The sequence below is a fragment of the Amblyomma americanum genome, chromosome 4 (assembly GCF_052857255.1).
Source record: "Amblyomma americanum isolate KBUSLIRL-KWMA chromosome 4, ASM5285725v1, whole genome shotgun sequence".
Classification (NCBI taxonomy): domain Eukaryota; kingdom Metazoa; phylum Arthropoda; class Arachnida; order Ixodida; family Ixodidae; genus Amblyomma; species Amblyomma americanum.
Genome location: NC_135500.1, coordinates 63,505,317 through 63,649,495, shown reverse-complemented (window position 1 = coordinate 63,649,495; position 144,179 = coordinate 63,505,317). Strand labels below are relative to the sequence as shown.

Sequence of the window (144,179 nt, the reverse complement as noted above, 5' to 3'; positions counted from 1 at the left end):
CGGAGTCATCGGCGCAAGAGCGAAGGGGAGAGAGTATCACTTTAGCGCGGACAAGGTTACCCCCTTTCCATCGACAACGAGCAGAAACTACTCCAACAGTCTAGAAGAAATCGACGCCGCGCGCGGCCATGCCTCCCTCGGCGCCGCGCCGGCGAGCTGAGTGGCAGCAGTATGCACAGAGGCACGCACTCTCTTGGGGTCCTTCCCCGCTGTTTTTTTTATTTTACAGCAAGCGGCCGCGATTGCTTACGCGCTGCGCCCTTTCTTTCTAATATGCGCCGAATTTTGTGACAAGAGGAAGAGGTGATAAAACACTATTTACATAACAATACATTTGTACAAGTTGCGCACGTGCAGAGTTAATAAAAGAAAGGAAAAACACGAGCGCACAACACTACACACGCAGCAGCTGGGGTGGGGCGCCCAGCTGGTCGTCCGAGGTGCCACGCAGAGCGTTCGGTCACTGCGCGAGACTACCTGGCGGAGAACAGACGGGACGTCAAGCTCGTCTGTTCTAGAAATGCACAGAGGCTTACCAAGGTTCGCTTACGGGTGCGCGCAGTGCCCTGCGGCCATAATAGCGTCTTGAGGGAGTCTGGTAGTATGTCCAGCGCCCTGTAGGCCATGAGCATATCACGACGAGTATCGGCGAACACGGCACAGCGAAGGAGCAGGTGGTCTAGTGTTTCCACTGCACCGCATCCGTCACACTCATCACTCGTCGCGATTTCGGGACGCTCCGGTCGTTCCCCGGGCCACACGCAGCCAATGCGCGCGCGGAGGATCATAGCGCGTTATAAAAGCGCGGCAGCCGTTGATGCTAGCGATGCGCTCACCTGCGGCGATGCGTGGGTCGGGGTGCTGCCGTGGGAGATGGTCCTGGATGACCACGCGCACATCCTCTAGCGCAAGGGGCAGATCGCTTGGAGGTAGCTGGCGTGCGGCTGTTGCGAGTTCGTCGGCCTCCTCGTTGCCAGCGATGCCGCAGCGACCAGGGCACCCACTGTGCACGCACAGCGCATGCTTTCTGCGCGAGGCGCTCGATTTGTGAGCGAATGTCGCGCACTCGCGGGGTACCGCGGCCGTTGCATTCCAGGCGGCTGAGGGCGGTGCGGGAGCCGCATAGCAGAGCACTCCTGGGTGGCGGAGGTACGATGGAGAGCAGCAGGTCCAATCCCATCCGGATCCCCATAAACTCCGCCGTTGGTTGTGCAGACGCAGGGGGCGGGGATGGTAGCCGCCGCTGCGAGGGAGCGGCTGTCACGGGCCACAGAGTCATCAGTGTACACGAGGAGATGGTCCCGAAGCTCCTCGTGTATGACGGCTGTGACCAGCTGCTGCGCAGCACAGAGGAGTGTCCCGCTATGCCGACGTTCTCTTGCTGTATCTCCGAGGCAGCAGGCCAGGGCGGGCAGCGGCCAGGGGGGGGGGGGGGGCGGCTTCAGTGAGGCGCTCATATTCTAGCAGCGCCGCGCCCATTCGAGAGCGCGGGTGCGCTCTCGCTTCTCTGTACTCTCTGCCTCTCTGTACACATCCCGTGACCTAGCACACAGCACTTATGGCTACTCTCTGTGTATCTGAGAACGGCTTTGTGGAATCAACCCAATCGAGCCATTCCACTCTACAAGCGTTCGTTTCGGTCCCAAAGAAGGATGCAAAGAAAAAACCCATTCGTTTCACATTTAGCAGTGGGCATCGCCATCTTGCGGAGGATCCCCGGCCGGCGGCGTCAGACGACGCCACGTTCCCGCCAACAGCGCGCGCGCCTTGCTCGTCGTGACCAATCAGCGCTCCTAGTGGCCACTAGTGGCGAGCCATGGTAGCAGTAGCGGTACGCGCCATGCTAAGAGTATCTACAACATTTGTCCGTAAACTTCCGAGACTTAGTCTATTAAAAAAATGCGTTAACACTTAAATCGTTTGTGCAGCACCCCTTCAAAATAGTCTCCCGTGCAGTCTGTAAACAGCTTCCAACGCTTATTAAGGTGTTGAAATCAGTTGGAAAACGCTTCTTTTTCCAGGGCTATCAGCTCCTTTGTCGTGGCGTCTTGGATGGCCTCCACGCTGCTCATCCAGCGACATTTTAGGGCTCTCTTCACACGAGGAAACAGGAAAAAAAACTCAAGGGGAGAGGTGAGGCGAGTATGGCGGATGGGGAAGTACAGTAATGCTGTGCTAGGCGAGAAATTTTGTCAGGCTGATGGCAGTGTGCGGCCTTGCGTTATCGTGGAGAAGGCTCCATTGCCCAGATGCCCATAAGTCAGGGCGACGGCGTCGCAGTGCATCACGCATGTGTTGGAGCACGCGGATATAAAACTGCTGATTCACCGTCTGCCTTTGTGGAGCGAACTCGTGGTGTATGACACCTCTGGCATCGAAAAACAAAACTATCAACATCGTCTTTGTTTTGGCCTTCTGTCGCCGCACCTTTCTCGACGCCGGAGAGCTTGTGGACCGCCATTCGGCGCTCGGCCTCTCTGAGGATCGCAATGAAAACACCATGTTTCGTCTTCAGAAATGATGCTGCTGACGAATGCTGCATCCTTATCTGCCTCGGAGAGCAAATCAGCGCTCTCTGATGCCCGTGCATTCTTCTGGTCCTGTGTGAAGGAGTGCGGCAGAAGTCTGGCATTCAGCTTTCGTTTCCCCGAGTTCTCACGCAAAATTTGGTGGAATGTTGTTTTACTAATGTCGAGAGCATCTGATAGCATGCGGAGTGTAATGGTGCGGTCTTGCTGTACGATTTCCCTGATCCGAGCCACGCTGTTTTCATTCCGTGAGGTTTAAGGGCGTCCCTGCCTTGTGTCGTCTTCCACCGACGTTCTCCCCGAAACGAACCTCTTGTGCCACTCAAAAACTCGCTTGATGTCTCGTTGCCGTAAGCGTCACGAAGGAGCTCATACATATGTGTGGCTGTCTTGCCAAGCTTCACACAGAATTTTATGTTTACACGCTGTACGCGGTGGACGTCCATCTTTCCACATTCACTCACAGTAGAACAGTAGAATGCGCAGACGACTAGTGACAACGTATTTTTCTACATATAGTGCCATCTCTTGGCTGCCACAGAATTTAACATAAATAGCTCAGGTTAGCCCGAAAAGATGGCGCTACACATACGCACCAACATGTGTTTGGGGAATCATTCCTAGAGAAGAAAATAAACCAGTCTCGAAACTTTACGGACAAAGGTTGTAGTATCTTGCGCAGGCCGTCACTCCGTCGCAGTATCTCGCGCTCGAATTGGGATCCATAAGTCAGGGAACATCACTGATCAGTGTTCCCTTCTGTGCCATCGACTTCATGATGAAGCATCTCTGGGTCAGCTGGGCGTTCACGTGGTTGTTGTAACCATAAAAACGGTGCTACCAGCCTTGGCAAGAACGAGTCACTGCGATTAGGCAACCATATGGTGTGCAAACTTACGCGACTTGTTCCGATAGGCTGTTTCGATTGGTCCCGTCCAGTGTCGTCATGAGAGAGTGAAATTGGAATGGGAAGCACCGCCAAAATCGAGTTGAGGGAAAAATTTTGTTTGCTTGTATTTTGAAATTCATTGAATAACTCCCGTTCCTAGGCATTGATTACTGTAATTATTTTTGAGTCAGCATCTCTATGACATAAAAATCCATCTGAAGTATAGCTGGCATCCGTTCAAGCAGTGTTTCGCAGCCCCTTTAAGTACCAAGAAAATGAAAAACGTTAGGTGGCGATGAGGATAATGCGCGTGATAGATGAAAAATGTTCTCTGAGCTCTGTGGCTGTTTGTGGATACAAAACAGGATATGCAACCTCACTAATGCTTTCATGTCGTACTCATTTTTGCTGTAGTTTCTTCCAGCTGAATATGTAATTAATAATAATATAGTAATAATAAAGAGTTTGTACCCATCAAAGAGTTGAAGGTGGCTGTAAGTAAAAACTGCCCGAAGGAACGGCAGCTTGACCAAAGCCTGCAGCCCCCTCAGCATGTTTACACCTTTTTCTACAGCACGCGTTATAAAAGGGAGTCTTGTTCACTTGTATGAAGTAATTTTATTGTATGCGCTTGAAATGAATGCCGAGGAAAAATAAATCGATGATGCTTGTTATCAGATCCCAATATGTTTTTATTTGGCACACAAGGACATGATATGAACAAATTTTTAAAGACTGGATGAAAATAGCAAGGCTTACTCAAAACAGCTCTATTGAATTGTCATGCTTTCTATTCATCTTGTAACTGGACGTGTTTTCGATACTTACTTCCAATTTGGTAAATAATAATTATTCGCCATAAAATTTATTTCATAGGTATGCTGCCAACAAAGCGTCGATGCGAGTGTTCTGTCCTGTTCAACATGGCAGAGTCAACCCAGCGGGTGGTCAACAATAGGGTCCTGGATTTCCTGTGCCAGATAGCTCCGAATGTGATCCATTTTTCATCTGACAAGCACAAGCTGGCCAAAGATTTCTGGAAAGTGAGTGTTTAAATCCTCTCAGCCTCCTGTTAAACTGAATAACTGATTTCAACGATGGCATATCCATAATCCTTGGGCTTTGTGCAGTCAAAACAATGCATACGGTTAAATGCTGGAGCCTTTCATGAATTGCATTTTCTAGCGTTTGACTTAAGGATGGAGAACAGTGCTCCTTTGTTACATGTAAAACTGAGGCAAATAGAAAGTCCTCAGAAGCAAAAAGTAGTGACCGGTTGGTTATGCACAAGCTTGCACAGTGCTGTCATGTAAGCTAAATTCTCCAATTTGCTGCGAAGTTATACCACCATGCTTGAGCAGTTTCAATGATCAATCGTGGATATGGGCCTGACTTTCCCTTTGTAACTGTGGCTGTCTCATATTTTCCAACTTGCAGGCTTTACAAATGTCATTAGATGTATTGACGGAACCTATATACCAATACGCTGCCCTAGCAACAAGATCAGGTCTACTTACACAAATAGACATGATCAAGTCTCAATAACTAAACAAGGAATAAGCGATGCAAGAGGGAGATTTATAGACGTATATATTCACGGCACCATGCAAAGTGCATGCTTGATGCAAGTGTATTGATGTTGTCTCCAGTGCGCGAAGACATGTCTAAACTGTGCGAAGTCAACAAGTTTCGCATTTTAGGTGATGCCGCTTATCCCATTAGGGAGCACTTGTTGACACCTCTCGAGCACTATGGGCCAATCACAGCAGCCAAAATTACCTACAACCAATGCCCTGCAACAAGGGTAATCACTGAAAATTCCTTTGAAATGCTGAAGCAAAGGTTTCGGCCGCTTCGTTACGTGGAGTTCATAACTCTGGATAAAATAACAAAGTTTGCCATAGCGTGCTATGTTCTACATAACGTGCTTGGATTTAGGTGACATTGACGTCAGTGATTTGTTCGCAGATGCTGAAAGAAAAGAAGAATTGATGCTGCCCCGCCGCGGTGGCTTAGTAGTTAGTGCGCTCGGCTACTGATCCGGAGTTCCCGGGTTCGAACCCGACCGCGGAGGCTGCGTTTTTATGGAGACAAAACGTTAAAGGCGCCCGTGCGCTGTCAGTGCACGTTAAAGATCCCCAGGTGGTCGAAATTATTCCGGAGCCCTCCACTACGGCACCTCTTTCTTCGCTTCTTCTTTGACTCCCTCCTTTACCCCATTCTTTACTGTGCGGTTCAGGTGTCCAACGATATATGAGACAGATACTGTGCCATTTCCTTTTCCCAAAAATCAATTATTGTTATTATTATTCACAACAGGCTCAGCCTAGCAGAATTAAGGGCAAGTTGACAGCCTGTGCCCAAAAGTGAAGGCGTTCTTCGCCGATTGGGCGAATTGAAGAGAGAGAGAGAGAGAAAGCACTTTATTTGCACCCGTCAAAGAGTATGGGTGATGGGTGAGACGCAGCTCCCCTTTCACCGTCTGCCTCCCCCCTAAACGTCGGCCGGAATCAGATGACTTCCGGCGGCGGCCTGGGCATGACCGATGACTTGTTGCTGTACTTGTTCTTCCCGGCTATGGAGGGAGGATTCCCATGACTCTGTTTCCATGTCGACCATTTAGCGCTGGGCAAGCCCACAGCATGTGATTTAGGGTCGCTGTGTCTTCACAGTTTTTGCAAATTGAAGAGTGCACCTCAGGATGCCATTTGTGTAGGACATACGGGTTTGGAAAAATACCCGTCTGCAGTTTTCGCCAGATTACTTCTTCCTTCTTTGTGAGAGATGTATGGTGGGGGGGGGGGAGGCAGGGTTCTCCTCCCCATTCTGTAGTGTTCTAGAATTTCACTGTAAGTGATTAAGTGTCGCTTTTTGGACAGGGAGTATTCTGCCTGCGCTGGGGCCCGGTGTGTGAGTGCTCGGGCGACCTCGTTGGCGATCTCGTTCCCTGTGAGTCCACTATGGGCGGGTGCCCATATTATGCTAACTAGGTCGTTAGGTACGTTCTCCTTGCCTGCTTGCAGAATTTTGCCGACCTCTTTGGACACTTGACCGTTGTCATAGGCTTTGATTGCAGTTTTAGAATCGGTGATGATAATTCTAGTTGATGGGTTTGTGATTGCCAGGGCAATCGCCGCCATCTCTGCCTCCTCTGGTGAAGAGTGTCTTACGCTACAGCCTGTGATTAGCTCGCCTTTGTCGCTCATACTACTGCAGCGTAGTGGCCTTCTGGGTACTCTGCCGCATCGGTGTACACAACCCCTTGTTTTTGGAGGAGGGAGCTTTGGAGTCTTTGGACTCTGCTTCTCCTGCGTTCCTCGTTGTGCATGGGGTGCATGTTTCTTGGGATGGGGGTATTCTTAATTTGTTGGCAATCTCTTTGGGGATGGTGGTTATCCCCTCTCGTGATTATGGGTTTTGGTAGCCCAGTTTTCTAAGGATGGATCTGCCCGTTTTGCTGCCAGTTAGTCTGACATATTGTGTCGTGAGTTTAGCCTCGCACATTTCCTCTAGTGTGTTCGACACTCCTAGGTGGAGGATCGTCTCGGTTGATGTGCACGCTGGTAAACCTAGGGCAGTTTTTACACCTTTCCTGATGAGAATGTCTACCTTGTCTCTCTCTGCTTTAGTTGTCTTTAGGTACGGGATAGCGTAGGTGATTCGGCTAATAATGAAAGAATGAACAAGCCTAAGTAGGTTCGCCTCCTTCATCCCCGCGTTTTTGTTTGCTATCCTCTTGAGAAGCCCGCATGTTTGGTTGGTCGTGGCTTCAAGTCGGTTTATTGTTTCGGTGTTTCTCCAATTTTGTTGTATCCACATACCCAGTATCCTGATCTTGTCCACCCTTGGGACCGGGGTGTTGTTGACCAGGAGCTGGGTATTAACCTGCTGCTGGCTCATGATTAGCATCTCCGACTTTTCCGGTGAGCATTTTAGCCCTATGGGTCTCAGATAGCTTTCCGTTTCCCATATTGCCCTTTGTAGGGTGTCTTCTATTTGCCCATCGCTCCCTCCTCTGTCAACCCAAAGGGTGAGGTCATCAGCATAGAGAGTGTGGCAGAGGCCCTCTAGCTTTCTGAGTCGTTCTGGCAGCCCGATCATTGCAATGTTAAAAAGAATAGGAGAGAGCACCGATCCCTGCGGTGTTCCATTGTTGCCTAGCATAATGTTTTTTCTTATTGTGCCCTCGATTTCTATGTTTACCGTTCGGTCCGTGAGGAAGCTTTTGATATAGTTGTATAGCTTGAGTCCTACATTTAGGTGATTGAGGTGCGACAGGATCGCTTGGTGTTTGACGTTGTCAAACGCTTTGCTAACGTCAAGCCCCACTATGACTCTCGAGTCGCTAGTCTTCCTTTCCAATACTTGTTCTTTGATTTGTAGCATGACATCGTTTGTGGACAGTTGTTGTCTGAATCCGACCATGCTGTCTGGGTAGAGTTCCTTACCTTCCAAGTATCCGTTGAGCGTATTCTGTATGACGTGCTCCATGAGCTTGCCTACACAGGAGGTTAACGATATTGGCCTAAGGTTCTCAAGTTTGAGTTCTTTTCCAGGTTTGGGGATGAGGACTAGATTTGCTGTTTTTCACTCCCCGGGTATGTCCCCCTGTTCCCAACACTTTTGAATGAATGCTGTTAGTTGCTGGAAGGAGTCGTCATCGAGATTTCTAAGCATCTTATTGCTGATCCCATCTGGGCCAGCCGCAGTTTTTCCGCGGAGCTTGTTTAAGGCCTCTTGGACCTCTCTTATGGAGATTGGTTGGTCTAGCTCCTCGTTGTTTTCGCCGCTATAGTCGGGCAATGTTTCGGTGTTTGTTTCCCCTATGTACCTCTCTTTTATCTGGTTGATCATCTTCTCCTCTGATCCCTGGAAATTGTGGATTAGTCTTTGCATTTTTCTCCTGGTCTCAGCTTTGGTGCTGCCTGGGTCCAGGAGGTGTCGCAATAGTTTCCAGGTGGTGACGGAGCTTAATTGGCCGTCTAGTCTATCGCAGATGTCGTTCCAGTGTTGTCTATTTAGTGTTTGGGCATGGCTCTCAATTTCCTTGTTGAGAGCAGCTATTCTCCTTCTCAGGTTACGGTTTCCCCTTTTTTGGGCGAGCTCGGTTTCTGCCTCATTTTTCTTTTGCCACAGTTGTCTCATGTGGCTGTCAACCCAGTTTTGTTCCTCATCTAATTCTGCTTCCTCCTCAGCTGCTTTGCACGCCTGCTTGATGCCATTGGCCCATTCAGCTATGTCGGTGATCTCCCCGCAACCCCCTCAGTTGGCGCGGAAGGACTGCCAATTGATGGATTTGAGGGTTTTCCTTTCCCGTTTGATGTTGACCCCGTTTTGGATAACGATCTCTATGATTCTGTGATCACTGCCTAGGTTCTCTCGTGTTGTGCCATGTAGCCTCAACGTCCACTCCTATCATGGCCAGGTCGGGGGAGGTGTCGTATGAAACGCTGTTCCCCTGCCTCGTCGGTGCGAGCGGATCGTTAAGGAGGGTTAAATTGCACTGTGTCATGGCGTCCCATACTTCCCTCCCTTTTATCTGGGAGTGGTTGTATCCCCATGCTTGGTGTGGCGCATTAAAATCTCCTACTATTACGAGACGCTGCTGACCTTGTGCCAGTGCTTGCGCTCTGGCAAAGACCTCCCTGAAGCCGCAGCCTTTCCTAAATTTAGGAGAGCTGTAGACGTTCAAGACTAGCAGGCTGCGTTCTTTCCGCCTCTGCGGTATAATCTCCGTTAACACATAGTCAATCTGCGTGCATCCTACCTCATGCTGCATGACAGTGATATTTCTCTTCACCAGGGTAGCAGCCTGCGTGTTTGGCGACTGGCCTGGGTACGTTTTGTATCCGCTCAGTTTAGCGTTTTTCCCACATTCTTGCAGCGCGATGATGTCGGGACCATCGCGTCCCGCAAGGTAGGCTTGGAGAACGTTTCTTTTTTTTGTAAAGCCCCTACAGTTCCATTGCCATATTGTGTTTGGCCTAGTGTCGAGTCTGGCCATGATTCAACCGCAGAAGGATTTGTTTTTGCTGTTCTGCCAGTTGGCCAATTCTAGTTCCCATTGGAATAACCAGTTGGCTGAGCTGGACGGAAAGTTGGTCTATCCTCTCCGCGTTACGCTGGGTAGCTATGGCCGCCTGTTGTACTACCTCTTTTAGTTGCTGCATGTCTGCCTCAAGTTTGTCTGCCCTGCCCTCGGTCTTCGTAAGGCCCGAATCGGTCTTTTTAACTCGTTTTTTCTTTGGCGGTGCAGGTACCTCTGGCTCGGATTCGGACGACTTATCTTCCATGGCCTCCTGATGCGCTTCCGGTTGTCTGAGTTGAGCTTTGAGCTCAGTGTTCTCCCTTTGGAACTCGGTAATGTGATTACGGAGCTCCTGCATCTGAGCCTGTGTTTGCTCCTGGTAAAGTTTCCATTGCTCCTGTTGCTGTCTCATAATTTCGTGTTGTTGTTTCATTTGCACTTTGAGCTCCCTCACTATGTCTGAGTCATGGGAATTCCCCGCTTCCCAGCCTACCTTTTTGGTGGGTGGTGCCCCTTGCTTCTTGGGCGGGGTTGGGGTGGCCTGCTGCGGTAGCCTCGGAAAGGATGTAGACCGGCGTCGCTCCTTGCTCGTGGCCCGCGTCTTGCTCGCGTCCCGCCTGCTGCGATGCTCTGGTAGTTTCTTCTCCTCCTCCTCCTGCTGCTGGAGCTTCTCCCATTGTCGTTTCTTAACGATGTATAGGGTTCTGAAGATCTCCTTGCAGGTTCTGTCACCGGTGGGGTGTGGCTGGCCACACAGCTTGCAGGTGGGGTTGCAGTCGAATTGAAGAGAAATTCCTTCGCTGATAAGCTCTAAGCTGCATGCACAGAGACCAACTTCTTGATGTAAAAACATTTATTGCACGTTGTCAAAGCGTTTTACATATAAATGAAATGCTTTGGTTGTATGAAAAATGAGGTCAGAACAAACATTTATTATATGTTAGGAAAAGTGTAGTGTAATTAAATTAGACCCACTTTTGACGGGAGGTATACCTCCCGTCAAAAGTATTCGGTTGAAGAGGGCCTCCTGTATGCCTCGCTATGCATCGTCAGTGACCGTAACCTTTTGAAAGAGGAACGGCTTCACGCCCTCAATCCTGCCAAGCTTTGGACTGCTAGATATGCTAGGGAGCCCAACTAAATAGCTTAAAAACAAACCTCTTGGGCTATATATTTTTGACAGGGGCTCTACGTGTCAAACGAGGTTTTGGGTGCTACCCCTTTTCTGCTAGAGTTTGCAAAAGTGACATATGCTCGGAATGAGATTTTAGCAGCTCCCGGTGCCTTTGCTCCTTCCTTTGTTCTCTATCTCTCTTTTTTCTCTTTCTCCCTGCGCAGTTTATTCATTTGGTCAAAGAACAACTGAATATGTTGCATTCTAGAATTGCTTGGGCGCTACCTCCTGTCGGCCCTTTTTTACTTGGGCTCTTCGTCCCGCGAATCTGTGCTCGCTTCGAATGAACAGTCTTCCCCAGATGGCGTCACGGACAGGGTATCATCACTGAACTCTGAGTTTTCTAGGACTCCTGCGCTGGTTAATGGTAGTGGACTTGCTTTACTAGCCGATGCGTTTTTACACCTCACGGTGTCCACACCACGCAGCACTTCCGGCTCCCAGCTGTCATTTATGGCGTTTATTGCACCGAACTCTTGCTCATATTCCAGGCGGCAGCGGGAATTTCCTGATGTATTATTGTGTTTCTCTTCATTCCTCTTCCGCTTTGACACAATCTCGAAGAATGCCGAACATGTCGCACGCAGCCTGCTCGAACATAGCTCGCTTGCTACGAGACGTCTTGAGTAGGCCCACGTCTCTGGCATAACGTGCATAATTCTCGAGAAGCAGCTTTGTTTGCGGTTCATCCCATGAGGCCGCGTTGGAGAGGAAATAGGTTAAATAAGCATCTCTAGACATTTCTGAGTGCAATGTCTCCCAATAAAGTTTGAGTGGTTGTTCATTTGGGGTAAATATACATTATACGTGAGAATTCATCTTTATTAAGACCTTGTTGTTTATGTTGTTTAACTCAAGGTGAAACTGTAAAGCTTGACTTATGCCAGAGCTTGACGTTATGTCAGAGAGCTTGATGTTACAGCAGCTTTGTCGACTGCACCTGCATTGCTACGGTATCAACATGCATTCAGGAAAGTCGAGTATCTGAACTAACCAACTGGCACCACTGTTTCGCTCGGCTTCTTCGAAGAGACATCTATAACCTCAGGGATTGTTCGGTCTTCCTTCCCTGTGTAGAGAAAACATCAGTGCAACATGAAAGAAAAGTTACTGGCGGTTTAGCATTGCTAAGCCCGAAATATTGCGCAAAAGCTCGTTTTTTTTTAGGTGCACGCTCACCCAGAGTGTCAGTTATGCGCCTTTCCTAAAAATAAACCTGGTCTAAACTTTGCGCTGATTTTAAGAAAAGGAAAGACGCATAACTGGCTCAGTTTTGTAGGTGGACGTCACCGCTTACTCGTAGCGCGATTCAGGTGTCCACCGACCCAGTTACGCTTTTTACTCGGAGGCTTCACACAGACACACACTGCTGAGACCCGGGGAGTGTGGCTAGAAGTGCTTTCGAATTGAAGAAAGAGCGCGCTGTGTAGCGACAAGCGAGGTAAGTGCAGGATGCTAGATACATGCTGTTGACACGGGCATTATGATCACGGACTGAATACGCTTACTGCTAATGCATTTCTGCCGACCCCGTGAAAAAATGTATTTGCCAGGCCAGTTGTATTATTGGTTAAGGCTTATTCCAACGGCTCACCTAAGTCCATTATTTATTATCGGGCAGGAAGATAACGCTGAAGTTTGTCCGGAGATGGTAATGCAAAGCATAAACACGCACAAGCGTCGTCCGTGAACTGCTACAAAATGTGCATGCGTACGCACGAAGAACGAGGGAAGGAAAAAAACAAGAAGTTGAGAAAAAATTGATACCACAGCAAATGTTATTGTCCGAGAGCAGATTTTCTATCTTTCTCACGCCAATATTTGTTTATTTACTACTTTTTTGCACTAGCATTCGCACGCCAACGCGCAGGATATTAGGGCAAAACCACAATGCTGCCTTCGGCATCGTACGCCGCTGGAAACTTCCACAGCCCTCAAAGCTACGCCGCTGCGAAAAGGCGCGCAAGCTCGTTGTTCGTGTGGACGACAAATAAGGCCTGACTAACCGTTCGTCACTGTGTTCAACACGACTTCGGCTGGTGAGGTATATCCAGAGTGGTACGTCCCACGGGACGCTCATTTTTGCCGGAGACGGAAAGCCGAGTTATACCGCTAGACACAGGTGAAGCGGAGACCGCCATGCTGACAGTGTGCGACCATGTACGGCTACTGTTAACACCAGCAGCTGTGCCGCGTCGGCGTTCCGGAAGTTACGTCCTCCTGCTTCCTGCACTTCTGCTCTAAGAATTCGCTGACCATTCGGCTTGACTAGACCCGCTAGTCGCTGTGCGCTCCGGGCAAGAGCGGCTCCCGCTTTGCCAAATCCTAACCGGATCACGGGAGCGAACAGTGGAAGACAGCATAAGCAATAGCCATCTCAGCTTGACACGCAGGTGCGAGCGACGGAGGGGAGTGCGAGCATGAAAATGTCGCCGGGAAGCGATCGCCAACTTCCGCATCCGATTGTGAGTTCTCTGCTGCGTGTACAAGTATGTTATTTGGCTCAGGTGCTCGTGACAACACAATGCATGCAGTGATTGAGTAGGTTGATGTGCCCTCCTCGGAAGGTGTTTCAGAACCCCTTTATTAAGGATGTAAGTGTATGCACTCCATTTAAAATAAATGTACTCCACCAAAAACAATAAATGACATACTTGTGGGTTTGGCTGAACACGCTAGGTGCTATCAATTGCAGTCCAACCAAGTTCCAGTCCAACCACGCGCGTACGCCTTGCGCGTCGGCATAGTGGCAGGCCGCGGTACGTGGCAATTGGTTATGCGCTGTGCGAAAGTTGTCAGACACTTTTCGCAGAGAGCGTAGCGCGCATCCCTCAAGGCGCATGCACACTGACGGTGCTGCGAAGAAAGCGGTGACGGTAGCAGTACGCGCCATACCAAATCCTGAAGCGGTAAGATCAGCGCAGCTAGATAGGCTCAGCAGGACGAGCACCGGCAGAGCTATACTAGAAGCGGTCGACAGGCAAACCGACAGGGGGATGCAAAAGAAACAAGACATTCCAAAATGTGCTAGGGAAAAGATCAGAGTAGACCCATTGCCCAAAAATATGCACCCAGAATTCAACAAGGAAAGAAGGGAAAAGAGGGCAGAAGCTATGGCCAGAGGACTGGACAGTCTAGATAAGAAAGCAGTGGCATACACAGATGCAGCAAGTGGGAAGCTAGGAGCAGCCGTGGCCTCAGTGGTCAACGGAAAGGGGGAACCTGAGATAGCAGCATCCATTCGAAGCCGCAACCCGGAAACGGCGGAAGAAGTCGCAATAGCGCTCGCATGCGTAGGAACGCAGGCCAAAATTATAGCTAGTGACAGCAAAACTGCAGTCTACAATTATGGCAGAGGGAGGATTGCCTTAGAAGCAGCACAAATTCTAAAGAAGAAGGAAATTGGGAGGGACGTACGCATCGTGTGGGTACCAGCTCACGCATCCATTCCTGGAAACGAGGCGGCAAACACCCTGGCTCGAGACCTCTACTTCCGAGCCAGGGGAGAGCCGCCCGACTGCAAGGACCTGGATGAGAGACTGATCAGCTATGCAGAAATAATAGAGAGCTATAGAAGTCAAAGGAGGATTTTCCCTCCGCCGGACAAAACACTAGGGAATAAAGAAGCTACAACTTGGCGTAGACTACAAGCTGGGAACTTCATAAACCCGGTGTGGGCATCACACGTATTTAGGGAAAAGGAAATAGAGGAAAAATGCAAAAAATGTGAGAATAGGGGGACCCTAGATCACATCATTTGGGAATGTACCCACTCCCCAGGGATTAAAGAAGGAATAAATAGCAAGGAAGCCTGGGAAACCCTTCTGCAAAGCGCGGACCCCGCCGTGCAGAAAAAAGTCATTCACCTGGCACTGGAGGCCGCAAGAGACCAAGAACTCTATGCCTGCCTTTAGATGCGAGGCTCCCGGCCCCCACCCCTAGGCCTGCGTGCCAGAGATGGGGAGTAGGGGAGCCTCTTCTCTGGTGGAAATAAAGGTTTTTGGAATGGAATGGACATACCAAATCCTCTATTCACGCAAGTGGACGATGGCTGGCTAGTCGGTTGGACTCATGTTCAATGGCGTGGTTTTTACCACGACCGGTGCGTAGAATATAAACTTGCTCTTTCTTCTTTCTATGGCGCCCCCGCTTTTCTTTCCCTCTTTCTACCCTCTCCATGTCCTTTTTTCGCTTTAGCCGCAGCTCAGGTGCTTCTGGTTTCAATGGCAAATGCTGCGGCTAGCATCATCTTTTCCTTCAATCTTTATTTTCTTAATAAAGAGTTACTGATCCGGAGTTCCCGGGTTCGAACCCGACCGCGGCGGCTGCGTTTTTATGGAGGAAAAACGCTAAGGCGCCCGTGTGCTGTGCGGTGTCAGTGCACGTTCGAAATTATTCCGGAGCCCTCCACTACGGCACCTCTTCCTTCCTTTCTTCTTTCACTCCCTCCTTTATCTCTTCCCTTACGGCGCGGTTCAGGTGTCCAACGATATATGAGACAGATACTGCGCCATTTCCTTTCCCCAAAAACCAATTATTATTATTTATTAATAAAGAGCCAAAAGAAATAATCCGGTGCGCTGAAGTAATTCGGAAGAAAAAGTGTACGTTGTGGCGCTGCATTCTGTATGTTACAGCATACGGCAACGTGCCACAGCGCCACAAAATTCTTGAATTCTTGTCAGCTTTCTTTACGCCCTTAAGCTCGCGGGTAGCTTTTTCATCCAGAAAGGTGAGGGTGTATTAAAAGCATTCAATTACTTTGCGCTGGTAAAAAAAAAATCACAGGATGGGTATTACGAGCTTGTAACACGAAAGATCCAGCGTCGGCTGGATTACGGTCACGAAGGAATGGAAATGTATTTCTGGATGGTCTCCCCGCAATATGATTTGTTATACTGGTTCGGGGTCGTTGCAAGCTGTAACAGTAGTGGTGGTGGTAGTGGTATTATTAAAAATAATAGTAAAAAGGAAGGAAAAGATTTTTGCTAGCCCCGGCATCTGCCATCGATACTGAAGCACCTGAGCTGGGGCAGCGGAAATAAAGGATAGCAGGCAGAATGGAGAAATGAAATGAAAGAGGTGAGGGGACAGGAAGAGAGGATAGGGGGAGAAGTAATATGTACAAACTATTTACACAATAAGAAAAATAGTTTGTACATATGTGCTGAAAATAATGAATGAAATCCGCGTTGCTTGGCTGAATGTTGAATCAAGAAACATGGAATGGGACCTGCAATTGGCAACAAGATCTTGACTGGGGAGGAGACAACCTCCGAAATGGTGGCGCTGGGCTTGAAGGAGACATCACATGCCGACTGTTGCGGAAATAAACGCGCGCCGTAATATGGTTCTCCCTTCTAAACGTACGTATTGTTCGAGCTCAAATTTCGCACAGAAATTGCATTTGGTCGGCAGAATACTACGTTTGTTTGGAGTACTTACCTGATTCGATCAGAAAAAGTCGGACATTCACATCGTCTGCGGCGATGGCGAAGGAAATCAAGCAATTCTCAGCGATTCCGCCGGTGGCGCCGTCTCGTTGGTCGACCGTGGGGTTAGGCAAATGAGGGGGGTCTTTTGCTGGAGGTTTGAAGACTCTTCAGCAGAGGCTGAATCAGTGATCACAAGAAGCTTAGTTTGTCCAAAACTTCGCTCATTCTGAATACTTTCATGGTACAACACTTTCACGCCTCCCGCAGGACACTCGCGCGCCTCCTTTGCCGCATCCCTACGGCTGATAAACGAGATGGCAGCACCGGTGCAGTCGCTGAGAAAGCGGCCTTTCCGCTTTTGTCGTCGCCGCAGACGATGCGAATATCCGACTTTTTCTTATTGGTTCAAGCAAGTCTGGCATAAAACAATTCTGCCGACCAAGTGCCATTTTTGCGCGAAATTTCAGATCGGAGAATACGTCCGTTTAGCTGGGAGAACCATTCTACGGCGTGCGTTTATTTGCGAAACACGTTGTAGTTAGTCGCCGCAGCGGCGGGAGCCTCCGCCTCGTAAGCGGTAGGGGTAATAATAATAATTGGTTTTGGGGGAAAGGAAATGGTGCAGTATCTGTCTCGTACATCGTTGGACAGCTGAACCGCGCCGTAAGGGAAGGGTAAAGGAGGGAGTGAAAGAAGAAAGGAAGAGAGAGGTGCCGTAGTGGAGGGCTTCGGAATAATTTCGACCACCTGGGGATCTTTAACGTGCACTGACATCGCACAGCACACGGGCGCCTTAGCGTTTTTCCTCCATAAAAACGCAGCCGTCGCGGTCTAAATAAATAAATAAAGAAAGAACCACAGAATTCCGGATCAGTAGCCGAGTGCTCTGACCACTGATCCACCGCGGCGGGGTAAGCGGTAGTAGCAGGCGCATTTTTGCCGGTGGGTGTCCGGCGGTGGGCTTACGAAAGCTGATTCCACCAACACAAAACTTCGGAAAGAGCCAATTGCAACAACTAACGCTGTAAAAGGATAGCATTTTTCAGTTTGATAGTGAAGCATAAGGCCGTTATCGGGGGAAATGGGGAAAGAACGTCAGCCACATCTCGAAGTCCGAGTTAGTGTAATTAATAAGTGTAGACGATAAAATTCCTTAGGGTTTAATCAAACTATCGTTCAGCCGCTCTAGGAAGAAGAAGCAACTTGGCCTATAGCTCACGTGCGAATCCCATGAAGAAGACAACGAAGAAGAAGGCTTTCGTCGCGTCATGTCCAGGCGGATGAGGAGCAAGACCAAGAGGTCCCTCAAGGGCAGGAAGCGTTCTCTTTCCAGGGACGAGAAGGCCTCCGCGTCCACGGTGAGCAAGCCTGCTGAGGAGAAACCGCCCGCAGCTGCAGACGCCGCCGTTCCCAAGTCGCCCACATCTCCGGATAGTCCGCCGTCCCTCGAGAGCCCAGCGAAGGATCGCTTCCTGTCCACCACCAGAAGGGGCTCCCTGTTGCGTGAGGTGGTCTCTACTTTGTCGCTCTACAGCATACACCACCACACCTGGCTGAGAAAGTGCATTCCGTAAGTTGGCCTCCCTTCTCGGCCCTTCTGCCTTGACACGCGGCTAGCGCCGCTTAACCAGTCTGAAACACACGTGGCAGGACTGAGCTGTAAATGGACGCACTGAGTATGACGAACGCCAGCTTTCAGGTTGGGATACAGTCGAGCGTGCGAGGGCAATGCCTTGGCTCGGGCTTTTACCTGCTGTACAAGGTAGGGGTGAGCGCATAGCCGGGAAGCTTGCTACGAGATGCAACAGTGACCTCCTGGCGTGTAAGACGAAGTGTGCCACTTTTCCTGTGAAACGACTCTAGCCACAAGTATTGCGCGTGAGTCCGAGTCAAGCTCCTCTCACATGCATGAGATTGTCGCCTGCGACGCTGCGCATTCTGTCGGTCTGAGACTGGGGAGGGCCGTCGGTCTAGCTGCAGACGGCTTGCGACGAGTTTCCGTCCGGTTCGAATTCAGTGGCAGCGTTAGTGTGTTCGCTCTGCGACTGACCAATGGGAAGCGCCGAGACGGCGTGCGACGGGTTCGCGTGGGAGCTGTTGCCGCGGTGGAAACAGAACTGTTTATTCTAATCAAAACGCACGAAATATTGCGTTGCATCTAAATGTCCTCGGGTTATAACACCATCAACGCATTCCGTCTTGCGTTTCTGTCGCTTTTAATCATGGGTTGCCTGTGAGAACATCAAGAAACCTTGCGTGTCGCTCCGACCGATTTACTGGCTGCACGTTGCATGTGAAAGCACTGACCGAAAATCGCACTGCGGCGTCATCGACTACGCCGACCATTTTCGTTCTAGTCGCAGCATGTGAATGCGTTGCACGTTACGCTACCGCCTACCTTAGTTACAAAAAAAAAAGATTGTAACACCTTACCGTTACCGAAAAAAAAACACGTTACTTTGCCGTTACTCCATGCCATAAATTTTATATAGTGCATCTTCGCTGCAAGTGCTCACGATAGCAATTTTATAAAACTCACATTTCACATAAAACTTCTAACCCAAACAACGATTTTACCCGAAATCTTGAAATAACGAGAATACTTTGCACACGTGTGCAGGAGCTTAGCAATGTTATAGCGGCCTAAAGTTGCCGGATACTCTGTGGCACATGGTGAAGCCATTTCCCGAATGTGATATTAAACATAAATCGACATTTCGTCATCAATTCTAGTTTAACAAAGCAAACATCGCTGAACTCTCGGTAAATTTACAGCAATTCTAAAAAATGTGATGTTCCAAAATGCTCGGCATGCTTCCACTCTTAAGAGAGTTGTGTGTGTGAGTGGTTTGCGAAGGGGAGGTAGGTGATAATAATAATAATAATAATAATAATAATAATAATAATAATAATAATAATAATAATAATAATAATAATAATAATAATAATAATAATAATAATAATAATAATAATAATAATAATGTAAGGCTAAAGAAGACGATGCGTCGGATGATTTGAAAAGACGAAGACGAGGTGACAGTGTTCTCGAGAGTTTTTGCCAGCGCTACGCTTGTGTGTCTTTTGCCGATCTGATCCCAGACTGCTGCCGTTGCCGTTCCCGTCGCCCCAGTACCTCGTAACAAACCCCCCGTTACATTTGGTGGAGGTGCTGGGTAAAAACATCGGCCCTGGAGCTCCGTAGTCGTGCTCTCCCGGCGCGCACGATGCCTGAGGACGTCCAACACCAGGCCGTACAAGTGGGCCAGGCTGTCATCTGTGCCGGCTCTCTTCGTCAACGGGACCCGACCATTTTCAGCGGGACTGACGAGAACGATGTGGAAGATTGGCTCACATCGTACGAGCGGGTGAGCGTATACAACAAATGGGACGATGTGACGAAGCTAAACAACGTCATCTTTTATCTCGCCGGTGTGGCTAACCTCTGGTACCGCAACCATGAGGCAGATATTCAAACCTGGTCCATTTTTAAGACTAAATTTGCAGACGTATTTGGTCGACCGGCTGTCAGGCAACTCCGAGCCGAACAGCGATTGCGTGAACGATCTCAGCAGGCTAGTGAAAGCTTCACTAGCTACATTGAAGATGTCGTCGACTTGTGCAAGCGGGTCAACGCTCGTATGTCGGAAGCCGACAAGATCCAACACATCTTGAAAGGCATCGATGACGACGCTTTTCAGATGCTTCTAGCGCGCGACTTGCGTACCGTTGCTGAAGTCGTCACGCTGTGTCAAAGCTTTGAGCAGTTGCGCAAGCAGCGGATTCTGACACGCCAGCGGCCACAGCAGGTTGAGTCGCTCGCTGGGCTCACGCCTGCTCCTGACCCCTCGCTGCTACAGCAGATTAAAGACTTCGTGCGGGAAGAAGTGGCACGTCAACTTTCCTTTCTGCCGAGCGCTCACGACCGACCATCATATCTGACTCCAGCGCTCCGACATACAATTCAAGAGCAAGTTGCTGAGGCTCTTCCACCGGCTCATCCGTCACCACCTGTCACGGTTCCGCTGACATACGCTGACGTTGTTGCCAGACCACAACCTGTGGCGGCTCCGCTCACATATGCCGAAGCCGTCGCGAGACCGCCTCCTGTCGCGGCTCCAGTGACATATGCCGATGTCGTAGCAAGACCGCAGCCGCCAATCTATAGTGCGCCTCCGGCGCATTTGCGAGGGCCAGTGGCTTACCGACGACCTACTCCAAGGGTCAGCGATTCCTGGCGCACAACGGACAATCGGCCGATTTGCTTCTTTTGTGGTCTCCCAGGTCATGTAGCTCGGCATTGCCGCCGTCGTCTCCCGGACGCGGAAATTCCTCCCCAAGCCCCTGGGTACTGGCCTCCACCGAGTCAGTACTCTGTACCAGCTGCGCCGCCGCAAAGACGTACTTCCTCGCCGGACCGTTCTACCCTCTCCAGCCGCCGGCCCTCTTCTCCACGACGCCGGTCTATTTCGCCTATGCGACGTCGCCCCACCGCTAACCAGGAGGAAAACTAGGCGCCGCAGTTCCTGAGGCGAGAACTGCGTCCACAACGAACTTCGAAAGGCCTCATCCGTCAGCCGCTAACCTCATTGAAATTTCCGTCGACGGCGTTTCTGTCATGGCGCTTGTCGACACTGGTGCTGCAGTTTCCGTCATGGACGCAAAGCTGTGTAGTTCTTTAAGAAAAGTAAGGACGCCAATTGCTGGGCTCTCACTGCGCACCGCCAGCGCTCAGAACATCCAGCCGTCAGCAGCGTGTACCGCTCGCGTTGTAATCCAGGGGACCATTTATGCCGTCGAATTCGTCGTACTGCCCTGCTGTTCTCATGCTGTTATCCTGGGCTGGGATTTCCTATCGCGCCATGCTGCTATCATCGATTGTGCTCGAGCTGAAGTCGAGTTCTCTCACCTGCCCGAAGCTGTCTTGGACACTGCCCCTCCTGGTGCCTGTGTTAAGGCCCTAGTTGCCGAAGACATTGACCTGCCTCCCTGCTCTTCCGTCCTCGTACCCCTCTCTTGCGGCCCTCTTCGCGACGACACTGTCCTCTTCACTCCGTCCCCTATCTTTCTGCACCGCAAGTGTCTGCCTCTGCCATACACTGTACTGACTATATCCGCTGGCCTCTCCGTACTGTTCGTGTCTAACCCATTCTCGTTCCCCAACGCCTTGCGCCTAGGTGAATGTCTCGGCACGGTACAACCATTCGCGTCTTTGCTCATCCGCGAAGAGACGGACGACGCGCCGCACCTCTCCATAGCCGCACTCAGCCCACCTACTGCTGCGCCCGATCCCTCCTCAACCGAAGCATTCCTTCGCTCCATTGACGACAACCTTCCAGCGCCGCAAAGGGCACAGCTTCTCACTTTACTTAATCAGTTTCGCTCATCATTTGACTCACATCAAAGTTCCTTGGGCCAAACTTCCACTGTCACCCATGCCATCGACACAGGTGACCACGCACCGCTGCGACAACGTCCCTATCGTGTGTCTGTCGCCGAGCGCCAAGTTATTGAAGACCAAGTCGACAAGATGCTCCAGAGCGGCGTCATTCAGCCCTCAAGCAGCCCATGGGCGTCGCCTGTGGTGCTCGTCAAAAAGAAGGATGGCTCCATACGCTTCTGTGTATATTACCGCCGCCTTAATAAGATTACGCGCAAAGATGTCTATCCCCTCCCGCGCATAGACGACGCTCTGGACTCTTTGCAAGGGGCCGAACTCTTTTCATCTCTTGATTTGCGTTCCGGGTACTGGCAAGTTCCTATGAAAGAAGCCGATCGCCCCAAAACCGCCTTTGTGACACCGGATGGCTTGTATGAATTTACGGTGATGCCCTTCGGGCTTTGTAACGCCCCCGCGACTTTTGAGAGGATGATGGACACCATTTTGCGCGGACTTAAGTGGAAGACATGCCTTTGCTACCTCGACGACATTGTGGTCTTTTCCCCGGACTTTGACACCCACCTCTCCCGTTTGAAGCACGTCTTGACCTGCCTCTCTGACGCCGGCCTGCAGCTGAACTTAAAAAAATGCCGTTTTGCCGCTCGTCAATTAACCATCTTAGGTCATGTTGTCTCTAAGCAGGGCGTCAGTCCCGACCCAGCGAAACTTCGTGCTGTGGTTGACTTTCCCAAACCTACCTCCATCAAAGACCTGCGCAGCTTCCTGGGTTTGTGCTCATATTTCCGCCGATTTATTCGCAACTTTGCGTCCATTGCTGCGCCTTTGACTCAACTGCTTTCTGGAAGTGCGGATTTATCACTGTGGTCTCCAGCGTGCGACGACGCATACACCACCTTGCGCCGTCTCCTCACGGCGCCGCCCATTCTGCGCCATTTCGACTCGGCCGCTCCTACCGAAGTTCACACGGACGCCAGCGGTGTTGGCCTCGGCGCTGTCCTCGCCCAACGAAAACCTGGCTTTGACGAATACGTCGTTGCTTATGCTAGCCGCACACTCACACCAGCAGAACGCAACTACTCCGTAACTGAAAAAGAGTGTTTGGCGATTGTATGGGCCCTCGCGAAGTTTCGACCGTACATTTATGGGCGCCCTTTTGACGTTGTGACCGACCACCATGCGCTCTGTTGGCTTTGCAACCTGAAAGACCCCTCCGGCCGCCTCGCTAGGTGGGCCCTTCGCTTGCAAGAATATGATATCCGCGTCGTGTATCGCACCGGCCGCAAGCATCAAGACGCCGATGCACTGTCACGCTGCCCCCTTCCAGCCGAGATCGCCAGCCTTTCCCCCTCCGACGCTTCTCTGCCCTTGCTTCGCCTCAGCGACATGCCTTCAGCGCAACGCATGGATCCCTGGATCGCTTCCCTTCTCGACTTTCTCGCCAACCCGACGGCTGCTTCACCGTCACGTGCGCTCCGCCGCCAAGCTGCCCATTTTGCGATCCGTGACACCCTACTTTATCGCCGTAACTACAACTCCGAAGGTCGCAAGTGGCTGCTCGTTATTCCACGTCACTTACGCTCGGAGATATGCGCATACTTCCATGCTGCCCCCCACAGCGGTCACGCGGGCGTTTTCAAGACCTACACCCGCATACGGCTGCGCTACTACTGGCACGGAATGTACACCTTTATCATGAAGTACGTGCGCGCATGCATTCCCTGCCAACGTCGCAAGACACCTCCCCATCGTTCTGCTGCTCAGCTGCAGCCGTTGCCATGCCCTCCACGCCCGTTCGACCGCGTTGGCATTGATTTATACGGTCCGCTTCCATACACTGCAGACGGCAACCGTTGGGCTATAGTAGCGGTGGATCACCTTACACGATATGCCGAAACTGCTGCCCTTCCGGCTGCCACAGCGACGGACGTCGCCTCCTTCATTTTGCACCGATTCATCCTTCGCCACGGTGCACCTCGTGAACTGCTCAGTGACCGAGGCCGCGTGTTCTTATCTGAGGTGGTGAAGGCGCTTCTCAAAGAGTGCAACACGATTCACCGAACTACCACCGCCTATCATCCGCAGACCAATGGCCTCACTGAGCGATTTAACCGCACACTCGGAGACATGCTCTCCAAGTACGTCGCTTCTGACCACACGAATTGGGATCTCGTCCTTCCGTACGTTACTTATGCGTACAATACCGCTACGCAGTCTACCACCGGATTCTCTCCTTTCTTCCTACTTTACGGCCGCCAACCCTCTGCTACTATCGACACTATCCTCCCTTACCGCCCTGATGAATCCGAATATCGGCCTGTTTCCGACGCCGCGCAACACGCCGAAGCCTGCCGCCAAATTGCCCGGTCACTCACCACTGACACCCAGCATCGCCAGCGCTCCCGCCTCGACCAAGACCAAACCCCACCGAACTACACTTCTGGTGCACTTGTGTGGCTCTGGATCCCTTCAGGAACTCCCGGTCTCTCCTCAAAATTTCTTGCGAAGTACCATGGTCCCTACCGTGTGCTGGAGCGCACCTCTCCGGTTAATTATATCGTGGAACCCCTCACGCCGTCTCCTGATCTCCGCCGCCGAGGACGGGAGACCGTTCATGTCCAGCGCCTCAAGCCCTACTACGACCCCGCCGTCTTGCCATCATCCTAAGTCGCCAGGATGGCTCCTCTTGTCCCCGGGGTGATTGTAAGGCTAAAGAAGACGATGCGTCGGATGATTTGAAAAGACGAAGACGAGGTGACAGTGTTCTCGAGAGTTTTTGCCAGCGCTACGCTTGTGTGTCTTTTGCCGATCTGATCCCAGACTGCTGCCGTTGCCGTTCCCGTCGCCCCAGTACCTCGTAACAAACCCCCCGTTACAATAATAATAATAATAATAATAATAATAATAATAATAATAATAATAATAATAATAATAATAATAATAATAATAATAATAATAATAATAATAATAATAATAATAATAATAATAATAATAATAATAATAATAATAATAATAATAATAATAATAATAATATTTGTTTTGGGGGAAAGAAAAGACGCAGTATCTGTCTCATATATCGTTGGACACCTGAACCGCGCCGTAAGGGAATGAATAAAGGAGGAAGTGAAAGAAGAAAGGAAGAGGGAGGTCTCGTATTGGAGAGCTCCGGAATAATTTCGACCACCTGGGGATCTTTAACGTGCACTGACATCGCACAGCACACGGGCGCCTTAGCGTTTTGCCTCCATAAAAACGCAGCCGCCGCGGTCGGGTTCGAACCAGAGAACTCCGGATTAGTAGCCGAGGCAGGTGAGGGCAAGTGCGTGAATGCGTGTTCGTGCACGTTTCTTGCTTTATGGGCATTGTCTTTCTTTTAGTTTGGCGCGTGTTCAAGGGCAGGTGTTTTCTGGCACGCAACAAGGGTCGTGGAGAATGCCTGTACATTTTGTTTATTTGCAACACCACTTTACGTGCTCTGCCCTTTTTTTTCTAAAAAAAGGGGCGGATGAGGGAAATACGAATAAAAAGGGACTAGTCATTAACGTCACACCTCACGTTACCGAAAAATGTTAACGTTAGTACGTTACCGGTGTAAGGCGGGGGTTCACTTAGAAGAGCTGAGAGGAAGGGAGCAGCGGCGAGAACAAGCCGAAGGCAACCAGGCCGGGCATAGACACCCGTGGCGATAGCAATACGGCTGACGCGCAAGGCCATCTTCTTCGTTTTCGCGAGTCATCTGCTTTGTCTGGGTCATCTTCTTCACACCGGTTACAGTTCCGAAATGGTACCGGGTACCTTACTAAGTTACCGAAAAAGTAACGCCGTCACTTGTAACGCGTTACCGCCAACACTGGATGCAACTAAGAAAAAGAATTGGAAAAAAAGTGCTCCGGCTCGTGCCACTAAGTGTAATGGTAATGGGCTTACCATAATGGGACTCTCTGGGCGACGCGTATGCAAAGCATTCTCCTGCCCCCGCAGTGTCCTCGCCCTGCTCGCAGTGCTCCTGGTGGCCGGGTCGGCGGTGGCCATCTGGACGGTGTTCCGGCGGCGCGTGGTGGGGCCCAGCTTGACGACGCCCGACGCTGGCCGCGAGTGCGAGGCCGCGCAGGGCGATCCCCAGGTGCACCTCGAGGCCCTGGGCGCCACTGTGCACGGCAGCGCGGACGGCAGGCTGCGCAAGTTCTTCGGCATCCCGTACGGCGCCAACGTGAGCGGGGCGCAGCGCTTCCAGCCTGCGCAGCCCGTGGCCGGCATCGGCGAAGGCGGCGCCTTCTACGCCTACCGGCACGGACCGCGCTGCCCGCAGGCACGTGCGCCCTGCCCTCCCTTTCCGCCTGGCCCGCGAACAGGCTCCTGGAAACGCAGCATTCGAAGGCCTTTATGAAAAATATACATCCCAACGAGTTTGCTTGTAAGCTGTGCTACGCCAGGTGGTCAGGTAGCGCCTGTGACAGCCTAGGGTCAAGGTCAAATTTCAGGACGCTTCTTATCTTAGGCGCTTTCGTTGCCTGAAATGAGTCCTCCATGCTTCCTCACCTCAAGGTACGTGTATATATATATATATATATATATATATATATATATATATATATATATATATATATATATATATATATATATATATATATATATATATATATATATATACACGTACATGGGACCATGAGCACTCATTTTGCATTTTACGCATATCGTTTCAATGCTCTGGATGGCTTGGCAGAAAAACATAGTTGGTCTGGCAACGTTACCATTGTTTATAGTGCAGCAGCAGCGAATGTGCGCTCTGCAATTGTGATCCGCCCTACTGCGAAAGCGCAGAGCGAGTGCTTATGCAGAGGAGCATGCGCACAGAACAAGGTAGCCTTGTGAGTATACCTCAAGAAAAGGACGCTCCAAAAGAGTCCTCGCTAAACGACGTATTTAAAAAGTGACCGAAGTCACCAAAGTCTATTAAATGACCGAACAGCTATTAAGGCATCCTCAATGAGGCAAGGAGTGTCTTAAAATTTGGCCCTTAATCTTCGCCAAAGGGCGAGCACTGCATAATAGAGAAACAAACCCGGTGGACTGTATATTTGTTATACCAGCGTCAGACTCAAACGCTAACAGGAAGACGCTACTGCCAAAATAAGAACGCAAAGTTATTAGCTCTTGTACAAGGAATACTGAAGGACCTGTTAGCACTTCTACGCACCGGTCTTCGCGCCATCAGAGTGAGAAAGAAATGTACTCAGTACGCCCGGCTCAAGCAAAATCTTCTGGCATTGCTGTGCCAATTTCAACTGCGTTGTTGGCGTTTTATTCTGCGTTGACTGCGCACATAACTGGCCGGCTGTTTCGCTCTGCTTACAGAGGGGGAAAAAAATAAAACTCATCGGCGAAGAGGTGACAAAAGGCTGCTGCAGCATACACGGTTTTCTCGAGAACACTTCCTGTTTGAAGAAGGCGCATTTTTCAAACTGGCCTGAGATGAAGAGAAGCACCAAAAGCTTTCTTGCCTTTCTCCATTCTTACCTACCGATTCCTTCAGGGCCCTTATGTCTGCCCCGAGCCTGTCCCAAAATACTAAGTATTGAAGGAAGCCTAGGCTGGCTCATGCGCACGCTTCACGAGGAGGGGGTCATGGGAGCAGCCAGGGATAGACACAATGGCGAACAGAAATAAGAGCGGGAAAGCTGCCGGCTGCGTCGTCTGACAGTGGAATTGTCGGGGATACCCGGGCAAGAAGGGGGTCTTTGCAACAAATCCTTACTTCACACGCAGCTCCCCCATTAGTGATTGCTCTCCAGGAGACCAACGCGCAAAAGGCTGGTCTCAAAGGCTACAGATGCTTCCCGAGTTCCAAAGGGGCGAAAGTCAAAGTTGCCACTCTGGTCGAGCATAATACTGCTGTCACGCAACATCCTATAGACGGGGAGACAGAGGCGGTTCTAACTGAAATCCACTCTGGCAACCAGGAAACGGAGAACCTTTAGAACCTTTTTGTACTCAACATCTATAGCTCCCCTAGGCAAAGGGAGGCATCCTTCACCCCCCTCTTCAAAAAGGCACTTAAAATTGCGGGAAATAGCAAGCTCCTCATATGCGGGGATTTTAATGCACGACATCTGGAATGGGGCTATAACACTCACAGCACCAAAGGAAAAAGACTCCTAGAGGCCATCCTAATCAATGGGATGTCTATCTTAACGGACCCGACGGCTCCCGCTAGATCTGAGAACAGCATCAATAATGACACGTCTCCAGATCTTACTCTAGCACATAGATGTGGCAATGTGGAATGAAAGAACACTGGAGAGAATTTCAGGAGTGATCATTATGTGCTGGAGATCACCATTGTCTTCAACCGAAGGGCTCCCAAAATCAGCAGAAAAATCACTGACTAGGATAAATTCCGAGAAATTAGACAATCCCTGGAAGTTAAAGCTTGGCCTACTCTCAAGGCATGGCAGACGGCACTTAATAAAGACCTAAGGGAAGCAACAGATACTATTAAAGACACCCTAGCGGTGCCCCGACTGGTCTCCTGAGAAGAAAAGCGGATCTGGGAAGGGAGCTGAAAAGCCAACGATGGAATCGCAATATTAGGAGAGAAATTGTGAGACTTACCAAAAGCATAGAAAAGCATGCCGCTGATCTGTGCGAAAGGAACTGGATGGAGATGTGTGATGAACTTGGATCTAATATGAGTTTATCCAAAACCTGGGCCATTCTCAGGTATATGATTAATCCAACCAAATCCAAGAGGGAGACCAGGCTAAATCAAACCAAAATCAAGCATAACTTTAAAGGGAGTAATGAGGACCTGCTAGATAAGATTCGCAAAACCTGTTTGTCAAGACACAGGCTCTTCACTACCGAAATATGAAGGCGGGGAAAATAGAAGCATTGATTCTTCGTTCGAGGTTGCAGAGGTGTGGGCAGCGTTGCAGGACCTGAAAAAAAATCGGCTCCAGGTCCTGACGGCGTCACCAACACCACTCTGAAGAACTTGGATGATAATTCTCTCTTTTCTAACTGAGCTAATGAACAAGATTTGGGACGGGGAGGACTTACCAGAGGAATGTAAAGTCTCTAATTTAGTGCTTATCCCTAAGCCAGGTAAAAGTCTTGGTCTAGGCAACATGCGACCTGATATCTTGATTGGGAAAGCTCATGAAAAAGGTGCTTAAGACAAGAGTCTCGCGCTACATGGAGAGCGAGGGACTCTGGCCTGTTGAAATAGTAGGTTATAGACCGCGTCTTAGCTCACAGGACGTGATGTTAAGGCTTAAACATGATAAAATTGATGATCACGACGGAACTAAAGGGGGCAGGGCAATCTTGCGGCTGGATCTTACAAAAGCCTTCGATAATGTGGAGCATAAAGCGGTCCTGGAAGGCCTCAGTGAGACCGGAGTAGGCATCAAGTGCTTTAACTATGTCAAAAGATTTTTAAGCAATCGAAAGACTACTATAAGCTTTGTAGGGCTCTCCTCAAAGCAGATTGGGCTCGGCAATAAGGGGCCCCTCAAGGTTCAGTTCTCTCTCCGATGCTCTTCAATTTTGCCATGAGAGGACTTTCCCACAGGCTAAATAAAATTGAGGGGTTAAAGCACATCATATATGTCGATGATATAACCATTTGGACAGCAGGGGGAACGAACGCTGACATCTCATACCGGCTGCAGGCAGCGGCAGAGGTAGTTGAAAACTATGCCCTGGAGAGAGGGCTTTCCTGCTCCCCTCAAAAATCTGAGATCTTCTCGCTCAATACCAAAGACCAGAAGAAGAGACTCGCTTCCCTCACCTATACGGCCCGATAGAGGTTGTCATTGGGGGCAGGTTAGTACCTAGGGTTGACACTATGAGAGTCCTAGGATACTTTCTCCAGACGTACGGACGTAACACAACCACTATCAAGAAGCTTAGCACCTGTGTCGCCCAAGTTATAGGTATCTTTAGGCGGATCTCCCTCAGAAACAAAGGCCTGCGAGAGCACTGTCTCTTGAGATTAGTACAAGCATTCATAGTGAGTAGGATTGCATACGCGACTCCATTTCTGAATCTTAGTCAGCAAGAGGAAGAGAAAATAGACAAGTTAATACGAAATGCACACAAAAGAGCCATCGGCATTCCGCCTAACTCCTCAACGGAGAAACTGCTTAGTATGGGAGTCCACAATAGCAGTGCGGAGATCACCAGGGCAGTAAGAGAAGCGCAAATTTTGAGCTTTAGCTCCTCAATAGCAGGCAGACTGGTTTAGGTTTGGTTTATTGGGGTTTAACGTCCCAAAGCTAGTCAGGCTATGAGGGACGCCGTAGTGAAGGGCTCCGGAAATTTCGACCGCCTGGGGTTCTTTAGCGTGCACTGACATGGCACAACACACGGGCCTCTGGGATTTCGCCTCCAATAGCAGACAGGCAGATCCTCAATGACCTAGAAGAAAGCGAGAGGAAACACCCGTATACTGCAGAGCTAATCCCCTTAGACATACGGAAGCATCTCAAAATTGCCAATATACCTAACAACATGCACCCGGAGCATCATAAAGAAAGGAGAAGACATAGAGCTCGAACAATAATGAACAATCTTGCCCAGGACCCGCCGGGTAACATAGCCTTCTGCGAAGCAGCCTGTGGGTACGATGGCGCCTTCGTCATTGCCGCCGTTGATGGGAATGGGGAGAAAGTGTCTGTAGTATCGATTAACACTAGGAATGCGTTAGTTGCAGGGGAGGCTGCTATTGCCCTAGCGTGCGTCTGTATACCAAAGCCAAGATAATCTTGTCTGACCGTAAGGCAGCTGTTCACAACTTTTGTAAGGGCGTGGTCTCCAGTCAAGCCGCCGAATTACTAAGAAGATACCCCTCAAGCAGAGAGGTCTCCCTCATATGGGTTCCTGCACATGAGGACATTCCGGGGAATGAAGTTGCTCACAGCTTCGCTCGAGAATTATACATCTGAGCTGCTCTGAATAACCGAAACACCTAGACTGGATAGGAGAACACTCTCACTTCCGGACAGGTCACTTAATCCAAATCAATGCAGGGCCTGGAGGAGGCTTCAGGTCAACAGATTCTTTCCGCACTCTATACTACACGATGAAGACACTGGTGAGCCTTAGCTCTGCAGTAGCTGCCACAGAATGACTTAGCAAAATCACTTAATTTGGGAGTGTCAGGATTCTCCTGGGGCTAAATCACAAAGCATCCCAGACCTTGCCACCTGGAGAGAGCTGATCCGGAGCCACGGCCAGGGTCAGCAAAGACTCCTCATCCGTCAGGCAAAGACAGCTTACTACAAGACTCTCTCCGCGGTCTCCGCTGCTGAGAGCCTGCCGGGAGGCACCCCCACCTAATTGCTGCGCCCCGACCGTGAGGCCCCATGATGGCGGGAATAAAGTTCAATCATTCATTCATGCACCAAATTTTACGCGTCACCTGCACCGGCATCTTATCAAACACTTTTACGCATGCCGCGCTGCCTTATCAAAAGCGGCGCGGCACGCGTCTTCTGCACCGGCGCAAAGCTTTCCAAACACCGCACCATTGGTAATAATAATAATAATTGGTTTTTGGGGAAAGGAAATGGCGCAGTATCTGTCTCATATATCGGCGGATACCTGAACCGCGCCGTAAGGGAACGGATAAGGGAGGGAATGAAAGAAGAAAGGAAGAGAGAGGTGCCGTAGTGGAGGGCTCCGGAATAATTTTGGCCACCTGGAGATTTTTAACGTGCACTGACATTGCACATCACACGGGCGCCTTTGCGTTTTTCCTCCATAAAAATGCAGCCGCCGCAGCGCCATTGGTACCAAAAGCGCTTTGGCGCTAGTATCACCATCAGTTTGTTTGTAAACGACTAAACCGTGTATGCGATTTGCATGCCGCGTGCAAGGTTCACGGAAGCTCCTACTCTTCACTCTCTACACAGTCACTGTCTGCCTGCATAGAAAAATTGGAGAGGACACTTAAGCTCGGCCTTAAGGATATGACGCGATAGCGTAGTGGGTTAGGCTTCCCATTCTGAGAAGTTTGACATCCTTGAACGCGTTTTCATTTTTTTTCAATTGTTTCAACCACTTATCGATCAATTACACACTCTAAATTTTCTTAATTAGCATAATCAAGCATTGGATCTTCATTCTGAGCATTCTGACGCTTTGAACTCCCTTTTCCAATTTTTATTTCTTTAATTAATCAGTTAATTACAATTTCGTTAACTGGTGATCGCCTGTCACACACCAATCAGTCATCAATCACAAGTACCACAAATTTCCGTCCCTGTGCCTCAATGGTTATGGCGCTCGGCTGCTGACCCGAAAGACGCGGGTCGATCCTGGCCGCGGCGGTCGAATTTCGATGGAGGCGAAATTCCAGAGGCCCATGTGCTGTGCGCTGTCAGTGCACGTTAAAGAACGCCAGGTGGTCGAAATTTCCGGAGCCCTCCACTACGGCGTCCCTCATAGCCTGAGTCGCTTTAACCTCACGGACAATTAACAAACAATCATATTTGCTGGAAACAACGTTGATAGATGAGACAACAATGAAAACTCCAGCCATAAGAACCCTGAACATTCACGTGTATGTCCATGTACGTGAACAACAGCTAGTAAGTGAGTCGCTTTGGGACGTTAAACCCTAGAAACCAAACTAGTACCTCAAATTGCCATGATAGGATTTTTTACGCAGCTCCCGATTATTTCTTACACGCGATGCCGACTGCTACTGCGCAGACGGCTTTTCAACTGAACGAGCTGTATACGCAGTGCCATAAAATGTCTATACCATATGACTTGTATCTTTATCGTAGCGAAGGTTTGCCAGCCTCAACCGCTGACTCAATTGCGGTGAAAGTTAGCATGGGGCTTATTATATATTGCGGTAACTTTAGTGTGGTAATAAGTCTGACAGCTGCACTTTCCTGATTCGTCCACGGGTGATGCAAGCGTGGACTCGTCTGCTCCTCTGTAGACGATACACATAGCGCCGTCGCCGCCTTTCGGCGAAAACCCGGCATGTCATGGTACGCCTGAAGAACGCTAGTATAGAAATCGAGCGCAAATGCATCCCGGCCGATTGTGCTTTCACTGGCGGATTGCCACTCATTCAGCGTGCTCGTCTTCTCTGAGGAGTTCCCATAGAAGCTCATGTTTCCTTTGAGGCTACCCGAAGACAGCAGGACGGAGAAGACCAAAGACACAAGCGCTTTCTTTCCGTCCTGTCTGTTGGCGCTTGTCAGTCGGTTTCCATCAACACGCACCTACCAGCCAGACTAAGTCCCCTTCTTGAAAAAATAAGAGACGCCGACCAGTTTTTCACTGGTCGGCGTCTCTTATTTTTTCAAATGTACGCTCCCGGCCAGACGGGATTCCGTCACACGCTCAACTTCAAGTCCCCTTCTTGTCTTCGAGGCTGCCCTCTTTTTCTCCCAAACTCATTTCGATAGCATGGACAGGCTATCCTCCTGTATGGATGCAGTGTATGTTTTAAAGTCACCGAAGGTCTTGATTTAACAAGCCGAAGACTGAATACGGAATGCAGCAGAGCGGACTGTTGAGCTAGCCGGTGCACGATTCGTCACAAAGGACGGAGCAAGTATATAGCGGGGCACCGCCAATCCTGTCTACATGACCCTTACCATGCCCGTACATTGTTCCGGCGCTGTTTTTGGTGCAGAATATGGAATGTTCTCGACTTGCTTTTCCCCCAAAAAGTGTTGTGCTGACGCGACCCCTGCAAAGATGGCGGGACGTCTCAGAGTGATGTTCTCTCAGAAAACATGGCCGTGATTAGCTCACTTCGCTGCGGCCCCCTTCTGGTGAGTATGAAAGCATTCCCAATTGAACTGGAAGTCTTCATATTCAATGCGTTTATTCAGTGATGATGATCATGAATTTTTATGGCGCAAGGGCATCTGTGGCCAAAGAGCGCCATGGCCCAAGGTTTTTATTTCACTCAAAGTGTGGTCAAAGACCAATTTCCCAAGCACTTCACCCTAAAGAAGCAGAGCACCAGGCAGGGGAATGTATCACCGGTGGGCACCCGGCGGCACTGCGGATCGCACCCCGCACCTCCCGCATGCCAGGCGGATGCTCAAACGACTATAGTCCACCGCTGCGTTCGTTGCGCTCATGTGCGCGCATGGAACGATACTGCTTCTCATGGTTATGTATAGAAGATCGCAGTATGGCATCTTTTTTTTAATGCCCAGATGCGTAACAACTTCCATGGCCGCAAAAAAAAACGAATTTGAATTAAGCTTCAAAAAGCGACTCAGAGAATACTGCGGGTGTTCGCCAGTACACGCTTCGCAAAAAGAAAGAGTCATTTCAGTCCAGGAAATAGACGTGGCACTTCCTTTTCATCTGTACTGGATGAGATATTGTTCAAGCAAATACAAACTCTCCGGATTACTCCAGCCTTGCACGAAATTTTGCGATAATTGCAGCACTGCAACTCTTCGACCTGTCCTCGCTGTGCTCGAAACGGGAACCGCGCCTTTGTTGCACGCCACAGCCATTTCAAAGCACTCCAACGTATACACTTACGAGGCGTCTAGATGCGGTGCAACGAACGCGTGCAGTCAGTGTAGCTAGTGTACGCTGCATTCGCAGGGCAACCTGACGGAACGGAGGCTAACTGAGGAGTGCTTAACCCTGTCCATCTTGGTCCCGCTCTCGTGTCCCGTCTCCACGGCGCTCAAGCCAGTCATGGTGGTCCTGGCTTCCGACTGGTTCCAGTTTGACTACAGAGGTGCCCTCGACATCGTGTGGGAGACGATCGCTCTGGGAGGGGACATCATCGTGGTCATCGTCAACCACAGACTCGGCGTCCTCGGGTTCCTTGACGCCAGCTCCGCTGGGGCGTCTGCAGCCGCCGGCGCCGAAGACGTATTCCTCAGCCTGACCTGGATTAGCGAGCACATCCAAGCGTTCCAAGGTGACCCAGCGCTTATCGTGGGGTTCGGATTCATCTCCGGCTCGTACCTGGCATCCATGGACCTCTTCGCCGAGGCGCAAGGCAGGAAGAGATTGTTCGCACGCCTCGTCCTGCACGGCGCCGCGCCGACGTCGCTGCTTCCGCGCGCTGGGCTCAGCTCGCTGACCGAGATCGCGACGTCGCTCGAATGTTCGAGTGCAGCGCCTCTCGTCGACTGCCTCAGGCGGGCCAGTCTTAAAAGCATTGACGAAGCAACGGCGAAACAGCCGCTACTAGTCTTTGCCCCCAGCTGCGGTCGACCTCTCATCGGAGCATGCGACGGGATTTTCGCGAAACTACCGAAAAATCTGACAGGCACCGACGTGCTGTGTGGTTACAATAGCTTCGACGGACGCGAGTTCTTCGACCACACTTTCGTGCGAGAGTCCAGACAACCTGACGACCCGAAAATGTTGTTCAACCACCTTCTACAATACTTCTCGGGCAACCGTTCGCGCCAGGAGCTGCCACAGGAAGTGCAGCAGTACCTGAAGAGGCACAACAAAACCAGTATACACGGTTTCAGGGAACTGGTTTCAGATATGGTTTTGCGATGCCCCATGTTTGAACTGGCTCGCGAAGCATCCGCAAGGGGAGCCACCGTGCACGTTTACCACTCGCACGGCGCCCACAAGCTTCTCGAGCCCGCCGTGATGATGGCCGACCTCATCGCTTTTGTCAAAACAGGGTGAGCTTGTTCACGGCGAATTGCGGAACAGAGAAGAAGAAAGCAGGAGGAGCTTGAGGCTCAGCCTGAGGATCGAACAGTCTCGCGTTCCAGTCAACCACTATTCGCCTTTTTTGCATGCCGCCGCCTTTCCTTTACCTGTAACAGAACTTAACGTGTTGATCTAGTAGCTTGAGCCGCTTTTATGATAAGGTTAGATGCTCCGCAGGTACAGACTGATCTTCGCGCATTCGCCATTGCTCATTTATTTGTTTCTTTCGTTATTTATTTATATACCCTCAGGGCCCTTTCAGGCATTTCATAAGGGTAACAGTCAATTAAACAATATTGATAACAATAATCACGGGAGTAAAATTGCATTTTATTTATCCTTATAGGCGAAATTGTGCGTGTTCCTTGTGTGTACTGTTGTGTTATCTCTAGGTGTACTTCCGAGGAGCGTGCTGAAGACATTTGTTGGGATTATTTCACTGCGATCGCGCTTTGTTTCCCCTGCATTCAACATGACCATCGAAAGCCGAAGTGTCTCTGGTAGTCAGTGCAAGAACATCCTAGGATACGTTCGAATAGCCACTTATCCACACCCCAAGCTTCCTTCTCGTACCAGGACAGGCCCGTGGGGCGCCCTAAATCCGTCTCTCCTCTCTCGCTCTGCTATACGCACTACAATCTGGTAAAGCTCGGACATAAAAAGCCGCACATACTGTGAGTGCTCCTCTGGTAAAAATCGAACATCCCATGGTTTCCCGCATTCCAAACCATTTTTGTCCAGTCTCTGTCCCAAGCCAGCCTTTTAACGCGACAGCGTTAAATGCCCTATTGCGCGAAAAATCCGGCGTCGACATTGTCGTTGTGAAGCGAGAAATCACGGGCATGGCTCTGGCAGTTGTTCCCCAGAGAACCTTTAACGTGCCCTGACATCGCACAGTTCACAATATATAGTCAGTGTTATTACTTACAACTGCACTAACTGCAAAGGAATAGAATAGGATTAGAGTATAATTGAATTAGAATATAAATGCTTTCGCATTACTCGTGCTCTGGCTCCTTAAGTAGCTCCGGTAATTTTTGACAGCAGTATGAACTAGTGGTACGATGAAGGTTAGCTTTTGAGCACAAGTGTTTACTCAAAACACAGCTCGTGCTTACAGTACTTCTGTGGTCCATCGCAGGGACGTGAACTGGCGGAAGTTTTCGGAGCAGAACAGCATTCTTCTGGCGAATGGATCCTCGAAACGAGTACTGAGATGGGACAGCAAAGACTGCGAGCTCCCGACTCGGCTGTCCCGAACCGTGTTTCGTTAATGGCGAAGCTCCGTACTGCAGAAGAGCACCCAGCCGCCAGCCGCCAGCCTGGCTCACGCTCTTCCTCGGAGCCACTATCAAATGTCTTGACTCGCTGCTGGCTATATGAACACTTCACCGATAATATTTGTGCGCTTTCACCTGATCCTAAGCATCCTCTTTACTGATCTGTTATGCTCAGTTTTCTTAGCAATTTCTTGTTCTATACGGAAAAACGCGATTACCTTAGCACCTTTAATTGATAGGGTTAGAAGCGCTTGTCATGAGCATGACAAATCCTCTCTGTATTAGGGTGGTCGATATTGACTTTGATTTTTGCTGTATGTGCTTTTTCTTGAACTTCTTGAACTCTTAATATGTCAGTTGTGGTTCTTGCACAGCAGTTTTCGATTTCTTTCTGTTAGGGGGGGGGGGGGGGCGAAATTTAATATTTCTGTTTTATAATACGCATGAACAAGGCTATATTTTCCTTCCCTTGTATGTTTTATAGTACGGTATCGAGAGCTTGCTGTTGGCTTGTTGGAACGGTTGTTGGCTGGTTAAATTATTAACCTCAAAGCAAACACCTTAATTGATCTGTGCACAAGTAAAGCCTATGTGCTATTCATATGGGAATGCCGAACCACATCTATATTTTTGCAGTGCTCATGTGATGTATATGTTCCGTTCTTTAGCAGCGCTTGCCCTCGCAGAAGTTCAGGAAGAAAAGTTTGTGCACTGCCGCACCATTTGTGGGAAGCGTCATCTAGGAACTGTTTGAGTGGTGCCAGTGGTGACGACGGACTGAACTTTTCAACTTGTCGAACTGCGTATGCGCCGTTCGTTCCATCCTGCGGCCGCACTGAGCGCATCTGCTTCGGGTGGCTTCAAATCTTCAGAAGCGCTGACTCCTCGTCCCGTGCCTCAAAGCGGGAGCGCTGTCCTCTCCAACCTTTCTGCTCTGCTTTGGTATCCAAGCCGGTGTTACAGGGCTGAAGAGAGGTTATGCTGGCATACTGCTCTACTACTGGCAAGTTGCGTTACCAGCCTCTAGATGAAGACACATCCTTAAGTAGACATTTATATGAAAAAAAATCAGACGTGTAGCGCACACGATTGCATGGAGCCCAACACGTGGGTGTAGGTACTCTCAAGGAAATAATACCGCAGTTCATGATTACATTTTCACAGTGCACCCCGAGTGGTACTGGCAGACTTCCGACCGTCGGCAGTGGCTTCTGGTCGGCAGCCGACGTGTTTGCGGAACAAGCTTGGCAAGCGAGCAGGCGGTAATCACATGACGGGCTTCTTGGCTCAAGGCATGGCTACAGAGGCCGGACCAACTTTGTGTTCGGACGTAATCCAGCCGTCCTGCAAAAAGCTTGGCATGTGAAATTTACCGATGTTGAGCCTACATTCAGGGCCACGCTACATTTAACGTGGCACCTAAACATTCGTGCTGCGATTTATTCGCAGTTAGCTGCACTTTTATCAATGACCCAGGCAGGCAGAGCAGAAAGGTGAGTCTAAAAATTACGCAGAAAACTAATGTTCTGCAATCTCGGGAGAGAGCGGCAGTTTGCGATTGGTAGCAAAGCGCTGGAAGTGGTAAGGGAATACGTACACTTAGGGCAGGTATAGTGACCGCAGATTCGGATAATGACAGGGAAATAACACTGATTGGAGCGCATGTGGCAGGTTCTCTAGGGTTATGAATGGCAGTTTAATGCTATCCCTCAAGAGAAAAGTATACAACCGGTACTCGCCTACGGGGCAGAAACGTGGAAGCTAACGAAAAGGGTTCAACTCAATATTATTGAGGATAACGCAGCGAGCTATGAAAAGGAAAATAGGTGTAACGTTGAGAGACTGGGAGAGAGCAGAGTGGGTTAGAGTACAAAAACGAGTTACTGATATCCTATTCGAAACGAAGAAGTGCGCTTGGGCAGGGCGCGTAATGCGAAAGCAAGAAGGTCCGATGGTAACTGCGTAAATTCCAAGAGAAGGTAAGCAGGAGGGGGACAGAGTTAATTGGAGAGACATGGGAGAAGCATTGTCCTGCATTGGGCGTAGTCGATGATACTTTATCACATGCCGTGCGCCGTGTTCAGTCGAATTAAATTCGAAGATCTTTATCACAACAAGCGTGCATACGCTTTTAATAGCGGAGGCCGAATATAAACAATCTTTTTATAAGGGTTATGATCAAGCTCGTTTCCATAGCATTCGTAATGAATCAGCCCGGCAGTATGGTTCGAAAAAATGTTACTGACTTCAACACCAAAAGCGTCTGCGTAAACAATTCTCAGTACTTCACCCGTCCATAAAATGAAGAAACCGGATAGCTTAATTGGTCTTGCTGGTTATTGGTTATTGCTGGTTATGCCAAGTTTGCATTCACGAAGGCAACCATGCGTCCTGGAAATTTAATTCGACTGGTCACGGTGCAAGGTGACTGTGCTTTAAAAATTATCTCTTTTAGGTGACTGAACGGAAAGTGATGTTGTCCCGGACTAGGAAGATGAAGAGGCTGGCCGTGTGAAGCCCTGTAGGGTTAGGAGGACCATCGGCCGTTCAGAAGGTCGGCAGCCGACTATGTCTATTCGGTCTCTTGCACAACCTCTCCAATAAAGACGTTCATTCCTCCTGCATCTGTACAACTAAACCATGCCATCATCATCCCTCATATCGTCCTGTATCCATCGACTTGCCGTCACGCAACCATTTATTAAGGTTGCATATTTTGTTCTTAATAAGAGTAATAAACGCATTAGTTTAGACGAAGGCAGAAATGACACATGACTCGAGAAGCCGTGACGGCATGCCGATATCACGCCACGGGCGCAGAGCAGAAGATTCTTTATGACGACTCCGGCGGCTCCTGTAGCGCTAGACGTTGCAGCGTTGCGCACAGAAACATGGATGTAAGTGCGAAAGCACTACTCCACGAGGTCTGGCCGGCTCGCCGAGTCTGTGTGAAGCTTGACCCCGAGGGTGAGCTTCGCCGAACTATAAATAAATAAATAAATAAATAAATAAATAAATAAATAAATAAATAAATAACTATATAATAAAAATACTGCCGCCACTGGGACTCCAAACCGCGGCGACGCGAACAGACTGCAGCTTCGCTGTCTGCTGCATGACAGCACTATACGATACATGGCCGCGGCCGATCATGCCTCCTGTTAAACTGCCGCACACACTCGCGCTGTGCATTGCACATGGTCATCTTTATCAACTAATACTACTATCGAAATAATATTGTCGCCAGACTTTCCGAAGAGACAGCAAAGCAAAAACCATGAGCCAACCAGACTATACACGTATACGTCACACATGGAGCGGCGGAATTGAGCAGTGATTAAGACATTGCACACAATGTCATTGCGAGGCCTCAACATTACTGAAACGTCATTACGACATGTAAAGTAAATAAATTGCGCGGAAAATAAAACTGTAGGGGGATCGAACCGGTAAACCTTGGGTAGCGAGTCAGACGCGATACCCCGGGCCACGCAGGCACATTTTCTTTTCATTATTGCATGGAAGAACAACACCGACAGGCTTCTAGCCCTACTTAACTAGGCCACATCCCGCGAACCCGTCAGTTACACCAGCATCCTGCTATCACGTTCATTGGTTCGGTTAAAGCGGAGTTCTGTATGTACACATAATATTGCCGCGCCCGTCCTTGTCGCCTCGTCTCTGTCCTCGTCTGTTCAGCGCTGCTTTTCCAGAAAACTATGTACCAACACGCCCAACTCGCCGCATTAACCAAGTTCTTTGCAGTGCTTGTTCATTCTTCAAATCTACCGCTACGCCGCTTTATCGCTTTGTTTGCGACGCAAGACGCGACTAGATTTATCTGGATTGATCGCAGCCAGACAGAGCTTATTCTGCGTTGTTCTGGAATGTTCTAGTAAGTTTGTACGCTTTATCTCTAAAGTTCGCTATCAGCTTTAAATTGAGCACGGCCGACAGCGGCGGGCATTCTGTTCGACGACCGCCGAGCACGCTTGTCGCTTCGCCGCCGCCGAGTGATTCAGTCCATTGTGGCCGCAAGTCAGCCCAATAAACAGTTTTCTTTCAGAAGACCTTTTGTCCGTATTCATTGCTCCTTCGACTGCCGTCACCACTACGTGACATCTGGTGGAGGTGCTGGGTGGCTTTCCCTGTTCCGGACGCCCCCTTCAAGTCGGGACGCCAGCCCCCTGAGCGTAGCACCGGAGGACGAGCCAGCAGTTCACCGAGCCAGCCGATGTCTCCATGGAGAGCAGCGTGAGTTCGGGACCCTGCAGGGCCGCACCAGACAGCGAAAAGACGCTGCTACGAGCACCATTGCTCGTACCGACGTATCGGTCTTCGAGGATTTACCGTTAATGTCCCACGACCACGCTCCGGACAACGTGCGCAGGAAATCGATGAGTACCTGCGTCGAGAGGAGTACACGCCGAACCGCCTTTCGCGCTCACCATCGCCGTCAACCTCGCGCTTTGCGTCGCCAGGTCGCATGTACGCAGCCGTGGTACGAGGAAGGTCTCCCAGCCCCCGTAGGGGAAACTAAAGACAGCAACCTCTGGAGGTGAGGTTGCTCACGAGCGAAACGCCGAAGATCCCCCACTGACCTCGCCGCATGAATACGCTGCGCCCAGCTACGCCGCATGAAGAAGCTATATTGGCTGCAACGACGCCGCACAAAATGACAACCCCGACCACGGCGCTAAGTGCATTCAAAACGACGGCGCCACACAGAAAAGCTTCGACGACACGCCCCACCCGCGATTCGCATACGCGACGAAGCCGCGACCCGACGCCGAGGCCGATTTGCAACGCAAGAGCTATGGAGAACGTCCGACTTAGAAGTGACTATCGACGGCCGGAAAGTTACCGCTCTTGTCGACACAGGAGCCGATTACTCGGTGATGAATGTGTGGAGAACCTGTTTCCCCCCTCCGTTTCGATGCGGCCCATCTTCATCGTCGGCCGTCGGGACGGACAGCTCCCGGCTGGGCGAGGAGGGAAGTCTCCCTCATGGGGGAAAGGGAACGGCGACGGGAGCGCCACCTCGTAGGTTACGCGGAATTCTGCGGAACCGGAGAGAGGCCCTTCGGGATCCGGCCAGCGTCGAGAGCGGTTGGAGCCGCACGCTCCCGTCACCTTCCACGGCAGGCGCACGGGGATCCGTTGTGCCTTGCCGCTGGACTTCTGGTTCCAGGCAGCGAAGCGAGCGCAGCAAACGCGCGCTCTGGTCGCCTTCCCCGGCAAATGCTAGGGAAAGGCTTCGCCTCAAGAATGCGGCGCGCACGGGAGAACCCGGCCGCCATTATCGGCGCATACAAACGTTCGCCGCCGATACCTCCGAAGTCGCGCCCCTTCCCCAGCCGGTAAGTCGGAAGTCCTTCTTACGTAGCCTTCTATTTCCGAGGAATGCCTCGTTGATGTTTTGTAGCTAGCTGGCCCGCTCTGTGTATTGATTGCAAGTGTAATAAATAGCATATGCGTGTTCACGCTGTCGTCCCTTCCCTTTGTCCCTCGAGCACGAACCCCATCCGCGGTTAGCGAGCGGGAACGCTGCATCCGCGGAGTGGGAGTGCGGGTGGGACGGAAGGCTTTGCCCCCCCATATTTCCACAAATGGAACATTCGCTGCGCAGCTGAGGAAAGTCACAACGGCTTGGGACGGCCCGCAGGGGGCCTTCTCATTACGCCATCAGGACGATGCACAGCGCGAGTGACTGTCAAAGGACATACCTATCCTTCGACCTTTGTTGTGCTACCGCAATGCTCCCGCGAAGTGACATTTGGCATGGATTTCCTTAATGAGCATCAGGTGATCATCGGCCTGCGATACAAGCTGATCACGCTTTCGATGGACGAGGTCGTCCCTTCGATGAAAACTCTGGAAAATCACGTTGCCCTGAGTGTCCTGGAGGAAGAAGTGAGCGTCCCACCTCGTTCAAGCGTTATCTTGACCGTAGGCGCCACGAGAGTCATTAACGCTGAAGTGATCATTGAGGGGGACATGAAGTTGCTTCTAGACAGAGGAATCAGCATCGCAAGAGGCATCACACATTTCCGCAATGGCCAAGCCGAAGTACTGCTAACTTCAATAAAGAATACCAGCACGTGAACTTAGAAACGATGATTGCATTCTTCGACGAAATGTCGTACGTACGAGACTCGTTGGCCCTGTCCAAGCCATCTGCAGAAGATTCGCCTGACCGAGAGAACTCGCCCACTTTCGACATCAACCCAGCCCTGCCCCGGAACAGACATGACCAGATCCGCAATCTGCTTCGAAGCTACAGCGAGTGTTTTTCGACATCGCCGAAGGTCCGACAAACGCCGATTGTCAAGCATCGCATTATAGCCGACCAGCACGCCCGACGACTCCGTCAAAGCCCCTACCGTGTGTCGCCGCGAGAACAAGCCACCCGGGACCAAGTGGAAGAAATGCTTCGCGACGACGTCATTTAGCCTTCAAACAGCCCATGGGCGGCACCGGTTGTTCTAGTGAGAAAGAAAGACGGCGCACTTCGATCCTGCGTTGATTAGAGCCGCCTGAATAACATAAGAAGGACGTCTACCCCCTCCCCCACATCGACGACACACTGGACCGGCTCTGCAACGCCAAGTATTTCTCATCGATGGACCTCAAGAGCGGCTACTGGCAAATTGAGGCCGATGAAAGAGATCGCGAGAAGACGGCATTCATCACTCCGGATGGGCTCTTCGAGTTCAAGATGATGCCATTTTGTCTCTGTTCCACACCAGCGACGTTTAAGCGAGTTATGGATACAGTACTGGCAGGCCTGAAGTGGCAAATTTGTCTGGTATATTTAGGTGACGTCGTTGTCTTCGCCTCGAACTTCGAAGAGCACCTCAAAAGACTTCGAACAGTACTAGACGCCATCAAGTCGTCTGGCCTAACCTTGAAAGCATAGAAGTGCTACTTTGCCTATGAAGAGCTGCTGTTTCTAGGCCATATCGTTAGCATGGAGGGAGTGCGCCCAGACCCGCAGAAAACAGCTGCTATTGAACAGCTTCCATCGCCGGCCGATAAGAAAGCAGTGCGCAGATTTCTCGGAGTGTGCGCATATTACCGACGATTTGTGAAAAACTTTTCGGGCATCGCCGAGCCCTTGACAAAACTGACGAATGCAGGTGTGCCATTTAAATGGGAATCCCAGCAAGCAGAAGCCTTCAAAGCACTTCAGCGTCGTTTACAGTCCCCACCGATCCTCGTGCATTTTGATGAAACCGCCGATACTGAAGTTCATACCGACGCAAGCAGCGTGGGCCTAGGCGCCGCCCTTGTTCAAAGAAGCGACGGGCTGGAGAAAGTCATCGCATACGCTAGCCGTTCCCTTTCCAAGGCCGAGACTAACTATTCGATGACTGTGAAGGAGTGCCTTGCCATCATCTGGGCTACGTCGAAATTCCGCCCCTACCTCTACGGACGACCGTTCAAGGTAGTCAGCGATCACCAAGCGCAGTGCTGGCTTTCAAATTTGAAGGACCCCTCTGGCCGCCTCGCTTTCCAAGAGCGGTTACCAGTTATATGCATGCTGAGATATTTGTTTGAAGACGCAGTCTCCAGAGGCCCACTGTCAAGCTCGTAATGTGGTGATACGTCGAGAAGTGCACATGCGTTTCCATTTATTAATTGTAATTTTGATGTGCCACAAGTCACACCATTCCAAATCTTGATTAAAATATCAGATTGAAGAACAAAAGCGTCAGTCACTGTTAATCTCACGTCAAATAACAGAATCATAATCAAAAAGACATACAGAAGAGAAAAACTTCAGAGCGAAAGCACGGACTAGTGCCACGTAGAAGACGACGATGAGCGGGCAGAGCTGCAGGCGTGGAGTTTCTATGTATTACCTATAGAGTAAAAGCTGGCGCCACCGTCTATACGCATGTTTCTTGAAGAGCCATGAAAGAGCACTTCACTCACCGTAGGAATGCCGGGAAGACAAAGAGGCGCACTAGGCCCTAAAACATGACTGCGACTGCAGAAATGCAAATTTTCGCAAATTACATGTGGCAAGGAAGTGTTGTTTTGCAATCAGTATGTCCTGTAAGAAAATATGGTAACTGCGCATCGCATTAAATGAGCACAAAAGCATACAAGCACCGAATTTGCTTATGGCGAGAGAGGGCTTTCTCTTTATGGCCGCCAAGCATAGCTATCCATGGAAAATATTCTTTTTTTTCAGTTTAACAGGCACACTTTCTAGAGCGAATATTCTCGCAAAAATTGTTAATTCTTAAAAGACTACACTTTAGAAGCTGCCGTTTTCGCATTGTAGAAAACAAACGTTTCGTTGGTGTAGCCTGCTATTACGGGACACGCCCTATGTCCGTGCATAGACTATTTCTGTGCCGTGAGAAACTTGCCCGAGCCCTCGCGTTTCCATGAGAAACTAATTTGCACGCACTAAGTGCCGGCTCTCTGCATGTCCTGGCGCTGCGCTTACAGATTGTGCCAAGGAAAAATATGAGCAAGGCAGCAATGTGGGCTAGTTGGTTGTACATTTTGGTTTGAATAACGCGCTACACACTAACAAAACGACACCGGAACGAAGGACACAGGACAAGTGCGCACTAACAACTAAAATTTATTCTGGTACGAGGGTACATAAATACATTCCACGAACATGATGAAACAATCAATTCATTGCCAACGGCTGTGTCGCACGCTCCTTCGTTTTTTGATTAGATGCACCTCCTCACTTGATAACAACAGCGAGGGTGTGCTTACGCACTCTTCTTCGGCCTTCAATATCTCAAAGGCTTCTTTTATTTCCCTTTCTTTCTTTTCCTTTGCCCGACCTAAAATTGCTGTCTGATCAAAGTACGGTGAACATTTTTGATTTGCGCAATTGGGGGCGAGATTTCCAGGATTCGTTATTTTTCCTAAGTTATTACTGTGCTCTTTCAACCTGGTGTTTAGACATCTGCCTGATTGACCTATGTAGCTCATGCCACATGACAGGGGAATTTTGTACACTATACCGGTGTCACATTCTACGAACTTTTCTTGGTGTGCGATACCACAAGTGTTAGCCAATTTTTTCTTCGACTTATTCATTTCGTGACAAAGGCTCACTAATTTTCTGGGCGCGGTAAACATGGCATCTACATATATCGGATATCTACATGGCAAAGGGAAACCGGGCCTTGAAATCAAGATTGGCACAGTTTGAATTACTAAAGGCATTTCGTTTTGTTGATGATTTTCTGCTTTGTTTCTCTTTTGCGATTGCGAATCGATTGTCAGTAAGCAGCATATTAGATGTTTTCCGAGAGGTTTTCGCCGGGCTGGAATTCACGTTCGAGCTGCCACAGAACTCTATGATTAGATTCTTGGACATAGAGATAAAAGAAGGTGGCAAGCACATGTGTTGGACGTACCTGACGAAAACGGGAAAAAGCTTCTTAAATTATCATTCCGCGCACTCTAAATTGGTGAAAAGAAGTGTAGCAAGTAACAGTTTGGCGCAGTGTCTTAAGAAATCGTGTTCCCATCAGGTAGAGCGTAGCATCAAGAGGCAAATTGGTAGGCTAAGGATGAGTGGGTACCCTGACGCGCTAATTACGTCAGTGGCTGATAAGAATCTACAAAAGCTACTGAAGAGAAAAATAGCGCAGAAAAAGCATGCAGAGCAGGGTGCTGGTGTTGTTGTCATCCCTTATGTACATAATGTTTCGCACGGCTTAAAGAAAGTAACAGACAGATATGGTGTTCCCGTGGTGTTTACCGCGCCCTGAAAATTAGTGAGCCTTTGTCACGAAATGAATAAGTCGAAGAAAAAATTTGCTAACACATGTGGTATCGCACACCAAGAAAAGTTCGTAGAATGTGCCACCGGTATAGTGTGCAAAATTCCCCTCTCATGCGGCATGAGCTACATAGGTCAATCAGGCAGATGTCTAAACACCAGGTTGAAAGAGCACAGTAATAACTGAGGAAAAATAACGAATCCTGGAAATCTCGCCCCCAACTGCGCAAATCCCAAATGTTCACCGTACTTTGATCAGACAGCAATTTTAGGTCGGGCAAAGGAAAAGAAAGAAAGGGAAATAAAAGAAGCCTTTGAGATATTGGAGGCTGGAGAAGAGTGCGTAAGCACACCCTCGGTGTTGTTATCAAGTGAGGAGGTGCATCTAATCAACAAACGAAGGAGAGTGCGACACAGCCGTTGGCAATGAATTGATTGTTTCAGCATGTTCGTGGAATGTATTTATGTACCCTCGTACCAGAATAAATTTTAGTTGTTAGTGCGCACTTGTCCTGTGTCCTTCGTTCCGGTGTCATTTTGTTAGTGTGTAGCGCGTTATTCAAACCGAAAAATATGAATTGGGAAGCGGAAACTGGTAAGTGACGGCCGTGTTCATGGTGACAAGAGCAACAAGCGGGTATTTGCATGAATTAATTCACGAAGTGGAAGTCGTTCCTGCATGCAATGCACGGCCACCGAGTAGGGATGTCAGCAACAGAAGATGCCGGCCGAACCCTGGCCCGCGGTTCTCGCAGCCGCTTACAGATCCTGTGTCTGGCTGCAGAAGCGGCGACCTGAGACCCGGTCGCCCCCGGGTTTCAATCGCCTCCGCTGCTATCGAAGAAATGCGATGTTTGGCGTCAGCAGACGTGAACACGTGCCGAGTGCGGGCGCCGCACCCGTGGGGCCAGCCGAGAGTCGCGGCCACGGGCTGCGTAAAGCAATGCCACGCAACTACTGAGATAAGCAAAGCGTGGGCGGGCAGCATGCTGGAAGAACAGAGGTTCGTCGGCGAGTGTGGATGAGTCTGAACGGAGCAGCGACTGTTCACGGTCGCAAGTTCAGAGCTCCCGCGGTCGCCCGAGCCCATTCATAACGGCTTGCGAGCCGTGCCGAGCGCGGCCACAACCGGGACGCTGCGGTGAACCGCATCTCTTGTATTTTTTGTGTTACTTGGGAGTATAACAAGAAATATGTCACTCTTATTGAACAACACCTGCATCGTCCTGTGAAACTTCTTTTGGAAGCCGCTCTCATCCGCGATCGGACCAACAACGAAGACTACTGAACATCGACGGAACATTACTGTTTCGAAGGAACCGCGACATCACACCGAGTGAGAATTAGAAAAAAAATCCTTGGTGGGTATAGAAGGAGAGGTGAGGGCTGGCAGCAATTTGCCACAGGCTTACAGGCTACCTCAGCTATTATCTAGAGGCCCGCGGAGTGAGGAGCTTCGAGAAGCTTACAAAGGCTGTCGTTTCTGATCAGCTTAAATCGACGCTCACTGCAGAGGCCGGAAGAAGGAATCGAGTGGTTTGGTGCTCCCGTTCTTGCAAATCTGCTAGCGGTGCATGACCACGCAGAGAGTGGCCGTCATACAGCGCAAAACACGGCGAAATCCGCCAAGAACTTCGCCAACAGACAGAGCTCTGTACAGAGCACGATGGGGCTGGAAAACCGCTTTCCTAAACACGCTGACACAGTCTGGAAACCATGCTACAGGTGCGGCGACACGTGCACATGGCGGCTCAGTGCCTGTAGACTCCAGAAAATCCGCGTGCAAGGAGTCGTAGTCTCGGAAGACCCGACTTCACGTTGGCTTTTGACCTGCCGCGGTCGCTCAGTGGTTAGCGAGCTCGGCTACTGATCCGGAGTATCCGGTTTCGAACCCGACCGCGGCGGCCGCGCTTCGATGGAAGCAAAACACTAAGGCGCCCGTGTGCTGTGCGGTGTCAGTGCACGCCAAAGTTCCCCAGGTGGTGGAAATTATTCCGGAGCCCTCCACTACGGCACCTCTTTCTTCTTTCACTCCCTCCTTTATCCGTTCTCTTACGGCGTGGTTCACGTGTCCGCTGATATGTGAGACAAATACTGCGGCATTTCCTTTCCCCAAAAACCAATTTTTCTTTTGGCGAAAATGTCACGCGTGTCAGAGAAACAATCCCGGCGTCCCGCCGTGGCAATTTTCGAAATGAAGCAAACGCAATCCGTGGCAAGTACGGTTAACACAAGTTGCGCTTGTCGAAATACTTTGCGCTTTTAAAGTGTCTCCGAGACTACAAGGATAAATGTGCAGAGTGTTCACTGCAGCAGACTGCTGAGGTCTCAATTCACAAAAGCTTTGTCTCCTTCTTTCTCCTTTCAGTGCGCAGGTAGCACAGGGTTATGGTGGAAAAAGCCAGCTTGCAGCGTAAATGGCTCCAAGCGGTGGGGCTAACAGGCTCCAGGCCTAGCAGGCATCAGACACTGTGCTCAGCTCACTGCGAGCGTCTTCGGATGCTTCAGATCTGAAATGAACTGCGTGAGTAGCGGGTAACTATAGTTACCCGCTACTCACCAGCCTTTTTCGAATGTGCACTCGAAAAAGGCTGGTCCTCCAGCCGAAACGTCGTGAATTAAATCCTGTTATGTTTCTTCAATTTTTGGTGATTATATATATATATATATATATATATATATATATACACCATGCACCACAAAGCGCACAAAAACTTAAGCGAAACCTATGGTGGCGAAAACGAAACTGAACAAGCAAAAAAATCCAATCCGTAACACAGCCAACAAGCCATTAGATGCCGATCCGGTGTTCTGTCTTCCCGGCATGCTTTGGACGTCCGTGGTGAATGAAGTGCAGAGCCGCCAGCATTCGCTCTAGGGAGTAGTACGAAACTATATGGCCGCCGGACAGAGCTCACGCACTGCCAGCTGTGAACAGACAAGGGAACAGACAACGGACGATCTGACTCGGGGTTGGTACCCAACGGATTAGTGCTTGCGCACTAATGATGTTATTAGGCAAATCATTTACATAAATGCGTAAAAGTAAGGGTCCAGGAACTGAACCGTGAGGAACGCCTGAGCCCACTGAAGAGGAACGGCAGTTCGTTAGATTTTAACCCGCAGAGTCTCTAGAGCACTGCACGAGCCACATTCTGAGGCCCGAACCCAGCCCTGGCCCACGGCTTGTAGCCCGGACCCGGCCCGGGCCCGCTACATTTAGGAGTCCGGGCCCGACCCGCCAAGCTCGACGTGAGGCGCGGTCCGGCCCGGCCACGGGCCCGTTCCCACAGCGGCTCTACAGGTAAATTGCTGTGTGGAAGCAGTATCCTGCTACAGTAGAAGTGGCCAGCAAAGACGCTAATTTCGCAAAAGCATTTGAAAAAAGTGGCTTTGTAGACGCACAAAATCTAGAGAGAATTTTTACTACATTCGAATCAGTGAAAAGCACTGGTTTGGGCTACGAATACAAGACGACGAGGAGCGGCCACTGCCGCCGGACTAACTGCAAACAGACAACGCATCAACGGGCGATTTTGCTCTGGGTTGACACCCATCGGATTAGTGCCTACGCACGAAAAAAACAAGATAAGGCGGATCACGTGCTCGTTTTTTTGAACAGTGATCTTGCTTGCGAATAGTTCCGAGAGCCTAATGAAATGGTTTGCAGCAAGCACAGTAAAATCTCTATTCTTGATTTTTAATCAGTCATGTTTTACGCCCCTCGATGTCTAAATATAAAGATGTGTTCGCAACCACATCAATTGCATCTCTCATTTTTGTAATAAGCTCAATTTTGTAGGTTTAATTCGCGGCCGCAATGGCAGCGTTCCTATGGAATGAAGTGAATAAAGGCTTTATGCAAGGAAAGGCTGGCTTTGAGACGAAAATCGAGCGCGTTTGTTCATTGCGCAGATTGTGTCTGGAGACCCTAAGTGTCCTATACATATATGCTCTTCTCCAATGGCGTAGCGTAGAGGTGTGTTTTTGGGAGCCAAAGGCGGACAAATACAATCTTGGCACAATACCGCTCCCTGTCGAGCAATCGAATGAAGATCCTTTTCAAGCGGTTCTTAAGAGGATTCAAGTGTCTACTCTTGAGCGGTAACACAAAACCAAGCAGAGGCGGAGAGCCGTCTGATATGTACAACGGCGTGTGCTCGCTGATAGCTGAAACAGCGCAAGCCAGAGGTGTCAAGTTTCAAGTTTAATCAGTAGCGCACGCAATAATAGTGAATACAATAAAATCAGTGCAGAAGGAGCTCCCATAGTACACGACAGCCGGAAGGGCCTCCTAGAGCAAAGCAAGTGTGGAAAAATCGCAATTGAAGGAAGTGTAGCATATAGTTAGCATAAATATACAACCTACAAAAAAGCGACGGAAACAATACTAAGTACGAAAAACGGAACAGCTTCGATACATAATGCAAAGAAAATAAAACTTAAAACAAGGGTTACTATGTTGAAGCATGTGAACTACACTGCAAATGAATTAAATATTCTTTAATGCGATGATGAGTTGAGTGAAGAGTAAACGACGCTTTAATTTCGCACGACAAAGTATTGGGTTATGGGTGTTTAACGTCCCAAAGCGACTCTGGCTATGAGGGACGCCGTAGTGCGGGGCTCCGGAAATTTCGACCACCAGGGGTTCTTTAACGTGCACTGACATCGCACAGCACACGGGCCTCTAGAATTTCGCCTCCATCGAAATTCGACCACCGCGGCCGGGATCGAACCCGCGTCTTTTGGGCCAGCGGCGGAGCGCCATAACCACTGAGCCACCGCGGCGGGCCTATACATTTGAATGTATGGTTAGAAATGGTAATTATTTATTAACAGTGCATAGTGTGCTTCTTTGTCTATGTGCCTGTGTTTGGGGCATGTACTTTCACAATGTGCATTTGCTTTGTAACCTTGTTTATTTTTGTTATTATATTTTCTAGTTGTAAATTGTAACTTCACCATTCCTAAGGAATAGTGCTTACTAACAATAGTATGTACCCTCTCCTGCTTGAACCAATTCGGTCTGCAGTATTATGTAAATAAATAAATAAATAAATAAATAAATAAATAAATAAATAAATAAATAAATAAGGTGTAGCCTTCTGACCGCGCGTTCAGAAGGAGTATATTTTTGGCACATTGCATGCATAAAAAACAAAGAAATAAAGGTCAAAAATATGGTGCCATGGGTAACAAAACTGTGTAAAGTTCAGACCTAATGACTTACTCAAAGTTAAAATGCAAAAAAAAATGTTAACACTGCGATGTGATGAGCTCTTAACTGCAGCTAGCCTGTATGCAGGTCTGTAGGCAGGCCTACCTGAGAGGCCTAAAGGCCTGTAGCTGCGCCTCACGGGACGCAAATATCTGAGGCCGCTGCATGCGTTTCCAAGTATTCCAACAGGATATCCCGGCAAATATTGTAGTAAATTGTCCATAATTAGTCCTCACATTAGGCAAAAGAAAATTATTACGCTGTTGAAACCGAACTGATCAGTAAAGTCATCAGTATGGGCGTGATGATTAATTAGCTTGTACATAATGATAGATAACTTCACGGCGAATAATTGTTGAAGTGGAAGTATGCGCAAGCAAGTGGTAAAGAGTGTGTTTGGAATCAATTGAATGACATGAGCCTGATGGCCTGATTCTGAAGGCGCTGAACACTTTCAATGTGAGTGAAATAAGTATTTCCCCAGCAGGATAAATAGTGACTTAAGTGACTATAGATACATGCATAATATAATGAACGTATGATGTGCGGTCTAAAATATGCCATGTTTTTATCATAATATGAATGCCGAAGGAAGCCTTATGAAGAGTGATTGAACATGAAGGTGAAACCTCAAGGGCTTATCTAAAGTTACGCCCAGGAATCTGAAAATTTCGGAAATAGGCAGGGCATGGTTATCGAGTGTTAGTTGTGGCGGAACATTTATGGGTGTGAGACGAGAGTGAAATAGTATGAAAGTTGTTTTTTTTAGGGGGGGGGGGGTTCATTTGCAGCATGTGGTTTTTGCACCACTGGCTAATATTATTTAGGTCTATGTTCCGTTTATGCAAGTGTACATGATTGTATCGTCCGCATATAACACTCATTTTGTGTGATTTAGTGCGACAGGTAGATCAATTATAAACATTAAGAACAGTAACGGGCCTAGTATTGATCCCTGCAGGACACCTTGGTTTACAGCCTGAGGGGTAGAAAAAGTGTCATTTATAACAACAACTTGTGATCGGTTACTTAACTGCGTATGAACTGAAGAGGTGGGAAGGAAATTCCAAATGGTTCTTGTTTATGAACACGTATGCGGTGGTTCATTGAGTCAAAAGCTTTTCTTAGGTCGATGAAGGCGGCTCCAACAATTGAACCGTTGTCAATGGCTTGTTTGACATTTTCAATGAAATTTATCAGTGCTAGTTCGGTTGAATAACCCGGTCTAAAGCCAAACCGCTCAGGAGCTAAAAGTTTACATGTAGCAAGGTAATTCATTATTCGCGTGCATAAAAGCTTCTCAATTACTTTGCTGAAAAAAAGAGGGAATGCAGATGGGACTGTAATTAATGATGTAGTGACGATCGCCTGTCTTAAAAATTGGGATCTTTTACCATCCTTAAGACAATCTGGAAAAACACCTGCCTTGAACATTTTGTTCATTATTGTGACTTGATGTACTTGTTCTGCTGATGTAGGACGCAAGTAAACAGGCAACGTAGCAAGGAAGGTAAAGTGGTTACGTGCTGTAAACCCTGGGAAAAGTTTAAAGTGCTGGCTAAAAGCACTAGCAATGTCAGTAGAGTTATATGTCGCATTTTTACATCTTATATTTGTAAGGCACGTTTCATGACTATCATTGTTAAGAAATTTCTTAGTAAGTTGCCAACGAGGTCTATAGTGTTATTTCCGTTTCGAAAATGCGATCTTGATATTAATTACGCTGTGCAAGTTTCAGTACCACCGAAAGTATACTGGAATATTTATTTTAAACCGGGATCTCAAAGCATTCTTAAAAGGTTTGGTGTTTCAGCTTTTTGCATAAATTATTTTTTTATTAATGGAGCACATCGACGAGTTAGTAATGCACGAATTTTTCGGTGTTCGGAACCACCGCACCGCAGGGGTATATGTGGTGCATTGTTCAACATGCTTGTGGCAATTTTAGTTGAGAACTGTTCGAACGCTTTACTTGGGCATCCCTCCTCCGACTCAGAATTGCAACCGATTCGGCGAATAAATTCCCTGTAGTTACGTGGTGCTTTGTTATAATTATTCACGGGATTTTTGTTTTTTGAACCTAGGCATACAATATGGCATTATGATAAAGCTGAATGGCGCAATGAAACGAACACAGGAAGTCACAGAGACAGATCTCGAAAGAGCGCCTCTTCCTGTGTTCGTTCCCTTGCGCCATTCAACTTTATGAGGAACCAACTAGCCCAACAGCAAGTGCTTCTGCGACGGGATTATGATCAGTAATTGAGTACTCAATTACTCATGCTGTTTAATCAACGTCCGTATTGGTCAGTGTATTATCAATTAATGTATTCGAGCCAGCTATGTCAAATCGAGCAGGAGAAAGAATGAGAGAAGAAACGCCAAAGTTAAGCATATACGTTGTACATATTTTGAACAGCGTGAGCTGATAGCGTTGAGAATATTAATATTTATGTCACCACACACTATTATGTTCTCTTTTTCATATGCCAAGGTATTAAAGATTGTTTGTAACTGCGATATAAGATGATGACCGTGAACGATAAACGCAGACGACTATAGTATTGCGGTTGTTCAGCGGTAGCACAGAGTGATCAAATTCAAGCCATATGGATTCGAAGTGAAGTTCCTTAAATGAAATATCGTGGCGACGGGCTTAGTTAAATTCACATCTGATAAACATGGCAGAATTACCACCCCGACAACTGTCATGACTGCAGTATTCTGAGGCATAGTTTGTCAGCCCATATAAATCTCCATCGTTTTGCGATAACCATGTCTCAGACGGAAAAAATGGAGGAAAAGGAGTGGTCTAATAACATAAGTGACGTTACAAGGTCATCATGATGTTTGCGTATGCAGTAATGATAGCGAAACCTGTTCGTCTTGGAATATAGCTTTTGCTTGATGGTAAGAATAAATGCTCATGCTAATGTTATTGATGACACAACAGCTGTATGCAGCAAGCTTAGCCTGCCATCTCCCGCTGTCGGCGACCTATAGTCTTTCCTGACGCATCGGTGCGCAAAAGGAAGACCGCCATGTCCGCTCTCGTCTCCTTCATCGGTGACGGGGGCCTCCGCAGGCGCATCTAGTGTCACCCCACCGCTTTGTGCTGTGAACACACACCTTCCCTGCATTGTGCCCATAAGTGCTGGATTTTCACCAGAGCGCGCTCCATTGTGGGTGCCCACATAACTCCCTCCAGAGACTCTTTTTGCGTCTCCACTTCCACTCTTCCTCCGTTCAGACACGTTGTGTGCACTGCGTGCATGTGCATCTTGTGAGTTACACCAGTGCGCGCTCCGCAGTGCGTGCCCACAGTATCCTGTGCTCGTCTATCGCGCTCTTTGTGCCGCATTGTGCCGTGCTCCTGCCGCCGTATCCGCACCCGCACCCGTACTCTACTCTATCTCTTTAATCCCTCTCCCCCAACCCCGTGCAGTGCAGCGAAGGCGTTCTCCGAAAGAGACAGTTGCATGCCCTGCACAAAAAATGTTCCCACCAAACAGAACCACTCAACGTAAGCGCCTACGTGAAGATGGCAAGGTCCACAACACACGAGATACGATAGACCCTGCTCTTATCAAGCTTTCCTGGCTTTGATTGTGCAGTTGTCAGTCCACAGGTACTTCCACTCTTTTTCCTTTCTGAGCTCGCGTGCACGCCTAAAAAGTCGTTTTCGTTCAGGTGTCAGATGGTCATTCACATGCAGTGGCTCCTCCGAGCTTTGTGGGAACCGCGCAATACTATTGCTGCCTGTTTTGCAAGGAACACGATGAGCAGTGTCGAGGTCGGAGGGGTTGACGGGACAGCCAATTTTGTCACCAATGGATTGAACAGTCGACACGCGGCTTTCACCTTGCGTCCTTAGGACATCTTTTAACCTCGATGTTGTTTAGGCGTGAGTATTGCTCCAGATCAGACATGCTCTGTGTCAGTTGTTCATTTCTTTCTTTGCTGTGATGTGCTGTGGATTTCGTTAGGCGAACGCACTCGTGCAGATGAGCCGAGTGTCATGCAGGCGTGACAACGCTTCGCTAAGAACGCCGCTGTACAGGGCAGCCAGCTGCTGCTGGATTTTGTGCCTTTTCTTTATATAACTTCTCTTGTATCGTTCAGCGCGGCCAGACTTGTTCGTCCGAACTTAGATGGACATAGCACTGTGAGGGACGCTGATTAAACACTGCCCACAAACGAGCTGTCTCTCATTCCGCATCAACAAAAAGTAAGGCTTATGGTTTATGGGGTCTCAACGTCCCATAGCGACTCAGGCCATGAGGGACGCCGTAGTGAAGGGCTGAGGATAATTTCGACCTGCTGAGATTTTTTAACGTGCACTGACATCGCAGAGTACAAGGGCCTCTAGAATTTCGCCTCCATCGAAATTTGACTGCCGTGGCCGCGATTGAACCCGCATTCTTTGTGTCAGCAACCGAGCGCCTTAACCACTGCGCCACCGCGGCGGCTCAACAAAAGTAGTGAAACCATTGGAAAGATTTTGGTGCTTTAATTGCTTCATTTCCGAGACGTTCCGGACAAAGCAAAAAAAAAAAGATTTGTGTTGCTTTTAATTTTGCTCGCGTTTATAAAGGGATAGACTCAAAATTCCACCGGGGCCAAAAAACATGCATCCGGTATTTCATGAAGGTAGACACAAAGATAGGGCTTTGGCCCTACAGGGCAAATTTCGAGGTAGATTCGATGTGCTCTGCTCGGACGCTGCCGAATACGATCGCAAGGCAGCACACACAGCGGTTGTGGTTCTTGAGAGTGGAGACCCGGTCTCGTGCTGCACCGTTAAAAACAGAAGTGCAACTGAGGCAGAAGAAGTTGCCATTGCTCTAGCAATAATACAAAACGGTATAAGGGTGATAGTGAGTGAGTGAAGAAATTATGATACGTGATAGTGAGTGAAGAATAACGATGTGGGCAGAATCTCTGCTGCAGCCGCCAAAATTCAGAGAGAAGGGCAAGTACCATCAGAGCTAATCTCACTGATCTGGTCCCCGGCTCATTAGGGCCTGTGGGGGAACGAGAAGGCGAATGAGAAGGCGAACTTTTCGGACGCGCCGCCTCCACGCGAGGAACACCTCTCATTGGGTGACGAACTCGCAACATTCCATGAAATCATTTATCATCATAAGATCGGTCGTAATACCTATCCAACAGCAGATAAACAGCTCAGTAGGAAAAAGGAAATCATGTGGAGGAAATTGCAATACGGGGTGTTTCCAAACCCTCAACTGTACAACAAATGGCATCCAGAAGTCTTTAATCCTAGATGTACGCACTGCAATAGCATTGCAGATCTGGTCCACATGGTCTGGACCTGCCCTTTATATAACGACCCGAATAGAAATGTACAATCCTGAGTGACCTTATCGCTCAACCACGAAGCAGAACAACAACGCAAAGTCATCGGTTTCGCCCTGAAAGCCGCCTGAGTCCCAAGGGATTCCGGCCGACGGTTAGGGGATTGAATGGGGGTTTAAGCTATAGCCTTCTCCCCTGTCATTTTTGACGGGTGTAAATTAAAGTTATTTCTCTCTCTCTATCTCCCACGTGAAGAAAATGCGACTATAGCAGACACCATAAATAAGTAAATAAGCGTTGAGCAGTGTTTTTTTTTCTCAGGCAACACCACGGTCCTTCTTCATCCGTGTCGATGTGAGAACGCCACATGCGTAGTTCACCTTGCAATATTGAATCAAAAGAGCTACACAGCCCCTCTATGTATAGCCGTGAGCCCGGCCCGGGCCCGCAATTTAAGGCCGGGCCCGGCAAAAGAGCACATTTTCCGGCGCCTCCCAGGCTTACGGACTGGCCCGAGCCCGTGCAACGCTGTATCACAAACTGAGAACGATTTGTGAGAAAACACTGCAGTCACGAAATAACTTTAGAGACAAGATTAACATTACTGAATTTTAATAGAAGTAATTAGAGTTATTAAATGATTTTAAAAATCAAGTAACATTTTCCGGCACAGATCCTCGGTCAAGAGTGAAATTAAGATCGTGGGTAAAAGAAAGAATCTGTGTCTCGCATGAAAATTTCGCGAAAGCCGTGCTGGCAATATCTGAAAAACATAAATTGAAAGGCGATCGATTCATTGGATGCGAAGGAATTTCGAGACAATTCTTCTCTTTGTGCGTATGTCCAACGTTCTTGGACAAAAAGTTTTGATATTAGAAAACTGTAAGGCACTTTTAGGGAAATATCAAAGCTAATGCTCCATTCTTCTGATATGTAGCAAAATCTTTCTTTCATAGCGTGTCCATCGCTCGGATCGAGCAGCTAAGACCCCCTTGAAAAGTAATGGGAGCGCTTTTGAGGAGAGCAGAAACGTTATTAGCAAAAGACTTTAGGCCTGCCGACGGGAGATCTGCGGATGTATAGACGTTATAGGGAAGTCTCACAAATATATAAGAGAAAATTGCGCTCATGAACTTTTTCCCGTTAAAAAATGCTTTTTTTTCAGAATTGCTGGGTACGATCGGTCTGCAGCCTGGAGCACAAACTCTAACGTGCACTACGGCCACTAGCGGTACTTGTAACTTCACTAAGAAACTGTCATCTCTAGAACCCGATCACTGTCACCTGCTAGTGAAGCGTCCTTACCAAGTTGCAAGCGCCGCTGTTTCATTATAGCCGATGTTTCGTCATGGTCGGTGTTTAGTGGGTGGCAGGTGGAGAGCGGGAGATCCCTCTTGACGCCACCTGCCACTGTTGGCAGGTAGAGGCTTCACACAGACGCGTTAAAGGCCCCATTGTCCGGAAAATGTGCTGTCGGCGTAGTGAGCGAAAAATCGCGAGCATGGCTCTGGCAGCTGGTCTCCAAAGAGCAGCCTAGGAGGCAGGTGGGCCACCTAGTCACGTGACCTTGCAGCGTCGTCACAACCTGCCCACCGGACAGTGAGCAAACTGTCCGCCGTGGCAGGTTGCAATTAAAATAATGAACGGTCGCTCGGGAAGAGCAACCTGGGCCGCACAAGGCCCATGGACCGATGGCAGCACCTGCCACCGCAGGGCAGTGGCGCATCGCTCAACCGCTGCAGCGCCAGGAGGACTCCCAGAGAGCTATGAACGTAAAGTAGAGACTGACCTTCTGCATATATGGGATTTAACCCAACACGCTATCGCGGCAACGCTTAAGGAGGAGCTTAAGTGTATCCTTCAATTTTTTTTTTACTTGCAATGTGAGAATAGATGACCCGTTCCATGATTTTACAGGGGTGCTGATAAGCGAATAGGTCTGTAGTTATTAGAAGAACTCTTGTAATAAGGGATTAATTACTCATTAGCATCCATTAAAGCGCAGCCATACGGCTACAAAGGAGAGCTATACAGCTTCCACGGAGACTTCGTACTCGAAGAAAAATTCGTCCTTGTTCAAGGCTGGGATCCGGAACCATCGCCTACCAATTGAATTAACTGGGACTGAGAGTATATGGCTGGGCGAGAGCGAATTTATAAATAACTCCAAGTGAATGATTTCAAACAATCCCTCTCACTGTAATGCCGTACTGGCGCTGTGACTACACTGATAAATAAATATATAAACAAATAAATAAAAGTGGGAATTGCGTTGGTCAAATGTTGAAAGGGATCCCTCAAGCTGGATTACGTTTGTAATAACGGAGTAATAACTCTGTGACGTCCACTCCAGCGCAGATAGGCGGCTAGGAGATCGAATAGGGGAATGTTCGCAGACTTGTGCAAGCACTATGAACTCGTGTTTTTACAAGTCTAGAGTTGATGCTGTTCGCACCGCATGATGATGACATCTTGAGTATATTTTCGATGCCAACAGGATGAGAAGGGTGAGGGATCGGCATAGTTTGGAAGCCGTGCAACTAACACTGACACAGAGAGAGACAGACATGGACAAGCGCTGCTTCCACCTGATTTATTCTGTGAACACCGCATGCGGGTACTCAATGAAACATGGGTTTCCTGTGATGTTCCAGAACACTGGAAGATAAGCCGCCTGGTTGCTCTTGTGAAGCCTGGGAAGCCTCCCTATGAGCACGCGTCATATCGACCAGTTGCCCATGCAAGCTGTGTTGGAAAAGTTATGGAGCGAATGGTGTTGGCGAGGCTTGAGTGGTATCTAGAGAGCAATTCTCTTTATCCGGATATAATGTACGGGTTTCGGCGGGGACTATATTGAATCGACAGCGTCATCGACCTTGTTGCGACAGTACAACACGAAAAACGTCGCCGCAGACTCGTAGCGGCTCTATTCTTGGACGTCAGAGAGGATTACGACAACGTCCTTCATGACGTCATTCATGATGCACTTGACGACTTGGGTGTTGGCGGCCGGCTAAGCTCTGGATTGTGTGCCACTTCAGCGGCCGCTCAGTTTACATGTATACGCCTGATGGAGACACTACTGGTCATCAGGTCCACCGCGGAGTTTCACAGGGAGGAGTCCTCAGCCCAATTTTTTTTAACGTTGCGTTGACTTTTGTGGTGAATGAAATACCAACTAATGGTCCACAACATTGCATATGCGGATTCCATCTGCATCTGGACTTCTGGTTCGACATGCCCACAAATGCGTGCGAAATTGCAGCGAGCTGTGGCATCTATATCGAGATACCTACGGCGTCAAGGTTTGCTCCCAGCAGCGGAAAAGTGTGCTGTGGTCGTATTCACGCACGAATCTGTTTTCCGCCACCCGATAACAATACACGGAGCGGATATACTTAAAATCCTTCCATCACATTCTTGGGGCATTATCATTGACCGTGGTCTGTCTTGGTTGAAGCCCATTAATATGCTAAAGAAAAGACTGACTAGTTTTTGCCATGTTCTTCGCTTTGTAGCAGGCATGAAATGGGGTCCATCGTAGCGCTACTTACTAAGGCATTACCAGACTCTGTAGGCTACATTCGACACATCCTCCCAGTACTATCTAATATGACCATTTCCTGCTTGCTGTCTTTAGAGAGAATTTAAGCGCAGGCGCGCTCAAGGTATGCTTTTGATTGCCACGGTGCACCTCTAACAAAAGCACGATTGAGGAAGCACGTCTGTTCAATATCGATATACCGGCCACACGAACCACTTCGTGCGTATCTACGCTTACTTACCCGACACCGTTGTCACCCACTGACGATAATTCTGAATGAGCGGCCGGATAGCAGTTTTTCAAGTACACTCCGCTGCCATTGACCTCAAGTACCATCCTGCTATGCCCTTTCATCTTTTCTATCAATGCAGATAACTGAGCAAGTAGGTAATTATTCAATGTGAACAATACAAGCGCTACAAACAGAGACACAAAGCAGAGACACAAGAACAAAGCGCTGTGTTCCCCCTTTGCGTCTGTGTTTGTGTTATTTACAATGAATGCCCTTCCATATCATCCCGTCAAGCCGCCGCGGGTGTTGGCTCAGCCTTCGGTGCGCCTGCATGTTCCCGGAATACTAAATAAATTCACGGTACCAGTCTGTGCACTGAAGCAACTTGGTCTGGCGTATATTCGGTCAGAATATCAGAACTACGTTCATGTATACGCTGACGGATCTGTGTCACCAATGGCATAGACAGCAGCGGTGGTGATACCCGATCGGCAGATAATTCACAAATTCATTCTAGGTCATATTTCAACGTCAATCGCTGCTGAAATTGTGGCCCTTAGGGAAGCGATCTGGCTCATTTGTGAGAAATAACTTTAATGGTGGTGTATATTCGTGGACTCCAAGCCTGGGCTACAAAATTTTAGGACGGTTTCCACACCACACCGCCTACCAGTCCTTTCATCTGCAACAGAAAAAGGTTTCAGAACAGCATTTCAATGGATCCCTGGACACTGCGGGCTCGATGGAAATGAGAAGGCCGATGCTGAAGCAAAGAGCGCTCTCTGCAGTGGCCTCCGTACAGTTCTGCCTTTCTCAAGACCGGACATCAGTTGTCTTCTTTCGGACTTCATGAAGAAGGCGACGGCGAGATACTGGACCAGACAGACACTCGCCACACCCGCCTTAATAGATTATATCCCGCAATGAAATTTTTGGTTATGGGTGGAATTCCACGCCTGCAAGCATGCTAGATGCGTATACTGCGTTAGGCGTCGCTTTCACTCGAAAGTACTTACATTTAATTGAACGAGCGGACACCCCGGACTGTTCCACTTGTGGCATAACGCAGACCATGGATCATATACTAGGGGTTCAATTGCCCGTGAAAGGCTGAAGTTTTTGGACAGCAAGCCACTTTCCTGAAGACATACTGCTAGGCGCTTGGTCGCAGAGTTGGCAAGCTGCCCAGGCAATGCGGGTCTTCTCACGTTTTTTGAGTGACATGGGCCTCGACTTGCGGTTGTGATGCCATCAAATTTGCGTGCACATACTCTCATCTCTCTTCTCACCCCATCGTCACCCATCACGACCCTCTTTCTTAGCCTCTTTCTCTTCTCCAGTGCAGGGTAGCAGGCCAGATATCCATTTTTCCGGCCAACCTCATCGCTCTTCTTATCATTAAACTAATCTCTCTCTTAAGACTTAGCAGGGAAATGAGAATTTTTTCGGATGAACATATCTTGGGCTAAAGTTATAAATGACGGCCTGGAATAGGTTAAAATTGTTCTCCAAACACAGCTCATGAGATTCTAGGACAGGTTATTGATGGAAAAGGGAAGGTGATGAATATATCACTGCTTTTTGTTTTATTCCTTTTATTCCTTAAAAATGCTTGCTTGCGAAGTCGACAGCTGCACTGGTTGGTGCTGCCAGATGCGTTTGTGTTCACCCATACTTTTTTCTTCCTGGTAGAATAAACGCTTGCAACGACGCCGTTATTGTTGCTGCGTTAGCTGTATATAGACCTCCTTCGGGGAAAGAGCTGTGTTCTTTGTGTCTGAAGCCTCCACCCTTCAGAGTGCCCTTTGGGGGGAGGGCACCCACCGCTAAAGATCTATGTCCCACTTACGAGTCACCACCCACTTCCGTCCTCCAGAAAGCCATTAAGCTCTGTGCGTGCGTGTGTGTGTGTGTCTGCGCGTGTGCGTGCGTGCGTGTGTGTGTGTGTGTGTGTGTGTGTGTGTGTGTGTGTGTGTGCGCGTGTGTGTGTGTGTGTGTGTGTGTGTGCGTGTGCGTGTGTGCGCGCGTGTGCGTGCGTGCGTGTGTGCGCGTGTGTGCGTGTGTGTGTGTGTGTGTGCGTGTGTGTGTGTGTGCGTGTGTGTGTGTGTGTGTGTGTGTGCGTGTGTGTTAAAAATGCATCTTCCACTTAAGAGCGTCTACACAGTACCACCTTCCGAGAGAACCACCATCATCAACCTTCGCCATCCAGAAAAAATCCGCCCACCACACACCCACGCATCCACCCACCAACCAGAAGCCTACAGAGTGGCGAAAACGAAAAATCGACGCCGAAGTCAAATTGGAAGAGCAATGGGAAGGGAATCAATGTTAAAGCGAAATATATAGCGAAAACAGGTAACGCAGATTTGCCGCATCGCCTCGTATGAACGCCTGTGCATTATTTAAAGCCCGGTATTCTTTTATCACACATCGTCCGCGAATTGAATTGAACATCGTGCGGAAACCACGGCGAACGTCAAGACGGATGTGATGGCGAGCCTGAAGCCGAACTTATCTGATAAAATTTGAAACTTTCAATTTGAATGATATCCAGCAGTGAAAAAAAAAATCTTACCTGAGCAGCAATCAAACCAGCGTTGGTGCAACCCTTAGCCCACTCGGTCATGACCGCTTGCAATTGCCTGGCGAGACAGATTACAGAATACTGTATAGATACGGAAAAAATGCCGTGTTAACATGCTTTCGGTGACACCTGTACTTCTCCCTCATCTATGTTATCCTTTCAATAAACTATTCATGCGCAGAGCGAATATTCTCATCGGCACGTATGATTGACATTGTTGTCTTAATCAGGCTCTGGAAGCTCAATACCGTAAACATTATAGTACAGAACCGCGCCTTCATGTTCGGCCGGAAAGTAGTGAAAATCATAATGAGTTAATGGTAGATCTTATTTAAAGTGCGTTGGAGGACATTCCATAAATGCAGGTCCTAACATTGCAGACTTTTTGCACGAAATCAATCGGTTCGCCTGGGGGCAAAGATGATTGTCGCATCGAGCCGTGTTTTAAATGAGAGGGTATTTTTGCGGCTGTGAATGAAAATGTTTTATGGACAATTTTGCGGGTATTATATTTAGTTGTTCTACATCTCGTCTTGAGTGTCTACGGTGTAGCTTTCCCACGGTATAGCTGAATAGCTTTCCTTTGTAGCCGTGTGGCTGCGCTTGGGTAAATGCTAATGCGTAATCAGTCCCTTAATAGAAACATTCTCCTGTACAGAGAAAATAGCATAAAGCAGGTCAGTGTATATACTTCGACATAATATATTTCTCCTCGCACTATTCAAATAATTGAAAACTGGCTCTCAAATGACATTGCAGATTGCAGCATGTGAGAACATTGAAAAGCCTCTGCCTTCGCAGCTTTGTGACCTCCTTTTGGGTGCCTGCGCTTCCTCTTCCCACAATAGCCTGCTTTCGCGGTAGCATTCAAGCAGCACTCCCCGATATATCGTTGACGTAGCCCATTCTACACTAGCAGAAAAAAAAAATGACAGTGGCTTAACTTGGCTAGCCCTGGAATTCAGCGAAAAGCAAGGACGCTTGCTAAGCGTCGGAGGCTCGTCCATGGGAGCTCCGCTACACGCTCGCGACAGCCGTTCTATATATACCCACACGACCACGTGGCGGTGACGTGGTATCACATGGTCTTACGACACCCCCATCGAATGTCATCACGTGGCTTCACATCACCCCATCGGATGTCCTTGAGGTCAAAGGTCAACCCAAGGCTACCCAATGTCAAAGCCCAACCAAAAGGTCAGGGGTCGAGGGTGCAACACCATAACTGTACCACATATGGTCATACAAAGCTAACGAGGTTGGGCTGAAGGTCGTTAATAGTCATTCTCCGGCCTACGCGACGACTGTTTTATCTAGCGTATAATGAAGCCTTTCGCTTCAAAAACACGATGTGCTAGCTCACTCGACGTGGCGGAATGCTGCCGACTTATCCCACCCTTATCCCACTTTCAGTTTTACTGCCGTAGGAGATCGCTAGGTCAACTACCCTGATAACCCTGTCGTGATTTTTGCAAGAAAAAAAAGCTCTATCATCAGCGTATCAATACACAACATTTTCACTTCACACGACTGCGGCTTGAAAGCGAAGATTTTACTATTTCGTACAGTCAAAAGTGTTCCAGGTAAGCCTGAGAGAGCAATAGGGACAGCGGGCAGACTTGTCTAACAGAAGATCATGCAGGAATGCCGCGAGTAATGTTTTTGTTTAAAATTAAATGTACGGTAAAATCAGTGTAGGCCATATTTAGCTCGCTTAAGATTACAGAACCTACGTTTGTCAATTCTATAATGGTGAAAAGGCCGTCATGAGATACGCGAACAAACTGATTCTCTAGAAAAAAAAAAGGTTAGTACTGCGCGAATGAGACATGACAGGAGAACAGGAACAAACACGACAACACAGGCGCAGACTTCCAACTGCAATGAACCAACTAGCCCGCAAGAACGTTCTACTTCATTCTCTAGGTCGAGCAGCAACAGTGTAACCCGGCCCGTTAAAGTGTCATAGCAGTCTGGTTTACTTCTTTTCGCACGTTGAGCACTGACAGATATTGTGCGAGCGACCTTTTATTACAGAAATCTGGTGATCCCCCAACAAGACTTCTTGTTGCTGTTTGAAGCCTCATTGCCAGCCCTTTCAGGATGGTTTCGTCAGTATTCGTGAGACTGGTTCGGGCTGCTGACAACGGCTTCGCATGATAATATGGTTAAGGTAGAAGGACGAAGTGAGCCGTACGGAATTATTGAGGTACTTTACTATTTTCGGATGCCGCTGTTAAAACGCTATGCAGTGCAGGAGCCACGTCTAATTTAAACGCTCTATAAAACGGCTCTCCCTGGCGATGGTGTTGAGTGCTGGTGTTGAATAGTGGTATTGAATACCGGATTGCGACAGCTTGTGGAAAAGAGTACATAGGCAATATGGGCAGGCATTTGGGGGTTCATTGCCGCAACTGCAAAAAAGGTAAGTTTATTCTCTACCGCGTTAGGATTTTGGGGAAGGGCACCACCAAGACGCGAGTGGGAAATACTAGAGGAGGATGAGGAGGAGAGATTTCAAATGAAACAGGAGAGGTTTGCGTGGTTGTTCGCCTGGCATGCTACTCCAGGGAAATACTAGAAGCTTTTTACTCTAGCAATCTTATAGAAAACTTTCTAACTGATTTGTCCATGTATCTAATTGAAAAAGACCGTGCGTATGCAATGCGGGTGGATAAGAATTAAGAAAAAAGAGAGAACAAAGCTGAAGTCACTGCACATGTCTGAGAGGGACGAGCTGAAAATGCGCATGCGCGGGATTCTTTGTTCGGGAATGTTTGTTTCCGCAAAGCACAGCGCAAGTCCAGCACATGCATCTGTCAGCCAGATCTTGTGTCCGTGTCCTGGTGTTTCACTGCTTCCTTCTGAAGCTGTGACAGTGTTCAATTAGTCCAATAGTTCGTGTTATCTCACTACGAAAAAAAAGCACAGAATCACAAAAATATATTGGCGGGAAGTATCTTTAAATGCGTCTTTTGCTGCCCAACAAAACGTCAGCATAGCCAGAAAGAGCCAGTGAATCGACTTTTACCAAAAATAATAATTGAAGTGCTACCTGTGTTGTCGCCGCCTATATATGTCTCTGGAAAGCCGCCCACAGTTGCCAGATTGTGCACTTACACTGCATTGTCCCCCTTCCTTGCAATCAGGCTAGAAAAAAAAGAAACTCGTAATCATGGTTGATTTTGGAAGCTACAAGCACATGGCCTTATCACTTTGGGACGCGACGGGTAAGTACATTTATCTGGCAAGATTGGAGACACGTGAATCTCCTTTTGCGACGTTGGAGATTGCCATAGGTGCTTTCCGCACCGTATCTCGAAAGCATTCGGTCAGTTCCCGCTCGCCATTTCCGCGTAACTTAATTATATATATATATATATATATATATATATATATATATATATATATATATATATATATATATATATATATATATATATATATATATATATATATATATATATATATATATATTGTAACGGGGGGTTTGTTACGAGGTACTGGGGCGACGGGAACGGCAACGGCAGCAGTCTGGGATCAGATCGGCAAAAGACACACAAGCGTAGCGCTGGCAAAAACTCTCGAGAGTACTGTCACCTTGTCTTCGTCTTTTCAAATCATCAGACGCATCTTCTTCTTTAGCGTTACAATCACCCCGGGGACAAGAGGAGCCATCCTGGCGACTTAGGATGATGGCAAGACGGCGGGGTCGTAGTAGGGCTTGAGGCGCTGGACATGAACGGTCTCCCGTCCTCGGCGGCGGAGATCAGGAGACGGCGTGAGGGGTTCCACGATATAATTAACCGGAGAGGTGCGCTCCAGCACACGGTAGGGACCATGGTACTTCGCAAGAAATTTTGAGGAGAGACCGGGAGTTCCTGAAGGGATCCAGAGCCACACAAGTGAACCAGAAGTGTAGTTCGGTGGGGTTTGGTATTGGTCGAGGCGGGAGCGCTGGCGATGCTGGGTGTCAGTGGTGAGTGACCGGGCAATTTGGCGGCAGGCTTCGGCGTGTTGCGCGGCGTCGGAAACAGGCCGATATTCGGATTCATCAGGGCGGTAAGGGAGGATAGTGTCGATAGTACAGAGGGTTGGCGGCCGTAAAGTAGGAAGAAAGGAGAGAATCCGGTGGTAGACTGCGTAGCGGTATTGTACGCATAAGTAACGTACGGAAGGACGAGATCCCAATTCGGGTGGTCAGATGCGACGTACTTGGAGAGCATGTCTCCGAGTGTGCGGTTAAATCGCTCAGTGAGGCCATTGGTCTGCGGATGATAGGCGGTGGTAGTTCGGTGAATCGTGTTGCACTCTTTGAGAAGCGCCTTCACCACCTCAGATAAGAACACGCGGCCTCGGTCACTGAGCAGTTCACGAGGTGCACCGTGGCGAAGGATGGATCGGTGCAAAATGAAGGAGGCGACGTCCGTCGCTGTGGCAGCCGGAAGGGCAGCAGTTTCGGCATATCGTGTAAGGTGATCCACCGCTACTATAGCCCAACGGTTGCCGTCTGCAGTGTATGGAAGCGGACCGTATAAATCAATGCCAACGCGGTCGAACGGGCGTGGAGGGCATGGTAACGGCTGCAGCTCAGCAGCAGAACGATGGGGAGGTGTCTTGCGACGTTGGCAGGGAATGCATGCGCGCACGTACTTCATGATAAAGGTGTACATTCCGCGCCAGTAGTAGCGCAGCCGTATGCGGGTGTAGGTCTTGAAAACGCCCGCGTGACCGCTGTGGGGGGCAGCATGGAAGTATGCGCATATCTCCGAGCGTAAGTGACGTGGAATAACGAGCAGCCACTTGCGACCTTCGGAGTTGTAGTTACGGCGATAAAGTAGTGTGTCACGGATCGCAAAATGGGCAGCTTGGCGGCGGAGCGCACGTGACGGTGAAGCAGCCGTCGGGTTGGCGAGAAAGTCGAGAAGGGAAGCGATCCAGGGATCCATGCGTTGCGCTGAAGGCATGTCGCTGAGGCGAAGCAAGGGCAGAGAAGCGTCGGAGGTGGAAAGGCTGGCGATCTCGGCTGGAAGGGGGCAGCGTGACAGTGCATCGGCGTCTTGATGCTTGCGGCCGGTGCGATACACGACGCGGATATCATATTCTTGCAAGCGAAGGGCCCACCTAGCGAGGCGGCCGGAGGGGTCTTTCAGGTTGCAAAGCCAACAGAGCGCATGGTGGTCGGTCACAACGTCAAAAGGGCGCCCATAAATGTACGGTCGAAACTTCGCGAGGGCCCATACAATCGCCAAACACTCTTTTTCAGTTACGGAGTAGTTGCGTTCTGCTGGTGTGAGTGTGCGGCTAGCATAAGCAACGACGTATTCGTCAAAGCCAGGTTTTCGTTGGGCGAGGACAGCGCCGAGGCCAACACCGCTGGCGTCCGTGTGAACTTCGGTAGGAGCGGCCGAGTCGAAATGGCGCAGAATGGGCGGCGCCGTGAGGTGACGGCGCAAGGTGGTGTATGCGTCGTCGCACGCTGGAGACCACAGTGATAAATCCGCACTTCCAGACAGCAGTTGAGTCAAAGGCGCAGCAATGGACGCAAAGTTGCGAATAAACCGGCGGAAATATGAGCACAAACCCAGGAAGCTGCGCAGGTCTTTGATGGAGGTAGGTTTGGGAAAGTCAACCACAGCACGAAGTTTCACTGGGTCGGGACTGACGCCCTGCTTAGAGACATGACCTAAGATGGTTAATTGACGAGTGGCAAAACGGCATTTTTTTAAGTTCAGCTGCAGGCCGGCGTCAGAGAGGCAGGTCAAGACGTGCTTCAAACGGGAGAGGTGGGTGTCAAAGTCCGGGGAAAAGACCACAATGTCGTCGAGGTAGCAAAGGCATGTCTTCCACTTAAGTCCGCGCAAAATGGTGTCCATCATCCTCTCAAAAGTCGCGGGGGCGTTACAAAGCCCGAAGGGCATCACCGTAAATTCATACAAGCCATCCGGTGTCACAAAGGCGGTTTTGGGGCGATCGGCTTCTTTCATAGGAACTTGCCAGTACCCGGAACGCAAATCAAGAGATGAAAAGAGCTCGGCCCCTTGCAAAGAGTCCAGAGCGTCGTCTATGCGCGGGAGGGGATAGACATCTTTGCGCGTAATCTTATTAAGGCGGCGGTAATCTACACAGAAGCGTATGGAGCCATCCTTCTTTTTGACGAGCACCACAGGCGACGCCCATGGGCTGCTTGAGGGCTGAATGACGCCGCTCTGGAGCATCTTGTCGACTTGGTCTTCAATAACTTGGCGCTCGGCGACAGACACACGATAGGGACGTTGTCGCAGCGGTGCGTGGTCACCTGTGTCGATGGCATGGGTGACAGTGGAAGTTTGGCCCAAGGAACTTTGATGTGAGTCAAATGATGAGCGAAACTGATTAAGTAAAGTGAGAAGCTGTGCCCTTTGCGGCGCTGGAAGGTTGTCGTCGATGGAGCGAAGGAATGCTTCGGTTGAGGAGGGATCGAGCGCAGCAGTAGGTGGACTGAGTGCGGCTATGGAGAGGTGCGGCGCGTCGTCCGTCTCTTCGCGGATGAGCAGAGACGCGAATGGTTGTACCGTGCCGAGACATTCACCTAGGCGCAAGGCGTTGGGGAACGAGAATGGGTTAGACACGAACAGTACGGAGAGGCCAGCGGATATAGTCAGTACAGCGTATGGCAGAGGCAGACACTTGCGGTGCAGAAAGATAGGGGACGGAGTGAAGAGGACAGTGTCGTCGCGAAGAGGGCCGCAAGAGAGGGGTACGAGGATTGAAGAGCAGGGAGGCAGGTCAATGTCTTCGGCAACTAGGGCCTTAACACAGGCACCAGGAGGGGCAGTGTCCAAGACAGCTTCGGGCAGGTGAGAGAACTCGACTTCAGCTCGAGCACAATCGATGATAGCAGCATGGCGCGATAGGAAATCCCAGCCCAGGATAACAGCATGAGAACAGCAGGGCAGTACGACGAATTCGACGGCATAAATGGTCCCCTGGATTACAACGCGAGCGGTACACGCTGCTGACGGCTGGATGTTCTGAGCGCTGGCGGTGCGCAGTGAGAGTCCAGCAATTGGCGTCCTTACTTTTCTTAAAGAACTACACAGCTTTGCGTCCATGACGGAAACGGCAGCACCAGTGTCGACAAGCGCCATGACAGAAACGCCGTCGACGGAAATTTCAATGAGGTTAGCGGCTGACGGATGAGGCCTTTCGAAGTTCGTTGTGGACGCAGTTCTCGCCTCAGGAACTGCGGCGCCTAGTTTTCCTCCTGGTTAGCGGTGGGGCGACGTCGCATAGGCGAAATAGACCGGCGTCGTGGAGAAGAGGGCCGGCGGCTGGAGAGGGTAGAACGGTCCGGCGAGGAAGTACGACTTTGCGGCGGCGCAGCTGGTACAGAGTACTGACTCGGTGGGGGCCAGTACCCAGGAGCTTGGGGAGGAATTTCCGCGTCCGGGAGACGACGGCGGCAATGCCGAGCTACATGACCTGGGAGACCACAAAAGAAGCAAATCGGCCGATTGTCCGTTGTGCGCCAGGAATCGCTGACCCTTGGAGTAGGTCGTCGGTAAGCCACTGGCCCTCGCAAATGCGCCGGAGGCGCACTATAGATTGGCGGCTGCGGTCTTGCTACGACATCGGCATATGTCACTGGAGCCGCGACAGGAGGCGGTCTCGCGACGGCTTCGGCATATGTGAGCGGAGCCGCCACAGGTTGTGGTCTGGCGACAACGTCAGCGTATGTCAGCGGAACCGTGACAGGTGGTGACGGATGAGCCTGTGGAAGAGCCTCAGCAACTTGCTCTTGAATTGTATGTCGGAGCGCTGGAGTCAGATATGATGGTCGGTCGTGAGCGCTCGGCAGAAAGGAAAGTTGACGTGCCACTTCTTCCCGCACGAAGTCTTTAATCTGCTGTAGCAGCGAGGGGTCAGGAGCAGGCGTGAGCCCAGCGAGCGACTCAACCTGCTGTGGCCGCTGGCGTGTCAGAATCCGCTGCTTGCGCAACTGCTCAAAGCTTTGACACAGCGTGACGACTTCAGCAACGGTACGCAAGTCGCGCGCTAGAAGCATCTGAAAAGCGTCGTCATCGATGCCTTTCAAGATGTGTTGGATCTTGTCGGCTTCCGACATACGAGCGTTGACCCGCTTGCACAAGTCGACGACATCTTCAATGTAGCTAGTGAAGCTTTCACTAGCCTGCTGAGATCGTTCACGCAATCGCTGTTCGGCTCGGAGTTGCCTGACAGCCGGTCGACCAAATACGTCTGCAAATTTAGTCTTAAAAATGGACCAGGTTTGAATATCTGCCTCATGGTTGCGATACCAGAGGTTAGCCACACCGGCGAGATAAAAGATGACGTTGTTTAGCTTCGTCACATCGTCCCATTTGTTGTATACGCTCACCCGCTCGTACGATGTGAGCCAATCTTCCACATCGTTCTCGTCAGTCCCGCTGAAAATGGTCGGGTCCCGTTGACGAAGAGAGCCGGCACAGACGACAGCCTGGCCCACTTGTACGGCCTGGTGTTGGACGTCCTCAGGCATCGTGCGCGCCGGGAGAGCACGACTACGGAGCTCCAGGGCCGATGTTTTTACCCAGCACCTCCACCAAATGTAACGGGGGGTTTGTTACGAGGTACTGGGGCGACGGGAACTGCAACGGCAGCAGTCTGGGATCAGATCGGCAAAAGACACACAAGCGTAGCGCTGGCAAAAACTCTCGAGAGCACTGTCACCTTGTCTTCGCCTTTTCAAATAATCAGACGCATCTTCTTCTTTAGCCTTACAATATATATATATATATATATATATATATATATATATATATATATATATATATATATATATATATATATATATATATTGTAGAGCGGTTTATTGGTACGATGGAAGCGCCGGCTACGAAGACCTTGGCACAGGCAATCTACGAGGCAGAGAGCCGAGAGACCAGACACAAGCGGCAGTGTTCCATCCAGCACGAGCATCCAACCGGCGGCGCGAGCGCTTCGTCGTCGTTGACTTCGGGGCTGGTTCATCTTCTTCATTCCAAGTGCCCCGGCGGAAAGAGGGAGCCATCCCGGCGACTCAAGGAGAGGAGACTACGAGGGGGCTATAATACGGCTTCGAGCGGCTGACGTGAACGACGTCGCGGCCACGGCGGCGATGGTCCGAAGAAGGTGTCACCGGTTCGATAATGTAGTTGACCGGTGACGTACGCTCCAAGATGCGGTAAGGGCCGATGTGCTTGGCCGAAAATTTGGACGTATTCGGAACAGAGAGCCAGACCAGTGAGCCAGTGAAGTGAACCGCGGGCGTGTCTTGATCGGAAGCATGGGTACGGAGACCTTGACGTTCGGCGGTGAAGGAGCGAGCCAACTGGCGGTACTGCTCAGCATAGCGGGTGATGTCAGAGAGGGAAGCATATTCCGAGCTGTCGGGGTTGTAGGGAAGGATTGTATCCAACATACAAGAAGGTTCGCGTCCGAATAAAAGAAAGAATGGGGAAAAGTCGGTGGTTGCTTGAGAGGCGCTGTTATATGCATAGGTGACGAACGGAAAAACCTGATCCCAATTGGAGCTGTCGGAGTGAATGTACATGGCGATCATGTCCCCAAGAGTACGGTTGAAGCGTTCGGTGAGGCCGTTGGTTTGAGGGTGGTAAGCAGTAGTGGTGCGGTGGACTGTGTGGCACGCAGCGAGAAGCTCGTGAAGAACTTCAGACAAGAAAACACGGCCGCGGTCACTGAGAAGTTCGCGAGGAGCGCCGTGACGCAGGACAAAGTGATGAAGAAGGAAGAAGGCTACATCGCGAGCAGTAGCCGCAGGTAGGGCAGCGGACTCAGCATACCGAGTGAGGTGGTCCACGGCGACTATGATCCAGCGATTCCCAGCGGTCGTGAAGGGAAGTGGCCCATATAGGTCGATGCCCACACGATCAAAAGGGCGAGCCGGACACGGTATTGGCTGTGGTGTCGACTTCCGTTGCTGACAGGCCGTGCAGGAGCGAACGTAGCGACGAACGAAGTTGTACATGCCCCGCCAATAGTACCTCTGGCATAGTCGCTCGTACGTTTTCAGCGAGCCAGCGTGAGCGCTCTGAGGATCGGCATGGTGGTGTTCACGAATCTTAGTGCGGAGATGTCGGGGAATCACGAGAAGCCACTTGCGGCCATCTGGACGATAGTTGCGCCGGTACAGAAGACCGTCGCGAAGGGCAAAATGGGAAGCCTGGCGACGAAGTGCTCGAGGGAAGGAGGCCGTAGAGGGTTCACGAAGTACGTCGAGCAACGATGAAATCCATGGATCTTGGCGTTGTTGATGGGGCATGTCCATGGTAGTGAGCGCTGCGAGTAGGGATGCAGATATTGGCGAAGAGGGCGCAGGAGAGGGCAGTGGGGAGCGGGACAAGGCGTCGGCGTCGGAGTGCTTGCGGCCCGATCGGTAAACTACGGTGAGATCGAATTCCTGAAGACGGGGGGCCGAGCGGCCTAGGCGCCCTGAGGGATATTTGAGTGAAGCCAACCAACACAAAGCGTGATGATCGGTGACGACGGTGAACGGGCGGCCATATAAGTATGGGGGGAATTTTGTTAGAGCCCACACTACGGCGAGACACTCCTTTTCCGTCACGGTGTAGTTCGACTCAGCCTTGGTGAGGGCACGGCTGGCGTACGCAACGACGCAGTCAGGAAATTCGGGCTTGCGCTGGGCAAGGACAGCCCCGAGGCCGATTCCGCTTGCGTCGGTGTGCACTTCAGTAGGGGCACTGGGGTCGTAGTGTCGAAGGATAGGTGGTGAGGTGAGAAAACGACGGAGCGCAGCAAAAGCGTCGTCGCAGGCCGAGTCCCACGTAGACAGGTCCGCGGGACCATTAAGAAGTTTCGTCAGGGGCGCGACGATTGAGGCGAAATTGGGAACAAATCGCCGAAAATATGAGCAGAGACCCACAAATCGGCGCACTTGTTTTGTAGAAGTCGGTTTAGGGAAGTCAGCGACAGCACAGAGTTTGTCAGGATCGGGCAGGACGCCGTTTTTGGAGACGAGGTGGCCGAGTATTGTCAGCTGCCGGGCACCAAAGTGACATTTTTTGAGATTAAGTTGAAGGCCAGCATTGGTGAGGCAGCTCAGTATCTGGCGCAAGCGCTTGAGATGCGTCGGAAAATCGGGCGATAACACGACAACATCATCTAAATAGCAGAGACAAACAGTCCACTTCAGGCCGCGCAAGATGTTGTCCATCATTCGTTCAAACGTTGCGGGAGCGTTACAGAGGCCGAATGGCATCACGTTGAACTCATAGAGTCCGTCAGGGGTGACGAACGCCGTTTTAGGACGGTCGGACTCAGCCATCGGGACTTGCCAATAGCCGGAACGGAGATACAGGGAGGAGAACTCGGCGCCTTGCAAGCAGTCAAGGGCGTCGTCAATACGTGGTAGCGGGTAGACGTCTTTGCCCGTAATTTTGTTGAGCCGGCGATAGTCCACGCAAAATCGTATCGAGCCATCCTTCTTTTTAACCAGGACGACTGGGGACGACCAAGGACTGGCGGAAGGTTGAATAATGCCGCGTTGTAGCATGTCGTCCACTTGCTCATGACGCGGCGCTCGGGAGGCGACACACGGTAGGGGCGCTGACGGAGAGGAGCATGTTTTCCGGTGTCAATGTGGTGCTCGACAGTGGTCGCACGGCCCAAAGAAGTCGACTGGTGGTCATACGATGAGCGAAACTGGTTGAGCAGGGCAAGGAGCTGCGCGCGGTGAGCAGTGCCGAGAGCGGGGTCAATGCAGCGGTCGAAAATGTCCGATTACAAAGCTGGAGTAGCACCACGTGGGGTGAGGGCAGCGACTTCGGCACTGGAGGAGGTTACATCAGTGTCGAAGGAAGAGATCAAAGCAGCGGTTTCAAAATGGCCGAGGCACTCGCCACGGAGCAGGGAGAGCGCGGATAATGAGGTGTTAGAGACGAGGATGGCGGCAGCACCGTGGTGAATGTCGATGACGGCGAAGGGAAGACAGGTGTCGGCGAGAGGCAAGTACAGGGGAAGGCATGAAGAGAACGGTGGCGTCAAAAACTGAGGCGGCGCAAACAGCGACAAGCACGGCACTGTCAGGGGGAATGTCAGTGTCCTCGGCGACAACAAGCTTAGCAGCACAACGAGTCGGAGGCTCGTCGAGGAGCGCATCGCAGAGTGCGCACGGGCACAGTCAATGACGGCACTGTGCAGGGAGAGAAAGTCCCATCCAAGGATGACGTCATGGGAGCTGGCACGGAGGATTGAAAATTCGACAACATACAAAACATCGGCGATGACGACGCGTGCTGTGCAAGCGGCAGAGGGATGAACGGCATCGGCGCTGGCGGTACGGAGTGAGAGTCCAGAAGATGGGATTGCAACTTTGCGAAGCGAGCGGCAGAAGTTTTCGTGAATAACAGAAACGGCGGCCCCAGTGTCCACAAGCACAAGTGTCTTGACTCCGTCGACAAAAACAACGTCAAGAAGGTTCGGCGGGGAAAGGCGAGGACTTAAGCAGGGCGATGAGTGCGCAGTTCGTGCCCCCGGAACTGCGGCTCCTAGTTTTCCGAATCGGCGGGGGCGTTGCGACGCCTCATGGGCGACAATGAGCGGCGGCGAGGCGAAGGCGAGCGGTGGGAAACGTAGGGCTGGCGACCGTGCTCGCGGTCAGGAGAGGTCTCCTGAGGCTGTGGTCCGAAACGTGGGCGAAAGGTACGGTCTGCATCAGGGTAGTCTGGCAGAGGGTGGACAGGCGCATGCAGAGCACGTCGACAGAGGCGCGCGACGTGGCCCGGAAGACCGCAGGCGTAGCATATCGGTCGATTGTCAGCCGTGCGCCAAGGGTTGTAGGTAGGGGGCGTGAAGCGGGTCCGTGGAGCAGCAGGCGCAGGCACCACTTGAGGAACGTACGTATAAGCCTGTGGTCGCGGTGGTCGCGCGACAGCCTCGGCATACGTGAAAGGCATACGTGAGAGGCACGGGAGTGGGGGCAGGCGGCACTTCAACTGGAGGACCGTAGCTCAACGGAGCAGCAACAGGTGGTGGCGGGGTCGGGGGAAGGCCGACCTGGGGATCCAAGAGGGCTGGTTGTGGAAGAGGAGGGAGGGCGTCAGCGACCGCCTGCGTGATGGCGTGCCGGATCTCAGCGCTGAGGGGGGTCGGTGTCTGATGTTGGCGAGATAGGAGCGAGAGCTGCCGGCCGACCTCGTCCCGCACAGTCTTTGATGGTAGCAAGTAGATCTGGATTGATGGCCAGGCCGGAGATGGAGTCGGCAGGCGGAGGAGGCCGACGAGCGCAAAGACGTTGCTTGCGCAACTCGTCGAAACTCTGGCAAAGGGTATACACCGAGGTAACGGTGGTGGGACTCTTCGCTAACAACAGCTGAAAAGCATCGTAATCGATACCCTTCATGATGTGTTTGATCTTGTCAGCCTCGGACATAGCCGGATCAACACGCTTGCAGAGGTCCACTACGTCTTCAATGTAGCTGGTGAAAGTCTCATCCGTGTGCTGAGCTTGGACGCGCAGGCTTTGCTCAGCGCGCAGTTTCCGCACTGCAGGACGGCCGAAAACCTCCGCAAGGGTGCTCTTTAGAACGGCCCAAGTGGGAATGTCGGCCTCGTGGTTGCGGAACCAGAGGTTCGCGACATCGCTGACGTAGAAGATGACGTTGGTAAGCTTGACGCGGTCGTCCCAGTTGTTGTGGCGGCTCACCCGTTCGTAGGATTCCAGCCAATCTTTCACGTCCTGGTCGCTATGGCCGCTGAAGACAGCGGGGTCGCGCTGCCGGACGGCACCGGAGCAGATGACTGGCTGCGACGTGGCGGCGGGCTGTTGACTGGCCTTGGTAGTGGACATCGGGATGGTGCGGCTGCGAAGGTCCACGGTGATGGTGAAAAGGGGAACACAGCAACCTCCACCAAATGTAGAGCTGTTTATTGGCACGATGGAAGCGCCGGCTACGAAGACCTTGGCACAGGCAATCTACGAGGCAGAGAGCCGAGAGACCAGACACAAGCGGCAGTGTTCCATCCAGCACGAGCATCCAACCGGCGGCGCGAGCGCTTCGTCGTCGTTGGCTTCGGGGCTGGTTCATCTACTTCATTCCAATATATATATATATATATATATATATATATATATATATATATATATATATATATATATATATATATGTGCCAGCAGTCTCCGAAACCAAGGTACACAGTGAGTGTTTTCTATTTTTATAAAATTTGTAGTGCTAATCAGTGGGAGAATAATACTTCAATTTGTCGCTTAAAGAAAATAGCAGGGCTCGGATCCCACCGGTAGCATAGTTGTTTTTTCTGCTCCTTTATAAGTAATTTTCTTTAAGCGACAGATTAATTTAAGTATTATTCTCCCACTGATTAGCACTACAATTTAAAAAAATATATAAAACACTCCCTGTGGACCTTGGTTTCGGTGACGGTTGGCTCCCTTCATAAGTTTGTCAAACGAGGCTCTCATTTCATTTGCCTTGTCTTCTAAGAGCTTAACGAGTGTCTCGGTTCTACACTTTGATCTTAGCCAAAAGGCCGAGAAGGTTCTGGCAGTCTTGATGCCATAGGTAGCATAAGGGCTCATTCACAGTTGAGAGTCGCAGAGGTCGCGCGACCAGCAGTCGCCTGCGACTACACCGCAGTTCGACAACACCGATGGTCACACTTGCAAAGGCGACCTGCGGGTCGCCTTCTCGTTCGATTCTCGTTTGAAATGAGAACACTTGGGAATGACGCCGTTCGCGCGCTTTAGAGAGTTTCGTCTGCTTTGGCCGCGTCTCCTGCGCTCGCGCTTGGCCCTCGAAAGTGCTCTGGTCACTCGATATTAGCAATTGGCTGCGACGACCTGAGCGAAGAGGTAGATATAGCAACAATGTGCACTGCGGTCGTACAAGCGGCCTGCCAGCCAGCCTGGATGCCGGCCGCTAGCATCAGAAAAATGCGCTAGTATGTTGTTTGTTCGCGTTCATACCATGCTCTGGGAAGTCGAAATTCAAAAATGAATCAGTTTTGAGGGTCGTTGGCCAATACCGAGCTGCTGGATGCAAGCAAATTCTTCTCATAGCTGCTTTGCTGCTGTTGCCCAAAGCGGCTTGGTCGCCTGGCGCCTGTTTCTCCGCTGCTGAATGCGTCGCGGAAATCGAGCATATTTTTTTATTGTCATGAGACGGGGGTCACAATAAAGCCGTAACGAAAGTAGCATCTTGGTTACAGCGCTGGTCAGTTCTGAAACGCCCTCAGCTACGGCATCGATGTGAAACCGGCTAGGCTTAGTGACAACTACGGCAGTTCGGCGCACCCGCGAGCGGCGTCGTTGCCGAAAGCTCGGCTCGCTCGCTGATTGGTTCAGCGGTTTGCGACTCGCAGTCCCGAGGCTGCAAAATCGAGCAGCGAGCAACTGGCCCGCGACTGTCGCTTTTCGACCAACGCGGCCGTTTGCGACTGTCGCTTTTCGACCAAAACAGTCGCGCGACCTCTGCGACTCTCAAGTGCGAATGGACTCTCGCACAATTTCCGCCCTCGCCGTTAGATGACGTTGCCCGTCACATTCGCGGTATTACAGGACGTCCTACGCCCACCGCAATGGACGAGGGTGGCGCTGGTGAACACTCTCAAGGTTCGCTTACACCCAATAAACATAAATACCCACGAGAGCAGCAGATTGGACAGCCGTCGCCGTAGCTCAGTTGGTAGAGCACCGGACACGATATTCGGAGGTCGTGGGTTCGGATCCCACCAGTGGCATGGTTGTCTTTTCATCTGCTATATAAGTAATTTTCTTTAAGCGACACATTAATTGAAGTATTATTCTCCCACTGATTAGCACTGCAAATTAAAAAATAGAAAACACTCCCCTGTAGACCATGGTTTCGGTGACGGCTGGCTCCCTTCATAAGTTTGTCAAACGAGCCTCTCATTTCATTTGCCTTGGCGAGTGTGACGTGTAACATCATCTAACGGCGAGGGCGGAAACTGTGCGAGAGCCCTCTTATGCTACCTATGGCATCAAGACTGCCAGAACCGAGACCCTCATTAAGCAATTGGAAGACACGGTGTAGGAAATGAGGGACTCGTTTTGACAAACCTATGAAGGGAGACAACAGTCACCGAAACCAAGGTGCATAGGGGAATGTTAAATTTTTTTTAATGTGTAGTGCTGATCAGTGGGATAATAACACTTACATTAATCACACACACACACACACACACACACACACACACACACACACACACACACACACACACACACACACACACACACACACACACACACACACACACACACACACACACACACACACACACACACACACACACACACACACACACACACACACACACACACACACACACACACACACACACACACACACACACACACACACATATATATATATATATATATATATATATATATATATATATATATATATATATATACACACATCAAAGTCGGTCGGAGGACCGATCTTTTTGAAAAAGATCTCTTTTGGAAAAGATCGGTCCGCCGATCGAAACGTGGAGTAAAATAAAAATGTTTCCTTAAACGAAGCGTATACTTCGATGTATATTATTTTAAGCAGTCAAGTACCTCATGTTGTCGCCACACTCGTTCGTAACACACACACACACACACACACACACACACACACACACACACACACACACACACACACACACACACACACACACACACACACACACACACACACACACACACACACACACACACACACACACACACACACACACACACACACACACACACACACACACACACACACACACACACACACACACACACACACACACACACACACACACACACACACACACACGAACGAGGTTGCGTTGGCTCCGCAGAATAAAGATCTAAGAGAAGTGGGCACTTCTACAAAGACACATTTATTTATCAACCGCGGTGCGGTCTTCAGGACTGTAGTGGTCTCGCGTCAGATTGACGTTTTAAGTTTGTGAGCTGAAGAGGAGGGAGAAAGGAGTGTAACAAGCAAATAGCAACAACAGTTCCAAAAATTGAAAAACAAAAATAAAAAATAAAGATGGGGGTGCGGGGAGCAGACAGGGACAATATTGGGGGAGGAAGCAAAAAAATAGAAATAAAAGAAAAAAGGGAGGAAACTAGTATAGTAAGGAAGGATGGGGTACAAAAGGAGATGGCGAAACGAGAGAAAGGGAGAGGAAGACGGTGCGGGGGACATGGGCAGCGCGGCAACCACAGGCGTACGAAAGCAAAACGTGCAAACAAAACACACAAACAAAATGCACAAACACAAAGGGCGCCGCTGCAGATGCGTGGCCAAAGAGGAGCCGCTGCGCAAATGACACTGGCCAGCGACGAACAGGCCAAACCAGGCGCATTTTGGGGGTCTCACTAATTTCCGGTGAGCCGAGGGCTAGAACGTTAAGGAAGGAGTGGGCTACGTTAACGAGCACATGTGTAAGAACTTACTCAGGGTGTCTGGGTTTCACTGGACGGTGCACCCCTCTGCCTGGGCGGGTTGTTGAACCGACCTCGCCGGGAATACTTGTTTGTAGGGGAAGAGGGCTGGACTAGCTGTGTACAAAGATTTCAAATTGTCGGAAAATGTAAGGAAAGAACGTCAAAAGCGTATCAGTACTGCACGAGGCAGTATAGTGTAAGTAAGGAGTGGTATGATTGCCTGAGATATACACTAGGAGTTATAAAAGGTTTATCTGGGTTAGCCAATTAACGAGAAGTGCAGTATTATTTTGTTTGGAGGTCGTGAATAAAAGAAAGGGTACCAGGCTTTTCGCTAAGACCTTCTTGAATAGTATTAAACTTGTGGATAAAATAGGATTCACGTTGTTCACGTTCTCGCCTGTTTTTGAAGCCCCCTTGATTAATTGTTACTTTTAGTTGGTCAAATGGGTGTCCTTCTGCGTTTACATGCTTGGATAGGGGAAAGTTTGGGAGAGACTTGGCGTGTGCGCGATGATTGTTAAATCGAATGCGGAATGCAGTGTTTGTCTGTCCTATGTATTGCTGGTTACACACAGTGCATTCAAGAAGGTAAATAATGTTTGATGAGTCGCAGTTACCGTTACCGTTGATTGAATGCTGGAAAACTGACCTGGTACTAGTTGCGGAACACGTAGTCTGCATGTGCTTGCAAACTTTGCAGCGACCTTTACCACAGGGCTGATATCCATATTTTGGGGTTTTGTGTTCCTTGGAGTGGACTAGATGGTTCTGAATGTTTTGGCACGCCTGTAAATCACGCGGGGTGCGCATGTAAATATTTTCGATAGTCGTTGACTTTGCTGGAGAATATTAAAGTGCTTATTAAGAATTCTGTTTATGTTTGGTGCGTTACTGTCAAATGTGAGAATAAGGTGTGTGGTGTATTCATTTCGGTTATCTATTCGGTGCCCCTGGAGTATTTGACTACGGCTAAGATTTGAAGCTCTGCTTATAGCGTCATCAATAAGGGAACGTGGATGGCGCTGTGTCAAGAGCACGTTGGGCATGTGTTCGGAGTTTTCATGAAAGTGTAGGTCGTTAGAGCAGATTCTTCGAAAACGATGGGCCTGCTAATAAGGGATGCTGGTTTTGCAGTGACGGGGATGCCCCTGAAGTATTTGACTACGGCTAAGGTTTGAAGCTCTGCTTATAGCGTCATCAATAAGGGAACGTGGATGGCGCTGTGTCAAGAGCACGTTGGGCATGTGTTCGGAGTTTTCATGAAAGTGTAGGTCGTTAGAGCAGATTCTTCGAAAACGATGGGCCTGCTAATAAGGGATGCTGGTTTTGCAGTGACGGGAATGGGCGCTTTGAAAATGTAGATATTTTTGTGAGTCGGTTGGTTTTCTATGAATGGTTGTACGAACTGACCCCTTGTCCACCAGAATGTCAACACCAAGAAAATTGATTTGACTGGCTGAGTAGGTGTGCGTAAACTTTATGTTTGGGTGTACGGAGTTGAAACTGTCAATGAAATGGATAAGCAGAATGTCAACACCAAGCAAATTGATTTAACTGGCTGAGTGGGTGTGCGTAAACTTTATGTTTGGGTGTACGGAGTTGAAACTGTCAATGAAATGAATAAGCTGTTGTTCTGCGTTTGTCTATATTATAAAAATATCATCCAAATAGCGCTTGTAAAAGTACGGCTGAATTGGACAAGAAGAAAGAAATTTTGACTCTATATGATGCATGAAGATATTGGCATAATTTGGGGCAATTCTTGTTCCCATAGCGGTGTCACTTACTTGCAGATAATATTGAAGATCAAATTAGAAGCTATTATATTCTAACACAATTTTGGCTAGAGCTCCTAACACGTTTGGGCTTGGAGATAAATGAGGTCTCTGCTGTTCATAAGATTCTAATAGGGCTGCAATGCCGTCGGCATGGGGAATGTTTGTGTATAAGGATGTTACATCCATGGTCACAAGAAAGTCTCCTTCTGGTAATGTTATATTGTCTATCTGGCGGAGAAAGTGGTTTGTATCTTTGATGTAGGATGGATGGGTGGCTGGAATGTGGCTAATAAGAGTGTCAATGTACGTTGACATTGGTTCTGTGATAGTGCCGATTCCTGAAATTATTGACCGTCTAGGAATACCGGCTTTGTGTAATTTAGGGAGCATGTAGAAACCCCCAGGAGAAGGATGGGTAGCCGTGAGCGCCTTGCATAGTTTCGGGGAGATTTCATTGTGTTTTGTGAGGTCGAGGAGAATGCCAGATATAGCTTTTGAGTGCTCGTCGGTGGGGTCGCCATGCAGTTGTTTATAAAAAAGGTTGTCAGAAAGCTGTCGGATGCCTTCTGCTATATAGTCATCCCTGTTCAAGATAACAATGCCTCCGCCCTTATCAGCTGGCTTTATGACGACGTCGGTACGGTTGCTGAGCGCCTCTAGAGCAGTATGTTCTCTTTTAGGAAGATTGTCTGGTCCTAACCTGCGGTTCTTAAAATTTTCAATAATGTCATTTTCAACTGGCTTAATATAGATATCCAAGTGTTTTTCCCGCCCGATGTTGGGAATCGAATTTTGGTTTGCTGGATGGAACTCCGAGTTTTGGTGGGGGTTTTCGGGCTTATCAAATAAGTATTCTCTCAGGCGAAGTTTTCTGGCGAAGTCGTCATGATCTTTCAGGAGTTGGAATTCATTGTATTTGCCTGTACGGTGGCAAAAAGTCAGCCCTCTAGATAGGACGGCTCGCTCATACTCTGTGAGCGGTGTTAGAGATAGATTGGTGATGTTGTCTACACTGTGATGGTCCTGTTTTGAGAGTGTTTGCCCTTGGCTGACCTTTGACTGAGCGATATCGGGGTTGGGAGAATTTGATCCAACCGCACTTGGTACTTCTTTCATCCATGCGTTATGGTGAACTTTGTCCCGTGTAAATTTTCTAATTTTGATTATGCCTATTTCTGAAGTTTTTTTGTTTTGAAGCGTTCTAGTTCCTCGGCCTCCAGCGCGGAAACAAGAAGATTACTCCGAGCCCGACGCTCCTCTGTTCCCAGTATCACCGAAGCTTTCTCAGAGTGCCGAATTGTGATTATGTAGACGGTCTCAGATAGCTTGCACATCCTCCAAAATATCAACATGCGAAAGACAAACACAATTGATAATAAACAAAATGGCATCATGGACAGACAGAAATGGTTTCCGGTTTTCTGCAGAGAAAACAGTAGCCATTTTTTTCTCACTCAAACGAGGATTACAGGCAGATCTGACCCTACATCTGAACGAAACCAAGTTGCCCGTAAAAAATAACACAAATTTTTAGGCATAACATTTGACAAAAACTCACTTTCCTGCCTCATATTATAGCGTTAAAGAAAGAAAGCTTCCCTATCACTGAACATATATACTCAAAGTCCTTTCACATAAACACTGGGGTTCTGACAGGGCAAGCCTTGTACAAATTTTTGGCTCCGTGGTACGATCCTGCTTAGACTATGGTAATATAGTATATATGGTTCAGCAAGGCCATCGTACTTGAAACGACTCGACCCAGAACACAATTTAGAATTACGTCTTACGACTGGTACTTACAGAACGTCGCCCAAAAACAGCCTTCATGTTGAAACTAAGGAACCATCACTTACAGAGAGAAGAAGCATGCTCACATGCTCATACATTCTAAAAATCCGTACCTTACCGAAACATATCTGTTACGAAACGAAATAGTTACAAAAAGCCCGACCAGAACACTCTTTAACATTAAACCGAAAACTACCGGGCCACTTCTCCTGCGTTTTGAAGAGATTTGCCAGAATCTCGGCGTACTGAACACATTACCTTGCACTGCGCTCAAACAAGAGCCACTGCCTACATGGTACAATTTTCCTGCAATATGTGATTTCACTCTTACACAGTTTCACAAAAAGCATACTCCGCAGCAACATGCAGTGCAATAATTTCTTGCACTCGCGGGAAAACACAATGGTTGTAGAAACTTTTCTACTGACGGTTCAAAAACGGATGCGTACGTAGAAAGCGCAGTATTACGAGGGCATGAGAAGGAAATAATCAGACTTCCACAGTGTGCATCTATTTTCACAGCCGAGTGTTACGCTGTATGCCTAGCCGTAAGAAAAATACTAAATGAGAACCTCAGAAACAGTATTATTTACACAGACTTGCTTACAGTTCTCCACTCTAAAAATGCGATCACTCCGATGCTTGGTGATATCATACACAACATAACAACAGCCATAGCTCAAGGAAAAAAAGATAAAACTTTGCTGGGTGCCGAGTCATGTCGGAATTAAAGGCAACGAGAAAGCGGATCTCTGCGCTGCGCAGACTCGTGGCAAGCAAATAAAAAAGAAAAATATTCCCTTAAAGAGTGCACGAACTCGGTACATTGTGAAATAAGAAAAAAAATGGCAGTTCGCTTTGGTCAATCAAGCAAATAACAAACTACTTTTTGTAAAACCAGTTGTAGGAGAATGGAAGTCCTGCACCCACCAAGAACGTTTCAAGGAAGTGGTTATCTGCCGTTTTCGTACAGGACACACACACCTCACAAATAATTTCCTACTGACAAAACAAAAGAAGCCCCAATGCGAATTATGTGAAGATGAGCTAACAATAAACCATGTTTTATTTTGATGCAGAAAACTCGAAGCACTGAAGGAAAAGCATTTTGCAGTTTTTTACAACGAGCACATACCATTCCACCCAACATTACTGTAAGGTGGAAAGGCACTCGTTCAGCTTTTTAAGTTTTTAAAGAAAGCAGGCGTCTTAAACAAATTGTAGATCTGATAATGTATAGTAATTTTATAACAAGAGACTTTTTTAACCACACCTCAGCCAATTGCTCATTCCTGAGTAGAAGGCTAAGGCCTTTATTCGATTGGTTGGGAGCCTCGACACCCTTGCGCAGGCTAGGATGGCTGCAGAGGTTACCCGACTTTCTTTAAAGCTTTTACTAATCTCGATTTCTAAAATGTCTTTCCTTTGACATCACTGGGTAGTAAAACCTACATTTTAGGCCGTCTGCACCACTGATAAGTTTTCACAATTTTTATAAAATTCTGCAGAAAACTTTTATATACCTTGTGCTTGGCGCATGATGGCCTTAGCTGCCTATGTGGCATTAAACTTCACACAAACACACAATAGAATAGCAGTGCGCGTTACTCTCACGTAAGTTCCGTGACTCCGGAATTTTTTTTCCTGCCTCTACACTGAGACTCGTGGCGTTGACGACGTCCAGGGGAACTTCGTAATCGCTGACTGAAAATGGCCTTCGGTTTGGTCGAGCCTCAGAGATGCCCGAACAAACAAAAGTATCTCGCACTATCGCAGCATGCATGTGAAACACTAGTGTTCTTCGAGCGAAGAAAAATTCCTTTTTGACGCACGCGTTCCGTGTGGAGAGGGCGCGAGCAAGACACGCTTCGCGCCGTTCGGTGCCCCCAGTGTGCTCACACCTGCGCTTGCTCAAGTTCTCCTCCGGAGTTTCAAGGACGCGGACTAGAGCTATGTCTACTCCTCCGGCACCAAGCGAATGTGGAGGACGTGGCTGCAGGCCGGCGAGCTTGGCCAGCGGAGCTGCTTGGAGCGTCTTCGGCACCAGCGACATAGGAAAGAACGACCTCGGCATTTTATAAAGCAGACTCGCTTAGCTAGCTTATGATTCTTTTGTTCTTGTGGTTTAAGGGCACCTGCTGGCGCATGGCTTGAAACACATGTCTCGCAAACGTTTCGTTAGATGGAACCGTCGAGACAATAGAACGTGTGTGAGATTCGCTCCTTTTTCCTTCAGACGAAATACTCGACAGAGCAGCAAGAGCCGCTGCTACGCACGTGCTCACCGACGCAGGCCACGCCGGGCAGTTCTCTCGAGTCGAGGGGCGCTGCAAGATCAAGGTGCGCGAACAACCGTTCTGGTTCTTGTTTTGTACACACCGCGGACACTCGGCTAAACGCCAGCCGGCTCTAGGCAAAAGAACTCGTGGGCGATCCTCGGTGGATCGTTTGAATGCATTAGCAGCCTAATGTTCGCTATATCCGAGGTTTACAACATTAAAGTTCGTTATATCCTAGGTTATTACGCACTAAGTTCTTTACACCCAGGGTCCAGACAAAAGGGAACTTCGTAATCGCTGACTGAAAATGGTCTTCGGTTTGGTCGAGCCTCAGAGATGCCCGAACAAACAAAAGTAACTCGCACTGTCGCAGCATGCATGTGAAAACAGCTGGCGGCGGTACCTGCACTCCATAACTTAGGAGGGTAGATGTGTAGGCCAGTTGGTGAGACATCAAGGGGCTATACACCGCAGCAGACAAAGGACGGAGGGAGGTCACCTCCCTCTGTCCTGTGTCTGTATATCATAGCCTCCTGACCTGTACTCCAATTTTCTTTTTTGCGCCCTGACTGATAAAAGCTCGGTTACCCTTGAACGTATGCCCTGTTTTCAAACGCTGTAATCAGTCGGTGTTATCAGCAGAGGCACGAGCCGGGCGCAAGCATATGATGCTCTGTTCCATTACCATGCTTTGTCGTCGGTTATTATCGCCATCGACAACGTCGCGCCACTTACCTTCGCCAGCGTCTTTGTGATGATGCAGACCCCGCACACAGCAGTTTAGGCAGCGGCAGGAGCACGAGCCCGAAGCAACCATGCGACGCACCATTCCATTTCCAGGTTCGTTCAATACTCTTCGCATGAAGTCCTTGTTTAAACTGTTACTTCTAGTTCACAGTTGCTGCCATTTTATTATTTTTCGAGGTGCATATGGCCATCTGGGATGCCTACTCCCGGCTCAGAAATCTGCACTATTCATAACCAACGGATAGAAAATACTGATAACCCGCTAAAAATGCAAATAAAACTATCCATATATCCTCTAAATCACTGCTTGATCAGTGAACCTTTACAAAATACTGCGACTGCTAGTCTCTGTAAAGCGTTCACCTGCCCCGCATGCAAAGCGTGAGCATCCTGCAGAGGGCTGGCTACAAAGCATGACTGCTGTGCAGCGGGACTTTGATGTGCAAAATGAAAATCAAAATTACTTTTTGAGCAAAAGAAATGGCGCAGTATATGTCTCGCATCTTGGCAGACAGCTGAACCGCGCCGTAAGGGAAATTATAAAGGAGGGACTGAGAGAAGAAATGAAGAAAGAGGTCTCGTAGTGGAGCGGTCCGGAATGATGTCCACCACCTGGCGATCTTTAACGAGCTGTGACATCGCACAACACACGGGCGCCTTTTGCGTTTCGCCTCCATCGAAGCGCGGCCGCTGCGGTCGGGTTCCAACCCGGGAACTCCAGCTCAGTAGCAGAGCGCCCTAGCCACTGCTATTGAGCCGGAGTTCCCGCGCTAGAAACCGACCGCGGGGGCCGCGTTTCCAATTCGTTGATTTACTTGATTTCCGTTGGTATCAGGCTCTACGCTGACGACTGTGTGCTGCACGAAAATATTTCTTCTGTGGACGATCAAGTTAGGCTGAATCGTGACTTTAAAAAGGAAATAACATGGTGTAATGAACGACAAATGGAAATTGACTTAGATAAAATAGCGTTTATGAGAACATCGTTAGAAAAAAGTCCTTTACTGTACCACTACAATGCTGAAGGGTTGTTCTCTCAGAGATAAGCGAATACAAATACCTTAACCTCTGGGTTACTAACACCCTCTCGTGGAACAAACATTTCGAAATTGTCACAGCTAACTGTCTCTGCAAACTATTCTTTTTAAGACGCTCTCTGAAACTTACTACTCCTGCTGTGTGTTTTGTTGTATATAATGCGATCCTTCTTCCAACGTTAGAGTATGTGATATCCTTGTGGGATCCCTTTGATAAAAGAAATATTATTAAATTAGAAAAAGTTCGAAAAGAGCAGTAAGATTTAATTACGGCTCATGTGACCGCAATTCGATCACTAAGCTCCTCAAGCGAAGTTGTTTGCCATCTGTGACACAAACCAACCGCCTAAAATTTTTCTTTGAGCTTATAAAGGGATACTATTTATAACATGGACACACCGCGCACCCTCACTTATTCCACTGGTTATGAAACACAACAACACTGCCGAAAATAACACCTTAACTGCGAGAAAGAATTGATTGAAGTTTTCTTTTGCCTAGAAGTAATAATAATGAAATAATCTTAATAACGAAATTTTAAACTAGGGTTCATTTAAATTATTTGAGCTGCTTTCGTCTTTGTGTAGCGAGTTCTTATATTGTGTGCTCTCATCCTTGCCTTTTGTGCGTTGTGTCCCACTTCAGCTATTGGTTGCCTTTGCACGTAGCGAGTGACATCATGTGCCTCCAGTTATGTAGCGCTGTATTTTACACATTTTGTTTCTTATCCAATTTTGTATTAACGCTGCTAAGGGCTTGGAAACGATGCCTCAGTATAAATAATTAAGTAAGTTAAATAAATAAATAAATAAATAAATAAATAAATAAATAAATAAGGGTACGTTGGTATAGGCTGCAGCTTATAAGCACCTTTTGTCTCCTCGAATGGAATGTTATCTCTCGACAGTGTGGCATGTGAGACTGTCGACGCGTGCTTTGAAAAAGCAAAAGCTTTACTACCCTATGTCACCGGTTTCGTGTCATCAAAACGTGTCCGCAACCATTGTGGGGAACTAGAAAGAGAGAACGTCTAAAAAGTGGTTCCAATCGAAGGAGGATGATGTGAGGATGGTGCTGTGTTGTTGTTGCCAGGAAGAAAGAAAAGGAAAGTGCACAGGCGTGCTCACTGGCTCAAGCCGAGCCACAATCGCTACCACGTGCAGAAAGTAGGAGAGTTGAAAGATGGGATAGTAAGACAGGATAGTAAAGACGCGCTAAAGACAAGGCTGATCCCGGGGGTAGTGCAATACCGGGCCAACCGGTGGCGGGAGTGAAGCATCCTTGAAACTCTCCGCCACATTTCCAAAAATAAGTCCGATTGGACCCGTAACAGATACTCTACGGGGTTTGGACATTCGCAGGGGATGAGACGCAAAAAGACTGGTGACGATCGGATGAATAGTTGATCAACTAGAACCAAAAATAGGCATAAAGCGGCCGTGACAAGGGCAAAAGTGACGCCAAATTAAAAACGCCAGAAGTGTAGTGGCACGTGACCGGAAGTGTGGGCGGAGTCAACACGCGGCGCCAAATTTAAACGTTTGGAACGAAGCATGGCGGGAATTAGACGAATTGCACAAATTCTGAGGCACATAGGGGCAATAGAGGCAAAGAGGAGCAAATAGAGGCAAAGAGAGGCAAAGAGGAGCAAAGAGAGGTGACGAGTGTCGAGGAGGCGTCAATGCTTTCGCGTTACTCCTATGCGGGTTGCCGTAGTGATCTCGCATTTTTATCCAGCTGGGCCGATGCACATGCGCGCAAGGATAGAGGGAGGCGTCGTCCACTCGCCATACGCCGACTGCCCCCCGTTGGATGGCACGTCCACGAGCGCCTTCCTTATGGAGAGACTCCTGAGGCACGGCTCCAAGACGGCAGTGGTGAGTGGGAGAAATGAAATTACTGCATCACGTTCATTCGCTTCAGCTTTACCACGCTTTACTACTACGCTCGGATGCCTGTGAACACAAACATTGTAGCATTCTGATGCAGGGACGCCTCGTATAGCCTCGCAGTGTGGTGCACTGTCAGCAAGACGAGGAAACTTTCGTATTACCCTACTGTAACTTTCCTTGTTATTGTTGCTGGCCGCAGGGCGTGTTTCAACCGTATGAAAGTGCACGCGGCACCTGGATGCCAAGAAGGGCTCATAAAAAAAAATACGTGTTGGAAACAAGCCACTTTTCCGCTGTTTGCTGTTTTTAGGGGCTGGCGGCTTTTAACCTATAAACAAGGTTCACCTAGTACGGGCGTTTAGTTCGATTTACACCTCAGTTGCAACTCCCGCTGAGCTGAACAGCAGTTACGCTTTCATCTCCCGACCGAATGAACGGCTCCTGTTTGCGGGGCTCTTAGTGGAGCTCGGTGACATTTCATGATCACGTGACTGTGCCACGCATTGCTCATTAGGGAAGAGAATTGTGCTTCATTTGCTCACTTTTTGCTCGCTCTATTTCTGCACGAGTTTTGCGCATCCCGCATGCTGCAGCTGAAAACACACAGCCAAGATAAGCCAGCTTGTTGCATATTCGGCGTTCATACTCGATGGCATCTCTTGGTATTTAATAGGAGTTCCTGCGTGTCAGTATATCTGCTTGACTTTTGTGACTGTTGGCTTCCGTCGTGTGTGTAAAAACGAGCCCCTCTTTTCCTTTCCCTTGTCTGCTCAATGTTTGATATTCTGTACAGCTAACCTATATTATACATGTGAATTACAGTGAGAAGTTAAGCATATAGCTAGTGAAGCACTTCAGACAACCACACTGGTAAAATAATGCAGGAGTAACGGTTTACGGGCTCTAAATTTCCACCACCTGGGGTTCCTTACTGTGCACTGACATCGCACAGCACAAGGAGGAGGAAGAGGAGGAACAACTTTATTAAAAAGAAGGGGAGTTGTGCGAGGTTACGGGTGGGGTCCTCATTACAGGGCTCCACTGGCTTGAGCTGCCAGGCGGACCTGTTGTATGAGGGCCCGTTGGTCCTCCAGGTTATCGCTGGTCTGCAGCGCCTCCCACCGCTCAAAAGACGTGTTTTCCATCTGTAGACTGTTTGGTGTGGCCCCACATCCCCCCGAAATGTGGAATAGTGTAGGGCGGGCCTGCCACCATGAACAGGTGTCGGAGTATAATGTTTGGTGTATGAGATGTAGTCTATGGAGGTTTGGAAATAATCTGGACGACCAACGGGCCCTCACACAACAGTCGGGCCTCTAGAATTTCGCCTCAATCGAAATGTGATTGCCGCAGCCGTAGTCGAACCCGCGTCTCAGCAGCCGAGCGCCATAACCATTGAGCCATCGCGGCGGCGAATGCAAGACTAATGTGAATCAGAGTTTACGAGAAGCGTCTAATTGTTTACCTAGTAGAACATTCAGTTCAGCGAGTTGGTATAAGTTAATATTGAAAAAACAGCGCACAAAAGCGGCGTGCGCACGTTTGTTTTGTTTTGGTTTTCGTGTTTTGCCTTTTATCCACGTGTCACGCCTTTCCTTCATTCTTCATATAGCCTCGGTTTTATGAATAAAGCATTAGTTCTTAGTCAGCGCTCGTCCTGTGTCTCTCTTCTGGTCCTGTCTTTTTCACGCTGTTTTCTGCAACATGACATATTTTGGCAGCAGTTATATGAGAATCGCAGATTGGAAGACTTTATAACTCCAGAGCACAAACCTCGTTTCGAGCACTTGCAAAGCCGGAAGTGGGCAATAACAGTTCAAACGTCTTATTGTACCCTGCTCTGTGATTCGGAACCATTGTGTTTACACGGGTTATACTCTTTCAGCGTTCAACCAGCAATCACTCGCTTACACATCTAAAAATAAAGTGCATATGCCTCGAGAACCGCAGTTGATAGCTCTTCAAACAAGCTATTAACGTTACCTGACGTCTGAATATACGACGACCCCCCCCCCCCCCCCCCCCCCCAAACGCACAGCATTAAGAAACAGTAAATTAGCGCAATCTACTTGGCGCTCAGGTGACGCCGCAAATAAGGTCGCAAAAGGGACTAATCTGTAGCTTTGGTAGATTCAGATAACGCGGAACATAGAGGACTGAGACTGTCGTCAAATGCTCACAAGCACGACCTTTCTTCTTTCCGGAAAAAAAAAAAACGTTTTCGCCCAAATTTCGTTCGCCCCCACGGCCATCAACACCATACCACGAAGAGGAAGCCGAGTAGGTTGTGGACGTCAAAAAATCATATTTAAAGTTTTCAGTCAAGTCCTATTCGCCCATCCTGGGTAAATGGGCATTATCAAGCCCAGCAAAAAACTCACAGGACGGTTGCCACTGTGTAACACGAGAATCAGCGGCAGCATTCGAGGTGCTTCCCTTTCGCGATAAATTTGTGTAAAGAATTTGAGAGCAACATGCGTATATGTTTGGTGATAGAACACTCTCTTTAATTTCCCGCACACACTAGCTCTTCGAGTTGCACTCTTTTCCAGTCCGCCTCGATCCTCAGACGGCGCATTTAGCAGCTGTCGACGCCGCGGACAGAGATTGCCACATTCCACCGCTCTCGCCACAAACTCCCTCTTCCTCCCACGGTAGCTACCGTGGCAGTTTCTTACACTCTCGCCACATCTTTCTCCTTCCACGATTACGGGTGGTTCCACCTTCAGATTAATCATGAATCCGATTACGCGGAATTCAGAGAACCAGCCTGTCGCTCGCTGTAAAGCGATGCTTCATGACTTGTCGTGTGTGTGTGTGTAGGGGGGGTGGGGGGGGCTCCGTTTGTGTATATGTGTCCATTAAAAGTGAGGCTCACCCCGCGGCGTTACTGTACCGAACAGTATTTTTATGAGCAGTGACAGTGAGCCATCCGCAGAGGTTCATGTACTCCATGAACAACGATACAAGGCCACGGCTCTCTTAGAATAAAGCGAGCAGAGACATCATTGGATTACGCACATGAATTGATGGCAGTTTTTAACACGACGGCGTTAAAGGCCCCGTTATTCAGAAAATCCGACATCGGCTCCTTCGGCGTCGACGTTGTGAGAGAAAAAAAATTGATAGATACAGCCAATTTATAGCCAGTCCTGTTGCGGTGGCCTACTTGCCTAAAGCGTCAAAGGAACACACCGAGTTCACTAAGCTACTTAGGAGGGCTTAGGGAGGGTTTTGTTTTCTAGCGTACTGCCGCCTTTCGGGCAGAAACTCGAGCAAGGTTCGCCTTCATCTGGGCCGTCAGTTTACGGGCGAGATATTAGGAGATTGTCGAGCATGAGAGCTAAAAGTATTTTGTGCCTAAAAGGGCGTAATTTTGCGCTCACAAACCATGGCAGCAACAAACTGCTATGGCTTGTGCGTGGAAACCAAATCGACATCGAACTCTGAGCTGTGTGACGTCCTCGCAGTTATGTGGCCATGAGAAATTGACGTACTTGGAACTGCGGGAGAGACTGCAGCTTTGCGCGGTCAAGTTACAACGCGAGGGCGTCGGGCCAGGCGCCAGAGTCTACGCGCATGTCGGCAACTCCATCAGCAGTCTCGTAGCTGTGTGCAGCATTCCACTGACAGGAGCAACGCTCGTGACTTCGGACTGCATGTTGCCAGAAGGTAAGCGTAATCATCGGTTGAGGGTATGCGCGAGTGTTTCTGGCCTCTGCAGAAGAATTTAAAGGGAAGGCTCCATTTTACGTCTCAATCACCGGACCCTTGCTGGCTTTCAACACTCACTTTTTCTCACGCACACAGATATATTAATATATATCTTTGTCAAAAGCCACGTTCAATATAATGGCCATTTGACTTTTACGGAATTAAAAAAAGAAACACACCACTCCCAAGTCTATAGGCACTATTTAAGTTCGAAAAGTGCTCACTGTACTGCGACGCAACCATGACTTTAACTTTATTTCTTTTATTTAAAAGACACTGTCAGCTTTGAATTAATGCCTTAGGCACGAGTGGGCGACATAAAAAGATTTATACAGAACACAGTATAAAAGCATCACAAGAAACTTGCAACGCAGATTACGCACGCAGAAATGAAAGCACGCCAGCGCCATTGCCGTACCACCGCTGTAAAATAGAGCGGGACAAGATGGCAACACCGAAAGCAGAAAAATGAGCTAAACCGCGTTTTTTTAATACAATGCACAATTAAAGATTGCAAATCCCGAGTTGCCCCTCGGCAAGGCGTAAAATGACACCCCAGAGAGGCCTTTCACAGTGTCTGGATTTAGCGAGTTCCAATATCAAACCGTTCTCGGGAAAAACTAATTTTTGAAAGTGTTTGTTGTGTGAGCTAATTCTTTCAGTTTTTTGCATGGTTTGATCGTGTTGGACGTTTGGCGACTGATTCAGTGTGTACATTCTTGTCTGCTACTAACTTGTTATGGTAGAGTAAACACGTGAACTTGAACCTCTTTTATTGCGTATAATTTGTAACCAGCCTAAGTTCACCTGTTTAACGAGCATGTTGGGGATGTGCGCCAGATATAGGAATTAGATACCAATACGTTAGATATTTTTTATGAATGTTTTATAACTCCTTGATATCACCCTGAGTGTATGGATCCGTTACAACAGAGCAGTATTCAAGAATGGGCATCTATAAAGCAAACTAGAGCGTTAAGACGCTCGCGACCAGTCTCTGTCGGCACGCTGACATCGATATGGTGGAAGCCACGAAGCTGCACTATCTGACGAGCAAGACCAACTCTTCGCTGGTTGGGTCTTCAGTCTCCTGCAGACTATTGCCGAATTCATAAAAGAAGCTAACGCCATTCAGCGTGTCCTGCAGCAGTGCTGCCGCCGCAACGACTCTTTGTTCGGTGAGACATTTAGGATCGCTTTGTGCACCTACAGCGACAGTTCATCTTTGAGCGAGCTGATACGCGTTGATGCCGTGAGGATCTCAAGAAACTGAACCTCAGCTCGCCTGATGCGAGAGCAGCGGCCATTACAGAAGCCGTGCGCGAGGAGATCTGACAGCCATTTTCACCGCCTCAGTCGATGCCAGAACTACGCCCCACGAACTACGGGGCAGCTGTCCGTCGTCCCGAGTTGCCTCCTGTGCAGCGTATGCCGCATACACTCACCGCCGCCGTCATTCTCCCAGCGGGCCCAGCACAAACCCCCGCCACTCGACCGCCGGCTCGGAAGGCGCACTTCTAACCAGCAGCCGACCCGCCGCGGTGGCTCAGTGGTTAAGGCGCTCGGCTACTGATCCGGAGTTCCCGGGTTCGAACCCGACCGCGGCGGCTGCGTTTTTATGGAGGCAAAACGCTAAGGCGCCCGTGTGCTATGCGATGTCAGTGCACGTTAAAGATCCCCAGGTGGTCAAAATTATTCCTAGCCCTCCACTACGGCACCTCTTTCTTCCTTTACTCTTTCACTCCCTCCTTTATCCCTTCCCTTACGGCGCGGTTCAGGTGTCCGCCGATATATGAGACAGATACTGCGCCATTTCCTTTCCCCCAAAACCATTAATTATAACCAGTAGCCGCTCTGCTATCATTGCGTGGAAGCTGGCAACTTGTTTAGCCGTGGCCACTACCGCGAAATCGGGCTGCGGGGCTTTCTGCGTGACGCCCCACGACCCCGTTTCGGTGAGCGGCCCCGTTCAACTTCCCTTATACCGGCCGACCAATGTCGCCATCTCCCGAGCGCTACACGTCGCCCAGCCGCCGTAGTTCCGCAGATGGGCTGCCGGGGGCTGTTTCCAAGCCTACGCCGGGGAAGGCGATGGCCTCAGGGCAGAAAGTTGCTTACATAAGATGTTCCACGACCCCTCAAGGCCGCTGCAGTGCGATTACGTCACGCCGAATTTCCTCGATATCGATGCAGTTGTTAGCGCCGACCTCCCCGTTCACGTTGACGGGCACCCAGTGACGGCTTTAGTTGATACAGGCGCGGACTTTTCAGTAATAAGCAAGGACCTCAGGGATCGCTTAACCAAAGCTGAAACAGTATGGAACTGACCGCAAGTCCGTACTACTGGCGGTCACGTCATGGCACCAATTGGGAGGCGCACTGCTAGAGTCACCATTACCAACTCTGCTTTTTCTGAGAGTTCTGTTGTTTGCCCGCCTGCTGCAAGGAACTGATCCTTGGAACTGACTTCTTACGGAAGCATGGCGCCCTCATAAATGTCCCTGGCCGTCTGGTCCCATTCTCGACGTCTCCAACGGATTCACCCGACTCCGAACAACACAACTCGGGCACGCGAACCACCGACGAGGATGTGACTGTGTGTCACGGATCTCCCCCGGAGAACACTCGGACCGAAACAACGGACTAGGCGATGGGTGTACCCACACAAACGCACATTTAATACAGCCTACGTGACACACACACTAGAACACAAAACTAACAAAACTAACTCAAAACACAAATACTATAAATACACACGACCCGGGCACACTGCTATCAGCGTCTACTACTAGCGTTCGGCGTTCGTGCTCACGTTTGGTTCGGTGTGGCTGCGGCGTTGTATGGATCCAGTATCCAGCGTCGAGGCGGCGTTCGACGTGCTTGGGCTGGCGTCGCTGGTGGCGTCGCTGGCTGCGTCGTACAAGCTCCCGGGTCCAAGCGCCCGTGGAGGTGATGCCGGTGTTGTTGGCGTTGGGAGCACCACCCGGATGGGTGGCAACAGCGCTGGAGATACCCCTGGCCGTAGCAGGTGGTAGCGCCCTCCGTCGACTCCCCGGAACGGGCTCAGGCACGGCAGGAAGTCCACGATGCGTTGCCGTAGAACGCGAGCTCACCGGAGCCGTAGCCGGCGTCGCTCTCTTCCAGGCCAAAGTGACCCTGACCCGCCGGAGCCTCGCTTCTCTGCTGTTCCCCCCTGTGCTTCGCTCTCACTCGCCCTTTTATAGCCTCGGTGTTAGTCCACGTAAGCCTTGTCGTCGCTTCTTCTCTTCTCCACCTCACCGAATGCTTCTCCACCAATCATCTCTCTCCACCTCAACGAATGCTTCTTCCTCTTTTTTATTCTTCGGTTAATTCGCGTCGTCTTCTTCACACCGGTTTCCTTTAAAATTTAATTTAGGCTCCTTAATATATGTGACACTGTGCCGCTTTGATCCTGTGCACTCGTTACCGTCAGATGTGACGTTCCGTGCTGTGCTGACGGCGTTGCTGAAGAGAACTGCTTTTGCACTACATTATGGGGTCTGTGTCGCTGGAAGTATAGTACATCTAACCAACGGCCTGGCCGCATGTCCTTTTTACAAACTCCGAGAACGAACGACAACACATCGCCAAAGGCACCACGGTCGTATACTTCGAAGACATCAACGAAGCCCACCACTGTCTTGCACTTCAGAGCGAAACACCCAACAGACGAACGCCCAATTTTTTTATCGACGTGAACTCAGGCTTATCATCGACCAAGAAGGAGCGACTCGTCGGGCTTCTGCATCGATTCCAATGCCATTTCCGGTCCACGTCCGCAGTCAAACAGATGCTTCTCGTAAAGCGCCGCATAATAATGGGCGAAAGTACCCGATCGTTCGATAATACCCGTACGGTGTCTCATCGCGGGAACGCGTAGTCATAGCTCAGCAATTTAAGGAAATGCTGCAAGATGGTGTTATCCAGCCATCAAGGAGCCCCTGGGCATGGACTGTGGTTTTGGTTAAAAAAGAAAATAATAATTGGTTGGTTTTTTGGGGAAAGGAAATGGCGCAGTATCTGTCTCATATATAAAAAAAGTACTTCCAAAAAGTAATGTACTTCCAAAGTACATATACTAAAAAAGAAAAACAGAAATATACGATTTCGCTAGGTCATGAAAAAATACGTCTATGCGTTACCACGCATGGACGAATCTCTTGACAGGCTGCAGCGCGCACGCTACTTTCTTCGCTGAATTTAAAAAGCGGTTATTGGCAAATCGATGTTGATGAGCTTGATCGCGAGAACACAGCAGTCGTGACGCCGAATGGACTTTACAAGTTAAAAGTCGTTCCTTTCGGTTTGTGCTCGGCTCTAGCGACGTTTCAACAAACGATGAACGCCGTTTTACCAGGCCTAAAGTGGCAGGCATGCTTAGTCCGCCTAGATGACTTTGATTTCTTTTCGTCAACGTTCGAGGAGCACCTCCAGCGCCTCTTAACTGTCCTACAGGCTATAAAGTCTGGCGACCTTTCGTTAAAGCCTGACAAATGTCACTTCGACTGTGAGGAGCTCCTGTTGAGGAGCCACGTCGTTACCCATCGATACGACGGGTAAGATTCCGCTAATGCAGCAGCTGTCGCCAACTTTCCCACTCCTCCGGACAAGAAAAAGGTCTGGCGTTTTTTGGGGTCTTTGCGCTTATTACCGACGGTTCTTTGCCAACTTTTCACGACTAGCTGCACCGTTGACGCATCTTACAAGAGAGGACGTCACATTCGCGTGGACAGAACAGGCATTTGATAAATTACGGCGCCGCTTGCAAGCCACTCCTAAACTCGCTCATTTCGATTCTCCTGCCGAGACTGGTCCACACAGATGCAAGCAGTTTGTTGCTGTTTTCGTCCAATAGAAAGACGGCGCTGAACGCGTCATACCGTATGCCAGCCGAATTCCATCTCATGCGGAATCTATCTACTTCACTACCTAAAATGAATGTCTCGCAGTAGCTTGGGCAGTGATGAAATTCCAACCGCAGGGACAGTTTATTTTTCGTTCTTTTTTTAGTCCCACAATAACTTTTTGTTCGTCTGCGGCCAGCAAGTTCAAGTCGTAAGCGACCATCACTTTCTCTTCTGGATGACGAACTTACGTGATCCCTCTAGACGCCTTGTGCGTTGGAGCCTACGTTTTCAGGAGTATGACATGCCTACCGTGTACAAATCAGGGCGCCAGCACAACGATGCCGACTGCTTGTCAAGGTCTGCAGTGGTGTTTGCGCTCGAAGACGAAGAACTGAACACTCTTATTATCGCCGCCATAGACGCAGCAACGTGAGGACACGGAGCTGAAACCTGCGATCGACATCCTGGAAGCGCGTGCCACGGAAGTGCCGCGACCATTCGCAGTTCTCTTTTTGTACGTGCAACAACTTGTTGTACAAAACCAGCTTTGCCCCAACAGGACGAGACTACCACCTTGGATACCAGCGCCTTTCCGATAAGAAACCTTGCAGGCGTGTCACGAAGAACACACCGCCGGTAACTCTGGCCAGGACACTGGCCTTAACTTGCAGCGACAGTGCGAAAGTACGTACGCACGTACCACGATTGTAAGCGACGGAAAACACCACCTGCAAGAGTTCCATTTTCTCGGCCATTTTTCAACTTCATCTTCGGGCGACAGGTGGATAATGCCGCCACTGATTACCTGACGCGCTATACTGGAACCAAGACACTCCAGCGCGGCACAGCAGCCAAGGCAGTGAAATTTTTCGTCGACCGTATCGTCCTGCGGCAAGCGTGCCATGGCGCCCCGGCACTTAGTATAACCCGGTATAACGGACAGAGGCACCAAGCTGCTGGAATGCCTCATAAGACTGAGTGACACTACTCATATTAAAACAACCGGCAACCATTCCCAGACCAATGACCTGACCGAGCGCGTTAGCAAAACTCTCTTCGACATGCTGTCCATGTACGCTGACGTTGAGCGTCGGTATTGGAACGATATCCTGCCATATTACTTTTACGTATTACACGGTTCAACAGTAAACCACTCGAAGGACGCCATTCTGCCTCTTGTATGGCCGTGAAAAGTTGGCAACGTTAGAAGCGGTGCTGCACCACGATGACCCCGACGATGGCGCCATCGAATTTACTTTTGGTGCCGAATAAGCCCGACAACTTGTAATGCTGCGCATATACTATATTACCAACAAGACCATGACGCCCGGCGCTTCAACCACCGTTTACAGCTGACCGGTGACCTTCGAGTGCGGGTTTGGACACCCATTTGACACCGAGGTCTTTTCGAAAAACTAATAAAGCAGTACTACGGCCCCTGCAGAGCGCTCAGTCAGCTAAGCGATGTCACCTACGAAGTTACCCAAGCTGGGCTTTCCAGGGGTACTCGTCGTCAGCAGAGACCCCAGATCGTTCACGTCGTGCGGATGCAGCCTGTCTTTTCGGAGACACATTTAGTGGCTAAGGGCCGCACGCTAACCAATATTTTATGCGTTGCATATTGCAATCACTCAGTTCAGCCCTTGGGCGCGGCCGGGCAGCCACCAAACCACGTGACGTGACGTCACGACTGCCGGAGGTCAGCTTCTGTATTTCGGTTTTTACAACCACTTATAGTAATCCCTACCCCTTCTTTGCCTAAATTTTAGTTTGTATGACCCCCCTAACCTCCTGCAACCACCTCGGCTACGGAAACTGTGCGATCCAAATTTTGGTAGGTCATCCCATGCTTGCCACATGCAACTGGTCATTTAAATAGTCACCGCCTGGTTATGGCCAATCCCCCTTGTGGGTATGTGCCATTGTGAGGGGTCAACAACAACAGCAACAACAACAACAACAACAAAAGCTGGGCCCCAACTCGCGCGGTCGCGCGCGGCCGCAGCCACCACCTGAATCCCGCTCCTCCCGCTAGGGGCGCTGCGCCGGTGAGTGACGTCACGGAGGAAAAGCTGAGCCCCAACTCGCGCGGTCGCGCGCGGCCGCAGCCACCACCTGACTCCCGCTCCTCCCGCTAGGGGTGCTGCGCCGGCGCGTGACGTCACGGAGGAAAAGCTGGGCCCCAACTGGCGCGGTCGCGCGCGGCCGCAGCCACCACCTTACTCCCGCTCCTCCCACTAGGGGCGCTGCTCTATGATTGACGTCACGCATATGTATAAAAGAGCTGCGCTCCTTCGCCGGGACAGTCTTATACCCCTGTCACACGGGCATTTCGAGGGCCGTCGAACCGATAGTCTATCGACTCAAAGGCGATCGAGTGCTGCTATACGGGCAGTTTCAATGGCGATCGAGTCAATAGCCTATCGAGTCAACGGAGCAGCACGGAACTCCCTCGATATATGCAACGCATTCTTGGCTTAACCAAGCTAAGCCTGGCCATTTTTTTTCTCCATAATTTTTCCCCCATGATATGTTCCTAGAGTGTCTTCGCGCATGTATACAGTGCATCTGTACGAAGTAATAAGAGGGCGGTCTTCTGCTTTAGGTAATGGTGATCTTCAGACCTTTCATTTTGTATGCTGCTCACAGTCAGTAACAGCATTTAGTGAGGACTAGGGTGCCTCGATGCCAGCGCCGCCGGGGTGGAGACAACTTCAGCGGCGCCGTCATATTGAATCATACGGGATCAGCGGCGCTAGCGTTTGTAACGGCGTCGTTCATGCTCTCGGCGCGCTTCAAAGTGCTTTAACTTGAACGGTCTTTTGCAGCGAGAGCTACACTGGGCTACCAGTCGAGCATTTCGCGGTACATGGCAGAGGCCAGTTGTGATTCAATATGGCGGCGCCGCTTAAGTTGTCTCCACCCGGGAACGGCAGCGCTGGCATCGAGGCGCCCTAGTGAGGACACTGCATTCAGCTCTCCTAGCGGAAGGGAGAAACACTAGTGTTCTTCGAGCGAAGAAAAATTGCTTTTTGACGCACGCGTTCCGTATGGAGAGGGCGCGAGCAAGACACGCTTCGCGCCGTTCGGTGCCCCCAGTGTGCTCACACCTGCGCTTGCTCAAGTTCTCCTCCGGAGTTTCAAGGACGCGGACTAGAGCTATGTCTACTCCTCCGGCACCAAGCGAATGTGGAGGACGTGGCTGCAGGCCGGCGAGCTTGGCCAGCGGAGCTGCTTGGAGCGTCTTCGGCACCAGCGACATAGGAAAGAACGACCTCGGCATTTTATAAAGCAGACTCGCTTAGCTAGCTTATGATTCTTTTGTTCTTGTGGTTTAAGGGCACCTGCTGGCGCATGGCTTGAAACACATGTCTCGCAAACGTTTCGTTAGATGGAACCGTCGAGACAATAGAACGTGTGTGAGATTCGCTCCTTTTTCCTTCAGACGAAATACTCGACAGAGCAGCAAGAGCCGCTGCTACGCACGTGCTCACCGACGCAGGCCACGCCGGGCAGTTCTCTCGAGTCGAGGGGCGCTGCAAGATCAAGGTGCGCGAACAACCGTTCTGGTTCTTGTTTTGTACACACCGCGGACACTCGGCTAAACGCCAGCCGGCTCTAGGCAAAAGAACTCGTGGGCGATCCTCGGTGGATCGTTTGAATGCATTAGCAGCCAAACGTTCGCTATATCCGAGGTTTACAACATTAAAGTTCGTTATATCCTAGGTTATTACGCACTAAGTTCTTTACACCCAGGGTCCAGACAAAAATTTTTGTTATAACCTAGGTGGCATACTTAGGTTCATTGTATCCGAGGTAACGTGCTACGTTCATATAGGTAGTATACTAAGTTCTTTCGTAGCCCGGTGGGCAGGCTCCCACATGCCCACCATGGCAAGGTTTCCACCTGCCACTGGCAAGTGGCGGATGGCGGTTGCTATAGATTTCCGCTTGCACAGACCCTTCTAATTCTAACGCATTAATAATAATCACGGGATGCGCATGTGTCTGTCTCGTGATTACCTGTACATACGCCTTACCTGTCTCAGTTATCCGTAACTCATCCACTTTCAGAAAAGCAAGCGATCCCCGTTTGTCTCTCAGCTACCGCTGGTGAAATTTTCAAGCGTGCGCTTGTCGGGGCAAAAGGAATACGTCCAGCGCTAGCCGAATTTCCCTTCAAATTGGGATTCGCTCTCGAAAACAGTAGCACTGCTTTTGTAGTGAGCTTTTGGACAAAATGCTGACCTTGGATAGCTGTCGCATTACGGAAAGAGCGAAACAGCGCGAAGAAAAGACGACAGCGAAGTGAGACACATAGCCTTCTTCTTCCTCTTAAAACACGGCATGTGTGCGTAACTTCTGTTTTATTCACGCTGTTAAGTTCTTTTTCTTTTGGAAACAGAACGATTATTTTATCTTAGAAATGTAGGCTTTATATGCTAAATACGGCGCTAGTGCAATGTCCTTTAAGGACAGTGCTAGAACGTCTGAGTATGTGCGGTCTAGCGTGGCCAAGCCGAAGTTTATCCCAGAACCATTACCTGTAAAACTGTTTCTGTCGTGGTGGCTCGCTCGTTATTATAGTTATGGTTCTCGCTGGGCCGCTGAGCATGAATAATTTGATTCTAAACCTCGATGGCCTCATTTCGATGAAGCCTCAGAGCTAAGATGACTTATTGGTTTCTGCATCTGCTTCGTATGCTGGAGATGCGGAGTTTGATGCCCAGTGCTGCGCGTACCGATCGGTTTTCCAGAGGGTGCAAGCCTTCCACTGGCCTTCGCTCCTCTGGGGTGAAGTGCGCGAAAAATGGGTATTTGCCCCCCCCCCCCCCCCCCCCCCCCTGTGTAGGCCGAAACACGTCGCGCCATGAAGCTCTTCAGAGAAAGCTACGCTTGAGCCATAAAATGGATCATTAGCGTTTCAGTCACGCCGAATTCCAAAAACCGCCTTGCGCTGAAACTTCGGCGAACGCTAATGAACCCCACGTGGTCAAAGGCAATCCCGGAGCCTCCCGCTACATTATTCCCCCAAGCAAACATTGCTGCTTCGGCACGTGGAAGTGCTCTTACAACTGGCTATGTCAAAATATGTGATTTCCACTGCACCAACTCATTCCCATTGCGCATGCTGCTTTCTTCATAGGGTTTCCTTCTACTGGACGAGAGTGGGCCTGGCTTCAGGAACGCCTCCAGCCTCTACTCCGGAGACGACCTGTCCAGCCAAGACCTGGACTTCACCACTGCTGGATGCTGCCGCTTCGTGAACTGGTCAACGGGCACAACTGGCGCTGCCAAATGCGTCGAGATTCCGGAAAGTCGTTTCCTGCGCCAAATAGTCTGCCGCGAGTAAGCAGGGGTGGTCTTCATCGGTGGCGACTGAGCCCATTGTGATTAGCGTACACTTGGGCATGACAGTGCGGACGTCTTAATGGGAAAGCTGCATTCAGGACGGTAAATGGAGTCAATGCGATAGCTCAGTCAAGGTAAATGTCGTCAGCGGGATAAGTGATAGCGGAGAACTATTTTGTTCTGCTGGCGGAGGACAATGGTGTTTGAGTATGAGTGCAGGCTACTGGAGTGGGAGGTCCTTGAAGTAGATCACAAGAACGAGGCCTGGGGCTACCGTTATCACGGATAACTCACGTTATCACGGCTTCACAACTTTTTGTCTGTCTGCCAGCAGTCGACTGTTGTCAAGAACACTTCATAATCACTTTTCTGTGTTAGATATGGCGCGCCACAGGGCACGGTTCTAGGCCCCTTGCTATTCTAACTGTTCTAATCTATACCTATGACTAGCATATTCACGTATCATGAAGCTTGATGCTTTTCGCAAAAGACTGCATTCTCTACTGGTCCATAGGACTAGAGATGACTATCTTATTCCTCAAAGAATCGTTAACACTAACAACCATTATTGTAACATTTTTCAGGTGGCCTTAATTGTCTCGGGGTCAAATCATTTAGAACAGCTGTAAGCGGGTTAACAATTCCTTTTTTTCCAGCGCCGGGGTGGTTCAATAGCTTTGGCGGTCAGCCGCTGATCCCAAGGTCGCGGGATCGATAACGGCCGCTGCAGTCGCGTTTCGATGGAGGCAAGTTTCGCAGCATGAATAAAACGCACACAGAAGACAAGGAACAAACAAGACAGGACTGTGCTGCAAGGCGCAGTTTCTGGGTCACGCCAAGGACAAGCTTCAGCGTGAAATTATCGAAGCCTTTTTTATTAGGAAAGCCGGTGACAATTGCGTCAGCACGCCTTCACTGTCATTGCTGGAGAATGAAATGGCTTTGTTGCATGATTGTGATTAGGTTTCACCTCATGATAACTGAATGTATTTAAACGTCGAGCTTTTTCAAATAAAATCAGTTGGAAGTGCACCACAGTCCTGTCTTGTTTGTTCCTTGTCTTCTCTGTGCGTTTCATTCATGCTGCGAAACTTGTCTCCATTATGAACTGCAACCAACTAGCCCTAACCACCGTGTTACTTCGATGGAGGTGAAACAAAAAAAAGGCACCCGTATGCTGTGCGATGTCGGCACACGTTATGCAACCACAGGTGGTCTAAATTAATCCGGAGGCTTCGACTTCGGCGTCCCTCGCATTCCATGTGTCACTCCAGGATGTTAAACCCCACAGTTTACTTCCTTTCCTTCTTTACTGAACAACACCACGGCAACTCGAGCCTTAATCCGCAAATACGCAGCTAGGTATTCATCTCACACCAAACCTTAGTTGTTCTCCCATTGCAGCTATCTGCGCTAACGATTCCTGAACACGAGGGTGGTGTTGCCGAAATTAACGCTGCAGTTTACACACTAACATGAGCAAATTTACCTCTCTCAATTTTTTCCTCACGCAATTTGAACTTGCGTCATCCTAGTGCCTAGCGGTGGCTTTGTGGTTTGAGCATCCACCTCGTATGCGGGAGGTGCGGGGTTCGATCCCCAGTGCCGCCAGGTACCCACGGTGGTACAATGGGTACAAGCTTTCCCCTGCCTGGTGCTCGGCTTCTTAGGTCGAAATGCTTGGGAAATGGTTCTTTGACCCCACCTTGTGAAATGAAAACTACCTTGTGTCATGGCGCTCTTTAGCCAAAGCTGCCCTTGCGCCATAAAAATTCATCCTCATCATCATCATTTATAACCTTCATCAACTTCACTTATATCGGCATGATAAGAGCCATTCAGAATCGAGCCGCAAGGTTCATATTCAGACACTGTAATCGTCGCGCAAGCACAGCACAGATAAATCGTGAGAATTCCCTTCAATCACGACAGCCTGGCCGTTCGGTCTCTTGTTGTTTGCTTACCTCATAGATATGAAGCAACCGTGAACGACCACTCCACCCTATGCCATCTTTCGTCGCTAAAAAGCACGAACGGGCCGGCTTAGGTACTGGGTCTTGCACGTGCACGTTCGCCGCGTACAAGTTGGGGTGTCTCCTCCGCGAAGGTTCAGCGCCTCGGCAAGTCAAGGTGCGTCAAGCTCACTTTTAAGGGCGATTGTATTCCATCGCCCGTGAAGGTTGGCCATTTTCGACATGCATTTCGCCCATTCGTCCCGACGTCGCTTCAATGTCGGAAGTGCATGAAAATTGGGCATGTAATTGGTGTTTGTAATGACACCATAGCGTGCCCGCGCTGCTATGAACCGCATAGCGGTGACAGTTGCCGCGCTACTGTCTTGAAGTGCGCCAACTGCCGTGGCCCTCATGACGCTTCTTCCAAAGTCTGTCCCCGCCTGAAGAAAGAACGAGCGGTGTTGAAGCAAATGGTGCGGGACCATTCAACGCACAGAGAGGCCGCAGCTACGGTGCGTCGGCGTCGTTCGCGTCGTCGACGATCTACTAGACAAAAGGCCGACAGCGGCAGGGAAGCCAGCATCGCTCCTGCTACTTGTCCTACCCCTCCACCGAGTAATGTAAGCCCGGTGACTGGTGAAGCCGGAACGAGTGCTTCAGAGGTGACATGGCCACCATTGCCGAAGCCACGCTCGACCTTGGTGTCTGAGCAGGCACCACGCCCCCACTGTCCCACGCCTACAGCTGAGCGAGCCCAAGGCAGAGATCCAGCCGTAGGTGAGGAAGTGCAGGTGTTCGCCATCTTAAGGTCCGTTATGAACGCCACGCGTGTGACGCTGTCTAGCTTTCACTCGCCAGCAGCACGGAATGCATTGCAGGTACTGGACGCGCTAAATTCAGTCCGTTCGGCTTTCCAGTAGCAGGCACAATGGCTCTCCCAGCGTTACCCTTTGAAAGCCAAGTCAGAGAAGCGTCAATTTTCCAGTGGAATTCCCATGGACTCAATTCCCGCATTTCGGGACATTCGCGAATACGTCTACACAGATTTCCAATCCTTGTGATTTACAAAATCCAATCTGAATTTCTGGCTATGAAGCAAATTGCATCCTTCACGCGAATGGGAGACAGCAAGGTCATCCTCTACATTCGAAGGGAGCTTACTTATGTGCACCATACGGTTCTCCATCACAACCATAACCAGTACGTCTGTATAACGGTGAAAAAGCGCACCCTGACGTTTGCGCTTGTGGGCCCGTACTTATATCCAACAAGGTTTGACGCCGACAGACTGAGGGACTTGTTGGCTGCCACACATGGGCCTTGGATCGTCACTGGTGACTTTAATGCGCATCACGCCGTGTGGGGAGGCATCCGGATGAATTCGAAGTGAAGAAGTCTTGTCTGTTTCGCATCTGACAACGACCTACAATGCCTTAACGACGGTTCTCCAACGTACATTCGCGGGCTGTCTTACTTCAGTTGTCTGGACTTGGCGTTTGTGTCTCGGTGCCTTGCGAGACGCGTCCGGTGGTTTGCCGACGTAGAAACGCATGGAAGAAACGCATGGAAGAAACGCATGGAAGGTCTCGCTGGATGCAGATCTGCCAAACGTTTGCAACGAATAGACTGGTCTATTTTTAAAACCTTTATGGAAGAAGCCTGCAGAGAAGACATTAAAACATGCATTGAAGAGCGCATCAAGGAGGCTATGAAACACGCGAGATGCTTCTTCACTCCAGTACCAAAGTTCACAGACTTCGATGTGGAGCTGCAGCGCCTCCGATCAGTTCGACGAATAGCAGAGAGAAGATACAGGCGCACAAAGTCGCTGCACGACTTAAGGGATGCAAGGCGCACACAGAAGAAAATTCAGCGCAGAATTCAAATCTTGCAGGCTTACCGTTGGAAAGAATTCTGTGAATCACTGGATCCTCGAAAGCCTCTCTCACGCATCTGGAGTGTGGTGCGTGGTTTGCGAACATCTCCTCAGCAGCTCCAACTATTCAAGTCTCTCGCATTTCACCAAGGACGTAGTGAAGCGGAGATTGGTGAAGATTTTTGCGCAATAATAGCAGGTCCCAGGACCCAATCCACAACTCTGAATTGCTGCGAAGTGCCTAGATCTAGGGATTCACGAGTGGACCTTCTTTTCTCCATGGAAGAACTAGACGTCGCCATGGCCGGTTGCTGACGGTCTTCATCGCCGGGGCCCGATAGAGTAACATACTCTGCACTTGCAAACCTTGGTCAGGACGCTCGACGTGTTCTTTTAGACCACTTCAACTCATCATGGTGTGCGGGTACAGTCCCTGACGTGCTGAAATCGTCTTCTGGTTCCAGTTCTTAAACGTGGAAAACCGCCGCTTGACCTAGCATCGTACCGCCCAATCGCATTGGCTAGTTGCGTGGGCAAACTCATGGAAAGGGTGGTATTAACGCGAATTGAGTGGAATCTGGAGCGCTATCAAATATACCCAGATTTAATGTCCGGGTTTCGGTGGGGACGTTCTTCTATTGATAGCGTGATTGACGTGGTTTCATCAGTTCAACATGAGACGCATCTGAAGCGCTTGACCGCGGCGTTGTTTCTGGATGTTAAAGGGGCGTATGATAGCGTCACTAATCAAGTTATTTTGGACTGTCTGGAAGCTGCAGAACTTAGTGGTGGCATGTTCTGCTGGATACGCAGTTATCTATCCAACCGATCACTTTTTATGGAGACTGAGGACGGACCAACATCTTCACATTACACTTCCCGTGGGGTCCCACAGGGTGGAGTACTCAGCCCAACGCTTTTCAACCTTGCGCTTGTCGGCCTTGTCGATGTACTACCACAGTCGGCGAGAGTCTCAGTCTATGCAGACGATATTTGTATCAGGGCATCAGGAGTTACGCGACCACAAGTTCGAGCAAGGCTTCAAAAGGCGGCAAGCATTCTTGCGGCCTACCTCCGCCTGCAAGGCCTTGAGATTTCTACTGAAAAATGTTCCGTTGTTGCCTTTACACGCAAGAGCATGTCCCATTACCCCGTACGCATAAATGGGTCAACAATGTCTTATGAAAGAAGCCATCGCTTCCTCGGAGTAATCATCGGTCGTAATCTAACATGGAGCCCACATGTCTCGTACATGAAGACGCGACTGACATCGATCGTTCAAGTTCTCTCCTTTCTTAGAGGGAAGTCGTGGGGAGCATCAGTGCAGTCGATGCTCCAGCTGTACACCGCATTATTCATGGGATTCCTTCGGTACATTATCCCTGCACTAGGAAACTTGAGGAAAACGAACATGCGGTGCAAGCAAAGTGTTCAGACTCAAGCTCTGCGGACGTGCCTAGGACTGCCAAAATGCGCGTCTACAGCCGCAACAGTAATCATCGCTCAGGAGAATCCAGTGACTGCCTATGTCACAATCGAAGCATTGAGAGCGAATATTCGTCACCTCTCTCGGATTCCCGCGCACCATCTTGCCAGTCTTCCTGCTATTCGGCCGAATACATCTTTTGCGAAAATTATTGATGCCCATCACGACTTCCTACCAACACGATTTATACCAGCCTCTAGACCGTCTTCTCCATTATAGAGTCTGCACCAACCTCGTGGGCTTCTTTCCTACCGGGCATCAAAAGAGCGCTGATTTATCGACGACAGCACTAAAACAGACAACTCTAGAATATTTGCATAAGAAACACGGACACCGACTGCACGTATAAACCGATGGCTCAGTGGCCCCTTCCAGTTCCTCGGGCTCCGTGGTCATCCCCGTAAGGATCATAGTTAAGCAAGTGAAAACATCACACCGGACTTCATCGACTGGTGCAGAACTTACTGCTATTCGTGTCGCCATTGAGCATATCAGTGAAGAATCACCCCAGCAATGGTCTGTTCACAGATTCAAAGGCAGCCCTCCAAGCGTTACAATCTGCTCTTCGTCATGGGTCCCATGAACAACTTGTCGCCGAAATACGAGAGCTCCACCACACAGCTATCAACAAAGGGCACGATGTTGTTTACCAATGGCTGCCAGGACACAGCGGCATCGCAGGCAACCACCGCGCGGACGAGGCCGCGCGAACTACTTACCATGAGGGTGATTGTATGTCCATCCCCATCTCGAGAGCCGACGCAGCGGGTAGGCTTAGACCACTGTCGCGGGACATCACGCTTGCCGCATGGAATTCAGGCCAATTCTCGCATTCTCCTACCACGACGTGAAGCAACTTTGTTGTGTTGCCTGTGGCTTGGTGTAGCTTTCACCAAGCACTACTCCTTCTTAATAGGTATGGCTGACAGCCCTGCATGTGCCATCTGCGTGTGTGATGAGACAATAGCCCACATTCTTTGTGAATGTCCTGCCTACAGCGCTGAAAGACAGTCTCTCTGCCGTGCATTGGAGCATCTCGACCGGCGCCCACTGACGGGAACGAAGATACTCGGCCACCGGACACGGCGATCGTCGGCGGTGAAGGCCTCCAAGGCAGTGCTCCCCTTTTTAAAGACTTGTGGCCTGCACGATAGGTAGGGAGTTTACTGAACGCCGTGACTTTGCTTAGTGACTTTAATTTCCTGAAACTGTCTTTTCTCCTTCATATGTTTCTCCCCTCACCCCTTTCCCCCCGTGCAGGGTAGCAAACCGGCTATTCGTCTGGTTAACCTCCATGCCTTTCCTCCTCCTCCGCGAAGCAGACTGCCTGTCTGGTCACCCTACGGAGCCGCCTGGCTCACATGCGATGGACCTTGCACACCTCTTCGCCAATTCAGACTTTCTCCACATCGCCGCGGAAATGCGCCGTGACCCCTTTTTACTGCCGCTCATCGACGGCATCCACTCTGCGACACCTCATGCCTCCCTGTGACTCTGTTCGCCACGATGTCACTCTGTACCTCCCCAATATTTACGTTGAAGGACCTGACTTGTTGCTTAAGGTGCCCCAGCGGCTTAGTTCGGGTGTTCTGAAGGAACCTCATGGTCTGAACACCGCTAGGCATCTTGGAGTATCGTGCACGCACGACTGGGTGCGCCGACGCCTTCCACTCGCCCGGCTTGTTCCGCAACTAAGTTGCCTCCAACAACTGTTTGAGCGTCGTAAGAAAACACTCTGTGTTGCCTGTTGGCCTTCTTCGACCTATTCACATTCCCCCGAACCGTTTCTTGGCGTTTGTCTCCTCGGCTTTTTGGCGACGTCTCGCCCGGGAAATAAGTGAATTTCCGTTGCCGCTGACAAGTGACCCGGTACACTATCTCGCGTCCATTACCAACAAGTGAGCAAACTGATATTGCTGCTTTCCTTCTGCATGACGTTTTTCTTCACCATGTTGCCCCAAGACAATTACTCATCTACCGACCCCTTAAATTCCTGCCATCAGCCATCATGACGTTATCTGCATTCCTGTGCTTGGCCGAACACCTTCACCACAAATTACGCGGCGACAGGCCGAAGGAGACGTGATGGCGGATAGCGGCGGGCATAGCGCGACCGCTCCGACCCGCGCCGCTGCCCGCTCCGTCGCTTTCGTAGTTCGCGACTGTATACGTTCAAAACAGTGCCTAATGTCAACCACCACTCAAAGTATTTTTACGCACATCATTAGCCTAACCTCATGACCTCATTGCATGCACTGTTGATGCCCATTTCTTCAACTCGGGTATGCGTGACTCACGTCAGTTCCTTGACAAATTCTGCCCACTTCCTGCCGCTCAATGTTTCACGAATCGTTTTGTTTTCCACTGCTCGCTACGCTGTCCGCAATTTGTATTTAAACCCTCCTTTCTTAACGTCCATGTTTCTGCCCGATAGGTGACTACTGGTATCATATAGCGGTTACATAGTCTCCTCTTGAGGAATGCTGGTAAGTTGCTAGTCATAACCTGCGAGTACTTGCCAAATACACTCCACCCCATTCTTGTTCTCTTAGTTGTTTCGTCCTCGTGACATTATCTGCGGTTATTGCCTGCCCTAAGCAGAGGTACCCGCTTACCAACTGCGGTGCTTCGCCCCCTGTTGTAGAACATTGTTCCTTTCCAACACTGTTGATTATTAATTTAGTGTTCTGGATTTGTCGGTTTAGTTCCTCCATAATCCTCTGCACTTCATCTCCCCCCGAGTTATTTATAAAGGAAATGTAATTAAAAAATCAGGTTACTAACGAATTCTCCATTACTTTGTATCCCCAAATCTTAATTCTCAATACATATTTTTGAATATCTTATTTTTCATTTCATTTAATCCATGCACTCAAGCACATGAGGGGCAAGAGAAGAAAGTTGCCTTGTGGGCGGTTTGACAAGCTCGCGCCCCTTAAAAAATAAAGCCAAGGCCAGACACAGTACAAGAGGTGCGTGAAACAGAAAGGAACCACACACTATGTTAACATAACTGCTAGAAAAAAATCATTTGATATTGAGAGACATGACACGATGCTATGAATATAGCAGTTATGTACAAATTTTACAGACCAAAAAAGTAGCTACGTCTTTCACAGAGGTGTTACGAAAAAATTCAAAAACTCAGGAAAAGGTACAAAGCGCTTATATACTTAGTCTATAAAACCAAACCTAGATGCATCACAATTCATGTGCAATAATACAAATCAAGTGTACAACATTTTAAGCGTAGCCGTCTGCTGCATTCCCCGTCTTCCTCTCGCATTTTCCAATCGTCCTGGGTCTTTTCTTCTCTGGCCATCCGCATTGTCACTCTTACCGAGGGGGGAGGTGCTTGACCAGTTGAGTGCTTATAACAGTGCCGGCCAGGCTTTCAGACTTCAGACCTATAATGAGCGTTCTCCCCCACATCCGGAGATTCCTGGCGTCGTACAGTCGGTTGTTCAAGTGCTTCCGGGGTCCCACAAGGGGAGTATGTCGCCGACAACGCGCAGCGCTATGTTCCATAGCGCAGCAAGAACTCAGCAAGAAGCCCCTATTACCCTTTTCGTCTGCGCATACGAAGCTGGTCAAGCGATGAGTTGTGAAGACGTGCTTTTCAAATGCAGTTAGCAAGTCCTGCGCATGCCTGATGAAAAGTAGTTTTTATAAGCAGGTGGACCGCCTCAGAGCAGCGGGATTCCCGAGACACTAATTAGTTTCGGTCGCTGAGAGCTTGCATCAGCAGGAAAAGGCCAAGGAGACTGGAACTGATGGCGAAGGGGGCAGCAAGGTAGTGGTGGTGCCACATATCCACAAGCTGTCACACTCCCTCAAGAAGGTAGCACAAAAAGTGGGACTGAAGGTGTGTATGTCTGCACCAGAAAAATTGTCCAGCATTTGCAAGGCCACCTGTCCTGACAGCTGGGTTCCGAATAGTTGCAAGATTCGGCATAGAAACCCCTTTGTGCCGTGCACTGAGGAAATAAACTAAAGATCCCGCATTCATGCGGCAAGGCGTACATTGGGCAGTCAGGCAGTTGCCTTAATGAGCGGGTAAGTGAGCACCGTAGGGAAGTTAGGGATGGCGGTTCCAGCAATTTGGCACGGCACTGTCGGGCTCATAAATGCAAGCCTGGTTTTAAAGAATGCTGCGAGGTGATTGGCAGAAATTCGGATAGATTAACACGAAATATTATCGAGGCCGCCGTAATTGAAAGAGCTGGACCTGAAAGCTGCGTCAGCAGTCCGTCATTGTCGCTGACAAAGAAAGATATGACATTTTTAGACTCAGGGCAGTATGACAACCGGTGGAACGTGTTGCATTTTCTTTTTAAGGTTGTTGTTCACACATTACCTTGTTTAATCTGACACGTATCGTTTTTTCTTCATGTATAAATTCTGCCTGCACCAGCTAAAACCTTAGTGGAAGTTAGCGCTTGTGTTTGTCCCCTGAGTTCTTGCTGCGCTATGAAACATAACGCATACCCAGTAGCCCGATCCATCACCTTGTTAAGTGATGCAGCGCACTGTCACAATTTTTAATATAGTCACGCATCTGATCATTACTAGGAAGGATAAGTCTTGAAATTATGTTCGACACCATTTGCATTCTGTAATTTGTTCCTTACGAAGGAACCTCCCAGTGTTCCTTGTGCCGTGTATGATATGGTTGATAGTTTCTGCCTATATGTTAGCCAAGTGTGATAGGAAGTTTTGTTGGGGCTTTATACGGACAGTAATCACAATAGTGTTCCATATTTACTAAGTTCAATTGTTGAAACAGTGTACCAGTTAAATATTGTGGAGGTGAGTGCGAAAATTCTTGCAATCTTCTTTTGAATACGACTAATTTTGGAAGCATTATTCCGTATACTGTTTCTCCTGATGAGAGAGCAGTCGCGCACAGTTGACAAAAAGTGTGCGTGATAAATCAGGCCTTCTATTAAACGGAACTACATCGAGGTGGCGATAATGCAAACCTGTCGTGCCAGCTAATTTGGCTGTTGCGGAGTCAAAGTGTAAATCCTACAGCATATGTTCTGAGAATATAATTTTTAATGTATTGAAGTTATTTACGGTATCTATGGGTTTTCAATTTAGAAAGAGATAGTGGCCTTGTTCTAAATGCTTGCTTTTTGATTGAAAAACTTCAACTTTTGTTTTCTTAGTATAAATAGTTAACTCATTACTAAATGACCAGTCAGCTAGCTCAGATAAAACTTGATTGCCACCGCGAAAAAGGGCTTGACTGTCAGTATCTGTAATAAACGAGCTGATATCATTAGAGTAGATTGTGTACCTTACGGACTGATCAATCTGTATTGCATTGCATTTGTGAAAATTTTAGAGGATAGTCCTAAAATGCTGCTTTGTGGAACACCATATGATGTTGCTGCAGTCAATGGTGACCGAGTTATTTAAAGATACGTACTTTTTACGGTTATCACAGTAAGACTTGACCATATTAAGAGCGAGACCCCGTATGCCGCACAATTCTAACTTTTTCAGCAGTAAGTTCCGATTTAAGGAATCAAAGGTCTTACTAAAATCAACAAATATTCCCAATACAAAGTATGCTGACTAGAAATCTGCAACTCACGAGGAAATATGCCGGCATAGAAAGAAAGGATAAAGATGTAAGTTAAAAGACCGGCATAATGTCCGCTACATATTTCACAAGGCGAACTTGGATATAAAAAAAGTCACAAGCAGCACAGTTTTTGAATTTCATAAGTACTGCCTGAAGCTCTGATTCCGCTACAAGGCTCAGGAAAACCGATTGCGCGCAGTTTTGCATCTCACAGTGGCCCTCTCCGATTACCCGCCTCTGGCTGCCCGCGGGTTGCCAGAGCGCAGGGCCAGGTGCTCGGTTTTCTCGGGCTGGGCGGTTTCGGGCTGCCAGTGGGACGATTTTGTGCTGGCAGTGCTCGGGCAACTATAGAGAGGTGGTGTGTAGCGGGAAACGCGCGCGGCCATTTTTATATGAACTAGAAGGACCGCGGTTCTTCATGCGATGCTTTGCGCGATGCAGGCGCTTGTTTCGACCAGACCACGCTGCATATCGTCTCATATTTTCTAGCGCTTAGTGAACACAAGGGACAAGAACACAAATACACAGGACGTACGTCCTGTGTATTTGTGTTTTTGTGTTCTTGTCCCATGTGTTCACTAAGCGCTAGAAAATATGAGTTCAAACAATATCCAACTAGCCCAAGTTTCTGCCTTACTGCATATCGTCTGTGTCGCCTGCAATGGCGCCTTTTGCGATAGCTCTCGCTGTTTGTATATTTGTTTAGCGTACGTGTGTGATGGCAGTTTGATCGTCTCACCATCTCGCAAGCGCAAATGCTCGCTTCATATACGATTCACAAAATATTTCGACTGTTAAATTCGTGCGCCCGGCTGATATTGCGATGGTGTCCGAGGCTTTTCACGAGAGTGACCGCAGATTCCAGCTCCAAGTACGCGCTCAGACGCACGCATATGTGCATGTTCTGAACGTGTTTGGCGAGGTGTTGAGCGCGATACAAGAGCGCATGGACTTCATTGCGTTCTGAGCAACGGAAAGGCGCCGATATGGATTGAGAAACGGTTGGTTGATTGAAACATGTCCTTTATTAAGAGCCTTCACGGGTACAGTGCTCGATGCATTTCTGCGCGCGCATATGTGTGGCCACACAGTTGTCACTTACGGCAGCCGATCTAGGCGAGTGCAGATTCTGTCGTCGCCAACTGTCGTGCAGCTTGATGCTCGAGCCGTCTGTCACAAACGCTTAAAATATCTGAGAAGAACCGTACGCATGCACCTCCTCATGTTTGGCTCACTAAAGAGATAAAGAGAATTTCCCAGCGCGGATCAGCATGCATGCGGTACGTGAGGCGCCGACACGCTGGCCGGATTGTATAGCGCCTTTCATTCTCGCGTGGCATGCAGTTCTCTGTGGTAAAGCTGCAGCATTACAGATACGATGCGCGGCTAAATTTGTACAGTACGCCCGCTTGTTCTAGATGAACTTTCAACCAGCTGATCGCTTTTGTCGAGATTATACGCGCATTCCTTGCCGGCAGCAAAAGCCGGCGGCTGACAGACAGTATAGAACGGAACATATCCTGATTACACGTTCTTATTACAGTCCTCAGGAGTTCACGAATGTAGAAATCACAATGACCACATCGCAGAGTCAATCGCCATGCAGGGTCAATCGTCTGCGGCCATACTGATACTTACTGCGTAGTAGACCAACACGCGATAACCCTTGAGTGCGGCGTGTCGTTTGATGAGCAACGCACGGGTAGTTTTTCCCTCCAATGTGGTGTCAACTGAAAGGCGTTAGATTGCGATCGCTCATCGCATGCTTTTGAGGATTTCTCGAAGCTTGCACAGCACACTTTGCATCAAAGGCACACGCTAGCGTTGTCGTCGTTGATGTGTTCGGGTGCGAGCACGATCAGCTGTTTGATCTGCGGCAGCCCTCAACAACTTCAGGTCGTTGTTTTCGATCTCAAGCGGCCTATTTCTGCCATACGCGTGCGTAGCAACGAGACGCAGCAGAACGCGAAGCTATGCAGAGCATCTGCTCTCCGTGATCCGAGTATCTTGCCGCCATAATTGCCGGCTGGCTGGATCCGTTGGCCGCCAGCGCATGTGACCATGATGCGCTTTCCTGTCAGGGGCGAACTTGCTGGCAGCCAGCGGGCTGCCCGGGCGTGGTAAATCGAAGAGGCCAGTGTGTATTGCCATCAATTACCACTGAAAAAGTGAGATTAACTAAGTAATCATTGTACGCACTGGCCAGTTCTCTTCCAGTTATAGTCCTTCCATCGATATACGGGGCGTTTCACCTAAGACTACAATTAAAAAAAAAATAGGCGTTATGAGTTAGAAGAGCGCTTTTTTAGGCACAGAATTTTCAGCGATGTAGCACATAAGAATACAGCTAATACGTGCTAACTAGAAGGCTGTTTATCTAATATTGAGTAGTTAACTTTTTATTATTGCTGTTAGGCTAATTAATTATTGAGAGACATATAGCCAACCGTAAGTAAAATCCATATCAGTTTTTAGAATTTCGAAAACGCGGTTATCCTCGGCGCTGTGGCCCAACAAATGTTGCTACATCGCGCCAAAAAGCATGCTTTTTAGAGGAGCTTGCAGGTAAAGCAACCTCTCCAGTGCACGCAACTCATCGAAATCGCCAAGATTTGTTAGGCCACCGGGCCGACGGTAAACGCGTTTTCGAAATTCTAAAATGTGATAAGGATATTCCTTATGAGGGCTACACGCCTACCAATAATTAAGGAGCCTAACAGTAATAGTTAAAACGTAACCATTGAATATAAGTTAACAATTTTCTAGTTAGTACTTTTCTGTATTCTGATGACTACACCGCTGACAATGTTGTGCCGAAAAAAAAAGCAATCTTCTAACTCCAAAAAGCCTATTTGTAAAAATTGTTTAGTCTTGCATAGTGACTGAAATTAGGGATCTACCGGTTCCAATTAAACAGCGTGTTTATCCTTTTCCATGTTTTTGCTGTGTCCGAAGCTGTCATAAAGACGCTGTTTATGTGATCTATCCTTGGAAGCTTAATTTTCTTGTTAAGACGATTACGGTATCGTTTAAGTTCTTTTAGTTGCTCAGGATCATGCTGGGCAAGAAATTTAGCGTACATAGCATATTTGATTTTAATTTTCTTACGTAGATCCTTATTAATCCACGGTTTTCGAACTTTTTGCGACTGTTTGCATTGTTTTGAAGAAATATGCTTCGCATAAGTTGCGCTAAATTTTGTTAGAAATCTGTCAAATTAAATATCAGCATCCTCTGTGCTGAGCACGTCAATTCAGAACATGTTTGCTACTTCTTGCCGAAAGTCTTCGAGTTTTGGGGCGAAATGCTTTTCACTAATTTAGGAGATTTATATTCGTCGTAGGGGTCTAGAATAGCCATGAATATTGGAAGATGGTCACTATACATCACAACACAGAACTCCGGCTTTTTTATTTGTTGTAGAAGAGCTGGTAAGAAAGACATCGATTAATGATTCAGACTGAGTAGTTATTCTTGTAGCCATGGTGATAGCGTTCATTAAACCAAAACTTTCAAACAGCCATTTCGTTTTATTTGCCATTGAAGAATTTATGAGCATATCAATATTTATATCACCGCCACAAACTACCTTCAATTGTTTAATGCTACTGTATTCAAAAACACATTGGAGATTTTTGAGGAAGTTTGGAATACTGCACTTGCAGGGCGGTAAACTATCGAGACAAGATAACTGTTCAGCAGAACTGGCATCATTTCACAGTCACTGTCCGAACGCGTGAGGGCTTCAATGATATCGCATTTGTACGTGTTTTCCCCGGTAATGATACACTTTCGCCGCGATGTGTGGTTCGATTGGAATAGCAAAAGTTGTAGCCTGGCAAAGTAAATACACTTTCGTCCGTACGTACAACCATGTTTCACTAAGCATTATCACATCGAAGTGAAAACTGACCTGACCAGAAAATACTTGAAGTAGTTCAAGCTTGTTTCTAGCCGATTGTGCATTTTAAAAAAAAAACTTGATCCTGGATAAATACTTTTTCCAAGATGCTTACTTAGGTCACTAGGAATAGCATACGTAGAAGGAAAGAAAGCGTTTTGCCGAAACTGGTTGCAGCCTATACAATAGCAGTCAAATCATCCTTGATTTTACAACCATACCCGACTCGCCTTCTGTACGCCTAACAAGGATTTTTCCGCTGCGGTGCCAAACAAAGTTGAAGTTGTTTTCTTTCGCCCATTGCTGCGTCAGCCACAGAAGTGATCGTGCTTTTTTGGTGAGATTTTCCTGAATGTACGTTCAGTATTTCTCCTTCCTTATTTATTTACGTTTTTCCAACCACCTATCCCTGAGAGTCTGCTGAGCGAAGCGAACGATTACACCTGACGTTTTGTCTCCTTTTACGGGCAGACGATCTGTGACAACCACGTCACTATCGTTCAGTTCTGTCAGGCCAAGGGATGCAGCAAATGCGTTAAATTTAAAAAGATCCTGCTGTTACGTCTGCTTTATACCATGAATTTCGAGATTCAGTTTTCTGTTTTGCCATTCAAATTTATCGATGAGTTTCTTAATGTTTTTTTATTTGTTCATTCGCCTAGTTCTTTTCAAGTTTTTCAACACACCCTGCAACTGTTTTCGTGTATTTTTCCTGGTTTCAACATTTTCCCGCTTTCCTCTTTTCCTGTAAGCATGGCAGTGGAGATATCGGTTTCCTGCCTGACACGCTTCCTGTTCGGGATTTGATCACTTTACCTGTGGAGGATTATAGTCCCTGTGCTGTCCCTATCGAAATTTTCCCGCGCATTTACATTCGCCTCTTCTGCAGCCTGATTATACGCTATGCCTCCATGTCTGCTAATGTATCGATTCAATTAAATGCTTTGTCGTAAATATTGAGGCTATACATATAGTTTGATTGGACTTTTCGTCCCTTGCTCAAGGAGCTGCTTTTCCAATGCTCTTCGACGCCTTTCTGCAATCAGATATTATATTGGCTCTTTAAGTACAGTTTGCTTTGTCGATACTTATATTTTTTTCTGCTTATTCTCTATGTCCGGAAAAGATAGTAATGACTGTTTATTGTTATGGGTTATTTTCTTCTTTTCATATATTTAGCCTCCTGCCCGTCCTGTGGTTTGGGTGATCTATGGGAAAGGCATAGGACAGGCATTACTTGAGTATTTGCTATTGGCGGCATGTCCCCGTACATCAGAACCCGATGAGAGATGTGAAACTCCAAATTGATCGGACGGTTCCTCCAAAGGTAGGAGGTAGTGAAACGGCTTAACTTGTGTTCCTCTATCTATAGGAATACTGGGTAGGACTAATGGCAGCGAAGAGCGTCTCCAAAAGATTGGCTCCCATTCTTACTCCCATCTTAAACGACAGCTGGATAGTTTTCTTGCAATAAAATAAGTTACTTTAGTCGCCGCCACGGTGGCTGGGTGGTTATGGTGCTCGGCAGCTGACCTGAAAGACGCGGGTTCTATCCCGGCCGCGGCGGTCGCATTTCGATGGAGGCGAAATTCCAGAGGCCCGTGTGCTGTGCGATGTCAGTGCGCGTTAAAGTACCCCAGGTGGTCGAAATCATCGGGATCTATTCACTACGGCGTCCCTCATAGCCTGAGTCGCTTTGGGACGTTAAACCCCCATAAGCGAAGCCAAACCAAGTTCCGTGAGCGAAAACCGTCATCTACAGAGTAGTCCGCTGAACAACTTGTGCACATTGAAAGCCTTCTGCTCCTAACGTGCGTTAACGCGCTTCCTCTTCAGGACTGTTGAGATGCTGTCTTCCGACGACGTCTTCCTAGGGGACAGCAACATCTCCTGCTTCTTCGTGTTTTCTATGTGGTTCTTGGCGCTCTGCGTTGGATCTACCATTGTGATCAGCAAGACGTGCCAAGCAGTGGCCATGGACACCTTACACATCATTGAAAATTTCAAGGTAATGGGTGATTTTGGCTGAATGATGTTGGCGCTTCTTTAACATTTCTCACTAACCTCACTCAATGACAACAAAAAACGCTTCGCTGTTGAGCTCCTAATGTGAGAATATTCGTGGACGCTTTGACTCACTCAATTAACACTGGGAACGTATCCGGATACGTACGAAGTATCAGCACAAAGACGGGAAGAAATGTAACAGCACAAACCCCAAGGATCACTGTTCTCAGGAGTGTTGCTCTTAAATTGCAGGGCAGTCAGACACCTCAGTATTTGGTCGTTGCAAAATGACCAAACCCGAGGCTTTACGTGGGGCCATGAGTGCGTCCGATGTATTTCGTACTCCGAAAGGCTTAAGGCATAATGAATAAAAGGAACTTACTCTTCATCTCACCCTGTGTAATTCGTTTCAGAAGGCTCGGGGAGCGTCACTTTGAGTGAAACAATAAATCGAACACGATTTTCTCTCTTTTGCCCTCTTCGCACAGAGCGTGGCCATGGCTAGCTTTCCTTCAAGACTGCAGAAAATACTGAACGCCGTGAAAACGCCCCGAAACTCATGCAGCGCTTTTCGGAGATCTCTGAGGAAGCTCCTGGTCGTTGGCGCTTCCATGCCTCCAGCATTGGTGGAAGACCTCACCAGAACGTTTCAGTTGGACGAGCTTCGCAGCTGCTACGGAATGACCGAGGCCGGTGGGTTCATCGCCGTTCCCCCAAAGGAAACGACCTACGGCGTAACCGTTGGTTTTCCAGTCTCTGCCATCAAGATAAAGGTAAGGTCTCGGATTAGCTTACACTTGAGGAGGGAACGGAAGAAGCTAGTTAAGAAGCCCACTAACGAGTTAGCGATAAGAGGCAAAATAGAGGAATTGAGGATATCGCTGCAGAACAGATATTCAGCCTTAACTGAGGAATACGATCTTAATGTTCATACAATGAACGATAATCTGGCAGCTATCATTACGGAGTGCGCAGTAGAAGTAGGCAGTTGGACGGTTCGACAGGATACCGGCAAACTATCTCAGGAGACGAAAGATCTGATCAAGAAACGCCAAAGCACGAGGGCGTCTAACCCTGCATACACGGTAGAACTTGCAGAGCTACCGAAGATAATAAATAAGGCGCAAGTGAAGGGGGAGGGGGAGCCGACATAAGGAACTTCAATATGGAGAGGGTCGAGCATGCTCTAAAGAGCGGAGGTAGCCTGAAAGCGATGAAGAGGAAACTGGGCATTGGTAAAAATCGGATGTATGCGTTAAAAGACAAGGAGGGCAATGTCATTAGCAATATGGATAGGATAGCCTTATGTGAAAATACCGGAAGATATCTATAGCAGCTGCAAGGCTACCATAGTCCTCCATAAAGTCAGCAATAAAATTCCGATAAGGAAGGGCTTCAGCCAAGGAGGTACGATCTCGCCAATGCTATTCACCGCCTGTTTACAGGAGGTATTCCGATGCCTGAATTGGGAACAGTTGGGGATAATAGTTAATGGAGAATGCCTAAACAATCTGCGATTCGCTGATGACATTGCCTTGATAAGTCACTCACGAGATGAATTGCAAAACATGATCAATGATTTAGACAGACAGAACAAAACGGTGGGTCTAAAAATTAACATGCAGAAAACCATAGTAATGTTCAACAGCCAAGCAAGGGAACAGCAGTCCACAATTGGAAGCTAGGTGCCGGAGAGGTAAAGGAATACGTAGGGCAGGTAGTGACAGCTGATTTAAATCATGAGAAGGAAATAACTAGAAGGATAAGAATGGGGTGAAGCACATATGGCAGGTTCTCTCAGATCATGAATAGCAGGTTACCAATATCCCTCGAGAGAAAAGTGTACGAAAAGTGTACAACAGCTGTATCTTAACGGTACTCACCTGCGGGGCAGAAACGTGGAATCTAACGAAAAGGTTTCAGCTTAAGTTAAAGACAACGCAGCGAGCCATGGGAAGAAATATGATAGGTGTAAAGTTAAGAGACCGGAAGCGGGCAGAGTGGGTGAGGGAACGAACGCGGGTTAATGACATCCTAGTCTAAATCAAGAGGAAGAAATGAGCTTGGGCAGGGCATGTAATGCGAAGGCAAGATAACCGCTGGTCCTTAAGGGTAACGGAGTGGATTCCAAGGGAAGGCAAGCGTAGCAGGGGGCGGCAGAAGGTTAGGTGGGACAATGAGATTAGGAAGTTTGCAGACATTAGGTGGGCGCAGCTGGCAAAGGACCGGGTTAATTGGAGAGACATGGGAGAGGCCTTTGCCCTGGAGTGGGTCTAGTCAGGCTGATGACGATGACAATGATGAGTATTAGAGTGGTCGTCACACTAAAACCTTGCCGATGTCGGAGGCGTAACTCACTGATTGGTCGAGAGAGGTGATGGGATCTTGTGGCTTCATCACAACCTGCCCACCGTGGCACGTGGAAACCTGGCCACCTGATTGAGAGCAACCATGTCCATCGTGGCAGCTAGGTGGCAATTAAATTATTGTTTGGTCGAGAGAGGTCACGTGACCTCGTGACGTCACCATAACGTGCGCACCAGGTTGTGAGCAACATATTTTCTCGGCAGCAACCTAGAGAATCGAAATAAAAAATAAGAAAAAATGACATACAAATGTCGACACCGTCACAGCAGAGCAGGCAGCTGCTACTGCGGCTAGCAGTCGGAATATAGCGGGTGATGGACCAACAGCTGCAAAAAAAATGATGACACGAGCACCCACAGTAGAACAGATGCTTCGACACACGTGAAATCAAATGCTATCGCAATCCACTCTTAATGTGGCTTAAGCGTTGCTAGCTTTTTTCTCTCTTTTTCTTACGGAACATGGCATAACTTACAGCTTTGAGTGTGAAACAGTACTCCGTCAGTGCAACCTCTATCACATAAAACACCAGACACTTCTAACAAGTGCAGCTTTAAACCCCACTTCACATGCTGAAATCCCGCGAATTCTTTGAAAGCAAGCTGATTGCACCACAGGAAAGAAAACAGCTCCAAGAGTAGCGGATGCAAAAGAGTGGCTTCATTAAAGTATAGCGGATTTCAGCGGTGGACGCAGTATGTTAGCGCTTTTTTTTGTTTTGCTAGTTAACTTCACGAGCTGCTCGACAGCCCTAAATCCTCCCTCTCCTTTAGTCAACGGGGACATACTGCGAGTTGTAAGAGCGTTGAATGCGCTTCAAAGATCGAAGTTATCGGCGGAACTCATGCACTCTGAAATCGTACAGGGATCCCGTGTGCTGGTATACTAACGTTTATGAAAAAAAAGAGAGTAGACCACTGAGCCCAGGGCAATGTTTTATAGCATCCATGCTCCTAGCAGTGGCGGGATGGGCCGAGTGGGAGAAGGTTAGTGTATTGCTTTTAAGGGACTAGTTGGCTCTGCATGTTCATTTGCAGAAGGGCACTAACATCTGAACAAGGAACTGCACACCATGAAACAATGAAGCTGCAACTTCGGATCAAAACAACGGTGAAAAACGACGCGGAATAACTGAGCGCGTACTTTCAGCCGCAACATCTGATGAAAGAGCAGTAGACGGCGAAAAACGACTGGGAACAACTGAGCGCGAATTTTCAACTAGAGCTGCTGAACAAAGAACTGGACGCGACGAAAAAAGACATCCAGTTTTCCGTCTTTCATCATGTCCACTTCCTTGTTCAGAAGTCAGTGCACTCCCGCAGACAAATGCAAGGTTTGTTGCTATTTAATTTTCGGTGCCAACGCTGCACAATGCATCACGAGGCACCGCGTAGCGAACGGCTTTTGTGTCACACGCATGAGAAGTGGAACGTGAAAGCTTTTCACCCTTGCTCTTGTTTACAAGTCGCTGGGCCATAATATTATGCTCTTCCAGCCATGGAGCTTCTCATTATTACCTAGAGGGAAATCTGGAATGCCGGGAAGGCACTTTGTTATCTACTGCTGGACAGAATACGTGTATTCTGGCTTTGGATCAGCAGCTGCGCCGCGATGCTCTCGTCTGGGAACAGATAAATTATATTAATTGGGCGTTCATCAGTTGTTAATGAATTTAACTCAAGCGTTGGGCTGGTATGGGAACTTTCACATCATTCCTTCGAGGTTTTCCACGAGGAGAGTCGTATTGTTGCGGCTGAATCCACTTTTCGTGCCCAACGGTAGCCGAGCCAAATACGAAGTCTCATCTTCCTGCCATTCCTGCGCCTCTACGTGGTGGGTGAGGTGCAGCGCTCTCTGCTTTCCGTCTGAGTAATATGTAGAAGCTTCCAGCCACTTGTTTTGCCACGTCTAACTGACGGAACCAACAGATAGTTGATGCAGTCCACGGCAAGGCTCTGGGACCGATGGAGTGCGGAGAGGTGCTTTTAAATACGCCGTACGCTGGTTCTGCTCCCCGCGCGGACTTCGATGTGACGGAAGACTTCACGGATGGACAAGTGTGGCTTCGCACTGGTAAGGGACTACGAGAACGTTTTTAGCTAACGTAGGTGCAGCTAGGACAGCTGCATCTACCGCTACAGCTTTACAGCGCATATAAAGCTGCATTTAACCGGTACTCACCTGCGGGGCACAAACGTGGAGGACAACGAAAAGGGTTCAGCTTAAGTTAAGGACAGCACAGAGAGCCATGGAAAGAAAAATGATAGGTGTAACGTTGAGAGACCGGAAGCGGGCAGAGCGGGTGAAGGGAACAAACGCGGGTTAATGACATCCTAGTCGCAATGAGGAGGAAGAAATGGGCTTGAGCAGGGCACGTACTGCGAAGGCAAGATAACCGATCGTCCTTAAGGGCAACCGAGTGGATTCCAAGAGAAGGGGCAAGCGTAGCGAGGGGAGGGGGGCAGAAAGTTAGGGGGGGGGGCGGATGAGATTAAAAACTTTGAAGGGATACGGTGGCCGCAGCTGGAAAATGACAGGGTTAATGGAGAGACATATGAGAGGCCTCTGCCCTGCAGTAGGCGTAGTCAGGCTGGTGATGATGATGGTGAGGTGAAGGTGCAAAAGAGCAGCTGATTGCTTTCATAATAGCATACATCAATTGTCCATGCACCGTAGTTGCGCAAAGGTTTTTGATGTTGATGAGCAGATGTAAGAAATTACTGATTACGACAGATTATTGATATACTCCATCTATGGCAGTAAATGTAAAACTAACGGGAAAGTCGCACTGGCCGTACTTACATACCCGCCTACATACTCGGCTACTGATCCCAAGTACCCGGGTTCGAACCCGACCGCGGTGGCAGCGTTTTGATGTAGTCGAAACGCTAAGGCGCCCGTGTGCTGAGCGATGTCAATGCACGTTAAAGATCCCCAGGTGGTCGAAATTATTCCGGAGCCCTCCACTACGGCTCCTCTTTATTCACTTATTATTTCGCTCCCTCCTTTATCCCTTCCCTTGCGGCGCGGTTCAGGTGTCCGCCGATATGTGACACAGATACTGTGCCACTTCCTTTCCCTAAAAACCAGTTTTCAATTTTTTCGTACTTACATAACGGCGGTACTGATGCGGTGTCATGCTGTTCAGACTACCATTCGTATAGTGTTGACATGGCACTCGTTAGACGAGCACCAGGGAACTAGCCCCCGCGGTGGCTCAGTGGTTACGGCGCTCGGCTGCTGACCCTAAAGGCGCAGGTTCGATCCCGGCTGCGGCGCCCACATTGCGATGGAGGCGAAATGTTAGAGGCTCGTGTACTCTGCAATGTCAGTGCATGTGAAGGAACCCCGGGTGGTCTTAATTATCCGTACCCTCTCCATTACGCCGTCTCTCATAGCCCGAGTCACTTTTGAACGTTAAACCCCCTCAAAACAAGAACCAGAGCACCAAATAACTACGACATACCTGAATTCATTCAATGTGTGTTACCTGAAGCTCGCGAACCGCTGTTTAGATCATAGCTAGGCGTAAGGTAATCCCCTAGTATGCAGTGGAATTGAAAAAAAATAGGCTAATTTCCATTATTGTATGCCTCTGCGCAGCTATATCCATACAAAAGGAAAGCTGTTCTTGGGGCTTCGTATTTAAAGGAAAATTGTGCCTGGGTTGGGTCGTGGAGGTGTCTTTCACTCTAGCGGGCAAACAAACCAGGACGGCATGCAAATGACGAGGCGCGAACGCACACTGAGCTCTGATAGACTGGTTTAAAAAAGAAAAATAGGATCAAAAGAGCCCTGGTAAACACGAGATAAGAAATTCAATGGCCCATTCTTGCTCGCATATATAACAGGTGTCTTGTAGCCTCGCAAGGCGCGAGTGACGACCAAGTCTTGGACTTTGCTTTGCTGACAACGTACACACTTTGAGTGGCGGGTCCTTACCGTACCTCTCCTCTCAGGCGACCTTGGTTATTACGACCAGGACGGCAGGCTTTTCCTGTGCGGACGTCTGAACGCGGCGTTCAATAGCCAGACGAGGAAAGTGGTCCCGTCAGAAATCGAGTTGTGCCTACTGGGGCATGCGGCGGTGAAAGAAGTAGCCGTGCTAGGAGTACCCTCTGCGGACCATGACGAGGCTCCGGCCGCCGTGGTTGTCCCGAAGAATGGCTACTCCGCCGACCAGCTGCTTGCCGAAGACCTCAAGGTCTACGTGGCCGGTGAGGCTTCTATACGAAATTACGCCTCCAGTACAGCCTCTTCGCTTTCCCAGCTTTGTTGCGGGCTACGTAGACGGCTTGCAGATCCAGTGTGCCCTCGGGAACTTAGAACCAGAACGTGCTAGCGGCAATCCCCTCCGTTCTGTTGCTGCCAAAAATCAATAACGTTCTCATTAGTTTACTGTCTAAGATTCGTTCGCGTCACATCGTCGCCGGTAGCCGCAGACCGCCGCTTCTGGCTGCTTCCTGGCGCCGACGACGGTGATTACGTTTGTGCGCGCCCCCCCCCCCCCCCCTCTTTAAACGGAAGGCCGTGAACTCATCCCCGGTGTTTCGAAAAACTTGGCAGCTTTCTTAACCACATTTTTAAAGGAGATGCGATAGCATTTGGAAGTTGACCCACCCCAAAATATTGGAAGCAGGCCCACCCAATTTAAGGAATCAAGGTGGATTAGTGGGTCGTATTAGTATAGCCCCATAGAATATAATTCAATGGAAAGTGATAAAATACTCTAGTCCTCAGATTTTCAAACTTGCTTTACGGGTACTTGCAGCTTCACAATCCTCTCAATTAATCAGAGAATTTCGTTAGGGAGAAACTGAAAATTTTTTTGTGAGATTACAACGTAAATGCTGTGGCATTTATTGTAGGAGATACATTTAGGCTGTCTCTCTAGTGTAATGAATGGCAGAGAAAGAGCTGATCGTTTGTCGAAGTGAAAACAAATGTGCGTACGAAACGAGGCGCACACGGCAGTTGCAGCTACATTCTTTACTGCCTTCTGTGAAAGGTGCTGACGCAGTAGAGGCCGTAGGAGTGCTTGCAGCACTGTAAACATTTTTGCAATGTTAAGCATTTTCTTTTTTTTTCTCCACTGCCACTAACGTTTCTCTGCCAAAACGCCGCGCATGGCTGCTGCGTTCATCGCGAAAATATCGCACCGTTCAAGCTCAATTTTATAGCATAATCTCGCAGGCACAACCCGTTATAGGCAAAAAAAAAAATGCAAGTTTAAGCATGCATGCCATTTCTATTCATCGCATTCACATCGCTGAGACATCCAATGCCTCGTTTCTTCCTCTCAGTGTCACTATATTGTGGAGCGAAATTCCGTGAAACACGTTTGTTTCTTCGCCGCAGACAGAACTGCCTCCTACAAGCACCTGCGCGGAGGAGTGTATTTTGCGGATGCCCTCCCGGAGAGCTCCCTGGGGAAAGTCAGAAGAGCGGGGCTTCGAGATCTGCTCGGCACCCTGCGTAGAATGGACGGCGCCGAATGCGGTACCGACGAATGCCAATACTAGGGGCAGCGCCAGTTCTGACGCAGTTCACGGGAGGCTGCACGCTTCTCAGCTACAATTCCTTTGATTATTTGCCCCTCCTTTGATTTTTTCCCTTCGAAATGTGCTGTTGTCAAATATAATATAGAACACGTGTAACCACATCTGAAACTTCAGAGAAGGGGAATTTATTCATTCAGCAGAAATCTTCCTTTCCAGTGAACTACAGCAGCAAACACGCACTGGTTGGCTCTGCGAGCAATTCTACGGAAGTGACGTGGTCGTTGTGTAACCTGCAGCTGTCCTAGCTAAGAGGTCGGACGTGAAGCAAGGCGCTCGCCGGAAGCGCTGTAAGAAGGCCAAATACGGTAATGGCCTTTAAAAAGGATACGTAAGGCATACGCAAATAAACGGAGCTAAATGTAGCCGTCATGATGAGAAATGACTTCCAAATGGAAGGGCACATTCCGGACTCGACGTAACAGAAAAGACCGGCGCAATGCTGGCTGTCCCCGAGGAAAGCTGTTGCCTTCTCTCCCGCTCACCACCCAGTTCGGAGATGGCCTTTGAAACTGCGGCAGTGTTGAGGGGGGGCCATGCGTGTGCGAGGAGGGACTTGCTCCCTGGAATTCTGGGGAGCACTTCAGTTGGCATAGCACGGGTTTGAGATGCTTACAGGCACGGTGTATGCCAGAAATCCTTTCCTTAATAATAGAGATTTATTCATAATAATAGAGATTTATTCATCACAACGATGAAAAGGGCCGAGGAAAAAAGCCAGCGAGGCTTGACGAGCCCTCGGCCCCTACATATACAAAGGCATCAGCGGAACAAAGAATACATATTGTGCAACAGTATCACAATAACAAAATTAGTACTACAAACTTTTGATGCAAACACTGAATAAAAAGGAAAAATGAAAAGATTATAAAAGCAGACTAATTTTTGAAACACAGGAAATGTTTACAAAGGTCACGGATCGGCGTACTAATTATGTCAATATTTTTATGATGTAACGTGTTTAGGTGTTTAGGCAACTGGAAGGCAATCATTTGTAATCCGTAGTTTGTTCTTGGAGTTTTAGTCTGCCACGGGGAGTGTTGTCTAGTGTTATACAGCTTCTCGCTCGGCGTTAGGGAGGCCAGTCTCCCCAAATAATCAGTATGACGAAGTAGCTCCTTCTTATATCTCGAAAGCAGTTGAAAACTATAGATGTCAAAAATTTTCATAATACATGCATCTTCAAAGTACTGGTTTGTATGCTGGTTGAAACTAAGCTTTATCCAAAAATATGCAATTGAACACGAGAAACTTTGCTGAGTAAAGGCTTGTTTTCCTATTCATACTTCCGCATCTACAATTGGTCAATTTCATTCGCTCACCGTCGCTCTCCAGATTCTTGTCTTTAACATTTTTAATTTTTATTTCCTACTTTTTCTTACCAAAACGGTTCCGAACTTCCTCAAACTAGCTGTTGATCATGTTAATAAAATTGCTAGCAGTCTATTTTGTTATTCTGTGGAAGAAGGGAATTAAGCTCACTCATCATTTCAACAACGATGACCTCTAGGTCAGCATCACCTTTCTGGAACGGTATACCTTTCCTGTCACTTCTGCATTTGTTCCACACCTCCTCGACTTCAATAAAAAAAAATAATACCAGAGAACCTACCCTGAAGATGCCAATAAAATGCACGCATATTAAAAAAAAAACGCGAAGAGGCCGTTACGCCCCTACGCAACATCAATCTCTTATAAAAATGGTATATAGACGGTCTATATCTTATAGGCTCTATTGCCTTCCTATAGATATTTCTTTTTGTCTATTCATAGTGAATAGACTGTCTATTCCCATTCCCTTGACTTGTTGTTTCCAGATTTTGCCGCTATTTATTTGGTTGAGTTTCCAGCGGTGGTTCGTGCTCTGCACAAGATCGATACCGAAATCTCTCCGCGGTAATAATAATTACGGACTCATTATCCTTATGCAGTTCCCTATCCGCGTCTGCCGAATCGCAGTCGTTTCGCATATTCAGGTTTCTGATGCCGCCTCATGTCCATTTTGTTTGCATTACTGTACGCAGGGCCTTCATTTCAATGAATCAGCTGATGCTTTAGCGAAGGCAGCCCTGAGTGGTCCAGTCGTTGACCTCCTTCCAACCTGTGCGTTCATTACGGCGGCACGGTTTCGTACGTACACTTTAATGCGAGAATTTGGAGCACCGGCGCTTACTTTCTTGGATGATTTTCGACACCGTCTGCTTCCTTGGACGAGTAAAAAATTGGCGGTGGTTCAGCTCTGGTTAAACCTGGAGTGACGCGATAGCTACAGCTGGCCGAGTGGAACTTGGTCACGTGACCATCCACGTGATCAGCCACGGCGCCGCGCCGCCGGCAGCTGCTCCGTACCACGTGACCAACCACGTGACAGCGTGGCGGCGCAGCCAAAGGGTGGAGGCTCGAAATGCTAATGTAGCTATCGCTACAAAATTGGCGATCTCGCAAACTTGAAGTTTCCTTCACGCGATTACACATTATCGTGTGCCACAGCAAAATTTTTACCCCTACAGGCCTGGTCTCGCGATCTACCCATTGTTTCAGTATTGTGCTGAGCCAGAAACAGTAGATCCCTTTCTTCTCTTTTGTCGCCGCTACACATCGCTAAGGAGGCGGCTGTTGCAAGTTCCCTTCCAGAAACTTAGTTTGCGCCTGACTTCTGCGTTTGTTCTGTCCTTTAGCGCTTCTATGCTAGGATGTACAAATGGGAAGGTTTGCTCCGCCATTCAAAAATTTTGTTCTAGAATTAAAACGGCTTCCACCGTGATCTTTCGCTATACCCCTTTTATCCATTTATTTCGGTCTTCTCTTTTTCGCTATTTATATTTCTTCTTTTCTTTTCTTTTGTCCTTTGCCTCACACTAATTTAAACTTATTAGGCCCCATTACCACCCTGAACCACCTGTCACAGAAACTAAACTGCTCAAATTTTTTTTATTGCATCTAATTTCTGTCGCAATCAATCTATTCTACACCGCCTCGTCATGCCCAATGCCCATTTTTAGTAGCCATTTGTATGCGGCCAACAACAACTAGGCCTGCTGCGGACACGCAAGGCACAAATTTGCTCGGGTCAGAATCACTGCATCAGTGCCACGGGTAGAAGACGACGATAAGCGGGCAGTGCCGCGGGACGGAGCGCTCGCGTCCGGCCGGCTGCGAACAAACAACGGAACAGACAACGGATGATTTTGCTAGGAGTGGGTAGTGGTGGTGGAAACTTTATTAGAAGAAAAAGGGGAGCGCACGAGCGCCCGAAGGGGCCCTGCAGACTAGTGTGATGACCGCCCATAATGCGCAGGTCCACACGGGACGGAGAGGCAAAGAGACACCGTATGGCTCAGTTTAAACAAACAGATATATTCAATAATTACACATGATTAAGATTATACATCAGAGGCTGGGGCGTCCGAGCTTACGTGCCGACGACTTCATGGGGACGATGGAGGGGCTCCGGAGTTGAGCTCGCACGGTTGCTGGCAGAAGCTGCACGCCGTCGGGCTTCGGCGCTGAAGGCCCCCTTGGCGAACGATGTCGTCCTGAGCGTTCCTTCTTCGGTACTCCTTGTCGATTTTTATATCCTCTTATCCCCCACACTCCTTAGGGTGAGGACGCCCACGCCGGAGTGGGGGGGGGGGGGGGGGCTAGGGCTTTCACTTGGGCGCACAAACACACCACCGCACTTATGGTCTCGCCCCCCTCACGTGTTGAGTCCGAGGGAAAGAAGGTTGTCGTCGAGGTAGCGCACAGCGTCGGCTGTGGTAAGGCGCGCTCTGGCCCGCTGTCGGTTCCCGCGGGTCACCGGCCTGCGTTCTCCATCAAATGACACTCGCCCCTCAAGGCCGGAACGCGAGGTCACTAAAAGGCCGGGAAAGTGGTCCCTTGTCCTGGGATGTGCTCGGGAGGGTTGATTGATGATGCCCGCCGTCTTGCCACGGGGCCAGGCCCGCCGAAACGAGGCCGCCCTGGAACGGCCACGGCAATTGGGGAAGATAACGCCCGTCTCCCCGTGGCGGCGGCGGCGTTCGACTCGTGCCGACACTATGGAAAGGGGGTCCGGTTGGGCTTAAACCCCTTCGTTCTGGTCGTCACTCTCAACGAGTATGGCTCGGTAATTGATGATGCCGCTGTCATCTGGGTCGTCTCCGTGCGGTCCACGGCGGCAGGCCCAAAAGCAATCTCACTCAAGTTGCTTGCAGCCATATACAGTAGAAACACTAAAGGGGATCCGGTTGTGCTTTCGCCGCCACTGGGGGCTCCGTCTACGCCGCGCCATCGAACGGGGACCCTCGTAGCACACACAAGGAACGTCACACTCGCTCACCCTCCAGAAGAATGTTCTCCGAACATTTGAGTCCATGCAGCTCCCCTTGTCTTTCTGAATCGCCTCGCACAGTGCGTCCGACAAAACACTTTTCGCTGCACTCAACACCACTGCACAACACCATATGCCTCCGCTGTCATAACTGGCGTCTCCAGGGGCAGCACTGATCTTCTTTTACAAATAAACATGAAACTCAGCACCCAAGCCTCTCCTGTCTAGTCCAAACTGGAAGAAATAAATTTACCACAGTTACAAAGGAGCTCCCACTTCTAGCACGATCACGGCACAGACAAAAATATAGATAACGAAAGGAAGTAGGGCAGGTTCTGCATGCGCTCCGCATGCTCTCCTGTGAAGGTGTTACTTAATGACAGAAAGGTTTAACTACCAACTCCGATAACTTAACACATAAGCACATAGCAATGTTATGAGCTGCGGCATTACACAATTCTAACCAGTTCACAACTCCGCTCTGTTTACGCCATTAGTCCGACTTAGCTTTCCGATTTCGCAGCGGATATCGGCCTTCATGAGTCATACTAAGTCTGTGACCCTTTGTCTGCTTTGGGACTCGCGAGGGCTCGTGGCAGGAGCCTCTCCTGGCGTTATCTGCGCGGCAACCTCGCGCGCTTCTTCTAGCAATGCATGAAGTAAATCCGGTGGCATTCCGGCCGTCACCTCTGGCGCCTGCCGAACAAATGCAGGAGAGGGCGTTTCTTGCGAACTATCTGCGCGCTCCGCTTCACTTCTGTCCCCATCAAAATCCGCGCTTTCCCTTTCCTCATTTCGTGAATACTGAACCGGTGCCGACTTGAGGCGATTTGCGTGTATCCTTATCAAGCGCCGGTTCACGTCTCGGACTCTGAAGTTTACCGGAGAAAGCTTCTCGACAACCTCGCACGGTCCTCTCCACTTCGTCTGGAACTTACGAGCTAGCCCAATCTGTCTTTGGCAGTTTTCAATGTTCACGCTGTCCCCCACATCAAACGGCGCGTCTCTAGCACTGCGATCGTGCACCTCCTTCCTGCGCTTCGCCGCTTTCTTTAAGGCCTCCTTTGCGATGTCCCTCGCCACTTGCAATCGCGATTCTAGCTCAACCTTATAGTCGTCCAGTGAAGCGTATGGGACACGACGGGGGCCCTCTGGCACTTCACTAGGCTGGTCCAGGTCTCGGCCGTAGAGAAGAAAGAATGGCGATTCGCCCGTGCTCTCGTGTGCTGCGGAATTGTAGGCAAACATTGCATACGGGAGCCGCAAGTCCCAGTCCCGCTGGTCGCGCGAAACAAAATGCGACAGGAACCCGGCCACGGTTTGGTTCAGTCGCTCCACCGCGCCGTTGCAAGCCGGATGGTACGGTGTTGTCTGCTTCTTAGCGATCTTAAGCAGCTCGCAAACTCTCCTCATTAGCTGCGACACGAAGTTCGTTCCCCGATCTGTCAAGAGTTGCCTCGGGGGTGCATGTCGGAGCACGATCTGTTCGACAAAAGCTCTTGCAACCGTGTCTGCCTTCTGATCTGGAAGTGCTACCGCTTCCGCGTATTTTGAAAGGTGATCGACAAATACTAAAATGTACTTGTTTCCGGAAGTGGTCGTGGGCAATGGGCCCATTATGTCCATACCTGTCCGCTCGAAGGGAGCCGAAACCTCAGGGAACGGCTGAATTGGAGCTGGTCTTCGTCCCTTGGGTGTTTTTCTTTCGAGACAGGAATGACACTTCGCACAGTAGTCTCTAACATCCTGTCGCACGCCACTCCAAAAGTACAAACGCTCCACACGCCTGCCTGTCTTCGCTACGCCAAAATGACCGGCGCATGGCGCATCGTGAAACGCGCGAAGAACCCTTTCTGTCCACGACCGAGGTATGACGACTCTCTCCCAAGTGGTTTTCTCTGGTCTCCCTTTCCTGGTTGGCCTCGTGCGCCGACACAGGGTGCCATCTTTGCCAATGAAATAACCTAGCTGTTCGGGGTGAGACGGTGCGCCTTCTAAGCTTTCGATTATTCGCTTCAGGTCAGGATCTTTGCACTGCTCTGTGCGTAATTCGGCGGGGTCGACTACGGGGACAAACTCATCTATAGCTGCCACGGCAGCTGTGCGGCTGAGTGCATCAGCATTCAGATGTGTCTTTCCTGACTTGTGCTCAACTTCAAAGCAGTATTCCTGCAGGTGTAGATTCCATCTAGCGAGTCGCGAGCTAGGGTCCCTGACCCTCATCACCCATTTCAGAGGATGGCAGTCTGTGACTAGCTTGAATTTGCGGCCGTAAAGGCAGCATCTGAAGTGCTTTACTGCCCAGACAACGGCGAGGCACTCCCTTTGCGTAGATCCGTACTTTTGCTCTGTGGGGCTCAGCTGTCGGCTAGCAAAAGCAACGGGATGTTCTTTGCCCTCGATAACCTGAGATAGCACGGCACCAACTGCGAACTTTGACGCATCTGTGGCCATAACGAAGGGCAAATTAAAATCCGGGTGGCGCAACAGCGGTGCACTCATTAGCTTCCTTTTCAGGGCCCCAAAAGCATTCTCCGCGTTTTCGTCCCAGCGAAAGGCGACATTTTTGGCTGTTAAGGCGGTGAGCGGCTTAGCGAGCTTGGCGAACTCCTCTATGTGCCTTCGGTAGTAACCGATCAGGCCGAGAAACTGCCGGACCTGGCGGACGCTAGTAGGGGATGGAAAATCCGAGACACACCTTAGTTTCTCAGGGTCCGGTCACACGCCGTCAGCTGAAACAACGTGCCCGAGGTATTTCACCTCGTTTTTGAGGAATTGGCACTTAGAGGGCTTCAGCTTGAGACCCGCTCCTCTTAGTCGCACCAAAACCTGCTCAATACCGCGCAAATGGTTCTCAAAACTGTCACTGTATATGATTATGTCATCCATATACACGAAGCACAGCCTCCGCAGAAGACCTGCCAGGATAACATCAGCGGTTCTCTGCCAGACAGCAGGGCTGTTGGCCAGACCCATCGGCATTCTTTTCCATTCATAGTGCCCTGAGGGCGTGTTGAATGCCGTTTTCTCGGCATCTGCCGGATACATTGCTATCTGCCAGAATCCCGCCGCCATGTCCACTACCGTGAAGTACCTGGCAGAGCCCAGCTGAGAAAGCGTCTCCTGTATATTGGGGATGGGGTATGGATCGATGCGAGTTACGGCATTTAGTTTGCGGTAGTCCACTACCAATCGATACGAGCCATCTGGCTTTTCCACCAATAGTGCTGGTGCTCCCCAGGGTGACTTTGAGTGTTCGACAATGCCGCGATCAATCAGGTCCTGCACCTGCCGCTCCATCTCCTCACGTTGGGAGTAAGGAATCCTGTACGCACGCTGGTAAACGGGCGATGAAGTGCCGGTTTCTATCCTGTGCTTTATAACGCCACAGCAGCCCAAATCCAGGTTGGACGCGGCGAATACCTCCGAGTAGTCGTTCAGCAAACCAGCCAGAGCCTCCCTTTCCCTGGATTTTACGTGAGAAAGATCGAACGACACCTTTGGAGCAGCCGAAAGACTAGCATGCTCTACAGTTGCGAGTACCGTATCGGTGGGCTCACGTTTCTCTCTCGCAGAGGTGAAGAAAGCCAATGTTTTGTTCTTGGGAAGGCTCAGTGGCTGCTGGCTACAGTTAACCACCCGTAGGGGCACTCTGTGGGCGTCATTAACTGTCACGAGGCACGCGGCTGCCCTCAGGCCATTGCTGAGAGAGTCGACCGGCTCAAGCACTCCCACGGCGCCGCTCTCTACATCTGAAGGCACAAACGCGTACAAAATGTGCTCCGACCAAGGAAGGACGACCGCCTCATCGACCAGCCTGACGGCAACCCGCGAATATACCTTCTCCAATGATCCCACTGTTTGACGGGTATCAATATCGGTAATGCGAATCTCAGCCCCTCTCGTGTTCAAAAATGGAACTTTTGAGCCGCCCGCATTAACCTCTTCCTCAGAGAATGAGACTACTACCTTCCCTTTTCTCAAAACATCCTGCCCTAATATACCTGACACGCCGCTTGGCAGAGACACCGTGTCCGGGCATACGTAGCAGGGGTGCTCCAATGCAATTCCGCCTAGAGAGAAGTGTAACCGGTAGAGTCCACTTATGCCAAGAGGATCCCCCGTTATGCCTACAAATTTGGTTGCCATACCACCAGACGCTTCCAACACCTCGCGGTCCCCCTTCCTTCGAAGCGTGTTAAAACTGCTCTCCTTAAGCAATGTCACCTTTGACCCCGTATCTATCAACAATTCCATGCAACAACCATTTAACTTGCAACGCACAACAGGGCATGCCTCGTCGGCCACACAAACTACCACCACCTCATCATCCACTGTTCCCTCCCCATGCTCTTCAGGATGGGGAGGACTATCTAGTTTTTTGTCTCGGTATCTGGAGCCCAGCTGTAGGCTTGCTTAGGGCGTGTCTCGCCTGCTTCTCTTTGTGGCTCCCCACGGCGCACGTTTTGGCAGAACCTGGCGATGTGTCCGCGACCCTGGCAAGCGAAGCATACGATTTCTTCAAAATCTCGCATACCGCGCCTGTAGCTTTGTGGCGGTCTCCGGTTTCCCGCGAATGGGCGCTGTTGAGCGCGCGCTTCAACCTGGCGTTCCACCTGCTGTAATAGCAGCTGTTCTAAGCGATCTAACCGCTCTGTCAAGAGAGCAACCTTAGGGTTGAGCGCCGCTCTCTCTATGACGCGTACTCTCGCTGCGGCTGTCGTTAACGCCTCATTTCGTTCCTCATCCAATGCGGCCGCCACGGCTTGGTCGAAATTGCTCGGCTTGCGCGAGAGCACGAACCGGCGCACGGGGTCTTGCAGACCAGCCACGAACAAAGCGGTCATTTCCTCTTTAAGTAGATCCTCCGCGTATTTCTTCCTTAGCTGGTCCCCTTCCTCCTCCCTGCTTAATGTATCGCGTGCTAGGCGCTGAAGCCGCGACGCAAACGTTCGCACGTCCTCCCCTACCATCTGTTCGGCGTCACGGAACCTCTGTACCCGCACGTGACGTGGTTCAGTGTCGAAATGCTCAAACGCGAGCTTCTTAAATTCCGCAAATGATTTTGTGGATTTTACTTTTTCGTCTCGCCATGCAAAATCATGAGCAGCTCCTGCCATCTTACACCTCGCCATTCCCAGCATTTGAGCATCGGACCATCCCCCCATTTTCCCAATCTCTTCTAGCATGGAAAAGAAATCGCAGATTGGAACCCCTGTCTTATCTCCTGTAAACGTCGGAATGGCGCTTCCTAATGCCAGCATGCTTGCTCCGAGCGACGGCTGTGGAGTGGGAGCTCCCTCAGATACAGACATTTTTTTTTCTCACTCAAGCCCTCCGGTGCCTCAAGCCTCTCAAATGGGGATAAAAGCCCCACAATCAGTCCCGTGATTCCCTTTTGATTACAATTTTGAAGCCATGAATGTCGCAGCATTCAGAGGACATTTGCTTTTGAGACCCCACTTCTGACACCAGTGTGATGACCGCCCATAATGCGCAGGTCCACACGGGACGGAGAGGCAAAGAGACACCGTATGGCTCAGTTTAAACAAACAGATATATTCAATAATTACACATGATTAAGATTATACATCAGAGGCTGGGGCGTCCGAGCTTACGTGCCGACGACTTCATGGGGACGATGGAGAGGCTCCGGAGTTGAGCTCGCACGGTTGCTGGCAGAAGCTGCGCGCCGTCGGGCTTCGGCGCTGAAGGCCCCCTTGGCGAACGATTTCGTCCTGAGCGTTCCTTCTTCGGTACTCCTTGTCGATTTTTATATCCTCTTATCCCCCACACTCCTTAGGGTGAGGACGCCCACGCCGGAGTGGGGGGGGGGCTAGGGCTTTCACTTGGGCGCACAAACACACCACCGCACTTATGGTCTCGCCCCCCTCACGTGTTGAGTCCGAGGGAAAGAAGGTTGTCGTCGAGGTAGCGCATAGCGTCGGCTGTGGTAATGCGCGCTCTGGCCCGCGGTCGGTTCCCGCGGGTCACCGGCCTCCGTTCTCCATCAAATGACACTCGCCCCTCAAGGCCGGAACGCGAGGTCACTAAAAGGCCGGGAAAGTGGTCCCTTGTCCTGGGATGTGCTCGGGAGGGTTGATTGATGATGCCCGCCGTCTTGCCACGGGGCCAGGCCCGCCGAAACGAGGCCGCCCTGGAACGGCCACGGCAATTGGGGAAGATAACGCCCGTCTCCCCGCGGCGGCGGCGGCGGCGGCGTTCGACTCGTGCCGACACTATGGAAAGGGGGTCCGGTTGGGCTTAAACCCCTTCGTTCTGGTCGTCACTCTCAACGAGTATGGCTCGGTAATTGATGATGCCGCTGTCATCTGGGTCGTCTCCGTGCGGTCCACGGCGGCAGGCCCAAAAGCAATCTCACTCAAGTTGCTTGCAGTCATATACAGTAGAAACACTGAAGGGGGCCCGGTTGTGCTTTCGCCGCCACTGGGGGCTCCGTCTACGCCGCACCGTCGAACGGGGACCCTCGTAGCACACACAAAGAACGTCACACTAGGTAACATCCACAGTCCAGGACGTTATAGGACAAGACCGCTGTTTTGTTCACGCAATGAGTGCCTGTTCGGCACCTAAATTGGGGCAGCTAAGCAGGGTCGCCTCCCAGTTCTCTCGGGTAAGTTAGGGGGAAACGGTTGTGTTTTTCTGGCGGGCCCACACCATGTGGTAGGCATTGGCTGTCTCCCCACAGTGCCTGCACCTGCCAGTGGCCGCGGGGTCAAATTGTTGTAATATAGCCGGGCAGAGCAGCGCGTTTATTTCGAGTCGGCGTAGAATTCGTTCTCCCACCTTATCCAGGCCCGTGACGGGGTTTGGATATCGGCAGTGCTGGAAGCTATAGTATTCCACAATGTCTTTGTACCGCAGCAGCGGCGGTTGCGGGGTCCAGTTCATAAGGCTCAAATGAGGTACCCGGGGAATGAGTCCTCGGGCGGCCGCGCTCCCTCTAAGTCCCTGATGACCTGGTGTACATACCACGCGTTTTGGGGTGGGGTCGGTGACCCTCATGCTCGCATGCAGAATTTCGTACCACCCCTCCCCGCCTCACACCTCTCGAACTCGAAATGCGTAAGGAGATGGATCTCCTTAAAAAGCAAAATGAGCAGCTCGCGGCAAAAATTCAGGCCCTACAGGAAGGCATGTCCTATAAACCGCTTCCGGAATCGAGCACGGACGACCTCGAAGAAACGGTCTCTGAGTGCTCGGGCAGCACGTCTGTGCTGCCCGAGCACTCAGAGTACAATGTGCTGCTCGAGCACTCAGAGTACTCAGAGCACACGTACAACTGCCAGCTCCCTCCTAGATCCCGAGCGGCTCCTCACTAACATTGAAAATCAGCTCCAAGTAATCACGGAGCAACCATGGCTCAGATTCCATTCATGATCAGGCAGGTAACTCATCAGGCGACACATCAGGTCACCACATAAGTCAAGCAATGGCTCCTCGCCAACTGGCGATTTGCACGTCGCGCACACTCGCTCCGGGCACCTCACCACGCTAGTAAACTCGCTCGCCCGGATAACGCAGGCTCCGCATCAAACAGCGCTGAGGTTTTAACAGAAGACTCGATGCCTCCTCTGCCTCTGTCGAGCCCCCACTTGACTCCTCCTCAGAAATAATAGGGCACCATGGCACCGACACAAACGCAGACGAATAGCAAGTCCGAACAACTTGAAATTCTACAGTGGAATTGCAAGGGCTTTCGCGACCGCAAAAACCGCTCGCGCCTGCAACTCAACCGCCAAAGTTTGGATACATCCCCGAAGTCACCGTCCTGCAAGAACCCGGACTAGAGGCTAAAGTGACAGAATACAGTATGTTTCAGACTGAGCCGTACACCTGAATTATAGTCCACAAAACTTACACAGCTCAGAACGTAGATTTAGATATGACCACACCGCAAAATTATGCCTACGATTCTTCCGCTCAAACGTTAGGACCCTATACAACGTACATACCCAATGCCTGCTGCCCTTCGCATCAGCAGCGAGGCACGTTCACTGAAATATTTACACACGCGCTCAAAGTGGCAGGCTGCAACCCGCTTGTCATCTTGGAGGAATATTTGACGCGCACAGTCAGCACTGGGGCTATACACGGTAAACTGCTCGAAGACGTAAGCTTTCTGAGCTGGTCTCCACGTTCCGCCTAACCCTCCTCGCCGACGCAACATACCCAACGTGAATTGGCAGCTGTTCGCGGAGACACATGCCCCGACCTTGTTTTGGTCCGAAACACAAAACAAGCCCCGGGGAATAAATCGGGGGGCATCTTAGACAGCGACCACTGCCTCCTCAAGCTCAGTCTGATCACCCGGGCGGCCAAGCGAACACGGGAAGGAGCGAAAATCCCAAACTGGCACATTTTCCGCCTGTAAAAACCACCTTGCACTCTTCACACAGAGGGATATGCCAGGTGGACAAGGCAACTCCAACAGTTGCAGAAACAACACACCCGGAATTTATAGGCAACCCAAGCCATGCCGGCGATAGACCCAAACTTGCTGCACCTGTACTACACTAAAGCATAGCTCCAGATACTTTGCCGCTTCCGTGATCCGCAGGGACCTGATTATCATTAAGCGGGCAAACCCAACACCAAACTTGATGCGCACTTTGAACTTCACGACCTCAAAGCGGCACTTGCTAAGAAAAGGGGCACGGCACAAGGCCGAGACAAGATCACGATCTCCTCAAGACGTTCTTCTTGTTAATAATAATAATAATAATAATAATAATAATAATAATGTTTTATTTTGTCCAACTGTTTACAAAGCGTACATTCCCGCACCGCTTAAGCACTGTTGTGCTTGTCTGCGGTGCCGGCAGCCTGCGAAATACACATGTTTTCTCGGTACCTTTCTAGAACTAAATCACTGGCTTGACAATCTTATCAAAGTACAACAAAAAAACAAGAGCACATGTTACCGTCGTCGCTATCTGGACAGCGGAAATTTTTGATTAAAGGACAAGATCATTCACAGTTTTTGTATACAATCGCGACATGTCATCATCGTTAGTCTGTGGACAGATTGAATTTTGTTAGTAACTAAAGAATTGGGCAAGCATACACAGATACTGCATCTTCTCTACGACACGGGGAAATTCCAAAAAAAAACAAAGTAAAAAGGCTAATATATATAATTACACATCTAGACACTTGAATAAAGAAAATGAAATAGTGAATGTGGAAATATACAACGTAACACATATACAGCATGTAATGTTAAGGTGCAAACCTTTTTATAGATTTTTAAGGAAAACATCCTTTAGTACTCGCTTTACCTTTTTTATCGATGTATGGCTGATCTCGACATCGGATAGTTTATTGAATAATGCAGGCACATAGTAAGCTCTGCACCGTTTGCCATAATTCGTATAAATTCTGGGGACGCTGAATCGTTCTATGTTTCTTAAGGTGAACTTGCTTTGAGGCTTCTCTGACTTAAACATATTGTCGTAATAGAACCTGGTATAGATAGTATATCTCTTGAATTCTTCAAATGGTAGTAGGTCTCCTGCTCTATACAGGTCTTTTTTCTCTTTACCCTCTAATAGCACACCATACAAAACATTTTGAACACATTTATAAATTACGCTGGTAATTTTCTTTTTTAGTGTTTCTGAGCAAAACCCGTACAGTGTAATGCCATGCCGTAACTGTGCTTCCCCCAAGGACTGGTATACCATTCTTCTTATGTTGACAGTTGTGCAGCTTTTTATATGATACATCTGTGCTGCAACAGTTCGTAGCTTTTTACAAATAAAATTCACATGGTTACTCCACGACAAGGTAGGATCAAATTCAATGCCTAAGTACCGGACATTATTACTGTATTCAAGTGGGACACATAGACAGTTGTGGCATTTTTCAACGTGTAGAAATATTGGCTGTAGCACATCCAGTTTTTTGTGGGGATTGTGAAAACACATGAGCTTTGTTTTTGAGCTATTTGGAAAAATGTAATTATTCTTGTACCAGTTCATAAACTTATGAACATCCGATTGAAGAGCGAATGAGGCTTCTTCCAAACTGGAATGTGCCATTACCAGTGCGGTGTCGTCAGCAAATTGGTACAACTTGGAGTTTAAATTTAGGAATCCGAGGTCGTTCACGTATAAGTTGAATAATAACGGTCCTAGAGAAGAACCTTGAGGTACACCAAATTTAGTGACTATTAATTCACTGTATTCGGTATCAATTTTCACCGTCTGTTTACGGTTCGTGAAGTAATTTTGAAACCATGCGGCAAACGGCCCTCGGAAACCCAACTTTTTTAGCTTATCTTGTAAAATATTGCGATCGATTGTATCAAATGCTCTGCTCAGGTCAAGAAATAAGCTCAGCACAATTTCATTTTGGTCAATTTTTGAGTGCACAAGGTCGCTAAAATCTTCTAACAGCATAATCGTACTTCGACCAGTTCGAAAACCATACTGACTTGTTGTAAACACTGAGTTCTTCTCGCAAAATACAGTCATTATCTTCGCTATATATTTTTCCATTACGTATGCAAGGACAGGTAATATTGATATCGGTCTGTAATTGATGCAATCATTTTTTTTACCCTTCTTGTATAAAGGTCTGACAACTGAAATTTTAAGTTTTTCAGGAATTACTCCAGAGTTTAAGGCTCCATTTATGATTGTTAGAATAACGTTCTTCAGTTCTTTAAAGTTCCTCTGAATGTCCCTTGGTCTAATGCCATCTATTCCTGCTGGCTTATTAACCTGTATTGAATTTATTATGTTCCACAAGTCAGTTTCTGTTAATGGGGGTAAGTAGGCCGATTTCTGGAGCGAGTCTATCTCCTTTGTTTTTGGCCGTGCCTCCCGCACAGTATCTCTCAAGCTTTCAATTGATTTTACGAACTGGTCATTAAATCTGTCGGCAAGTTTCTTGACATCTGCATCTTCTCTAAAGTTTGCTTTAATGGTCTCGTCGATACCTTGCTTTGGTTTTTTACACAAAACCTGGTTCACTAAATTCCATGTGCCTTTTGTATTTCCTTTGCTGTTTGAAAATTTGTTTAGAAAGTATCGCTTTTTCGCCAACCTTAGCTTTGCTGTCACCTTATTTCTCATCCTTCTATACTCT

At 49.1% G+C, this 144,179-nt stretch overlaps 3 protein-coding genes across 4 annotated transcripts; all 3 read left to right on the top strand.

Annotated features, from left to right (window-relative positions):
- The first annotated feature begins 17,312 nt into the window (after positions 1-17,312).
- Positions 17,313-25,836, top strand: LOC144129527 (uncharacterized). Its single transcript, XM_077663681.1, has 2 exons — positions 17,313-17,624; positions 25,431-25,836. The coding sequence occupies exons 1-2, from the start codon at positions 17,323-17,325 to the stop codon at positions 25,834-25,836; spliced, it is 708 nt and encodes a 235-aa protein (XP_077519807.1). The 5' UTR covers positions 17,313-17,322.
- Positions 25,837-34,105: 8,269 nt separating this feature from the next.
- On the top strand, positions 34,106-36,546 carry LOC144130140 (acetylcholinesterase-like). The gene is made up of 2 exons (XM_077664152.1): positions 34,106-35,101; positions 36,274-36,546. Exons 1-2 carry the CDS (start codon positions 34,146-34,148, stop codon positions 36,404-36,406), a joined length of 1,089 nt encoding a protein of 362 aa, XP_077520278.1. The 5' UTR covers positions 34,106-34,145; the 3' UTR covers positions 36,407-36,546.
- A 50,529-nt stretch (positions 36,547-87,075) lies between these two features.
- On the top strand, positions 87,076-129,389 carry LOC144127989 (uncharacterized). 2 transcript variants are annotated; one of them, XM_077661026.1, is made up of 10 exons: positions 87,076-87,239; positions 89,921-90,060; positions 93,546-93,747; positions 102,103-102,206; positions 103,804-104,006; positions 120,657-120,828; positions 121,316-121,600; positions 125,123-125,267; positions 127,154-127,411; positions 128,557-129,389. In XM_077661026.1, the coding sequence occupies exons 1-10, from the start codon at positions 87,215-87,217 to the stop codon at positions 128,778-128,780; spliced, it is 1,758 nt and encodes a 585-aa protein (XP_077517152.1). In that variant the 5' UTR covers positions 87,076-87,214; the 3' UTR covers positions 128,781-129,389. The 2 variants fall into 2 exon arrangements, with proteins under 2 accessions (XP_077517152.1, XP_077517153.1); XM_077661027.1 differs by having other exon boundaries at positions 87,079-87,239; positions 128,553-129,386.
- Positions 129,390-144,179: the final 14,790 nt, after the last annotated feature.

Coding starts and splice junctions, on each gene's coding strand:
- LOC144129527 (XM_077663681.1), top strand. CDS start 17,323: ATGTCCAGGCGGATGAGGAGCAAGACCAAGAGGTCCCTCAAGGGCAGG. Junction 17,625..25,430: donor TGGCTGAGAAAGTGCATTCC/GTAAGTTGGCCT, acceptor CTGCCCCCGCAG/TGTCCTCGCCCTGCTCGCAG.
- LOC144130140 (XM_077664152.1), top strand. CDS start 34,146: ATGGTGGTCCTGGCTTCCGACTGGTTCCAGTTTGACTACAGAGGTGCC. Junction 35,102..36,273: donor ATCGCTTTTGTCAAAACAGG/GTGAGCTTGTTC, acceptor GGTCCATCGCAG/GGACGTGAACTGGCGGAAGT.
- LOC144127989 (XM_077661026.1), top strand. CDS start 87,215: ATGCGACGCACCATTCCATTTCCAG. Junction 90,061..93,545: donor ACGGCTCCAAGACGGCAGTG/GTGAGTGGGAGA, acceptor ACGTCCTCGCAG/TTATGTGGCCATGAGAAATT. Junction 125,268..127,153: donor ACAAGTGTGGCTTCGCACTG/GTAAGGGACTAC, acceptor CTCTCCTCTCAG/GCGACCTTGGTTATTACGAC.